The 144179-nt window shown below is 37.1% G+C and overlaps 6 protein-coding genes across 16 annotated transcripts in view; all 6 read left to right on the plus strand.

Moving 5' to 3' along the window:
• The first annotated feature begins 6529 nt into the window (after nucleotides 1-6529).
• LOC120334051 (uncharacterized) lies at nucleotides 6530-18626 on the plus strand. Its single transcript, XM_039401506.2, has 8 exons — nucleotides 6530-8649; nucleotides 9091-9217; nucleotides 9773-9899; nucleotides 10782-10852; nucleotides 12392-12504; nucleotides 13283-13354; nucleotides 14254-14391; nucleotides 15203-18626. The coding sequence occupies exons 2-8, from the start codon at nucleotides 9100-9102 to the stop codon at nucleotides 15335-15337; spliced, it is 774 nt and encodes a 257-aa protein (XP_039257440.1). The 5' UTR covers nucleotides 6530-8649; nucleotides 9091-9099; the 3' UTR covers nucleotides 15338-18626.
• A 4786-nt stretch (nucleotides 18627-23412) lies between these two features.
• Nucleotides 23413-87898, plus strand: LOC120334036 (unconventional myosin-Ic-like). Of its 7 annotated transcripts, XM_039401481.2 has the most exons (25): nucleotides 23413-23455; nucleotides 47745-47924; nucleotides 49509-49681; nucleotides 69722-69874; nucleotides 71439-71554; nucleotides 72171-72369; nucleotides 72947-73081; nucleotides 73506-73631; nucleotides 74546-74644; nucleotides 75016-75132; nucleotides 75351-75542; nucleotides 76183-76356; nucleotides 77374-77546; nucleotides 77988-78082; nucleotides 78395-78503; nucleotides 78957-79081; nucleotides 79899-80016; nucleotides 80463-80634; nucleotides 81363-81535; nucleotides 81967-82126; nucleotides 82881-83058; nucleotides 83657-83854; nucleotides 85318-85483; nucleotides 85877-85976; nucleotides 86325-87898. In XM_039401481.2, the coding sequence occupies exons 1-25, from the start codon at nucleotides 23428-23430 to the stop codon at nucleotides 86346-86348; spliced, it is 3483 nt and encodes a 1160-aa protein (XP_039257415.2). In that variant the 5' UTR covers nucleotides 23413-23427; the 3' UTR covers nucleotides 86349-87898. The 7 variants fall into 7 exon arrangements, with proteins under 7 accessions (XP_039257415.2, XP_039257419.2, XP_039257418.2 ...); XM_039401485.2 differs by lacking the exons at nucleotides 23413-23455; nucleotides 47745-47924; nucleotides 49509-49681 and adding an exon at nucleotides 55263-55419; XM_039401484.2 differs by lacking the exons at nucleotides 23413-23455; nucleotides 47745-47924; nucleotides 49509-49681 and adding an exon at nucleotides 57675-57707.
• Nucleotides 87899-96496: 8598 nt separating this feature from the next.
• On the plus strand, nucleotides 96497-102175 carry LOC120334052 (derlin-2-like). Its single transcript, XM_039401507.2, has 7 exons — nucleotides 96497-96739; nucleotides 97544-97683; nucleotides 98813-98906; nucleotides 99219-99341; nucleotides 99834-99906; nucleotides 100336-100426; nucleotides 101099-102175. Exons 1-7 carry the CDS (start codon nucleotides 96647-96649, stop codon nucleotides 101235-101237), a joined length of 753 nt encoding a protein of 250 aa, XP_039257441.1. The 5' UTR covers nucleotides 96497-96646; the 3' UTR covers nucleotides 101238-102175.
• A 3487-nt stretch (nucleotides 102176-105662) lies between these two features.
• On the plus strand, nucleotides 105663-119763 carry LOC120334042 (tyrosine-protein kinase CSK-like). The gene is made up of 13 exons (XM_039401496.2): nucleotides 105663-105776; nucleotides 106454-106501; nucleotides 106889-106990; nucleotides 107974-108086; nucleotides 108938-108983; nucleotides 109367-109398; nucleotides 112630-112849; nucleotides 113228-113330; nucleotides 113666-113834; nucleotides 114929-115102; nucleotides 115325-115520; nucleotides 116298-116384; nucleotides 116691-119763. Exons 1-13 carry the CDS (start codon nucleotides 105765-105767, stop codon nucleotides 116874-116876), a joined length of 1488 nt encoding a protein of 495 aa, XP_039257430.1. The 5' UTR covers nucleotides 105663-105764; the 3' UTR covers nucleotides 116877-119763.
• Nucleotides 119764-120460: 697 nt separating this feature from the next.
• LOC120334053 (programmed cell death protein 6-like) lies at nucleotides 120461-122646 on the plus strand. Its single transcript, XM_039401508.2, has 2 exons — nucleotides 120461-121013; nucleotides 122025-122646. Exons 1-2 carry the CDS (start codon nucleotides 120580-120582, stop codon nucleotides 122227-122229), a joined length of 639 nt encoding a protein of 212 aa, XP_039257442.1. The 5' UTR covers nucleotides 120461-120579; the 3' UTR covers nucleotides 122230-122646.
• Nucleotides 122647-126221: 3575 nt separating this feature from the next.
• LOC120334039 (AP-2 complex subunit alpha-2-like) overlaps nucleotides 126222-144179 on the plus strand; it is a 20455-nt gene continuing 2497 nt past the window's right edge. Inside the window, exons 1-24 of one of the 5 annotated variants that reach the window (XM_078120581.1) lie at nucleotides 126222-126371; nucleotides 127093-127161; nucleotides 129783-129925; nucleotides 130155-130226; nucleotides 130811-130932; nucleotides 131465-131594; nucleotides 131943-132074; nucleotides 132511-132589; nucleotides 133105-133255; nucleotides 134043-134211; nucleotides 134567-134704; nucleotides 135086-135268; nucleotides 135496-135720; nucleotides 136188-136382; nucleotides 136784-136882; nucleotides 137495-137637; nucleotides 137972-138031; nucleotides 138958-139011; nucleotides 140039-140539; nucleotides 142319-142401; nucleotides 142720-142811; nucleotides 143092-143210; nucleotides 143581-143703; nucleotides 143889-143965. In XM_078120581.1, coding sequence (XP_077976707.1) covers nucleotides 126305-126371; nucleotides 127093-127161; nucleotides 129783-129925; nucleotides 130155-130226; nucleotides 130811-130932; nucleotides 131465-131594; nucleotides 131943-132074; nucleotides 132511-132589; nucleotides 133105-133255; nucleotides 134043-134211; nucleotides 134567-134704; nucleotides 135086-135268; nucleotides 135496-135720; nucleotides 136188-136382; nucleotides 136784-136882; nucleotides 137495-137637; nucleotides 137972-138031; nucleotides 138958-139011; nucleotides 140039-140539; nucleotides 142319-142401; nucleotides 142720-142811; nucleotides 143092-143210; nucleotides 143581-143703; nucleotides 143889-143965 — 3226 coding nt within the window. In that variant the 5' untranslated portion in view covers nucleotides 126222-126304. The remainder of the gene's footprint in view (nucleotides 126372-127092; nucleotides 127162-129782; nucleotides 129926-130154; nucleotides 130227-130810; nucleotides 130933-131464; nucleotides 131595-131942; nucleotides 132075-132510; nucleotides 132590-133104; nucleotides 133256-134042; nucleotides 134212-134566; nucleotides 134705-135085; nucleotides 135269-135495; nucleotides 135721-136187; nucleotides 136383-136783; nucleotides 136883-137494; nucleotides 137638-137971; nucleotides 138032-138957; nucleotides 139012-140038; nucleotides 140540-142318; nucleotides 142402-142719; nucleotides 142812-143091; nucleotides 143211-143580; nucleotides 143704-143888; nucleotides 143966-144179) is intronic. The other 4 variants (XM_078120582.1, XM_039401490.2, XM_039401488.2 and 1 more) reach the window with 4 other exon arrangements.

Consider the following 144179-nt stretch of genomic DNA (forward strand, 5'->3'; position numbering starts at 1 on the left):
CTAAAATGGCCATACCTGATATGTCCCTACTAAAATGGTTATGTCCGCTTTGTCCCCATCAAAATGACTATGTCCGCTATGTACCTACCACAATGGCTATGTCCGTACTAGAATACCGATGTTCTCTATGTCCCTACTAAAATGGTCATACCTGCTATGTCCCTACTAAAATGGCTATATTCCTACTAAAATGGTTATGTCTGCTTTGTCCCCACTGAAATGGTTATGTCCGCTATGTCCCAATTTAAGTAGCGACACCCGCTATTTCCCTACTGAAATGGCTATGACCGCTATGTCCCTACTAAATTGATTATGTCCGCTATGTCGCTATTCAATAAACAATGTCCGCTACGTCCCAACTAAATGGGATATGCCCGATATGTACCCACCACAATGACTATGTCCGTACTAGAATACCGATGTTCGCTATGTCCATACTAAAATGGCTATGTCTCTAAAAATACCAATGTACGCTATGTCCCTACTAAAATAACGATATTCACCATATCCCTACTAAAATGGCTAAGTCCCTTCTGAAATCTCAATCCCAATATGGTTCTAGTGAAATTGCTATGTCCCTACTAAAATAGGGACACAAAAACGGGGTATATTAAGCCAAATATTGCAATCAGACATGTAAGGCGAAGGGTATAGTTTAGTACCACGAGTATTTTTTTTGGTGGTATGCTAATCATTTTTACATTTTTCATTCTAAATCTTTATATGGCTACGCCATCCAAAAATGAAGTCACTACGACGTCACAATCGTAAAATACAGTCGACTGAGATATGAAGACACGAAAGAAAGGTATATTCAGCCATACATTGCTATCAGACAAGTATTGCAATAGGCATAGTTCAATACCGCAAGTACTTTTAGTGGTATGGGCTATTCATTTTTGCATGTTTTCTTCTATAATTCCATGTAACTACGTAATCAAAAAATTACACTACTACGTCGTCACAATCGCATAACACAGCCAATTGAAGTATAAAGACACAAAAACAATACCTATATATTAACCCATATATTGCGATCAGATAGGTAGGGCGATGGGTATGGTTCAGTACCACAAGTACTTTTAGTGGTCGTGTGCTAACCATTATTCCATATTTAATTTTAGGTCTCCACGTGACTACGCCATCCAAAATTGACGTCACAATGACGTCACAATCGCACATCACAGCCAATCAAGTATAAAGACAAAAAACGAGCCATACTAAGGCATATAGTGCGATCAGACAGGTAAGGCGATGGATATAGTTTAGTATCACAAGTACTTTAAGTGGTGATAAGCTATCCATTTTACCTATTTTATTTAATATCCTTATATGACAACGTCATCCAAATAATACGTCACTACGAGGTTTCAATCGCGCAATTCATATATCCATATATCCGTCCATATAATAATGTCATTGATTTCTATATTGCGCCATAAAAATATTCAACCATAAGACAATGATGTTTCAACTACAATGTTGACTGCAACATAATAAACCAAAATATATTTTTCAAACAACCAAAATGAGTTTGAACTGATTGACTTTGTCACCTAAAAGCGCTGTACTAGGACTTCTTTCATAGTTTATTTTTACTATTCGTTAAATATTAACATACAAAATTAAGAAAAATAAATAGGTAAATGAAATCGAACACATATTTTTACTGGTAAAGCCAATCCGCGGGGAACCAAACAACTGGTTACTACAAACCTTTTATCCCTGATATAGATTACAATTAAGTTCTCTGATCTGATTTGCCAGTGAATAGCTGAAAATACCTTTTTGTAAACGCTTGTTTAATATCAGAATCAAGTCCGTTGATTGTCTGACTGGCTACAAGTCTCCTAAATAATAATAAATACTCAAACATGAAATACGCAACAGTCATACGCGACATAACATTCATCTGCAAGCAATTCTTAAACATTGGAAATTTATCTTCAAGCCCTTTGTCTGCTAACAATGCGCTTACATTCAAATAAGACTTTCCCTATAATAGACAAGACGATACGCTGAACAGAATTTGACAAATAAATTTTCAGTATACGCGATTTACAGCAATACAAAAGTTCAAATTCCACAATGTCGATGAAGCATAGACATTGGTTTGAACACAAAGCGTATATTTACGTCACCAATTCACGTCCAAATACACGGGCGCCGCCTTATAAACCTTCGATTTTATTTCATTCTACCAGGTATGGCCCACATATAAGCATATCATATCAAGATACGCAACTTCCAGAGATATGCATGATAAAGCATGTATGGGCCATAGATAAAATACTTCAATAGGATCTTTACGCACGAAGATCATCTCGAGCCTGTCAGACATGAATTATAAAATTTATAAAAAAGATAAGTTGAGTGAGTGAAACTTATTTAAAATCAAAGAATTCAACAAAGTTTATTTAAATAGGATGAAAAATAGTTGAGTGAGTGATCAAGTTGATGAGTGAGTCAGGAGTTTAATTCAAGATATTTTGTGTTCGAGCTGAATTTTGTCAAATGAGAAACCTTGAAAAATTTCTTTCAAATGCATATTGAGTCGGTATATAAACTTGAGATATTTGCCGTCAAAACATACGAACCATACTTTTAACAACTTGCCAAATATTCATTTACGTCTAATAATTTCGGAACCTCACGTAACTTACTAAATAATAATGAATACTCAGGCATTATACATACGATGATCATACTTGACAGAACATAACTCACGGCTGAAAGTATGGCATCAAATTGAAATAAAAAAACAAAAACCAAAATTTCATACCTTCGTATACATACATCTCATTATAACTTTCTTATTGATTGTTCTTTTTTACTTTCTAAGATGCTAATGTTTATCATCGATATAACTATTGGATTTCGATCTGCGACACCAACTGCTGATTGTAAACAAACCACGCATCATTGCGTCTTGTTCTCTGACTGTTATAGCCGAGAAGTCAGCATGACCTGGCTAATAAAATCTAATGAATCTAATAAATCTGTCTGGAAATAATTAAAAAAGAGGTACAAAAAAACAAAAGAGTATTTAAAACAAAAAAACAAAAGGCTTATCGATCGAAACTGCGGTTTTGATTTATGACTCTATAGTGACACCGCGTGTCCCATCACTAATTAATTAATAACCCGCTAATTATACGACATAATTCATCCAAAATCAATAGGCTTCTGGTCCGAGATATGATGAATGCACATGCAAAATTTGGAGCAGATTCACGCTTTCGTGAGATATCGCGTCCATCTAACAGACAAACAGACAGACAAACACCTATCAACATACTTACCGATCTAAAGATCGATGAGTAATAACGAGGTATGTTAAATTGAATATGAATATAGCAACAAAATATTCACACTAATACATTCATTCATATAATAAAAAACGTTCAAGTATCCAAAGAATTTTTGGAAATACAGTGGCTATGTTATTGTAAAGAGAGACTCAAAGCACAATCAAGCGGGGTAACCACGGCAACCTCAGATTAGAGTAGAACAACGGTGCACAACCTGCGGCCGTCGTGAAAAAATAATGCGGCCGTCCACATACAAAATCCTATAAACAAACCAAAAAAAAGTTCAAAATATAGGATTTAGCGGCTACGCTTTTCAAACTTTTATAGAATAAATTTATTAAAGTTGTCGACATTTCATTATACTTTGGGGGCAAGAAAATGGGGGCGATCGCCTCTTCCCCAAAGACTTTTTTTATTATTTATTTTTTTTCAAATTGTGCAACCATTATGCAACTTGCTGCAATATATCTGCTCAAGAACAGGTTCACCGAAAAGAAAAATCCGTTTGAAATGCGAATATTATACTTCCAAGTAGTCCTACATACTTCATAATTGGCAGACTGCACCTCGCATGGGTCAAATATGCGGTTAGGACGTCATGGAAGCCCAAAACAAATTTCATCAACCCCCTGGAGGCCGTATTGAATACAAATAACTGCAATGTGGCTGCAAATAGCAAAAATGTTGTGCACGCCTGGAGTAGAACAAAAAAATGTCTCGAACTCGTCATTTTCGTTACTGTGTATCACGATTTTGTCGCCAAAGAAATAGTCTTTAATCTAATCTTTCAATCCAAGTTATTCGTTTTTTGAAATTATCGAACGCATTGTCCACTAAATCGCAGTCTACGCACATATTCGTTATCACAATAAATGAATAAATTGAACTATCGAGTACACATACTACGCTCCGGTGTCCGCCATCTTGGTTCACATACTTCTGGGGTATCATTGTTTCCGCTTATGCCAGTTTTAACTTTTCTTTGACACGCTTTCGGGCGACTAGTCATTTTCACGCAAATAATGTTTTTCTCACAGCTGGAGTACATCCGCCATCAAGTTTATGGAATAAATATACAGCGAAATCAATATACCGTGAATGCTCGTTTTAACGCCCGATCTTGATTAAGGGCCCGTTTGCCCGTTTTGCCGATAACGCGTACGATTGCCTTTTGCTAAAATCGCCGAATGTTTTCATCGTCGTGACGTGTTATTTAAGCCGTTGACGTTTATTGTCTCTAAATCACAAATTTGTACCACGATAACGATGACAATTATTTATTTTGTTACTCGCACGGAATTGTGCATCCGGTGAGACTCATTATACGTTCACCGGCGGCAAGATTCTAAAGGCTAATTAATGAATAAATCCACGACCTAAATTGTTCGATTGAAAAGCGGCATTATAAAATACTGAAAATAAAACAGTGAACAAGTGTTGTTGAGGCCCGCGACAGTTTGAAAACGCTTTTCTAGGCATTGAAAATCGCAAAATTTCGTCTGCCTACGGCACACATTATGTTCGCTCCGCGTTTAGAACATATCGTCACTAGAATCAAAACACGGTGAATTGTGAGCAGGATTTACCTTGTTATCCATTACTTTAAAATTGCCGTCGAAAATGTTCGTGTAAACATTAAATAAGGTTGAGAACGCGACTTTTCCCAGTTTGTGATGATGTATAAGATAGCTAATCTATAAAGTACTTTCGAACAAAATTTTTTGTATTGAAATAAAATTTATCGGTGAGATTTTAAAACAGAATTACGGATTTTTCGGAACGTTTCATCCTTAAAAATAATCGGGGTGGCAGCATTGCGATTGAAAGGAGTCAGTGTTACAAGTACATCTTAAATTTGTGGAATTTGCAAAAAAGCAAAAATACGGATCAAAACAATATATAATCGGTCAGTTTACCACACATATTTATGCCCGCGGAATGCCGTGGTGTTTTAGAGTGGCTCTTATTTTGTCGACACAACCACAGTTTAAATTGATGACAATAAAATTAATAATAAAGCAAGACATTTTAAATATGCCCGTACCGTCATGAATTGATTACTTTGCAGACAGAAAATTCATTTTTCGTTGAAAAAGTCGGCTCTTTCAGCAAGTGGTGTTACCGCGGCGACTGTTTGACATGGATTTCGAGGCGGTAAAGGCGGGTGGAAATAAACAATATATTAATTATTGTAACGATCTAAAATAACAAGCGCCCGTGCTTGAATAAGGGCCGGTTTGAATAAGGGCCCGGTTAATGATTTGGTTAAAAAAAATATGGGTCCGGGCTATAAAACAAGCAAATACGGTAATCTAAATTCCCAAATCCTGGTTTGTTCTGTTTTTAGTTAGTCTTTTACGCGTGTCAAGAGGAATTTTTTGCGTATGTCTGATTTCAATATTTTCTTTTAGATTTTACGGTCAGATGTTGACTGGCAATCGCTGTCGGAAGAATAATTATTTTCGGCACCCTTTTTTTTTTGAGTTTTTATAAAATAAAACAATATTGCAATAAACATAATTCATCAATAACAACAACAGTAATTCGACATAATATACATCAATGACATATTGCAATATTACTCTGACTATATTGGGAGAACTCTCCATTTTTTTTTCAAATCTAGTCGGCATTATGATACTAGATGTTTTATGTAGGCCAGGGCGCCAACATGCGAATTTCACAACGCCACATTGTAAATCCGCTAGGTGGAAATAGCGAACAAGATTTTTCATTGATTTGTGTTATTCCTCAAGAGGACGTTGTTCGTTTTTAGGTTTTTATATAATTTCTAACTTTGCTCTCTTTTCTACCGCTGACCGTCTCTGTCGAGCATAATAGTTTATAACTACAAATATTTTGTTGTACTGCAAAAGTGAAACTGTTTGTATTGTCAGATTGTGGAGTTCAAAATAAACTACCGGTACCGGTACCGGTACCGGTATCTATCTGTAATTAGGAGTAAATAGAGAGAGTAGACTCGGAAATAGGGTACCGATACCGTAAATGTTGTCTGTTGTAGGTATTCATTCTGGAAATAAACTTATACCGGTACAGTTATACGGTACGGTACCGGTACGTATCTACCGGTATAACCGGTCTTCAGTCTGCAGACCTGGATATTTAGGAAATAAAATTTCAAGACCAGAACACACTGGCAGTTTCAATTTTTGCTTTAAACAAAACCAATTAATAATCTGTTTTCCCCCATTTTGTTTCCAGTAGGCTACTGCAGTATGTAATAAGATTGCAGAATTAACTCTGCATGCTTTTAACCAGTTAGCAATGGATGATTATATGAAGTTGATGAGCATAGCAGAAGTGTGCTCTTTGACCGAAAAAGATGACGCAATTATGGTTTTATCATTGGGAACATTAGTAGATTACGATCCAGTCACAGATACTGTGAGATTATATGATTCCCATAAACGACAATATATCTTACTCGATGTGTCCGGAGTTCCCACCAAATCATTCTGTGGAGAAAAACAACTTTATCAAGTCATTGGACGGTTTCGTTACTGCTTGGTTAAAGGTCTAATGAATGTCAAATTGCAAGTACAGTCATTGGTTCTCAGAGCTGGTGCGGAATCGGCCATGTTAGACGTTGTCAAAGAATTGCAATGTGGGTTTGTTGAGAAGTATTTAAAGCAATATTGATGTGAATATTCAGGTTTACTGGTTTAAGCGGTGATGCGTGATGGCCAGAATATTTGTTACCTGCTTATTGCTATTGTAATGCCATCAAAGAATGCAAAGTTGATTTGAGTGACTGATACAACCCTTTTTGAGCGATGATCTGTGACTTGTCAGAATATTAAATATTTGTTTTCAACCTCGTATAGAGCGAATCAAGAAAATTGTAGCTTAATTTAGTGTTGAATATTGAAATGTCGATGCATGCCTTTGAACAACTCAGTATAGCAGTGTTAATCCTCGATACAGTATCCTTACAGTCAATCCGCTACACAAAGTCAAAGAGTAGTTGAATCAACTATAACCTTTTTGGCCATAAGTTCCATATGTGATATACCCTGCTATGGTTTTGTTTATTTATTTATTATAGTATGATTTACCGGTTGGGTAATCATAAGATATGCAGCAGCTAATTGCCACCCTCTATATAATCTGCTGTAATCCTGTTCCATGGTTTACTTGATCTGGGGATTATCAAAACTGAGTAATTATATGTTCTACAAAATCATGAATTCAAAAAGGTGTACAGTGGAGTAGAGATAAAAATCGCTTTGGTTAGGTTTTGTCTCTTTTTAGTTATCAGATTTTCTGGGTTTGAACACAATGGCCCTAATGCCTAACTGGTAATAATCAGGTTCAAAAATATTTTATCTTCAGTGGAAGCTTATACAGGGCCGAATGAAATAAAACAACTGTGATTTACACTTTCCACTAAAGAAAATATTGATTCATACATACATAAAACCCCGTACTTATCAATCTCAGCCAGAGTGAAAGAAATGGGTAAGCAATGCCACACTGGTAATATTCCTGAATAACAGTAGGTTTTTCTTTTAGATTTCTTGAACATTGGGGATTCGCTATCGAACAAAACAGGTTTCAAATATTTATTTGTTCTTTACATTTGTAAACTGATCTTTCTCTCTTCATAACTTATAATTTATTAATGAAGCAGATGGTCATAGATCTTCTGAATAATTAGTCAAACAATCAATTAACTGCAGAATGGTTACTGTGGTATTCACAGAGTGTAATTACACAGCTAGTCAGGAACAGATGTACGGAATTTTTTTTGCAAAAATCTCTGAGCAAGCTCGAATGTTGAGAGTTATTGAAACAGTACTCCCGAAATATGCGTACCAAGATGGCGGACACCGGAACGTAGTATGTGTACCAGGTTAGGGTTAGGCCATGATTTCAGGTACAAATACTACGGGAGTCACTTGGCTTGTCTCCGAACTCGTAATAAAACTAAAATGAGGAATTGGAATAAATTTATGGCCTAACCAGGTACACATACTACGTTCCGGTGTCCGCCATCTTGGCTCACATACTACGGGAGCGCCATTGAAACTATCAAATTTGTGTACGGAATTATGTTTAGTGGATACTGATTGACCTTGAGTTTGTGAGAGTTTTGCTAACTGGTTATACTTTCTGTGTTGTTTATTAGGAATGTCTGAGCAGTCCATATACATTTCTTTCGTTTTCTCTCATTTGCCCAGGCAATTTGTTTTGAACTTTTTTTTATATTTTCTCAGGAAGCCTTAGTTTAAACTATGCATAATATTCATATACCTTTGTGCCAAGCGATGTTGGAGTGATTCCAAGGTGTCATCCACATAGTCAAGTGTCTGGGAAGGTAAATAATGTATTTATTTTTGATAATATTGTAATTCGAAAATTTTGTTGACATTCATTTTTCTGATAACTTGGGAAATATTGTAACACATTGGCTGTGGACATATTTTCAAATATATTTGAGTCAGAATCTTGGGCTGGAACAAAAAGTGCTAGCAAACACGAAATATCTTTCATTATTCTGTTAATCAAGATGCATTACCGGTTCAAAATATATTTGATATTCCGTGTTTGAAAATATTTTTTAAGAATGTATAATAATAACCAATATGTATTCTGTGAAATAAATATCTTTTCTGAATGTATTTAGAGTAGCAGACAGTTTCGAACACTTCTTATATCACCAGTCTGACTCAAGCCTTTCTTCAACTCTGCAATCTTTTTAAAACTGTTTTTATGCCCTGAATTCCCTCCATTATTTACCTCTTCACTTTATTTCCAGCGTCTCACAATGGGCAACAAAGCCTCTTACAACCAAGTTCCGATAGGTGATATGAGTTCGCCATCGTTACATGCAACCGATATCAAGAAACCAAAGGATGCTTCACAAATACCAGAGAATGTCGGGGGTAAGAATTTGCGATATTTATATTACTAAATCAATATTTGAGAAAATGAAGCATTTAAATTATACCTAACCGTTCGTACAATAATTTCTTTTATTTATCATTGCGTTCCTGTGTAACAATGTTTTAATTTTTTTTCCTTTTAATTAACTGTGGTAGTCAGAGTGACAATATTTGGGCGCTAGACTAGACCGTGTGAGCATCGCACTTCACAAATCTCGGGTTCAAATTCCTTCCAAATAATATGCTGCCTTTTCTATATCAGGAGATATAGTATGCTAGTATGTCTTAGCCCGAAAGGAAGGCGTGACTAAGCTTCATCATGTAAAAAACTTTTTTATCTCTCATATGCTTTCTTGCTAATTCTTCGCATGTGGTGCGATTGCCTTTGCGCTTGGCCAGACCATGTTGGAATCGCAGTTTACACATCTTTGGTTCAAATCCCTGTTTCCTCAATGACCTTGTGTATGTTTTTGCTCAGAACGAAGGCATGAATTGTGTATTTTAGCTCTCTTACGCTTTCTCTGCTAATTCTTATTCTTAACCCTCTCATCGCAGGTTCTGATCTTATGTTTGTATTCCACGAGACAGAAGATGACTCAGAGGAAAGGGTCGTTCATGAACAGATTAATAATCAGAGAAATATTGATAAAGAATTAAAGTACACAATCACTCTGAATGATAAGTAAGTATGGAAGTCAAATTTGTGAATTAAATTTATTCACAACTATTTCATAAGTTCCAGTAGGTAGCAGTGGCCTATTGGTTAGACCTATTGTATTTACTCGCATATAAATTGACCCCCTAAAACGGCAATTTATAAATGGTTTCCTACAAGTCGACCATAAAAATCGTAGGCTTTTATCGTGAGAACTTAGCATTGTTCGATTAATAGCTGTTGGAATTAAATTAACATAATTTCATTTCGCTTGAGTGTGTTCAGAGTTATGCGCGTATAAGCCATCCCTTTTGTTTGGAATTTTATTTTTGTGCTCTAAACTCTGCTTATTATGCGAAGATATACAGTAATTGTGTTGGCATATCCTGGGCTATTACCATGCTGTTCACATAAGCCAGGTTCACTAACTTGGATTGACAATTACATTAAATTATAAGAGTGGCGGTCACAGTTGCGTATTTCTTCCATGGCGGATAAAAAAAATAGTGTGGAATGCAAATAGAAAGTGTTTCAAGTGCACGGCCAAATTGCTGAGATAAATACTTTGTTTTTGTGTTGGTAGAATCACATTCACTGACATGTATGGATAGGGCCCTCTAAGAAAGCTCAATTGTCTGTTGAGCTAAGGTTCCGACTGCCAGTCTAGTATAGGAATACTCAACTAGTTAATACTTCCAAAAGCCCAGACTTCATGGAATTGTGAATTAAAATACTGGCAAAGTAAGAATTAGTCGTACATGCAGTGATCAAATATTTATGGATGTCATACATGTAAGCAAAACCGCTGTTTAGAAATGGAACTGGAAATACATTTTAAATACCTTAAAATAGGCGTTGTTATCTTATAAGTGATATCAATGAAATACTAAATCATAACTTATTCTCCAGACTGATATGTGAAAGGCTGAACCATGCAGAGACGACTGATATTAAATCTTTATGCACAATGCTTCAACCAGGTGAGTTGTATGTAAACGAGACTGCTTTGAATAATTACCATAATTACATTCTCAAATATTATTTCCTAATATGGAACTCTAAATTTGTTCAAAATTGAGTCTGTTCACTGCCACACTAGCCTCACCCCATCATTCCATGAATTTAGGTAGGTGAATGTTTTACTATTGCAACGACTTATTTATGCCGATATATTTCAGACACATGGATTTTAGATTGGCTTATTTTGAAGCAGTGTTTTATGACTATTCATAAATAGGATGTAGAATTAGTCATTGCTAGGCCAGTCATCAGGTGTATTTTTGCGTCGCCAGTTTGCAGTCTGATGTAATCATTATTGTAAAATGCTCGTCTGACGTTGCAACATAAAATTTTTCAAACTGTGATGCAAGACATTCGGACCATTTAATGCTGCTGAAATCATGTGTGAGACTATATTATGGGACTAGGGCTTCTTGGCCCGAGGGCCAAATCCGGCTCGTTGGGTAATTCACTCTGGCGCACCTGATGCTGCCACAACCAACTTAAACCAAATTTTGATATTTTACCTAAAAAAGGAAGTAATTTTTTAAGATTGCCATTAAATTTAGTTTTTCCATGAGGCATTTTGTTTTCTACTTTTGTAACACTGTAAATATTGTTCTTAAAATGTAACTTTTACGTCACACTTACATGGCCCGTCAGTCCAGATGGGCAAATTTTTGGCCCCTGGTTCCAATAACCTTGCCCACCCCTGTGCTAGGGTGTTGTGCAATTGTATTTCATTTGGCTTGTTGTTAGTAAGAAATAATTTATCATTAATGATTTACCGGGAATTTTAATACTGGCATTAGAGTAGATGTTGCTCTGCTCTGAGTTTGATTGAAATGGATGGCGAATTACTTTTTCAATGCTAAAGGTTGCTGACCCGTGGATAGATATTGCCATGGGTATGCTTGAATGTGTTTAATGTAAATGAACTAAAATTTATTGCCATGTAATAAAGATTATCCAAGTGAAAGGAGATTATGTTATTTCTATTCAAATTAAGTCATTTAGGGATTTAAAATTTCTTGGTTCATTTAACAAAATGAAAGAATTTAAATACGACTTAGCCTACAATAGCTCTCCTTTACTTTTGATATGGCAGCTTGAATTGAGTTTTTGTATTTATCTCTGTGGAGGAAGAAATATAAATTATTGTCTGCTGGTTGGTTATCAAGTCAGGTTGGGTCTGAGATTGATCCGCAAATTCAAATGCTTTTTAATTAATACTACTCGAATATTCATCTAACGATATCAGAGAGGGCAGTTATGATCTTCTTATAATTATCAATATGGGTCTCCATAGCTTCTGAGTGAGTGTGTGTAACGCACAACCACGATTCTATATAATTTAGGCCCCTCTTATTCACAGATGAATCTGTGGGTGTGTGTGAAATTAGCAAATTCACACAGGTGATGCTGATCAGGTGATTAATTTAGTGGCCTATAACCTCAATCTTTAGTTAACACTTAGTTTATAATTAATCAACCTTTAATCATCTGTTTCGCTCATTTAGGTGACATCGTTGAGTTTTGTGCGGAATACCACACCCACCACTGGGTGGTGTATGTGGGTAACTCACAATGCATCAGGTTGAAGGCGGGAATGGTTACTGAGGAAGTTATAATGGTGAGTAAACATTCGTTTATTTGAATGAATCGTTTTAACAAGTGGCTCAAGTGTATAGATCCAAGGGTCATTTGAAGGGACATTCCAGGTGACTCTACGGGACAAATCCAGAAATTTTGCATGTCATTGCCAGCAACAAGTTTTATCTCATTGTCCAATGTGGGTTGAACAAAACTGCACAAACCACAATAGTCGCACGTAACTTACTTGGTGGATGTAAAATATATAGTAAAATAAAGCGTGACACTACAGGACGGCACGGCCACCATGCATTAACCTTTCATTGATGAAATTCCACAGTTGCTTGGAATGGCCATGAAGGTGTTCCCATGAATTAAGATGAGATGTCAAAATTTTGGGTGAAGGTGTTATAAGACTAAGATTAAATTTCGACGCTCCATAAGTACGTGTACCAATATAGAGGTCACTAATTTTGTTCGCCTATTTTTTATCAAGTTGTGTGAAGGGTCTGAAACCTATTGGCAGGGGGTATATTCACTTGGCTAACACAGACAGTTCCCGAACTAAAATAAGGAAAATCAGAATAAATATTTGGCCTAACCCTAACGCTGGTACACATACTACGAAATGACCTAATATTGAAGTACTGAAATACTAAGTACTGAATACCCTAGTCTCCTAGCGACTTCAACCTACTCAAAGTACTGTCAGTTTCGAACCTATAAGTCATAGAAGAATGTGATTTTTGCCCTTGAACAGAACCTTTTTTGAAGTGGAAGGAATGACAAATATTTCATCTCTTTTTTTTTATTCTCAGAACATCCACCCAGACCGAATGGCGAGGCTTGTGAATGGTGTTTATAAATTAAAGTCATTGCCGATACATCAGGTGAGCAGGTTTGAATTGTTAGAAATAGAATATGTTTAAAAGATTTTGCTCAAAGCAATGTCCACTGAAAATTAGGCAAGAATCATCTCCGAGCAGAGTTAGTAGTTTCACCACTGGCTCTTTCCTTGCATATTAAATTTGGCTTGTGCCAGAAAATTGCTGAGCAGGGGCAAAGCTTTGAGTGCCGGACTCTTGAAAAACCATGTTATCCGGCCCCCGACCAGACCAACTAGCAGGTACAGTCTAACTTGGCATTCAGAAATTTCAGACCCCCCCCCCCTTCAAAAACTCCTGGCTGCGCCGCTGTTGTTGAGTTTTGCCATTCAGGTTGTTTTCAGCTTCTCCACTGGTAAATTTAACTGTGCGTCCGGGTGCCCAATGGTGTTCACTCAAAGTAAATTATGTGCGTTTCTGTGACGGTCCAAATGCAGTTTGGTAGTGTTCCTGTAGGAGATTATTACTGGTATAAATATCGACTAAATACCCTACCATTGAAAGATATCTCATTTGCCATTGTCATCAATGTGCCGTAGCCCATATGCGTGTGAATACAGCTGTTTTTTTCAATAATGTTTATTAAGAGCTGGTTGAAAACACAACCAAGTGATGACCTCGGTGCCCAAACCCTAAGACCACCACTTCACCTAAGGTGCTATAAATTGTGCGAGCAATGCTGAACAGGAAAGAGTCATCAATCAAAAGTAGACTCTGCAGTCTTGACTCGAACATGTCAAACCATACCGAATTGATCTGAATAAGTTTCCTCAATGATCGCCATCGGCCATGAACGGTGTATCTTCATAATTACAAGAACCAAGTCCACTAAAAATTTTTGTATTAGTGTATTCTTGTCTAGAGCCTGATATTAACATGAGTTTTGAATGTTTCTCCTCCCGCAGGTTTGTCATGCAGCAAGGACACAGCTCGGCAAGGATTCCGTTTGGCCGACGAGTGAATGCTTTGCAGCTTGGTGCAGGTTTGGTTGCCCGGAGTTCATGAGTTCAAAGTTGGAGATAAAGGATTTGGATTCACCAAAGGTAATGGGGTTTGCTTATATAGGGTGTCCATAAAGTCTTAAAATTGCGAAGGGAGTTTATCAATATCATATATTGTTTTGGCCCCCATAGATGTTAAGTAAAAATACTTGAATGTTTACTGCAGGGGTCCTGAACCTACAGCCGGATCTGGCCCGCGGAGTAATATAATCCGGCCCGTGACGCTTCGCTGAATTATAGTAACAAAACAGCCGTTTTGACGATTATATTCTTTAGACTAAATTCTATTATAATCTAACAAGTATATAATTCACAATTACTCGTTTAATTAGCATATAATTAGATTATAATTAGAAAAATGGCAACAAAACGCAAAAAAAGTTGATGCTAAGTGCAAAGGGGTCAATGGCGCTTGAAATATTTAAATGGAATTTTATGAGATGCAATGAGAAAATAAATCTATATTCTATTCGAGAGATTTATCGCAGCTTGATTTTCATTATAAAAAGTATCATCTGTTCGGTTTTCAACTTCCTAAAAATATGTGCGCCCGCCAATGACTTGCAATCCTTAATTTGGCTCGCAAGCGACAAAAGGTTGCCGACCCCTGGTTTACTGAATAGAATACAACAAACCTGGTTAAGATTTATTGAGAACTGACTTCATAACAAAATTGAAATTGCAAAATAACTATGGACATCGTGTAAATAGGCAGAGAGCGAATCTAATAAGACTATTTAATCTATATCAGTTTGTTATAAACCATTCAAAGAATTAATTTATTACCTACCGTACTTCAAGTTTTTTCCCTGCATTTTCCATTAATTTTTTGTATTTTAATTTTTCCCAACAGGCGGAATCCGGAACAGAGAAATGTAAGATTGACATTTATAATGATTTTGGAGAAATTTCAGAAACAAAACATTTTACGAATCTTGTTGAGTTGATTAAGTACAGGAGAATGAGAGAGAAAGGCAATAAACCATGACCGAACTATTGGAGAGACAATTCAAGCATCACAATCAAAATGAGAGAGCAATAGTGCGTGACTGTTTCTCTTTTTTTACTCAATGCACTTGTATAGGACTCAAGTTGTGAATTTCCACTGAATTTTTTTTCGATTTTTATTTCTTTGAAGCCTATAGTATGATACGATTTTTCCCCGCTGGTGGCGTATTGTGCTTAATGATGTTGTCGTCCCAGGTTATCATTTTTTAAATCTTCGTACCCGCCGTCTATAATAAGTAGAAGATTTATGTCTTTCTGAAAACAGAGCAGCCAGTGGCGACTTTGCTTGAGGTAAAACTATGAAATCTTTTAAAGTAATGAATTTAGATATAATTACCAGGAAGATTTGACGCAATACCAAGGCACGATGTGATGAAGGTTATTCAAACAATTCCTGATCTTACCAGTTTTGCATGTTATACTATAGCAAATACTTGAAAAACTATCCTAGACCAACAGAATAGTGATTTTGCTTTTCCAATATTGTCTTTCCCATCAAGTCCATGTATCTGAAAACAACTGGCCAACCAATCCCATACCTGACATGGACTGGTAACCAGACGAGAGGCAGTTATTTTTCACATGATTATGCCGACTTATCGACTTTCATCTCCCCACGGGATAAATATGTAAATCTTATCATATCTCAAGTAAAGCTCATGAGTTGCTTCTTACCAGGCATGTGATCGCTATCTCTAATCCGGACAATCTTTTGCTGTCAACATAGATAGGAATAACATGATTTTAATTTCCCCATATTGTGTGTCTGCTATCTCAAGTATTCTACCTATATATTGCAGAGTTTTATGTTTTTATCTTATTAACTTTTTTATTGTGGCCATTGCAAAGTTTTATGTGTGCCTACTGCGCTGAATTTCAGGTTTCGACTGCCAATATATGTTGTAATCCAACCCAATCCATTCATGTATATCCACACACTCTAACTTTTATGGCCGTGGACTCTTATTTGTGAATCTTAGTTTTTACGTTCCCCCATGGATATTCGTCCGCAACGCACAACCAAAAATATAGGCGGGATTTTTGATTGGAATTAATTATTAAAGATTGATCGGACTCTTTTCAGTTCCCCCTGTGCAGTCCGCAACCCCAGTTTGTAGAATATTTTTATTTGAAAATTAGGGATTTCAAGTCATCAGACACGCCAATAAAAACGTACGATATCTCAACTGATAACAAACAACACTGATAAAACGATGATTTTTATATTTATGTTAATTTAGATATGATTAATATGAAGATATAGTGATTTATGTAATTTTCCACATGACTTTCCCAATTTAGAATATATTTGAGATTCGAAAATGTTTTTTTGGAATGGTGAAATATTCAGTTTTGGCAATCCCTGCCAACTGTTCTCTCTCAGTTTGAAAAGTTTTTCTTTAACTCCCGAGAAAACTGTACTTGGTTACCAAAACTCCTGTGTTTGCAATAACCGTTTTTTTTTATCAAGTTTTGTTAGAACTTGGAACCCCGTTTCTAAACTGCACTCTCAACTCATGTTATTAATTGGACCTTATTTCATTGAAACATTCTTGAAACATTTCAGTTTTTGCACGATCCAATGCTTTTTGCACACACACAATCGCACAAAACCACTCAATTATCAAACTAACTTTTTTGAAAATATATCCATGGCACTTATATCATGCTAAAATTCGTCTATCCAACTTTTCTCTAACAATGTTGTAGTTTCCCTAACATAATGTCAAGTCCTGTCTTAACATATTCATTGCTATTTATATGTCAGGGCCATTTGTAGGTACTCCCTAAGTATGTGTGCCAGGTCAGGGTAAGCCATAATTTCATTCCGATTTTCCTTGTTTTAGTTCTATTACGAGTTCGGGGACTATCTGTGTTAGCATTGTCCATAGGTTTCAATCCCTTTATACAACTTTATGTAGAAGAGGTAAACAAAATTAGTATACTGGAACTCATACTTCATGAGCGCCCATTTGAAGCTCTTACATTATCCGCAGGATAAAACTCAACCGTAACCACAACAACCTGTCATCAAATTTTTTGTGCGACTTCGGCGCTTTTTCTGACCAAGTTTTATTCTTTTTATTGGTACATTATTTCTGTTACTGTATTCAAATATTTCCGCTGTATCAAATTGTATCCAAGTTTGGGATTCTTGATTTATTCTCAATTTATTTACACAGAGACCTAATACTAGAATAGTAGACGTTTAGTATTAATCTGTACCTCAGACCTCACTATGTTGATGGTACTCCCGTAGTATGTGTACCAGGTTAGGGTCAGGCCATAATTTTATTCCGATTTTCCCTATTTTAATTCTATTACGAGTTCAGGGATTGTCTGTGTTAGCCAATAGAAAACACCCCCCACCCACAGGTTTCCAGGTTTCAGTCCCTTCACACAACTTGATGTAAAGTAGGTGACGAAATTAGTTACCTCCATATTGGTGCACATACTTCTGGAGCGCCGTGTAGACATTGTATAGACCTTACATCAATCTCACCCAGACCAGAAAAACCCGTCTTTCTATAAACAAACCATCTTTTATTCACCAGTTCTACTTTTAGTTGGTTTGACACCTTGCTTTGCGCAAACTTGCAATATAAGATTTTGGTATAACTTTTGTCAGTATTCCACTATTATTAGTTCAGGTGGTTCCCCATATAGGTCTGAGCACTTTTAAGTGGCTTTTTTATCAGTGCTCTACCTAAGTTGTGGGATCGCGACCTTGTTTTGCAACTTTAAAGGCAAGACCTTTCAATATTCTGCATTCAAATTCATTGAAAGAATGAAATATATATTGCTTTGGTATTTACAATCTAATCTATTGTGTATTTGCTTATGATAAAATAATCTACTGTTGCTTGTATATTTATGATCACATAATGTATTTATCTTACCCAGCATTATTACTTCATAATGTATTTGGCTTATTATTTATTATATTAACCCCTTATTGTCTTGTCCTGTCATTTTCTTTTTAACCATTTACAGTGTCGTGGCATTCTAGTCTAGAAAAATTATGTTTTTAAATTTTAAATTTTTCAAATGTTACAGGCATTTTAGTCTTTTTAGTGTGATTTGTTGATTTAAAAGCTACCCCCACTCCAGATAGAGAAACTTTTGACTCCGATTTTTGAGAAAATCGAATTTTCATGACAAAAAGTTTGTTTGTACAGTTGTGTGTTCACTTAGGCCTATTTGTGTTTTTATTCTCTGACAATCTTTTTTATTTGTGCAATATCTAATACACGACATTGTAAACAGAATGGAATTGTCAACTGGTGGAATGGGGGGAGGAAATCCGATAAGATGGCTAATTAATGCAGTCAACCATCTGACTGGGAAATGTACAATATTTTATGTATAGATGATCAATTTAGCGAACTGAACCAGCTCTTCAATATGAAGTATATATATATTGCGAACAAGTGTAAAAAATGGGTACTCCCGAAGTATGTGAACCAAGATGGCGGACACCGGAACGTAGTATGTGTTATAATGTGTACCAGGTTAGGGTTATGCCATAATTTTATACCAAATTATTCTTATTTTAGTTACGAGTTTGGAGACTAGCCAGGTGACTCCCGTAGTATTTGTGCCTGAAATTATGAACTAACTCCAACCTGATACACATACTACTTTCCGGTGTAGACCATCTTGATTCACATACTTCGAGAGTACAAAATAATACAGTCAACCATCTGACTGGGAAATGTTTGTTAATTTGTGTATGGATGACCAATTTAGCGAACAAGCATAAAATATGATATTTTTTGCTGTTTTGCTGATGCTCTATGAATACTATTTTTGCTGAATAGTTCTACCAACTTATGGTTACCAACTCTATGGTTAACCGATGGGCTTGAGTGGTTAACCGTTGTCAGTTTTATAGAAATACACTACAGCGTATATTCGTAGAAGTCTATAAATCATCATTTCTCGTTCACAGCCCGGTTCCAGTTCATTAGTTAAACTATTTTAGACACTAGACGAGAAGTCTTAGCTCGCGAAACATAATGAGGGAATAAGTATTCATAGTAGGGATGTCCAAAACGAATAGAATATTCGACCGTTGTCAGTGATTGAGATACGCGTATATAAGTATAAGTCAATAGATCACCATATCTCGTTATGCGAGAGACTCACAGATGCCCCTTTAGTCATTCATGATTCAAACCGTTTATTAGAAAACTGAACCGCCGACATTAAGCGGTTAACTGTGGGTCTACAAATGATTAACCGTTGTTAGATGGTTTTGTAATGTAAAACTTTCGGTAATGTACAGTCACAGAGTAAAGATCAAACATTCTATAGTCAACCGTTAGCCTTGAATTGTTAACCGTTGTCACAATCGAGCTGGGAAGGATATAAATCACCATAACTCTTTATGCAACGGCCTCACAGATGACTCCAGTTCTCGTTATTCATTCATTATTCAAACCAATAATTAGGAAACCAAGGCGCCGGACGACCGGTAAAGGAATCGCATTTCAGTCAAAGGATGAGAATTCTATTCACTTGTCGAATTTCAGATCGTGGAGTTAATGAATTAGTAAATTCATTGTCTTTCATTTCGTTCTAGGTAGGGAACTGAAGGAGCAAGTTTATTTCCATTCTCAAAGAGGATAACCTAATACACACTCATGAATATATAAACAAATAAATGTTTTCCGTGAATGTAACCCTTTTAAACAGTGAAAAGGGTTTTGGAAATTTGTTTCGGGCATGGAACATCAAGGATAGGGATGGCGGAATCGAGTGTGTATTCGATTACAGAATCGATTCTCCGCGGAATCCACTAGAATCGATTCCGATGCACTGAAATCGATTCTTAAGGTTAAAACTTGGGTTGCAAACAATGTGTAACGTTTTGTGGCAAGTCTTTCACATATATGTACAAACTGCTTTACTGCTATGCTGAGTTGGGTATGTTTTTTTGCTAGAAGACTCTTACGTTTATTTATTTCATGAGCCTCTGTGGATTCTCAGCAATTCGTTTTTTTGTGCGATTTTGTCTACTGTGACAGATTGAATACCCATACTACTTAGTTTTGGCTTTCTTGTCCGTCCATATATCTGAACATAACTGTCGTGTTGGATTTCATATGGCATTGCTTAGGTGGGTATGTTTTCTCAGCAAGATAAGTCGAGGAATCGAGATTCGGAATCGAAAATTTAGGAATCGGATAAGAATCGAATACTTGTAAGTAGTCATACTTAGCATCCTTACTCAAGAAACGTTGCTGAATCTTATAAAAGAAAGTCGCTAGCTTGAGTACCGCCAAAGATGATTTATTTAATTTTTATTTTGTTCAAATAACTGTCGCACGACAAAAATAAATATCTGAAATTGACTGGTTAACTAATTCTATTCCCAATATTTACTGGACGAAAAGTGGCTGGCTATGTGATTTGGACGTCTTATCGGCCACGTATTCCTCACTCATGGGATAAGTATGGAAACCTTATCCGGAGTAGAAATAAACAAAACTCACATTGACAATCTTAATGCGTAAATTGATGCCTAAATTTTACTCGGAGAAGGGTTTCCGTTATTCCTAAGTGACCTTGCTTTTAAGCGCTTGAAAAATAATTTTCAAGCAAGGCGTAATTTTTGCGAGTTCTTCGGATACTTGGATGACATTTCTGTTTATTTTCTGTCACGAACTCTGGAAGCTGCCTTCTTATGTATATTTATTAGGCTGCTCTATCGTAAGGGATGTCCTGGCGCCTCTGTAAGGTTTCTTCGTCCGCGAGAGACAGATAAACGGTCAGTCATACGCGAGAGGAAGTAGCGGCGACTCGGGGAGATAATTTATTGCCAAGTTCGATGTTGGCGCATTCCAGCACAATTGGGATTAAGATAAGATTCTTGATGGTTTTCAAATTGGGCGATTAAAGCCACAACAGCCACAAATAAGCTCTATCGCAGAGGATGTTTTGGCGCCTATGAACGGTCGCTCGTCTTCGAGAAATGGAAAATTACCCAGTATACGTGGGAGCAAAGCGACTCAATTCAATTGCATATCCTCCAAATATTCCAGAGAGAAATATTGGATTCGATTCTGAAATCACCAGATACTCGAAAATGCGATATGTATAACTTGCTATGCGAGACGTAAATAAATATTCATTTCTGCAACAACACGTATTCATAATTCATGCAGCGGGAAATTCTCTCTTCTTATTTATTTATTTTGACGAGAATATTAAAACAGTTTGTGGATACATGAGTGTTTGGTTACAGTTTCACGAGTTTAGTTCCAAGACGGAAGCAGAGAGGAGACCGCAGAACTGTTGATTAATTAGTTAGAAGTGAGAATGAATACTGAGGATCGAAAATTTAATTTTAAAATTTTTAAAATGAAATGCGTCCTTATTAATGTTTGAAACGTGTTCCTCGAAAAATTTTCAGTCATCATACTCGGTTAGCTCTCAATCGTTCACTGTCAGTGTATATGAAAGAGTATGGCAAAGATTATGTGCTCCAGAAGTGTGTGTACCAATATGGAGGTGACTAATTTTGTTCGCCTAATTTACATCAAGTTGTGTAAAAGTACTGAAACCTATGGACAGGGGGTATATTTACTTGCCCAACACAGACAGTCCCCGAACTCGTAATAGAACTAAAATAGGGAAAATCGGAATAAATTTATGGCCTAACCCTAATCTGGTACACACACTACGGGAGTACCAATGTTTAAACAAGAATTTCAGTTATATAGGATTCACTACCCCGTAGCTGTTTTACTGATCGTACTGCTTCAAGTCTCGCGCCAATTAGCATTTGCTATTAAATAAGGCAATACGATAATATTTTATAGTCCGAGTAGCAATTGGCAGCTCGGTGGTCAACCGTAATTTGGTTGCAGTTTAGTTAGATAAAAACGGCCTTTAAGAGTTTCATTTTTAGAATTTGGATTTTAACTAGAAAGGTAATATGACGCCCTCTAAATTTCACAAATAATTTGAGGGATAAACAAATTATAGAATGCCCGCCCCTCTTCCCATACCTGAGCACGCCTATTGTTACGGCATCCACCGCCATCAAGTCCGTGCACTTGAAAAGCTATCTATTCATATGCCTGACGTGGATAGATAATCGGACGTGACGCCGCCATTTCGTCATTCTCTTTTCCCCGTAATAAATATGAAAATTCTATCAGTATCCTATGTCCGTATCCGTATGTGGTTCCAGTATTTCATGCAATACTTGTAAACTTGACGACATTTTTGAGAGGCTCGATTCTGGTTCATGTAACGAAAGCAAAAGTACATGGTTATCGGTGTCTTGTAAACAAACATAGTCAGGATCGCATAGATATGAAACCATAGAGAGTAAGTCTCGCTTCAAAAGAGGTGGTTTAAGACAGCAACGCAGAATAGGATCCCTTGGGGTAGATTTCGCAATCAAGAAAGTGCATGACAAAATTTGGCCGTTCACCACATAACATTTAATTTACTCTTTAATTAATATAATCTCCGGTAAGTATTGTGGATTAGATAAATCATACGGTACCGTCAATATCAGTGGTTTCAAAACTCCAATTTTTTAAATACGATATTAGGACCTCGGGTGTCGCTACTCGATAACCAGCTTTGGTTCCCGCGACTTCCCTTCCCCAGTAAAACTGTGTAATTATCATAATCTAGTAATTTGTGATCGTGTGATATATTTACTGGTTTGAAAAAATAAACTTGACATTGTCGATCGCAATGTCCTCTGGTGCACAATTGCTGTTTTTTGAACCACGAACACTGTGATAAGTCTAGTCGAGTTGTTTCTTTCGCTGGCCTCGCGTTTTCTCTGGTTGTCTTTCTACATTTTTATTTATTAAAGGCCAGCCCGCTACTTCTTTCTAGCAATATTATCAGTGATAATGGGCCACCAGTATATAGTCGTAGTTTTTTCGGTATCTTTTTATCAGTTCTATATATAAAATTTTATTTTCGAAGCAATATAAAACCACCCATTTAACATTCACAGATAACTTACTTCAATAGTTAAATATTTCTGAATGTGTCTGCTGCACACTACGCCATTACATAGAATATCTGGATAAAAGCATGGGATCGGCTGCTGGAAAGCATGGCGGTGAGTTTTGGTGATTATATTTTTTAAGTTCGTTTTAATGTTTCATTTTTGATTTCCTCTAAGAATTTTCGATTTTACCTTATGGGTGCGGTTCTCAAACTTTTTTTAGCGCATTAGAAGTATGTGTACCAATATGGAGGTAACTCATTTTGTTCGCCTACTTTACATCAACATGTGTAAAGGGATTGAAACCTATGGACCGGAAACTTACTGAAAATAGGAATAAAATCATGCCCTAACCTTAACCTGGTACACATACTACGGGAGTACCGTTTTTGTTATGATAATTTTAATTATACCAAACTTGGTTTTGTGAGTGTTCTGATGCTTCTACCCGTTATGAGGACGTATTCTATACCAAAATATAGAATTCTGGGATTTGTTAGCAAATTGATATCTACAGGGAATATATTCAGTTCTTTGCAATGATTAATTAAAAATGATCTTGGCACGTCAGCGCGAGAAAAATATTCCATTAAATGTTGGACGGTTTCGTTTTCCCAGCCAGTGTCGTGAAGTCGTTCGTACGGCTCCAAATTATCAGGGAAAAACACACGTCGCACTCACGCGAAAGAATGCTGCCTTCAAATAAAACTCAATTTTGTCATCGTTAATATGTATTTTATGCTTTAAAGTTCGTAAACATGTAGGCTTAAGTAATAAAATGCAAAGCAACAAAACGTCATAACATTTACACTTAGTTATCCAATGAAAGGTGTGCAGCTGCTGTTCTGGACACATTCAAAGTGCGGTGCTATGCTTGAAATGCACGCGCATATTTGTCTCTCTACGCTCAAACGTGAATGGTATTTCCAATTCTGTTGCGATTTGCGTGACACCACTGGCAAAACTCCAGCTTCGCAGAGATAATATTTTGCAAATGACAAAAGTAAACGGTGCGCTCCTTCCTACTTTCGGTTATTTAAAATTGAAAATCTAAGGAGGTGTGTTCACACACTTTCGGATATTCCAAACGAGTATTTGTCCAAAGATTCAATTATTTCACAAGGCTAGTGACTCAGTTAATTCATACGACTAAAAGTTTGTTTTTATATTGAAACCTGATTTCAGGTCGTCATATTGTCCAGTATCGTTTGTTGTAAGCGTTCGAGAATTCTCGGCATGGGGAAAATAGGTTGCGTATACCAGAGATTCCCAAACTCGTCGCAACGAATTATAGGGGTTACAACGAGTACGCTAATTTCACACAAAGTACTATATCAATTGTACTATTTTAGACTTTTGATTTGAAACGCTAGTGAAAAAAGCGAAATCTCACGAGGAGCGGCGTGCTTGCATGACAATGAATTTCATCGTTAGACCCGATTAGCAGCGGGCTACGCGGAACAGGGGGTCGTGAAAAATGTTGATGTATTGAAAGGGGTCGCGCGAAGCCTCGGGTCCAATTATGCTGGTCCATACTTTCGGCAAAATACTGTTTATAATGAAAAACAGGTTTGTTTTTCGCTGGCCTCACGGAGTTTTCGGTGTTATTTCCACAATTCTGTTAATTTTCGACATGCACTGAGCAATCGTGCGGCTTTGTTTGGGAACCGATGAAGAACCTGTTTATCGAGCATCCTTGTACTCCGTATATGCTAGTGTGACGAAGCTTCTGTATCGTTCATTCGTTCCCTGTTTTATTCGATGATTATTCTTCAGTCATTGTCTTGAATTGCTCTCGTGTATAGTCTGTAAAAAGATTGCGACACATTACAAACTGAATGTTCAAATTATGAAATATTATTTGAAGTCGAGTAGGGTAAACTCCCTGTAACTCATTTATCAGCATTAGTTTGAATTTTATATGATTACCTTCCACCCCCTAAAATAAGAAGGGTCTTATATCAATTTTATTATGGAAAATAACACTGGGGCCTCTTTTTGGGGGATTTCTTTCGTTTTCATTTATAAAAATAAAATTACAAAGTAGAGAGTTACAAGATTTTTATATACCGGTATATAAAATGAAAACCGATATACCTCTTGCTATGGGGAGGGCTTTTATTGAAATCATTTTAAATCCAGACTTGGGCTTATTTTTAGAGCAACACGGCATGTCAATTGTATAATATTCGATCCATTCTGAAACAAGTAGCACATTGCGTCATTGTAAAAAAGATCATGAGATTATGAGTCGACAATTTAATAATTTCAAAGCAATAGTTACGTAATCATCGCTCAAAATCAAACCAAACATAGCGATAGAATTGACATTTTTAAATGGGAGATAAGAGAGCTAATGAGGCGGCTATACTGCCTATACACAGGGATTCCATACCGTCCTTATTTCTAAGCTTTTTTGTCATTATTTTTGGCTTGCGCCCTATTTTTGGCTTGAGTGTCCTTATTTTGTATTATTTGAACTTTATAAATGAAGGTTTGTTTTGTTTGTTTTATCGCCAAAGCTCTTTTGTGGCATCATAAAAGCAACAGAATCTTATTTGGAACACAAAGAGGCAAGGCACAGATAGGCATGAAGCATTACTAGTGTGGCGATCCTTGAGTTTTGTCGTGGTGGTGGTTATTTTAGCCTAAATTTAAAAATGAGCAAATGTAAGAACGTTTTTCGTGATGAGTACGGGGAAGAATTCAAAGGTAAACGAAGCTGAGGGTGAGTGTACCGCACACTGTCGCGTCTGTAATTGCGACATTAGCCTGGAGTTAATAGGAAAGCCAGCTATTTCTGCTCACAATGCAGGAATTTTTCTAGCCGTCCTTATTTTGGGTTTCAGATCGATGGAATCCCAGATACATGTAGCAGGCCATGCCATCTCGTCTTATTACAAGTTCATGCCGGGTATAGGAATAGTCGATTACTTACTTATTTCGGATGCAGACTTGAATGCATTCCCGGTATTTCCACTTCATGTTAGGATGAGATTATTTCGATTATTAGTAGCGGAGTCCGACTATCACCTAAGTAGACCGCAACCTATCTGTAATCAAGTTTATAAGCCAAATCGGGTAAATCAGCTAGACTAAAGCGTGCACATAGCATTTATTAAAGCCATTGAATGCAGTACCGGCAAACTTGAACTTTTTGACGCTCAAAAACAAGGTTGCCTTAGGCAAGGTTGCCAGAAATGAATGGAGTGACTGAGTCTTCAAAATCAACTTCGTCACCAGTAAGAGCGATTCGATAAAGCTTAGTGTTCTTATCCATCACTTTACGTAATGGATAGAAATGTTATATATAAATATGTATTTCTATTTCATAAGAGAATTTATATTTGACAAGGCCACGCACACTCACTCTGAGGTAAAAGAGACGAGTTTTCACTTGTACTCTGCAATGAAATTTACAATTGAAACTGGCAACCTCACTTAGCTCATGTATAGCAGAAGATTAACATCTGAAAAACCGTCGATATTCTTCAACATCTTGGTGGCTCAGGGGTCAAGATCAAAGTCCCGCTAAATGAAGGACAAGGGTTCAGGCCCCAGCTATGGCGGTCCTTGTTGTGGGAGCTTACACTGCTTAAGTTGGTTATTCTGTAATTGCATTAGCTCTTATGGGAAAATAAATCTAGCGAAATAAGAAGGGCGAGCCCGAAGGCGATTAATTAAAGTAAGGCAACAATAGGTGCGAAGGGACATAGCGATCTTAACTGTGCGAGCTTCCACTGCTATAGATGGCCTGTAGTGAAAATGCATTAGGTCTTATGGGAGAATAAATCTAGTGAAATTAGGAGGCCGGGCTGAGAGGCGACATCTTGCGATTAAGAAAGTAAAGTTAGACGGCGATATAGGAGGCGAATGGACATAGTAATGAAAGGCCGCTCTCATAAGCGACAGGATTACTGAAATGCTGGCAGGTTACGGCTTTCTATTACAATCAAGTCCATGCATCTGAAACAAATAACTGGCAAACTAATTTCTAATCTTAACTAGAAACCGGACATACGTCCATGGTACACTATTTGACTACACCGCCTTGTCAGTTTCGTGTCCATTGGATAAATTAAGCGCCATACAAAGTTACGAATAACAATAATACTTGCGCGGTGTCGGGTATAACATACTTAAACATAGTACTTGGTTTCGGCAGGGCTGGCCGTATGCCATCGCAACCTGAGTGTCGGCAGTGGTAATTTGGGTGATATGTACACCGTATTTCACGAACTATAAAGCGGGCCGATCTGTAAGGCGCAACCGGTACAGTTACTTGTTTTGAATGTGGGCGATAAGGGGTGCCCGCGAAGTATATGCACCAAGATGACGTACAACCTGAACATAGTATGTTTACCAGGTTAGGGTTCCGGTTGTGCGTCATCTTGGTACACACACTTCCGGAGCACCCATGGAGCACTACCTGATCCATACATTAGATTTGACACACAGGCTTATTAGGTGCGCAATCAATTTTTGCGAAAAATTTATTTGAAGCAAGACACACGGTGTGTTTAACATTAGCGCTGGGCGATAGTACGGTTTTCTTTACAATTAAAATCATGCATCTGGAACAAATAACCGGCAAACTATTTCTATACCTGATATGAACTAATAACCGCTAAGGAAACCCTAGTCACCATATGATGAAGTCGTATTCTAGGCTTTCCTCATTGTGATAAATAAGAAAATCGTATCCAAATTATATAATGCATTTCCTAAACCCATCCTATTTCATTTTCCTAAGCTTATCAAATAATGTGCATAGCAAGTGTGCTTATGAGCCTTAACATATGAGAGGGTTAGAAATGATTTGAAAGTTTGAATTTACAGCGCAATCCGTATTCCCTGACTTGATAATTATGGAATTTGCTTTGGTTACTTTGATCTTTTGTACAAAGCTCCCGCCATCAACGTGCGATCTGAGGAAATCATCTCTGCCGCGTTTAAAAATACATATTTAGCCTAGAAATGAATTCAAAATTCGAATTACAACTTAACCCTAACTGGATAATTACTCATTTTTTTAGCTTTAGCGGACCTTCGTACAAAAGATCCGATTTTATTTTTGTGTGCGATGGATTTTTTATAACTTCAGCAGTCAAACATTTCCGAACTGCGAAACAACCTTTGAGCAATATATATAGAATCGCTTATACGACATTTATACGCCATTACATGGAATATCTGAGTAATACATAAGCATGGGATCGGCAGTTGGAAAGCATGGCGGTGGGTTTTCATGATTATAAGCTTTAAGTCTGTTTTACGTTCCATTTTTCGGTACTTCCATATTGTGTGTGTACCTGGTTAGGGTTAGAACTTACTTTTATTCTGATTTTTCTCATTTTAGTTCTATTACGAGTTCGGGGACTGTACATGTCAGGGCTACTCAACTATTTTTACCAAATGTCTGTTTAGGACCTTCAAAATTACTTGGGTCCGGACATTACAGAAAATTTATTTCATTAGATAAACGAAACTTCAAATGCAATATTAAATCAAATACAAGAGCAATGAATGGCTCGCAAATATGTACACAAATATCGCTCATCGGTACCAGTACGACAAACTGTATAGCTGTGTATTTAAATTGTATATATCAGAATCATCTAAAACTATAAAACAATGCTTATGCAGCCAAAATAGCAGACGCGGTCCAAATTAAATGGTCGAAAGGTCTGGATTCGGACCTCGGTCCACCAGTTGAGTAGCCCTGGTCTATATTAACCGAGTAAATATACCTCTGCCCATGGGTTTCAGTCCCTTTACACAACTTGATGTAAAATAAGCGAACAAAATTAGTTACCTCCATATTGGTACACACACTTCAGGAGCGCCCATATTGGTATACACTTCTGGAGCGCCCATATTGGTGAACACACTTTTTGAAGCGCCCATATTGGTACACACACTTCTGAAGCGCCCACTCTCAGCCATGATTTTTTCAAATATTTTTTTTCGAAACTTTATGGCAGAGATTCCCCGACTTTTCATTATAATTTTTACTTAATGGCGCCTGTATCAGACGCAGTTTTATGCAACAGGACAAGGATCGAGCATTTGGGTGTTCAAATGCTTCCCGTTATGATGACGTATTTTAAACCAAAAATAATAATTCTGGGATTTGTTAACAAATTGATAATATTTACGGGGAATATATCCAATTCTTTGCAATGCTTAATTAAAAATCATCTAGGCACGTCATAACGTGACAATATATCATTAAATGGGTCGTCCCGGAGTATGTGAACCAAGATGGCGGACACCGGAAGGCAGTATGTGTACCAGGTTGGCCATAATTTTATTCCAAGTTCGGGGACTAGCCAAGTCACCTTCGTAGTATTTGTACCTGTAATTATGGCCTAACCCTAACCTGGTACACATACTGTGCCTGCCATCTTGGTTCACATACTTCGGGAGTTTCAATAAATGTTCGACGGTTTCCAAGCAAGTGTAGTCTCTTGGTTTAAAGTCCTTCGTACGGCGCTAAATTATTAGGGAAAAATTCACGGCACACTCACACGAAAATAAATGCTGCCTTAAATAAAACCCAATTGTGTGATCGTTAATGTGTATTTTACGCTTTTTAAAGTTTGTAAACATTTAGGCATAAAGGATAAATTGCAATGTCAATAACACTGGAAGTTTGCTTTTATAGTGAGATCTGATGTAGGTAGACAAATTGTTCGCATAACTGATGATCACTCGAACTTTACTGTCCTATTATGCTATTCCATACTTTCGGCAGTATACTGTGAATTTGCGAATCAGGGTTGTCCAGTTGCCGATAAAAACATTTTCGTTTTTAACTTCCAGATTGTAAGAGGTCATAATTTGTGTTTTTAAGACTGAAAAACAATCGCCCTTTTCGATGATTTTCACAATTCTGTCACATTTCTGGACGCACTGAGGAATCGTGCGGCTATGGCTGGGAACTAGTGAGGAACCCGGAGTTTATCGAGCATCGTCCCAGAGCTGCAGGTGCCGAGCCTGTACTCCGGCTGGTGTGACGAAGCTTCTGTATCGCTCCCTGTCTTGTTCGATGATTGATTATTCTGCAGTCATTGTCTCGATCTGTTCTGGTGTATAGTCTGTAAAAATATTGCGACACATTTCACACTGATGTTCAAATAATATTATTTGCACTCGAGAAGGGTTAACCCACTGTAATTCATTTATTAGCACTAGTTGGAATATTATATGACTACCTCACATATGCCAACTATATAGGGTGTCCATAAAGTCCATAAAAAAGTTTAAACTGCAAAAAAAATTTATTTATCCATACCACATATTATTTTGGCTCCCACAGATGTATTATATGAAGTAAAAATACCTAAACAATTACTGAATAAAAAACAACAAACCCGGTTAGGATATATTGAGAACTGAATTCTTAACCAATTTGAAAATGATTGTAAATTTGATTGTAAATTGACGTTGAAAAGTGACACCCTGTATATTATTAAAGCATTCTAAAAAATTGTAGCCTGTTACGTCACTGTAACAATTATCATCAGTTTATGAGTCGACAATTCAATAAGTTTGAGTAATAGTTACGTGACAGTCGCTCAAAATCGAACCGATAATAGGGATATGATTGACATATTTAAATCGGGATTGAAATATTTAAATTAGGGGAGACGAAAACCGGTGAGACGGCTATACATGATAGCGGGCCATGCCATCTCGTCCAGATACCAGTTCATGTCGGGTATGGAAATAGTCGATCATCTACCTATTTCAGATGCATGGATTTGAATGCAGTCCCGGTATTTTCCCTTCAGCTGGGATGAGATAATTCTGTTAATTTTCGGGGCGCACTGAGCAATCGTGCGGCCTTGTTTGGGAACTAGTGAGTCACCCAGACGTTTATCCAGTAGGGTAGGGTTAACTCCCTAGCATTCGTTTGAATACTATTTGATTACCCTACATACCCTGATCCCCGAAAACAAGAGAGGGCCTCATGTAAATTTTCTTACGAAAAATAACACTTGGGCTTATTCTTGGGAAATGTCTTATATTTTAATTTATCAAAAACAAAATGATAAAGTATAAAATTATGAGATTTTCAAACATACAAAATATGAAAAACGATATCCACTTTCTCAATAACTCGTTTTTATTCAAAATAACTGATAAACATAGATTATTCAAAAAATGACTAAACATTTAAAACGTGTTGGAGAGATGTTTTTCTTTCGACTAGGTCAAAAAAATTTTGCCCTATCTACTAGGACACTAGGTCTTATATTAAGAGGAGTGCTGATATTGAAAGTATTTTTGAAAATCCATGCTAGGTTGTATTTCCGGGGAAACACGGTATGTAAATTGTATAATATTAGAACCATTCTAAAACATGTAACCTGTTACGTCATTATTAAAATTATCAGATTATGACTCGCCATTTAGCAAATTCAAAGCAATAGTTACGTAACCAACGCTCAAAATCAAACCAAACATAGCGATAGAATTGGCATTTTTGAATGGGAGATGAGAGAGCCGATGAGGCGGCTATACTGCCTATAAATGTAGCAAGCCATGCCATCTCGTCTAATTACAAGTCCATGCCGGGTATAGGAATAGTCGATTACTTACTCATTTCAGATGCATAGACTTGAATGCATTCCCGGTATTTCCACATTATGTTAGGATGAGATTATTTCAATTATTAGTAGCGGAGTCCGGCTATCACCTAAGTAGACCGCAACCTATCTGTAATCAAATTCATAAGCCAAATCGGCTAAATCAGCTAGACTAAAGCGTACACATAGCATTTATCAAAGCCATTGAATGCAGTACCGGCAAACTTAAACTTTTTGACGCTCAAAAACAGGGATTGCCTTAGGCAAGGTTGCCAGAAGTGAATGGAGTGACTGATTCTTCAAAGGCAACTTCGTCATCAGTGCAAGGGAGTAAATGAAGCTAAGTGCTTCTATCCAGCACTTTACGCAATGGATAGAAATGTTATATATAAATATGTATTTCTATTTCATAAGAGAATTTATATTTGACAAGGCCACGCACACTCACTCTGGGGTAAGAGAGAGGAATTTTCACTTGTACTCTGCAATGGAATTTACATTTGAAACTGGCAACGTTACTTAGCTCATGTGTAGCAGAAGATTAACATCTAAAAAAACCATCGATATTCTTCAACATCTTGGTGGCTCAGGGGTCAAGATCAAAGTCCCGCTAAATGAAGGACACGGGTTCAAGCCCTAGGTATGGCGGTCCTTGTAGTGGGAGCTTTACACTGCTTTAAGTTGGTTATTCTGTAATTGCATTAGCTCTTATGGGAAAATAAATCTAGCGAAATAAGAAGGGCGAGCCCGAAGGCGATTAATTAAAGTAAGGCAACAATAGGTGCGAAGGGACATAGCGATCTTAACTGTGCGAGCTTCCACTGCTATAGATGGCCTGTAGTGAAAATGCATTAGGTCTTATGGGAGAATAAATCTAGTAAAATTAGAAGGCCGGGCTGAGAGGCGACATCTTGCGATTAAGAAAGTAAAGTTAGACGGCGATATAGGAGGCGAATGGACATAACAATGGAAGGCCTCTCTTATAAGCGACAGGATTACTAAACTGCTGGCCGGTTACGGCTTTCTTTTACAATCAAGTCCATGCATCTGAAACAAATAACTGGCGAACTAATTCCTAATCTTAACTGGTAACCGGACATACGGCCATGGTACAACATATGACTACGCCGCCTTATCGATTTTCGTGTCCATAGAATAAATTAAGCGTCATACGAAGTTACGAATAACAATAATACTTGCGCGGTGTCGGGTATAACATAGTATTTGGTTTTGGCAAGGCCGGCCGTATGCCATCGCAACCTGAGTGTCGGCAGTGATAATTTGGGTGATATGTACACAGTATTTTACGGACTATAGAGCGGGCCGATCTGTAAGGCGCAACCGGTACAGTTACTTGTTTTGAATGTGGGCGATAAAGGGTGCCCCCGAAGTATATGTACCAAGATGATGTACAACCTGAACATAGTATGTTTACTTTACCAGGTTAGGGTTCGGGTTGTGTGTCATCTTGCTGAATATACTTCCGGACCGCCTATGAAGCACATGAACTGATAACCAAGGAGAAGCCTTAGTTCGCAATATGGTAAAGTCGTCTGACCGTCGCTGACCGGTTACGGCTTTCTTTTACAATCGAGTTCATGCATCTGAAACAACTAACTTGCTAACTAATTCCATAACCGACATGGACTGGTAACCAGACGAGAGGCCATGGTACGCAGTGATTATTTTGGTGATATATATAGACCGTATTTTACGGTCTGTACGGCCCAACCGGTAAAGGTACTTGTTTTGAATGTAGGCAATGAAGCACTACCTGAACCACGCATTAGGCGCACCTGCGTATAAGGCGTGCGATATATTTTTAAGAAAAAGTATTCATAGCGAGACGGTTTGGCATTAGCGCTGGACGATAGTACGGTTTTTTCTACAATTAAAATCATGCATCTGAAACAAATAACCGGCAAACTGTTCTCATACCGGATATGAAATGATAACCGATGAGAAAATCTTAGGCACCATATGATGAAGTCGTATTCTAGGCTTTCCTCATTGTGATAAATAAGAAAATCGTATTCATATTTTCTAATGCACTTCCTAAACCCATCCTATTTCATTTCATCAAATAATGTGCATAGCAAAATAACAAGTACTAAGATTAAATATATCTTTATCTAATGTGTGTGCTTATGAGCCTTAACATATGAGAGGGTTAGAAATGATTTGAAAATTTAAATTTACAGCGCAATCCGTATTCCCTAACTTGATAATTATGGAATTTGCTTTGGTTATTTGGATCTTTTGTACAAAGCCCCCGCCATCAACGTGCGATCTGAGGAAATCATCTCTGCCGCGTTTAAAAATACATATTTAGCCTAGAAATGAATTCAAAATTCGAATTTCAACTTAACCCTAACTGGATAATTACTCATTTTTTTAGCTTTAGCGGACCTTCGTACAAAAGATCCGATTTTATTTTTGTGTGCGATGGATTTTTTATAACTTCAGTAGTCAAACATTTCCGAACCGCGAAACAACCTTTTTAGCAATATATATAGAATCGCTTATACGACATTTATACGCCATTACATGGAATATCTGGGTAATACATAAGCATGGGATCGGCAGTTGGAAAGCATGACGGTGGGTTTTTATGATTATAAGCTGTTATTGTGATTATAAGTCTGTTTTACGTTCCATTTTTGGTACTCCCATATTGTGTGTGAACCAGGTTAGGGTTAGGCCATACTTTTATATTCTACGAGTTCGGGGACTGTCTATGTCAGGGCTACTCAACTATTTTTACCAAAGGCCGTTTAGGACCTTCAAAATTACTGGAGTCCGGACATTACAGAAAATTTACTTCATTAAATAAACGAAACTTCAAATGCAATATTAAATTAAATACAAAAGCAATGAATTGCTCGCAAATATGTACACAAATATCGCACATCGGTACCAGTACGACAAACTGTATAACTGTGTATTTAAATTGTATCAAACTCATCTAAAATATAGAACAATGCTTATGCTGCCAAATGGTCGAAAGGTCCGGATTCGGACCGCGGTCCGCCAGTTGAGTAGCCCTGGTCTATGTTAGCCAAGTAAATATACCTCTGCCCATGGGTTTCAGTCCCTTTACACAACTTGATGTAAAATAAGCGAACAAAATTAGTTACCTCCATATTGGTACACACACTTCAGAGCGCCCATATTGGTATACACTTTCGGAGCGCCCACATTGGTAAACACACTTTTTGAAGCGCCCATATTGGTACACACACTTCTGAAGCGCCCATATTGGTAAACACACTTTTTGAAGCGCCCATAATGGTACACACACTTCTGAAGCGCCCATTCTCAGCCATGATTTTTTCAAAGATTTTTTTTGAAACTTTATGGCAGAGATTCCCCGACTTTTCATTATAATTTTTACTTAATGGCGCCTGTATCAGACGCAGTTTTATGCAACAGGACTAGGATCGAGCATTTGGGTGTTCAAATGCTTCCCGTTATGATGACGTATTTTATACCAAAAAATATAATTCTGGGATTTGTTAACAAATTGATAATATTTACGGGGAATATATCCAATTTGCAATGCTTAATTAAAAATGATCTAGGCACGTCATAACGTGACAATATATCATTAAATGGGTTGTCTCGAAGTATGTGAACCAAGATGGCGGACACCGGAAGGCAATATGTGTACCAGGTTGGCCATAATTTTATTCCAAGTTCGGGGACTAGCCAAGTCACTTCCGTAGTATTTGTACCTGTAATTATGGCCTAACCCTAACCTGGTACACATACTGTGTCTGCCATCTTGGTTCACATACTTCGGAAGTTTCAATAAATGTTCGACGGTTTCCAAGCAAGTGTAGTCTCTTGGTTTAAAGTCCTTTGTGTGGAGCCAAATTATTAGGGAAAAACTCACGGCACACTCACACGAAAATAAATGCTGCCTTAAATAAAACCCAATTGTGTGATCGTTAATGTGTATTTTACGCTTTTTAAACTTTGTAAACATTTAGGCATAAAGAATAAATTTAAATGTCAATAACACTGGAAGTTTGCTTTTAGAGTGAGATCTGATGTAGGTAGACAAATTGTTCGCATAACTGATGATCACTCGAACTAGTATGCTATTCCATACTTTCGGCAGTATACTGTTCAATTTGCAAAACAGGGTTGTCCAGTTGCCGATAAAAACATTTTTGTTTTTAACTTCCAGATTGTAAGAAGTCATAATTTGTGCTTTTAGAACTGGAAAACAATCGCCCGTTTCGATGTTTTTCACGATTCTGTCACTCTCGGGACGCACTGATCAATCGTGCGGTCATGTTTGGGAACTAGTGAGGAACCTGAAGTTTATCGAGCATCGAACCAGAGCTGCAGGTGCCGAGCCTGTACTCCGGCTGGTGTGACGAAGCTTCTGTATCGCTCCCTGTCTTGTTCGATGATTGATTATTCTTCAGTCATTGTCTCGATCTGTTCTGGTGTATAGTCTGTAAAAATATTGCGACACATTTCACACTGATGTTCAAATAATATTATTTGCACTCGAGAAGGGTTGACTCCCTGTAATTCATTTATTAGCACTAGTTGGAATATTATATGACTACCTCACATATGCCAACTATATAGGGTGTCCATAAAGTCCATAAAAAATTTAAACTGCAAAGAAAATTTGTTTATCCATACCACATATTGTTTTGGCCCTCAATGATGTATTATATGAAGTAAAAATACCTAAACAATTACTGAATAAAAAGCAACAAACCCGGTTAGGATATACTGAGAACTGAATTCCTAACCAATTTGAAATTGTAAAGTGACTCTGAAAAGTGACACCCTGTATAATATTAAAGCATTCTAAAAACATGTAGCCTGTTACGTCATAGTAACAATTATCATCAGTTTTTGAGTCGACAATTCAATAATTTTGAGTAATAGTTACGTAACAGTCGCTCAAAATCGAACCGATAATAGGGATAGGATTGACATATTTAAATCGGGATTGAAATATTTAAATTAGGGGAGACGAAAGCCGGTGAGACGGCTATACATGGTAGCGGGCTATGCCATCTCGTCCAGATACCAGTTCATGTCAGTTATGGGAATAGTCGATCACCTACCTATTTTAGATGCATGAATTTGAATGCAGTACCGGTATTTCCACTTCATGCTGGGATGAAATAATTCTGTTAATTTTCGGGGCGCACTGAGCAATCGTGCGGCCTTGTTTGGGAACTAGTGAGTCACCCAGACGTTTATTCAATAGGGTAGGGTTAACTCCCTAGCATTAGTTTGAATACTATTTGATTACCCTACATACCCTGATCCCCGAAAACAAGAGAGGGCCTCATGTAAATTTTCTTACGAAAAATAACACTTGGGCTTATTCTTGGGAAATGTCTTATATTTTAATTTATCAAAAACAAAATGATAAAGTATAAAATTATGAGATTTTCAAATATGAAAAGCGCTATGCATTTTCTCAATAACTAGTGTTTATTCAAAATAACTGATGAACATAGATTATTCAAAAAATGACCAAACATTTAAAACGTGTTGGAGAGATGTTTTTCTTTCGACTAGGTCAAAAAAATTTGCGCTATCTACTAGGACACTAGGTCTTATATTAAGGGGAGTGCTGATATTGAAAGTATTTTTGAAAATCCATGCTAGGTTGTATTTCCGGGGAAACACGGTATGTAAATTGTATAATATTAGAACCATTCTAAAACATGTAACCTGTTACGTCATTATTAAAATTATCAGATTATGACTCACAATTTAGCAAATTCAAAGCAATAGTTACGTAACCATCGCTCAAAATCAAACCAAACATAGCGATAGAATTGGCATTTTTGAATGGGAGATGAGAGAGCAGATGAGGCGGCTATACTGCCTAAACATGTAGCAAGCCATGTCATCTCGTCTAATTACAAGTTCATGCCGGGTATAGGAATAGTCGATTACTTACTTATTTCAGATGCATAGACTTGTACGCATTCCCGGTATTTCCACTTTGTGCTTGGATGAGATTATTTCAATTCTTGGTAGCGGAGTCAGACTGTCAAAGTAGACCGCAACCTATCTGTAATCAAGTTTATAAGCCAAATCGGCTAAATCAGCTAGACTAAAGCGTGCAAATAGCATTTATCAAAGTCATTGAATGCAGTACCGGCAAACTTAAAGTTTTTGACGCTCAAAAACAGGGATTGCCTTAGGCAAGGTTGCCAGAAGTGAATGGAGTGACTGATTCTTCAAAGTCAACTTCGTCATCAGTGGAAGGGAGTAAATGAAGCTTAGTGCTTCTATCCAGCACTTTACGCAATGGATAGAAATGTTATATATAAATATGTATTTCTATTTCATAAGAGAATTTATATTTGACAAGGCCACGCACACTCACTCTGGGGTAAAAGAGAGGAATTTTCGCTTGTACTCTGCAATGGAATTTACATTTAAAACTGGCAACGTTACTTAGCTTATGTATAGCAGAAGATTAACGTCTAAAAAAACCATCGATATTCTTCAACGTCTTAGTGGCTCAGGGGTCAAAATCAAAGTCCCGCTAAATGAAGGACAAGGGTTCAGGCCCCAGGTATGGCGGTCCTTGTTGTGGGAGCTTACACTGCTTAAGTTGGTTATTCTGTAATTGCATTAGCTCTTATGGGAAAATAAATCTAGCGAAATAAGAAGGGCGAGCCCGAGGGCGACTAATTAAAGCAAGGCAGCGATAGGTGCGAAGGGACATAGCGATCTTAACTGTGCGAGCTTCCACTGCTATAGATGGCCTGTTATGTAAATGCATTAGGTCTTATGGGAGAATAAATCTAGTAAAATTAGAAGGCCGGGCTGAGAGGCGACATCTTGCGATTAAGAAAGTAAAGTTAGACGGCGATATAGGAGGTGAATGGACATAGTAATGAAAGGCCTCTCTTATAAGCGACAGGATTACTAAACTGCTGGCCGGTTACGGCTTTCTTTTACAATCAGGTCCTGACTATAGAGCGGGCCGATCTGTAAGGCGCAACCGGTACAGTTACTTGTTTTGAATGTAGGCAATAAAGGGTGCTCCCGAAGTATATATATACCAAGATGACGTACAACCTGAACATAGTATGTTTACCAGGTTAGGGTTCGGGTTGTGCGTCATCTTGGTGAATATACTTCCGGACCGCCTATGAAGCACATGAACTGATAACCAAGGAGAAGCCTGAGTTAGCAATATGATAAAGTCGTCTGACCGTCGCTGACCGGTTACGGCTTTCTTTTACAATCGAGTTCATGCATCTGAAATAACTAACTGATTAACTAATTCCATAAGGTAACCAGACGAGAGGTTATGGTACGCAGTGATTATTTTATTGATATATATATAGACCGTATTTTACGGTCTGTACGGCGCAACCGGTACAGGTACTTGTTTTGAATGTAGGCAATGGAGCACTACCTAAACCACGCATTAGGCACACCGGAGTATAAAACGCGCGATATATTTTCAAGAAAAAGTATTAATAGCGAGACGGTTTGACATTAGCGCTGGACGATAGTACGGTTTTCTCTACAATTAAAATCATGCATCTGAAACAAATAACCGGCAAACTATTCTCATACCGGATATGAACTGATAACCGATGAGAAAATCTTAGGCACCATATGGTGAAGTCGTATTCTAGGCTTTCCTCATTGTGATAAATAAGAAAATCGTATCCATATTTTCTAATGCATTTCCTAAATCCATCCTATTTCATTTTCCTAAGCTTATCAAATAATGTGCATAGCAAAATAACAAGTACTAAGATTAAATATATCTTTATCTAATGTGTGTGCTTATGAGCCTTAACATATGAGAGGGTTAGAAATGATTTGAAAATTTGAATTTACAGCGCAATCCGTATTCCCTAACTTGATAATTATGGAATTTTCTTTGGTTACTTGGATCTTTTGTACGAAGCCCCCGCCATCAACGTGCGATCTGAGGAAATCATCTCTGCCGCCTTTAAAAATACATATTTAGCCTAGAAATGAATTCAAAATTCGAATTTCAACTTAACCCTAACTGGATAATTACTCATTTTTTTAGCTTTAGCGAACCTTCGTACAAAAGATCTGATTTTATTTTTGTGTGCGATGGATTTTTTATAACTTCAGTAGTCAAACATTTCCGAACCGCGAAACAACCTTTTTAGCAATATATATAGAATCGCTTATACGACATTTATACGCCATTACATGGAATATCTGGGTAATACATAAGCAGTTGGAAAGCATGACGGTGGGTTTTTATGATTATAAGCTGTTATTGTGATTATAAGTCTGTTTTACGTTCCATTTTTGGTACTCCCATATTGTGTGTGAACCAGGTTAGGGTTAGGCCATACTTTTATATTCTACGAGTTCGGGGACTGTCTATGTCAGGGCTACTCAACTATTTTTACCAAAGGCCGTTTAGGACCTTCAAAATTACTGGAGTCCGGACATTACAGAAAATTTACTTCATTAAATAAATGAAACTTCAAATGCAATATTAAATTAAATACAAGAGCAATGAATGGCTCGCAAATATGTACACAAATATCGCACATCGGTACCAGTACGACAAACTGTATAACTGTGTATATAAATTGTATCAAACTCATCGAAACTATAGAACAATGCTTATGCTGCCAAAATAGCAGACGCGGTCCAAATTAAATGGTCGAAAGGTCCGGATTCGGAACGCGGTCCGACAGTTGAGTAGCCCTGGTCTATGTTAGCCAAGTAAATATACCTCTGCCCATGGGTTTCAGTCCCTTTACACAACTTGATGTAAAATAAGCGAACAAAATTACTTATACCTCTATATTGGTACACACACTTCAGGAGCGCCCATATTGGTATACACTTCTGGAGCGCCCATATTGGTAAACACACTTTTTGAAGCGCCCATATTGGTACACACACTTCTGAAGCGCCCATTCTCAGCCATGATTTTTTCAAAGATTTTTTTTTGAAACTTTATGGCAGAGAAATTTAGAGCTCGACCGATATATCGGCCAACCGATATATCGGGCCGATATTGCGTGTTTGCCGATATATCATATCGGCCCAACCGGCCGATATATCTGGCCGATATATATCAGTGTTAGTCGCTTTTCCACGTTCTAAAAAATGAGTATTTTTGCCCGGGAAATATCTGCGGGCGAGCGTTTTCTTTTTTTCGCTTCTCTCATTTTGCCTTTCAGTGAACAGAGTTCTCTTCTATATTTCTCTCTCTCTTTTATCTCTTCGTGCGGCGCAAAATCCTCGCCTTCGAATATCTTGCTATCGAATAAACTAGGCTTGCACGTAACCGACAAAAATCAATTCTGTAATTACGGCAAAATTGATTACGTAATGACCCCGTAATTGCGATATTTTTTCACACATTTAAACCTATCATAAAAACCATTTGAATCCACTTCTTTTCCGAACGGGACATCGAAATTGGTTTTCATATTACCGACAGTACTACACGCCGGCGACAGATGTTAAAGACAAATACCAAGGAGTGAATTCAAATTAAATTTATTCTGATTTTTATCTTTTGTGTTGGCTGTGATTTTCCGTTATCATCTTCGCAAATTAACCGTCCCAATTTTATGCGATCAATTTTATCATTACCGACACTGGTATACGGATATTTATGAAACGATAGTTGGCTTTTTTAAAATCGACTTTCGTATTGAATAAAAATTTCGGGTTTCTAAGTTATTAATCAACGACAAGCGCATTCTCTCGTTTGATTATACCTGCGCTTGCCTCGCGACGAAGACTTGTTATTGCTACGTTTTTTACATTATCCGACTTTGCTACCTAGTTAGCATTTTATAATAATTATTGATGCTGAATTATTGACGATATTCCGATTACCAAGCTTCATTTTATATCAAATTATTTCGCGGCCTAAATGTTATAACATTATTTGCGATAAATTTAGATCAAATATTAATTATTTAGCCGGCGATAAATTCTTACCCGTAACTCGTTGTAAATGAATGCTAATAAATTCTATTTTGTTTTTTAATGCGCCGTGATTTGTATTAATAAAAGTGATTGAGTCGGGAAAAGAAAGTAGCCTTCTCTCCTTTTGGGGGCCCATAGCGGAGGTAAAATTCGTTTCATGTCTGTTTCACGGAGAGAAAGAAATACGCCTTCCTAAATTACAATCAACTATCACACATTCTTATTTATCATTATCAGCGCCGAATAAAAAAGATACCAAATCGTGAAGACAAAAAAGCCTGTCGGTGTTAATTGCGTTACGGTGATAACGCTCATAATAATATCGTTTTGACCGTGAAACCAAACGCTCAAACGGGGTGGCAACGCGTCATGCCTTCCCCCACCTGCGTAACAAGAGAAAGAAAAACGGAGCGAATACCGTAACTGTAACTTCTTCTACTTGTTAAACCTTCATTTTTACAATCGACGGAATTGACTGCTTTGAAGGAGTACGTTTCAAACGCGAAAGCGCTCGACCAATAATTACGACTTTACGTAATTTGTAACTCTAAATAATTACGTAATTCCGTAAATCACGTGCAAGCCTACTCCCCACCTACTACTGTATGGATTAAAATGGACTTTCAGAACCTTTTTACTGACTGCTTTTTTTCTTTTGTGCTTGGTTTTTTCAAACATTGCCTTCTGTGTGTGTTCTTATTATTTGCTGTGAAACTTTTATTAATGATGCAAGCACTGTGTAGGACTGCTTTATTTTTCAACATAAACTTTTGATTGACTGAAACTGAATTTTTCTTACTAGTATTCACTGCGGGTTCAGGTTGTAGATATCGGTATGTCGATATCGGTTATCGGTCACTAGTTGGCCGATATATCGTTATCGGTATCGGTGCCAAAAAGTGATATCGGTCGAGCTCTAGGCCAGAGATTCCCCGACTTTTCATTATAATTTTATTTAATGGCGCCTGTATCAGACGAAGTTTTATGCAACAGGACTAGGATCGAGCAATTGGATGTTCAAAGGCTTCCCGTTATGATGACGTATTTTATACCAAAAAATATAATTCTGGGATTTGTTAACAAATTGATAATATTTACGGGGAATATATCCAATTCTTTGCAATGCTTAATTAAAAATGATCTAGGCACATCATAACGTGACAATATATCATTAAATGGGTCGTCCCGAAGTATGTGAACCAAGATGGCGGACACCGGAAGGCAGTATGTGTACCAGGTTGGCCATAATTTTATTCCAAGTTCGGGGACTAGAAAAGTCACTTCCGTAGTATTTGTACCTGTAATTATGGCCTAACCCTAATCTGGTACACATACTGTGTCTGCCATCTTGGTTCACATACTTCGGGAGTTTCAATAAATGTTCGACGGTTTCCAAGCAAGTGTAGTCTCTTGGTTTAAAGTCCTTCGTACGGCGCTAAATTATTAGAGAAAAACTCACGGCACACTCACACGAAAATAAATGCTGCCTTAAATAAAACCCAATTTTGTGATCGTTAATGTGTATTTTACGCTTTTTAAAGTTTGTAAACATTTAGGCATAAAGGATAAATTGCAATGTCAATAACACTGGAAGTTTGCTTTTAGAGTGAGATCTGATGTAGGTAGACAAATTGTTCGCATAACTGATGATCACTCGAACTATTATGCTATTTCATACTTTCGGCAGTATACTGTTCAATTTGCGAAACAGGGTTGTCCAGTTGCCGATAAAAACATTTTAGTTTTCAACTTCCAGATTGTGAGAAGCCATAATTTGTGCTTTAAGACTGGAAAACAATCGCCCGTTTTGATGTTTTTCACAATTCTGACACTTTTCGGGACGCACTGAGCAATCGTCCGGCTATGGTTGGGAACTAGTGAGGAACCTGAAGTTTATCGAGCATCGTCCCAGAGCTGCAGGTGCCGAGCCTGTACTCCGGCTGGTGTGAAGAAGCTTCTGTATCGCTCCCTGTTTTGTTCGATGATTGATTATTCTGCAGTCATTGTCTCGATCTGTTCTGGTGTATAGTCTGTAAAAATATTGCGACACATTTCACGCTGATGTTCAAATAATATTATTTGCACTCGAGAAGGGTTAACTCCCTGTAATTCATTTATTAGCACTAGTTGGAATATTATATGACTACCTCATATATGCCAACTATATAGGGTGTCCATGAAGTCCATAAAAAAATTTAAACTGCAAAGAAAATTTATTTATCCATACCACATATTGTTTTGGCCCTCACAGATGTATTATATGAAGTAAAAATACCTAAACAATTACTGAATAAAAAACAACAAACCCGGTTAGGATATACTGAGAACTGAATTCCTAACCAATTTGAAATTGTAAAGTGACTTTGAAAAGTGACACCCTGTATAATATTAAAGCATTCTAAAAACATGTAGCCTGTTACGTCACTGTAACAATTATCATCAGTTTATGAGTCGACAATTCAATAAGTTTGAGTAATAGTTACGTAACAGTCGCTCAAAATCGAACCGATAATAGGGATAGGATTGACATATTTAAATCGGGATTGAAATATTTAAATTAGGAGAGACGAAAGCCGGTGAGAGGGCTATACATGGTAGCGGGCTATGCCATCTCGTCCAATTACGGGTTCATGTCAGTTATGGGAATAGTCGATCACCTACCTATTTTAGATGCATGAATTTGAATGCAGTACCGGTATTTCCAGTTCATGCTGGGATGAAATAAATCTGGTAATTTTCGGGGCGCACTGAGCAATCGTGCGACCCTGTTTGGGAACTAGTGAGTAACCCAGACGTTTATCCAGTAGGGTAGGGTTAACTCCCTAGCATTAGTTTGAATATTATTTGATTACCCTACATACCCTAATCTCCTAAAACAAGACAGGGCCCTATGTCAATTTTCTTACGAAAAATAACACTTGGGCTTATTCTTGGGAAATGTTTTATATTTTAATTTATCAAAAACAATATTATGAGGTATAAAATCATGAGATTCTCAAATATACAAAATATGAAAAACGATATCCATTTTCTTAATAACTCGTTTTTATTCAAAATAACTGATAAACATAGATTATTCAAAAAATGACTAAACATTTGAAACGTGTTGGAGAGATGTTTTTCTTTCGACTAGGTCGAAAAAATTTTGCGCTATCGACTAGGACACTATGTCTTGTATTAAGGGGAGTGCTTATATTGAAAGTATTTTTGAAAATCCGTGCTAGGTTGTATTTCCGGGGAAACACGGCATGTAAATTGTATAATATTAGAACCATTCTAAAACATGTAACCTGTTACGTCATTATTAAAATTATCAGATTATGACTCGCCATTTAGCAAATTCAAAGCAATAGTTACGTAACCATCGCTCAAAATCAAACCAAACATAGCGATAGAATTGGCATTTTTGAATGGGAGATGAGAGAGCCGATGAGGCGGCTATACTGCCTATACATGTAGCAAGCCATGTCATCTCGTCTAATTACAAGTTCATGCCGGGTATAGGAATAGTCGATTACTTACTTATTTCAGATGCATATACTTGAACGCATTCCCGGTATTTCCACTTTGTGCTTGGATGAGATTATTTCAATTCTTGGTAGCGGAGTCAGACTGTCAAAGTAGACCGCAACCTATCTGTAATCAAGTTTATAAGCCAAATCGGCTAAATCAGCTAGACTAAAGCGTGCAAATAGCATTTATCAAAGCCATTGAATGCAGTGCCGGCAAACTTAAAAGTTTTTGACGCTCAAAAACAGGGATTGCCTTAGGCAAGGTTGCCAGAAGTGAATGGAGTGACTGATTCTTCAAAGTCAACTCCGTCATCAGTGGAAGGGAGTAAATGAAGCTTAGTGCTTCTATCCAGCACTTTACGCAATGAATAGAAATGTTATATATAAATATGTATTTCTATTTCATAAGAGAATTTATATTTGACAAGGCCACGCACACTCACTCTGGGGTAAAAAAAAAGGAATTTTCGCTTGTACTCTGCAATGGAATTTACATTTGAAACTGGCAACCTTACTTAGCTCATGTGTAGCAGAAGATTAACATCTAAAAAAACCATCGATATTCTTCAACCTCTTAGTGGCTCAGGGGTCAAAATCAAAGTCCCGCTAAATGAAGGACAAGGGTTCAGGCCCCAGGTATGGCGGTCCTTGTTGTGGGAGCTTACACTGCTTTGAGTTGGTTATTCTGCAATTGCATTAGCTCTTATGGGAAAATAAATCTAGCGAAATAAGAAGGGCGAGCCCGAGGGCGATTAATTAAAGTAAGGCAGCGATAGGTGCGAAGGGACATAGCGATCTTAACTGTGCGAGCTTCCACTGCTATAGATGGCCTGTAATGTAAATGCATTAGGTCTTATGGGAGAATAAATCTAGTGAAATTAGGAGGCCGGGCTGAGAGGCGACATCTTGCGATTAAGAAAGTAAAGTTAGACGGCGATATAGGAGGTGAAATGACATAACAATGGAATGCCGCTCTTATGAGCGACAGGATTACTAAACTGCTGGCCGGTTACGGCTTTCTTTTACAATCAAGTCCATGCATCTGAAACAAATAACTGGCGAACTAATTTTTAATCTTAACTGGTAACCTGACATACGGTCATGGTACACCATATGACTACGCCGCCTTATCGATTTTCGTGTACATAGGATAAATTGAGCGCCATGCGAAGTTACGAATAACAATAATACTTGCGCGGTGTCGGGTATAACATAGTATTTGGCTTTGGCGAGGCCGGCCGTATGCCATCGCAACCTGAGTGTCGACAGTGTTAATTTGGGTGATATGTACAACGTATTTTACGGACTATAGAGCGGGCCGATCTGTAAGACGCAACCGGTATTTGTTTTGAATGCAGGCAATAAAGGGTGCCCCCGAAGTATATGTACCAAGATGACGTGCAACCTGAACATATCAAAAACAAAATTATAGAATGATGAGATTTTCAAATAGCGCTAGAAGGAAATACTGAAAACAATTATATTTGCGGGGTGTCGGGTATTATATAGTATTAGTTTTTGGCAGGGCCAATGCCATCGAAATCTCATTGCCAACAGTGATTATTTTGGTGATATATATTCCGTGTTTTACAAACTATAAACCGGACCGGTCTGTAAAACGCAACCGGTACAATTACTTGTTCTGAGTAAGGATGCTAAGTATGACTACTTACTAGTATACGATTCTTATCTGATTCCTAAATTTTCGATTCCGAATCTCGATTCCTGGACATATTTTACCAAGAAAACTTACCCACTAAGCAATACCATATAAAATCAAACAAGAGAGCTATGCTCAAATATATGGACGGAAAAAAGCCAAAACTAAGTGGTATGGGTATCCAATCTGTCACAGGAGACAAAATCGCACAAAAAAAGAACCTAAATAAATAAGTACACGTAAAAACCTCCTAGCGAAATATATATATAGTGAAGTTTGCGTCGTCGTAGCAACTCAACTTAGCAGTAAGGCAGTTTATACATATATGTGAAGGAATTGCCACAAAACGTTACGCATCGTTAGCAATCCAAGTTTCAACCTCGAGAATCGATTGCAATGCATCAGAATCGATTCCGCGAAGAATCGATTCTGTATTCGAATCCGGACTCGATTCCGCCATCCCTAGTTCTGAGTGTCGCCAATAAAGCACTTCCATTAGACACAACGGCTTATAAGGCGCTTATCTTATTCAATTTTCCTCATGCATTTTCCTAAAACCCATCATATCCTATTTCATTTTCCCAAGCTCAGCAAATAACTAATGTGCATAACGAAATAACACGCACTAAGATTGGGTATAATTTATTCTAATGACTAAGCCTATAAACCTTTACATGCAGGGTCAATCTCGCCTTCTCCAGTTTCCCAGGACAACAACAAAACCAACATTGATGATGCCACGGAAAAAGTCGACGGACCAATTGATGATGTCAGAGATAAGTTTGATGATACTTTTTCAAATGATAGTGAGGTCATAAAGAGTGACACTGGGACTGTCATCTTCGTTTCTCCGGCTCCAGGTAATATTTGGTAATTTTGGGCCAGAAGCGAACTCATGGGTACTTCAGTAGTGTGTGTACCAGGTTAGGAATAGGACCTAATTTCTTTCTGATTTTAGTTCTATTACGAGTTCGGCGACTGTCTGTGTTAGCCAAGTGAATATACCCCGTGTCCATAGGTTTCAAATCATTCACACAGCTTGATGTGAAACAGGCGAACGAAATTACAACCCATGCATTGCTTCACTAAAGTTTTGATTTTGTCGTAGGGTTGTTAGGGAGTTACGGGTTGTTATTTTTGTGAAAATATTGCCTTTGTTCGGAAATTATAAATCAGTCAATTTTTAGTACTTCAAGGTAGGATACCGTACTAGAAGGGACTGAGTGCAATCTGTGTTCCCAACTTAACCATAACTGGATAATTATGATTTTTTTTGAGTATTTTCGGGGTGTTTTTTTTTGTCGGGGATTTATACAAGTTTCGAGTTTATCTCTGTGTTAGTGCAATGGACTGTTTATAACTTCAGTAGTCAAACATTTCTGAACCGTCTGAACGACCTCTATGTCGCAGGCTTGTTTGCTGGTGTAAGTTAATTAATAGCCAGACTCAATATATTCGCAGAGTGTTTGTATAGTGGTTTTAATTTGATATGACGTGTTGGTTATTAAGTCGTGAGTATTTGTCGGTAGCACGTGTAGGTGAATAAGATGAGATCGATCTTGGGAGAGCGGAAGAGTTATGGGACGATTAGATCGTCTGCTATAATGTAAGAATGTTGCAGTAAGAGTATGGAGGACCAATTTCTGTGATTCATGGGCCCTATGCTGCCTCGTATTAATGAGTGTTATCTGTCATTTTTTGCCGTGATTAGGATTTTAGCAACGTTCGGGTTTTTCAGAATTTATATTTTGTATATTCTGATCTTTTATTTATCCCCTTTCAGGTTACATAACTCAAATAGTCAGTACTTTAAATATTTATTACCCATTAACGGTTCTGCTGAATAATCCATCACCGCGATGTAAGTATTGGCAGTATTGGCTTGCAATTAACGTACGAGAGCGGTCCCCAAACTTTCCAAATTCATTACGCATTCAAAAATGTTGCCATGCTATTCAAATGCTAGAATTTAGTGTTTTTCAAACTTCCATGATCCATGGCACCCGTCCAAAGCAGTGGTTCTCAACTTTTTGGGCCGCGCCCCCTTTTCAGAATTTTTCTCAAGTCTCACGTCACACCTAAAAATAACTAGCTAACGATAAGCTACAAATAACAGATAGTTAGGCAAAAGTATGTTTTATTTAAAATTAAACACGTCGAAAATACGTGGATGGAACGTAAGTAATGAAATAACTGTAAATATCCAAAATAAGGCGGGCAAGATCAAATCTGACGAATATTTTTATTTTAAATTTGCTTCACGCCCCCTCAAAAAATTGTCCGCGCACCACCGTCAATTCACTTTAAATTAATGTAGTCAAGGCGAATGGTCGCCCCTAATTTTGCTAAAAGATCGATCCCCTGTATTTCCGTGCAAGTGTGCGACACCTTGACTTCAAGCAAATTTAAAAAAAAAATACTCATTCTGTTTTCTCAAACCACAGAGCCGAACAAGATGACGAACGGGAGCAAGAAACCGAAGAAACGGGCGCCTCTTCCGCCTGCGAATGCTCCTGTAACCAACCCGAACAATCGAACCAGCACCAAGGATAAAGTGACAAAGCTACCGTCAAATTATCAAATATTCCGAACTCATCCGAGTCCAAAACCGCTTAAGGTTAGTGGGATCATTCTGAAGTTATAGAATGTAGAATAGTATACAGTGGCGTATATTGGGTATGGTGGCCACGGATCGTGTCTTGGGCCAGTTAGGACAAGGGCAAAGAAGGCAGAATGTTTCAATCGTAAAATGTTTCAAAAAAATCATTTTAACCTGGAAGTAACTGAAACTCGTATTTTTACTTATATAATAACGCACGGTATTTGAGTTTTGTGGTCAAATTTATTGTCACATATATACAGCATTCGAAATAAGAAGTAATAGAATATTTATAATAAATACAATATATATAATATTCAATCATATATATCTAAGTTATGTTTAACACAACTACGTTAATTTTCGGTTTGCACTTAGCAAATCGCGGCGGAGCTCTATTTGAGGACCGCTGGGGTATCTTATTTAAAGAAATTAGAATTCGCCGTATTTGTATCATAACTCTATTCTTGGAAGAACACCTTATTAATTTTTTAGCAATGTTTTAATAGCTTTTTATCTATGTTGTGTTTTTATTGTAGCTATACATCTACTTACCACGTCAGAAAGGCGCGATGATATATATCGCTCGAGTCTTTTTTCTTTCTTTTTTTAAAATGCGCGACTACTGGGCATACCACGTTGTCTTGCCTTGACATATTTATTGTTGTTGTTTTTCAAATAGCATATACAGTTCGACTTTTTGTTATTATTAAAAACTGATTATGGAATCAGGAGAGCAAACAAAACCTTACATAACGTACGTACGTATAAAACGTACAGAATGTATATCAATTACGTTTTCAGTATGGTGAAAAAATAAACTACTGATTAGATTACTGATATTCGCTACGTCGACATTATTTCGCGATATCCTCATTCACTTTCATTAGTCGCCGCAAGATGGTTTGTGTAGCCGTACCGCTTATGACTATTGTCGATGAGTGCAGAGCTGAAATGAACGCTATGGCGCGAAATTCGGATAGTTCACGAAACACTGAGGAAATGGATTTATCTTGCTCCAAATTAAACAGTTTCATAGTTACTAATTCTTATACTATATACCAGTGGTTCCCAAAGACAGCCTATATTGGGCTCGGATTAGTTAGTTAGTACGGTATATGCTTTCAGATGTACTGGATGTATGAAAATGGCCTCTGCATGACCAATGTCAGAATGTAGAATTGAAAAAATATATATATTTCGGTTTAAACACGTCAGAATGAGAAGTTGAGATATCATTTCAGAGTAAATAACTAAAGTATAAAACAACAGTATGCAATTCAATATGGACTTGCTGTACTCATTTTGTACTGGCTCGGCGGTGTGGCGCATCGTGCTAAGCGTTAGGAATACGCTCGCCACGCATCTCTGATTACTCTTCGTGGGTTCACAGTTTCGAATCCCATGTGAGGATGATCATGTGCGAGATGATTGCTGGACTCCTCGCCGCCACAAGGTGGTTCACGTAACCGCTGGTCGGTTAAGGCTTCCTCCACCATCACTGCATCAAGTCCATGCTTCCGAAAACAAATAACAGGCTAACTAATCCCATACCCGACATGGACTGGTTCGCCATATGATTAAGCCGTCTTTTAGGCTTATCTCTCCCCCGGAATAAATATTCAAATCCTATCCTTTCCGGTGAAGATGAATTGGATATCCAGGTCCCCTCGACACATCTAGGCTATTTTTAATAGTCATTGTTTGATTATTTTATTTTTTCTGTATTTTGTATTACTATTGAACTTAATCATGAACTATTGAACTTAATCATGAGTGTGGCTGCTTGATAACTAGGCAAGTACAGATCTATCTTAGACAGATAGGACTGTAGGATGTGATATATTTTTTTGAACTCAGCCATGTTGCAAAAAATTTCAGTCCACAGGACAAACATACTGGATGAAAAATTCAGGATGTATTTAATAATTTACATTTTGAATACAGATTGTTAATGTAGTCAAAATAAATGTAGTAAAATGTCAAAATTCAAAATCCTTTACACTCATCAGAAGACGAAGAAACGTAAAGTATGGCAAGATGGCACTCTAACGCTATCTAGTGACAATAAAACTGGGACATTAAAGAATGACGAACAGAATATCATTGGTTCTGTTTGGATAAAAAAGCCTGTGAACGTCGGGGATGATTTAGAGTCGCCAAAATATTTAATTCAAATTGATGAAATATGCACGACAACAGCAGAGAACAACAATGTGTCACTTAAACTAGATTCCCCAGATTCAACTGTTAATTTGGAGGATAATGTGGTGAAACAGAAACGGCCACAATTTAGACGTAACGGGTTAAAGAAAAAGTCGATAAAAGTTGGTACAAATGTTTCAACTGACATCCCAGACTCGGGAGAGGCGTTCATGTCCGAAGTTCCTAAGAAAAAGAAAAAATTCAGCGTTCCGAGGAGAGTTGGTGCTTCTGCGCATGAGTGTGACTCGACGAGTTTTGGAGAGCCACCACTAGATGGTGATGATGAGTATGGGGACTTACAATGTGTTGTCGTACAGCAAGATGAGAATGGAATTTGGCATACTGTCGCACACAATCAATCGACTGGAAATTCAGACCTGAACTCAACAAATCAAACACTAAATGGTAAACATAGCGAACAACTGACTGAAAGATCTTCGAAAAAGCAGCAAACAATAAACAAACCCACAAAATCTGATGCAATTCTTGGTGCGGAATGCAATTCCGGTAAAAACCAGAAAGAAGTAAAGCTAATTGAAGAAAAACATTCGTCTCTGCACCATGGGGATAAAACGGATTCGAAACCTCCCACTGATGGTCATTCACAGCCAATTAGGACTGCAAAAGATATTCTTGAGATCTTGAAAAAGGCAAAAAATAAATCTGCACCAAATTCCCTTCTTAAAACTGAAATTTTTAACGATAAAACTGAAATTTTGAATTCCGAAAACTTTACAAAAACAACCAAAGTGTTTGAAACCGAAAATTCTAATGAAAATGCGAGCGATTTATCGAAAGTTAAAAATACTCAAGAAGGTTTTGAATCAGAAACGACAAACTCGACACAAAAAATTGAAAGCAACTCTAGCGATAAAATTGGATTTTCTGAGAGAAAAATAATTCCAACAGATTTTGATGTTGCTGCTATTCCTGTGAGAGATGATAATGTTTTATCAAATGGGGAGGAACTGCGAGAACCGACTGATAATGTTCCACAGCAAACTAAATTTGGTCTCCTCATCGAAGATGAGCCACGGAATTCAATCTTCAGCATAGAAGAAGACAGCATAGGGGATATCATACCAGATTTCTCTCTGACATGAGAATTTCACTGCGTAGTGATTTAAGTGATTTGGGTTGTAAGTAGCAAATAAAATGTCACAGTGGTCAGTGTTCTACTTCATCCTCACTCTTTGGGTTAGTTCTTATGGCATGAATGGAAATCAAAATTACAGACATTTGTCTTATTCCACTTTGGACTGGGGTCTGTGTATTATTGATGGCTTAAATGTTAGTGACCATTTGTAAATTTGTCTTTTGGGTTGGTTTTTTATTTTATTGTGGTGAGAATCATACTTTGCTTTTGAACCAACCAAGCAATAAAAAATTCAACGTTTTTCTCATACATTGATGCACCACTGTAACTCTATTTGATCCCAATAACTCTTGGCATCTCAGTCGTTTCACTTTTTTTTATGGTTTCAATGTCAGTAGCCATTTCTTCATGACATGATGGGTTCCAAATTAGTCGTTTTTCGTGTCAATAAAGTACCAGGTATTTTTAGCCAATTTTGATAACAATTGAGAATATTTTATTCAAATTTGCTAATATTTTAAGTTTGTCATTTTGCAATCATCAACATTTTAAGTTCCAGTGATCATATGTTTTGTAGTTTTTATTCAACATTCTCATTTTTCCATTTCATTTGAAAATTTGCATTAATTTGTTTTAATAGAAATTGTGTTGCTAATAGGAGTTCGTAATGATAGGTGGACTTGGGGTGCTAGAATACGGAAAGAGAACAAACCTTATTAGCCCTGTTTTGTAGGTGTAAATCAATTGAGTATCAGATTAACCAAAATGTTAGCAAAATTCAGTTGATTTTGATCTCTTCAAAATTGTGCTGTTCATCATATTCCGTCGCATGGAGCCCGTTGAAACCTTATTCTACTATTTCAATCCCTTGTTTAGAATTGAAAAATATCGCCTTGTTGAAAGAATGATAATTTCAATTGCAGAACAGCAAATAAATGCTTTAGTTTAACAATATCAGACCGGAAAAGCTGTTATGAACTTACGTAAGTTTATGTGTTTTTATGGCCCGGCTTGACATGATCTGCAATTGACAATCAGCCATTCAGACTGTCCGCTTATTCGAGCAATTATTAGTTCATTTTGACCCTTGCTATTGGCCAATATTTTTCCGTTCAAGCTTGAATTAAGATCGCAGTATTATTATTATATCGAGCATATCCGCATTATTTCAACAAATCACCCCCTCGAGAAATATAAAGTTCATTTAATCCCTGCAAATTCTTTACCGGCTTCGGCCATGGTTACGATTTTGGGCGGTTCCGATAATTTCGTCCGCCTTGTACTTCTAGTTTCGCTTGTTGCGTTCGCGTTATCGTGTGTTGAATTATTGTTTTGTAATAACTTATAGCTAAATTGATAGAGAGAAAAAACGGATTCTATTTATTTCAATCCGCTTAACCAAAATTACCATTTCCATAAATCTGAATTGGCAATTGATTTCAATCTGAAAAGTTTCGTTCGCGTCAGATCCTTAAAATTGTTATCCCAATCTAATTTCGTTCGCGTTCATATTTGTTTGTTTCGATTCTTCTGGGTTGATAATGATCGGGACGTCGTTGGTTAATATTTTACTGATCTATTAGTATTCAGAATTTATAACAATTACGGCGCCAAATTCTGTTGATAATACCCGACTTGGAATGGTAACCGGACGAGAGGCCGTGGTTCGCCATATGGATAAGCCGTCTTATCGGCTTTCCTCTCCCCCGGGATAAATATGTGAATCCTATCTTAATGCACATGTTAATAATAGCGGTAAATAGACGTATTTGACGTAATAAAATACAAAGATATACTCCTAGTGACCTAGTCAGTGCTTAGTATTGTAAGTTTGGGTGAAGATAGTTTTACTTGACTCCATCATCAGAAATAACAGTGACACAGAAATGATAAAAACAAGAATACAAACATGAATAAAGAGGTGGTGTAGTTTTCTGTAGGCACAACATTTTTTGTTCGTTGGGGAGGTATGGGTTTTTTGTTGGCCGGATATAATATTGCACAAATATGTAGGCACATATTATTAATTTAATAATAATATTGAAGTTTAGTATTTTCACTTGATATATGTATCGCATTCAGCAACAGAAAGCAATGAGCATTCCATAAATTTATATCTGTATATTTAAAAAATGTATTTAAGAATAGCAGATTAGTGTATTACATATCCTGACATCCACATCCAAACTTAGAAAGAACGCAGCATTGGTCTCCTATACTTCTTAGCTACTGTGCTCTACTTTGCTTTAGCTAATTTAATTGAAAATATATGTATAAAGTTTCGTCAGCATATTACTGTATTAGTAGCCGATTCAACTGAACATCTGTTTTAACCAACTTCAGAGATTATTTTTGTAAATAAATTGTTTTATACTGTCTGTCTGTCTCCCTTGTGTCTGTTCGTTTAATGTTTACTACGCTGCAACCAAAAACATAAGAAGACTTCGAGGAAAAGGTAAAAATTATTTTTGTAAAAATTATTTTTGTAATTTATTTTATCGGTATTGGGGTGGTTAAACGGTTAACCAAGTAGGTGGTTATTATAGGTTATAAATTTTTCTGAATGGTACTGTTATATAGTTTCCGTGTTTGTAATTAGTTTATATAGAAAAATTTTATTCTCTAAAATGTTTAGAAATCATGTCACAATATGTCAGGTTTTGCTATCTTAGAGATGTTGTAATAGAAATATGCTATATACTTTGAAACATTTGGAACTTCTAATGAGATAGTTCAGAATTGGTTACGCTAGAAATATAAGAAAAAGCTGAGGGAAATTTGTGTCATTTCATAACTCGCAAATAATGTGCAAGTGTGACTCCTCCTTTTCGTACTTATTTTTAATTTGTAATGAGCGCATAGGCAGTTTACAGTGATGTTGTAATGTATTCTGAGTCACTAATATTACTTGAATTGTGGAATTCTTGTCTTCATTGCCTTTTAACCTCAATTTCCAAGCTATTGAAAATGATTGATTTACAATTGAATGTTCAATTACTTCCTGTGCTTTTCGGCACACTTTGCGGTTTGTTTATAGGTTTTAGTAATGCGTAGCCTACTAGGGTAATTGGAAATGTAATTTTTTTTAAATAGATCTATTTTCCTTGTATTTATTTTGTGGATAGGAAAGACATTGTCAATCTTGTCTGGTTATGGAAATAGTTCCCGATGCTTTGACTGTTGAAGGTAGCAACAGTGATAATTTCAGCAATTCTTTTATTATAATCATCTATTTGAACTTGTAAAGACTAGTCATTTATGGAATCACAATTTTTAAGCAACCAATCTCGTGTGTTTCATTGTCTACTAAATTCATAACACTCGCACATCACTTTGCCGACCCGCCCTATTTTTTATTATAGTTATTGATAGAACGATAGTTCATATACTTACACTCCAAATAAGACATTAAGCAAACAATTGCAAAATCAGTAAAAAAAAACAGTAATTTCCCTCATTTCATCGTCCTACTAATAGAACTGACAGTTTAATAGGGCCCCTTGTCATAGTTTACCTACATATTTTATCACACCCTAGGTGTGGATATGGTTTGTTTATTTACCATTATTGCGTGGATATTATTAAAGCGCATGAGAGGCAAGCTTGCGTCAATTCATTTTGCCTCGTAATTACTGATATATTTGTTGTAGGCTATAGAGTTTATGCGTGCGACATCTAATGCATGTGTGGTTATATGGGTTTGGCTGATTTACGACTCTTGTTTGACATCCGTTTGCATGAATAGCAAATATGGTTGTGTTCACAGTTGCATGGTTTATGAGAATTGTTCACAAATTCAGGGCGTAATAAATTAAAGACACCAAAATAAATATGAACATCATGATTTTTTGAATGATGATTGAGGATTCTAGAGTAGCTCAGTTACCTTTGTATGGAAAAGTCTTATTCCTTAGACTAGCATGTATTAGGATTAAATAATAGCAAGCACTCGACCAATAATGGTGTCCAAATGTAAGACCCTGTGCGCAATACATTATCTGTGGTTTTATATGCAGGGAATTTGTGTAGTTCCAGGAAACATTGGCCCCTTATGTGAGTATCTCCTTGGTGAATTGAACAGAAGGCTTATTTACATTGGTGCGGGATGGGGGAAAATTGTTGAGATTTTTTGAAGGCCCAAAAGTCGCTTAGATTTTGACAGAGATGTTTTTTTTTAATTCTTTAATTTGTTTTGCTTGTTTCAATTTGTTCCCCTTATTAAGGGAAAATCTAGGGTGTGCTCTGTTTCACTATATTATTTGTCTCCTACTAATTGGTGCACGAATATAGAAGATTGTCTTGAGTATTGATTTCTAGGCTCGAGGCCCTTGTTTTATTGCAATGAAAAATCCTGGTATGCCCTCTGTTTGTACAAAATTCAACAATTTATGACTTAACGTGCTTCATGTATTGGTCAGTAGGAGTGGCATTCCTAATGCAAACATTATCCAGGATAGATCATTCATGCTTGATCATGTTCAACCCACAGATAATCATGTAACTTACGTTTGGTCTTTCCATGGCAAAGAAGTATTTTTATTTTGTTTGGAACGATATAATGTTAGAATTCTGAATGAATGCGGTTAATGATTACTACTGGTGGTATATAGGCATTGGGATGGGTATTTTTGAATCACTCATCTTTGCTGGCTTAGGTTAGGGGGGTGATTTTTGGAAATTTTGTATATGCTGCCTTCTTGATTGGGAATATTTGAGAAAAACAAGATGTCTCGACTATTCAGGGTAACTATGCTTATTTTTTTCAATATGAGATCATGTTTCTATTTATTATCTTATCTGTTTTCTATATCTGATTTGGGATTTCAATATATAGCCCTAAAAAATTCGAAATATATAATGTTAGATATATCTTTACAAATAGAGGGTTCATAGTTTTGCAAACCAAACGTTTGGAATGTGCGGGGAATTCATTGTTTAGATTTTCCGTATTAAGAGTTTTTCTTTGAGAATTTAAATAATGAAGCCACTGTTGGACCATGGTTCAGGCCAAATTTGATGGATTAAAATTTTGTAGAGATCGTAATGTTGATGCGAAATAATTGCATTTGCAATATCAAAAATTTGAACTAATTGCAACATAGAATTCTAGAATTATTCGTTCACGAACATCACCATCTAAGATAAAACTTGAAGCTTTTGTATTCTGACTAATCCTTGTTGAGACCAATTGAGCTTGTGAAGAACATCAAACAGTTGATTGCTTAAGTAAACAACTCAGTCACTGAACCAACAACTCAATGATACTTATCATAACATGATGATGGGTTGAGGACTGAGGCTTGAGTTTTGCTTTTTGAGTTGTGTTGACGCATGGGTAAATGAATTGAATATTGGGAACAATTTTACATTGAATATAATTTTGGTTTTGGGAATGAATTAGAATAGTTTCGTAATGCGTCGTAATGATGACTGAGGATGGCAGCGAATAGGATAGGATTCACTTATTCATCGCGGGGATAAGAAAGCCAATAAGACGACTTAATAATATGACAAACCACAGTCTCTCGTCCAGTTACCTGTCCATACCGGGTACAAGATTAGTTAGTCAGTAATTTCTTTTTGGATGCATAGACTTGATGGAGAGGAATCCACTGACAATCGGTTGCGTGAACCACTCGAATATCAATAATATCAAAAACTCTGACTTTCGACATTACTATTCTCTGTTAAATTTACCTCAATGTTTAAATTCCCATTGTAATCTGTAAACAATACTGGGTGTTGTACCGGCCAAATACAAGAAGAATGAACTTAACCATTTCTCTTTAGTAAAACCTTTTGTGTTCGCATCTTTTATTCTTAGGTAAATAAATGATGTTGAAAAACTGAATAGCCAATCGTAACTATGATCTGGGTTAAAATAGAATGTAACTTCAATAAAATTGTCATTGCAAGCATAAGTTCTGGGTTAGGATAAATATAAAACTTTAGGCAAATGGTTCGTTAGAGCAAACACATGAGGAATTATTTCATGGTATGCACTGATTTGTGATAGACATAAAACTACATGAATAGTAAAATTAACACACAAAATGGAAATTATTGTAAATCGCGAACGGTTCTCGTAAAGTTTCTTAGAAGAATTTTTTAGTTTCTGCACAATGGCACATCGGTGAAAGTGCTTGGCTTAACTAACTTGGTCTTGCGAATTACTACCTCACCCATGATATGATGAAGATATTGCGCTATTTAAAGCTGAAGGAATTTCCCGTATTCCAAAAACAGTTTTTCCTTACTTATCAGTGGATGCCTTGACAGCTTTTCGCTCTAAACGAGGCTCTACACAAGCAATCACTAATATGTGAAGATCTAATATTATTTCGGAGGACTGGAATCTTCCCACTTCGACATAGCATGCACAATATAGTGCACCCTGCAATGCCAACAGAGCTTTAACCGCACGGCAGCTGCGCTTTTGTAGTCAACTGGAAAACTTCACACATTCTCTGCAATATTAGCTAATAGACTCATTCTAAATTTCAAACCTTTTCTTAAGTTACTAGTTTTTTACCATGAAATCTATTCCCTGAAGTAGTGTTAATGTTTTATTCAGAGTGTTTGTTGGTTTTATTACAGCCCACCGACATACCCGTTATTCTAATGCAAACTAAGGTGCGGCAATATTTGCATTTATAGGCCTTGAGTTATGCTATGTTTGCTTTGCTATCTGACTGGGATGTGTGTCAGTAGTGTGATGGCTACTGATATTTCTATTGCATGCATAGGCTTATATAGCTCAAAGAAATCTTGTGGTTGTTTGCGATACTTCTCCTTTTTTAGTTGCGATCTAGGTACCTCGGTTTGAGTGAACTTTTATTCATGAATTTGTGTGTTGATTGCTATTTTGTAAATGCTGAATAATTTCTTTCACTCACATGTTGATGGCATTTACTTCAGAGGATAGCAAGGAAAATATAGCAAATATATTGACCTTGGTACCCTTGATGTATTACGACTGTTTATTGGGCGCTCACTCACCAAAATTGCTTGATGGAAAATATGTAGTGATGTAATGTTTCAAAATTTGGGGCAAAACAACAGATCTTCAGCTTCAATTTTCCTCTAAGTAAAATATTAAGTACTGAAAATTTGTAAAATAAATTGGCGTTTTCCAATAACAAAATTCTAACAAGGACAATCACGATTCAGTGGAAGAATGAATACTCAATGATACCGTTTGATCAAGCAATAGCCCAGCGATTGAAGTGATACACATTTTGGGTTCAAATCCCATGCCCCCTTCCCACCCATGGTGTAATAGATAGGGTGATGCAGAACCTGAAAGTTCATTTTATCTCCATCGTTAATGTAAGAGCCTTGTTCTGAGCAAAACATGTGAACATGGCTGATTAGAAAAAATTTCATGCCCAATAAGAAATGAGAATAAAAAGAGAGAGTTTTTGGCAAAGCAGATGACAGTTGTAAACGAGCTGCCGGCGAACCCATCATTAATTAATTAGAGATAATTATGTTTGTAGTTCGTTACGCTCGTTAACTAAATATGTAGGATATAATTAACACAAGCTTATAATGTTGTTTGTCACATTAGAAATTCATGAGGAAGCTGCATTACTATTCACCACACACACAAACTCACTACTCTTAATTCATAAAATTTACCAATAATCCTATTTTTGCAATTTCAAGGGTTACCTTTGCTGTTTTAAATTAATACTGTATGTAAATTATGTGCTCTAAAATATATAATGTTATATTCATCAATTTTGAGGTAAAAATTACATGTAGATATGGGGTAGCTTTCTATTTATATTTTGGACATTTATCAGTAGAGGTATTTTTTAATTTTTATGGCCTCGCTTTCAAGGTGTTTTGCACTTTCATTTTGAAGAAGGCTCTGGACAAGCGGCTGCCGGTGCGATATAAAAAAAAATTGAATTCATTCAGATTAGCGTATATCCTAGTGGGTTAGGTAATGGGTTCCTTCAAGAATAGTAGTTTTGTGGGGTCGCCCCTCACAAGGGGGGCATAGACAATATTTTTAGGAGGCATGCAGCCAATTAAAATTGAAAATACTTGTTAAATTTGGTTTTGCCTGTCCTATTTTGGATATTTACATTTCAAAACTTTTCATTTATTTCATTATTTACGTTTCATCCGCGTATTTTTGACTAAAACATACTTTCGCTTTACTATCTGTTATTTGTCGCTAATTGTTAGCTAGTTATTCTTGAGGTGGGGCACGAGACCTGACATTTTTTGACAAATTCTAAAAAAGGGGCGTGGCTCAAACAAAAGGGTTATATAAATTTTCTCCATTGAAATAAATTAGGAAATTTATTGGTTTTGTTTCTTGGTTCACCTTGTATGTATGTATTGCATAGCCGACATCTGAACTATGATCATCACCTACATGGCAAAGCATCTGCTTAATTCGCAATTTGTGGCTCCACCCAGTGACAGACGGATCATTTATTATTCATAATGTTGGATGACAAGAGGATTGCCTGTTATGATTAGGAGACTCATTTAGGAAGTGGTTTCGTTGGAGAAGCATTGTTTCGTAAGAGAGTTTATGTTTATGGATTGCGTAGGTGTTGTTAGAATGTTGTCTGTAAATATTAGAATACGTTCGAAATTGGTAATATTTGATATTCAATATTTTGGATTTTAGGAATGATTGAGGATAGTTCATTTCAACATGGTTAATGAAATAATGTTAAATAAAAAATAAATCAACTGGCTTTTCTGGGTTAAACTTTGGTTTATCAATGAATTGTGCAAATTCATCTGTTATTAAAGCAGACCAATTTTAAAAGATATTCGACCGATATATGGCTAGAAGACCTGCAAATTATTCATAATATTAAATTATTCAATCCGTAAAGCGCTTAAAAAATCTTACTTCTTATATTTCTCGATCCATTCCCTAAAGCAACATATTGTATTGCTAATACAACACCACGTGTTCTGTGGTCGTTAATCTTACAGCTTCAGCGGCCTCGTGTCAGTGCGATCGTTCAAAATCCTCCGTCAGTTGCCAAACTGTCTTGCATGATTGATTGTGTTCTGTGCCGACGAGACAAAGAATCATCTGAGTAATGATTTAGGTTTTATTTCTAAATGAAAGGTAGCGGTTGCAGATGTGTAGTTAGATGGTGTTTGAAATGTTGGGTTTAACTGCCATGTATGTTAGTATTTCAAGTTCCAAATTTTGGGTTCAAACCCCATCCTTGCCACTTCGTTAGGATGTGTGATACCTTTGTAAGAATGGAAGAACTGGGAAGATTCAGATCTTCCAAAGAGTTAGTGAAATTACATATTAGTGGCAGCTTGTGTAAAACCTGGTTTAGAGTGAAACACACACAACGTAAATTGCATGCTTCATCACATTACAGGCATTTTATATCAGCTATTATAAGAATAATTGTTCAAAATTTCATATTTTCTCCCAGTAAATAAAAAGCTTAAAAGGAAATAGTGTATTATAGAATGAATAATAACTTATTATAATTTCATTATTGCTTACTTCTCGATACAGGATTTAGGGCCACACCATTTAGTATTCCATCTCCATATTAAATTGAATTAATTAAAAACATTTTTGAATATCGAAGGGCTGTAATTTGTTAAAGGTAAGTGATTCTTCCAAGTTTTCCTTATAAGGACATAATTATTGTCAATGTCAGCCTGCTGTTATTTGCGGCAATTGCGTGTCATTGCCTCGGGGTGTCTTACATTGCGTAGACTTTTATGTTTTTATTTATATTAAGGATTTGCATATATATGGTATATGCCTTTGCAAGGCCATTCTAGGTTGGCCTTGATTTGTCAGCCTTACTCTGAGTGAATTTATATTCAGTTCAATGCCCAGATATGTTGCAATGGCTACTTGTCTGAAGCCTTGTTCATAGGAAACATGTAAAACAAGTGACAAACAGCCCTCAAAATATCACAAGAATAAACTCATTGCTATGTTTTCAAACTTAACACAACAATTATTAATCATAGTAGCGACCTTGATTAGAGATGGCCATGCATGTACGGTAGCACTATTCTGAATACATTCCGAAACATGTTTTTTAATAGCGAATATGTTTAACAGAGAAGTCAAGACGCAAATATATGTTAATTATTAGTGAAGACTGAATTTGGTAACGCAGAAGACTTGGGGTTCAGAGTGAATAAAACTGTCTTATTTTGAATCAATACGATTTGCCCAAAGCCTTGTTCATAGAAAACAGCTTTTAAACCAAGGCGAACCCAATTCCATTTCGATAAAGTTCACCACAATTACTATATCCAGACAGATTAGTTCCAGTACATTACCTATCAAAGAGAACTCATATGATTACACTATTGTTGAGCATTCAGCTGTAGAAATGATCGAAGTTGAATGAAACACAAAAGACAAATTATTGAATTACTACCGTTCTTATTAAATGGTATTATTATGGCATGAAACAATTACTAATACCTCATTCTAAAGTTTTAAAAATTTTCAAGTTGTGTAACATGTAATGCACGGCCATAATTCTATATAGCTCCATTATCTCCTAATGTTTGAGTCATTGTTCGTAATTTTGACTGAAAGAAAGTCTTCTTCTAACAGAATGAGTTTTAGAAAATCACTCATGAAAAAACTAATGTAGTTATTTGAATTGAAATTTTCCATCAGAAACCAACTTTTCTGTTTCGGTCACCAGTTTTCATTCGAACTCGTTGATTGATTGTGATGTAATATTAAATAGTATATGACATCATAGATATAGAATTGATCAATAGGCGTCAGAATTATTTCCAAGAATAAATCAAGCCGGGTCATTCGTGTCGGCGTTCCATCACGAAAACCGTCTGCGATACTCTGTGATTTATATTTCTATCGGCAGTTTTGGCTTCAGTGTTAGAGTTTGCCAGTTCAACTAATTAGGTTTAGGAGAGTTGTGTGTCTAAGTGAGTGAAAGTTCAGGTTTATTTCTTCTATTAGTTCGGAATTAAGGTGGAATTTTCATACCTACAGAACCATAAGTATCAATTTTCTTCCAAAAGCTCTTTTTTATAAGAAAATTGTTCAAAGCGAGGTCATACGCACTCGTAATTAGTGAGAAATAGAAACAGGTATTTCAGCCACACGGCTTTGAAAAAAAAAGCGTCTATATTACAAATACATTCTAAAAGTATTTTCGAAGCTGATATATCTATTTTGTGTCTCCTTTTAATTTGGAAATGAAAATTTTTAAATTTATTTTAAAAAGAGGAATTTTCCATCTCAAATCTCACCAATACCTGTATTTGATTTTTCAATTTTGGACATCCCTGTTAGTGTTAGAAATAATTTCGATTTTAAAAATTCTTTCTTAATCTAAGTGACTGGATCTCTGAATTACACACTTTATAAATCCACTTGACTTTGATTGCTTGCTCTCGACATTACGATTACAGTGAGTCGCAAATACATAAGTGTCATATTTGTAATTCTATCTCTGTTGGGTTAATCAAATACGACAGGAAGCTATGTTGGCTGAGTATTTTTCCTGTTATTCATAATAGAGAATCGTGTTAACGTTAGTCTGTGTTGACTGTTATTATTGAGTTAGGTTGAAAAGGGTTTATAATGAATTAAGTCTCCCAAATGATATATAATATCGCAGAATAGGATTTACATATTTATCTCGAGGGAGATAAAGATGATGGGGGGAATTAATCATATGGCGTACCACAGCCTCTCATCCGGTTACAACTCCATGTCAGATATGGGATTAGTTAGCTAGTTATTTGTGTTCAGATGCATGGACTTTTGATGGTGGACCAGCAGTTATGTGAACCACTCACCACAACAGAGTCAGTAAAATCCTTCAAATGTGTTCGCATCAGAATAGTTGGTCAATGAGACTTGGAAAGTTTATTCAATGCAAGGCCTCAACTGAAAGTGAGACGACTAGTGATTGCGGAGTTGTAAGCTCTATGTGTGGGTTTTTGTAGGGAGCCAGGGCCTGCGAATTTGTCAATATCAGATAGATAGATGATAGACAGATGCAAAATAGATAATTTAGATCATTCAAAATTCAAATCAATTGCAAGTCAGGATCACTAAACTGCTCAGTTACAGATTTACAGAAGTGTTTTTGGTAATTAGGTCTGTAGCAGTATACAGACAATGCTTACAATGCAATAGCAAGTTGACATTTAGTGAAATGCATTCATTACAATATTTAACAGAATAACATGTTGTTTGTTTCCGGGTTTGTCTAAGAATTGGCGCCAGATCAATATAGAGGAAGTCTGTAGTGTTAGAATAGGAAGTTAGGTTTGTTCATGTATTTGTCTCCGGATCTTTCAGTTGGTAGAATGAGAAACATGCAAAGTGAGAGGCAAATGGTAGTTTAGCCAAAATTGAAGTATATAAAAAAATGGATTTAAATAAACGAAATATGTTTAAAACGGCATCAAAGCGAATTATTACGTTGTTTGCCACTTGCATTCTAGACATGGTCATTTTCTCAAGAAGTCTCTCAATAAACAGTCAGAAGGTATCTGCTATATTTTAGAATCTTCCATTTCTGCTGCTTCATTCCAGAACCGGTAACCCAATAGGAAAATATCATTGACTATATAAGTCAAAACGTGACATGAGTCTTCCAATCACATCGTTCTATTTATATTTCAAATAATTAATAAATGCTGATCAATACATTTTATGTCAGTTGATATTTAGCGGCTTTCACCGGTCATGCAGGGCTCGAAATTATTTTTAGAATATTGGGATTTATTATGGTAGCTGTTGGAATGGCCAAGTTAGTGGTCGGGGTATTTGGCTATGTTGGTGTCACCTTACCAGTTAAGGGTCAGGTCAATGTCACACTCTGACCAACACCTCAGCCAGGGTATTATATTTGGCATGTCATACTCAGCTATGAAAAATTCCTATTTACATGGTATTTGAAATTTTCCTACTTGTCGATGACTGCTTGTATAAAGCCGTGTAAATATGCCAACACCGGTCATAAACAGGAAGAATATTTATTAAAATATTGTCTGAAACATTACTGAGCTAACTTATGTGGAAAAAAAATGAAGCATGTATGGATAACCAACAATTTTATTATTGTTTTTCTTCCAATTTTTTCCGATTAGCAGTATTTCAAGTCTAACCACATTGAGGTGCTGAGCTGCCTGTTTGTGTGCGATTCAGTTTCTGATTCTGATATTGTGCTACTGTATAAGGAATGAATATTAGTTTAATTCTAGAGAAAAATTTGTAACTTTATAAATATTTAGAAAATAGGTATTTGTCATCATGGACGAGATAGCATTTATGGTGAGTTTTTAAATATAATATTTGTGTATTACCAAGTATTGCTGTGAGATGACCAGCCAATTGCGTAGTTCGCGACACTTTGGACCTTACTTTGTGACTATATTTTGGTAAAAAATTGTATGCTTGAAAAAAATAGGTTGCAAATCATTGACTCAACTTTTGCTGTTAGATCTTTTTACATTGCAGTAAATTTCTTCTTCAGTGAGATGTTTTTTTATCCAGAAACAATAAATACATAAATCATATTCAAAACAAAATTGTGTATTCATTCAATGTAGTAAGGTCATCAAACATTTGTTTCTTTATTATCATTCTTTACTTGCAATCTAAATAATCTAAAATGCCTTCTAAATACTATCAAACCAACGCAATTCCACATCTCGACGATACTTGTCAGATTATATTGTTGCGTCACAGTTCGTGCTATACATTTGTCAATCGGCCAAAATAATTTTAAAATGCAAATGCTAATGAACTTGTGTGGCTTGCCCAATGTGGCATCACAATTTATAAAAACTTCGAACATGCACGATGGCACGAATGAATTTCCAAGTCACATTTTATGAGTTTCGTAGATAATTAATTGAATATTATTGGAATTTAATTCCTCATTATGGCATATGGAGCGTTCTCAGGATTGATCTTGGGGTATTCATATATGAATAGCTAGACGTGCTATGATTATATCTTCCACTCAATTTGAAATTATTTGGTTTTGTACATTTATGAGTAATTGAATATTACTTAGAATCACTCTTTTTATTATGCCATATGAAGTTTTCCTAGGGCTTATCTAGCGATTTTGATATTTGAATAGTTAAGTATTCTATAATTCTATTTTGCAAATAATGTCCCATCATTTCATCCTAATTCATCAAGCTGTTTCTTTCATAACTCCGAACAAGATTCTGGACGAGCATGTCGATAGAGCTCAAAGTTGACATATTTGTCAATATTGCATATTTGTCCATTACAGTTGAAAATTGTAGGTTTTTTTCGATGAATTAATTTTTATCTTATGCTCATGTGGACAATGTTTGTTGCACGACGAAAATGAATATCTGAATGTAATGATAAGTAAGGAACTAGTAATTGTGGGATATCTTGGTTTGCGGTACCTGACTCTTAGATTTTAATCCTGCGATGCTGGCGCATACTCAGGTTCAGTGCTGAAACCACTAGACATCACACCCACGTTTCCTGTGTAGCAATAGCAGTTGTATACACAACATGATATGTCAATTCACCAGTTATCAATAAAAAGGCAGGTTTCGGTAGAACCAGTTGAATTCTTGAAACCAATTCAGTTGCTATTACTATGTTGATAAGTAAAGGGGTGTATAGCTTTGTGTCAGTTCCTCTCCTCATGGCATAAATATGAATTTCTTGCATAATGCAGATGGGCATAATAGGTAACATTGTAACAGCTTGAAACTTTGATAACACGGTTATGTTTTGTTTGAAACATTCTATCAGCTAGGCTCCCCCTTGACATTAATATGATGAAATACTTGAAATTTGAATGGCTTTGCAGGTTTTGTGGCAGGAGTTACTAACTCCCTCCCAATTTAGCTGCGATTCTAATTACGCATAGTAATATATTTAATGTGCGTCAATTAACCTCCAATCATCCCTTGAGAATTGACAGACATGGAATGCCAAAGTTTGGTATTTTAATTAATTGTGTTTTTCGATAATATACTTGTTAGAAATAGGATTCCAAAATTGGTAATAAAAGTATCAATGTAATATAATGTAACTGTCTGAGTAGTTAAACTAGAAAGAACCCGACCCCTCCAAATAATACTCGTTTCTTACATGTTGGTAAATATCAGAGACTGCTCATTCAGGGCCTTGTTTTGAGCAATGTGCATGATTGAAGCGATAGGCGTGATCATGTAAAGCTGTTTTATCTACAATTCTATTATAAAATATACAATTCATGGACGGCGTAACATGCTAAGCTTTCGTTGCACCTTTGATCAAAGCAAAAAGTGCCAAAAGTTTCTTATAGATTCGAATTCGGTTATTTATTTTTGTCATGCAAAACCCATCTATGATATGAAATGAATAAAAGGCATACAACAAATTAATAAACAGATATCGGCTTCTTGCAGTAGACGAGCGGGCGCGAAAGACTCAAAGAGTGATCCACTCAACGACACCTTGTAGCTGCAATAAAGTAGCAAATATTGCAACCGAACAACTCGTTATTAAACATTTACTAAATTCGACACAATTATATAAAAAGGGACAACAAATATATAATAAAAAAAAGTCTTGGTACACACTCACACAACAGATTTCTGTATGTCCAAATAGGTATTACAGAATACAGATATATCTGAATTATTCATTATTGTTCCTGTCGCACCAAAGTTCTGCAATTCTGAATATTTGATTCCTCTCCAAATTTGAAGCTTTATTTTGACGCCAGTTTCGTGTAACCTGACTGGATATGTATCACACTATGATCATTTACTGTGGCCCAACCCTGATCCAGCGTAATAATTTTATTCCCGTGGGATTCGGTTATCTTAAACGGCTGTTGTTTTGTTTTGTGAGTTCGTTGTTGGCTGCAAGGGTGGCAGGCAAGTGGTTAGTTTCATTGCTAAAGAGTACTAGTTTTAGTTGAAAAAGTGTTTGTGTGTAACTAGTCTATCGAAAAATAATTTGAATTTATATACATTACAGTCTGTGGTTGTGGCTTGTAATTATCCTATTAGCGCTCTTTTCAAGTTTAAGCTGTGTTTTCTCATGGACTTGCTCTGTGCTTGACTTTGGAAAGTAAATTGTATGTGTTAGTGGGTGATTGTACATGGCCCTGTTCCGAGTGAAACTGTAAAATGTATAAAAAGAAGTGAAATTCCTTTGCATTGCAATGTCAAAGTTCTTTCAATCACCGACGAATTTCCTTGGTTTTACACCGGTTAGTTTAAATACTCTGCTACAATAAAATATGTTGCTATAATAGGAGGCAATGACAGCAAGTAAAGCATCTTTGTGAATGTGGAACATAATGAATCCTTCCCCTATATATCCTCGGCATACAAGCCGAGTTGAAACTCAAAAAAAAGTTGCCAAATTAAGGGGCCGTTGGCATAACTATGAGACACTTCTTACCGTTATTAATAAAAGTAAAACATAACCATTGCCATTAATTCTCTTCTGCAACCATTTGCTGTAATTGGTGCATACAGAGTGTTACGATATGTAAGATTGGTTTCATTTTATTTTTTGCGTTCTTGGTTCTTCCCTGATTCTGTGAACAGTAGCCAATCAAATATATTGATGTTGGAAACATATATTTTTATCTGTTTGTGAAGCCAAATATATTTGATAAGTATTCGCTAGTCTTGTTGCGTTACTATTGGAGGCATTTGGTTTTGACTTTGACTCAATGTGACTTTAACTCCTTTGTTTTTCCGAACAAGTAAACTAAAGGCTTCTTCCACTTCAGCGCGGTGATCGTCTTTCAATACAAACCATGGAAAGTGCGTTGACGGCTCGAGATCGGGTCGGGGTTCAAGATTTTGTTCTGCTGGAAAACTACACGAGTGAGAATGCATTCATCGAGAATTTGAGAAAAAGATTTTCTGAGAAGTTGATCTATGTGAGTGTTTATTAATCCTTTGGGTTAGGCCATAATTTTATTTCGATTTTTCTTATTTTAGTTCTATTACAAGTTCGGGGACTGTCTGTGCTAGCCAAGTGAATATACCCCTGTCCATCGGTTTCAGTCCCTTAATAATACAACTTGATGGAAAGTAGGCGAACAAAATTAGTTATATCCATATTGGTACATACACTTCTGGAGCGCCCTTTTTAATATATATAGCTTCAAACAGGGACCTGGGCTCTGATTTTTCATAGCGTGCCCAATTATACGATATTGATATACATCAATGGTTTTCAACCTTTATTTGGCGGAGCGGAACTCTAGTGATACATGTCAGATGCATGGGAAACCCTTGTGCAATAGTTCAATTGTCTTAAATCTTACGACATCTGCATTCTGAATCCCTACTACGCTTTAAAACAGGGGTCACCAAACTACGGCCCGCGGGCCGGATCCGGCCCGCGACGTCATTTTATCCGGCCCGCGGCGTCATTTTATCCGGTCCGCAATAACACGCAAAAATGGCTAAATTTTTTTCCAAGGAAGATTTTCACGAGCATCGTCGTCCTTGTTTATTTCGTAACATTGGCCAATCGGCAAGATGCAGAAAAATGACGTAATAACACTTTTGTCACCCTGACAGATTTTCAGTCGTGGTTGTAAACAAAACTTCGTTTTTGCGACTTTGAATGCTACCAGTACGTAACGTTTTCTGCGATACACTTGTACACTCGTGGCGCTTGCTTTTGACGAAACTGTTTGTTTTTCGTGCTAAAATAAACGTCGAATGTGCATTTTGTGCTAACAGTACTGTAATCCCTCGCGTACTGCTCCAATTTCAAAAGCCACACTAACTTTTGTACTGCTTTAATGCGGATATTCATGTAGGCATGCTACAAAAAAATTGAAGTTCATCCGATTTAAATAAAAACTAACGGAGATATCGAAATTTTAGTACCGCCCGACAGCCAATTTTTTCCATAATGATTGTATTACTTTTTTGATAAGAACTGTACTAAATATGGAAAAATAACACATATCAATCACTAATCTTTCGATGTGCGCCACATCTATGGTATATTGAGATAATTTCAGGATTTTATTCTGGCAACGGTCATTGACACCGCCGAAAGATCGTCGCAAATAAACGCTGGAGTTGTGCATGATAGTTTGACAGTGGTTCATTGTGGGTAATAATTAACGATGTTCTGATTGTACGAACTTCATAAAAATTGGTACGTATCAAGTTAGACAAGAAATACACACGTCCATATAAATGTTATTGGTGTCCATAGACAATATCAATAATTTTTCCTAGGATGTTCTCGATCTATATTCTGCGATATTCCCAACATTTGTGAATTTATTGTATTGCATTGACAAAAATATTCATCCGGCCCGTTTCAACACAATTTGAGTCATACCCGTCCCGCGGTCAAAAAAGTTTGGTGACCCCTGCTTTAAAGCATCGTTAGATTGTTGAAATAATGAAATTTCAGCTATTGCTAACTAGCTACTTTCAGATTGTTATAATTTTTCAATCTTATTATTTTTTCAGACCTACATTGGCTCAGTACTGGTGTCAGTTAACCCTTATCGCCCATTAAACATCTACACTCCCTATCACCAGGAGAAATATCAAGGGGTTAACTTCTATGAAATGCCTCCCCATGTGTAAGTTGTTATTTAATCTTATTAGCTATGTGGATGGTTAATAAACATTCAAAATCAAATTCCAGTTGAATTAGTAGTTTTCAAGGGCTTTTGCTCACGGCAAGGTCACACCCACTCACTCAGATACAAAAGAGATGGATCTCATAGTGACTGCTGAAGCGCCATAAGCTTCTCAAATTCCATAGAATTACACTTTGATGTATGAGAAGATAGCTGTTAGGTCTAACATGGCAACCGTCTCTTTGAAAATATCTGGCTACTCCCCTGTACTCAACATACTGGTAACTGAATGAGTTGCAGCCTTCAGCACCTTCGTGATGTCAAAATATTATTTGATGTTTTAAATATATTTAAGGATATCCATCTAAAACGATTAACATTATTTTAGTCATTTGTTTTGCTTTTATTCTTTTGAGATAGGATAGGATTTACATATTTATCCCAGGAGAGAGGAAAGTCGATAAGACAGCTTAATCCTATGCAAACCACGGCCTCTTGTTTTGTTACCAGTCCATGTCGGGCATGGGATTAGTTAGCCCGGTATTTGTTTTCGGAAGCATGGACATGGTTAAATGTAAAAGTTCTGTTCTAACTTTACTCAAACTCTCATCCACAGATACGCCATCTCGGACAATGCTTATCGCTCGATGCGAAACGAGTACCGGGACCAATGTATCCTAATTTCTGGAGAATCAGGATCTGGCAAGACAGAAGCATCAAAGTACATCCTGCAGTATCTGAGCATCTGCAGTTCTAACAATGAGAAGGTTGAATATATCAAGAGTAGACTGTTGCAGTCTAACCCTGTTTTGGAGGTAAAATGTAGATTTTATGCTTAGATCAGTAAATGCTTGTTTAGTGCCTTGTTCAGAATTGATAATGAATAAAAAATGAAATATAATCTCCAAGTTTTGATACTTGTCAGTAGAAATAGGGTTGTGTGTCTTCCAATGCTTCATAAACAGGGTGTTAAAAAAGTAACGCAAAATTAACAGAAGTTGAAATGAAATGCTACTTGAAAAATTTAACGACTGACACCTTTTAACAGTATTGAATTACGGTAAAATGCCATTTAAATGTTACACAGCTGACGCTTATTAACAGTTACTTTTTCAACGTTGCCATGATGAAAAATTTTATCTTAATTTTGCGTAACTTTTTCAACACTCACCAAATCCAAGTTTCACCAAATTCTCGTAATGAATGAAACCATTTCTAAATATTTACTTTTGATTCAGTCGTGTGAATGGAAACACTTGTTTGTCTCTTTTGCGCTCCATAACTCTGACATATTCTTATAATTTAATGAAAACATTTGTTTACAATGTGGAGGTATAATTATGTCTTGACTGAGCATATTCAGAATCAAATTATGATAAATTAATTTTTCAGGCCTTTGGGAACGCGAAGACTCACAGGAACGACAATTCCTCAAGGTTTGGGAAATACATGGACATTCAGTTCGACTACAGGGGCGCCCCGATTGGTGGACACATTTTGAATTATCTGCTCGAAAAATCCAGAGTGGTGAGTGCAGATATGACTATTTTTTTTATCAATGGATTGTATAATGAAGGCAAAAAATGGTGGGAGACCCTTTCCAAACCCCCATAGTACAATAGTTGGCAAAATTGCCATTTTGTAGATTTGCCAGCCAATTGCCATCCGGTAGTTTATACTCAATGCAACTTGTAGGCGAATTCAACCAAATTTTATAGAATTTTTTTTGGGGGGTTTTGAATAGCTCTTTTTCATTTTCATTGTCTATTGTTTTTTGGGCATTGTGAGAAGGTGGGTAGCAAAATTAGGAGATTGCTTGATGCAGTTATAAGGGTACATGTCCTTTATAATACAATGAACATAATAAAAAGCCAAAAACCGGCATTGACTCAACTCACCAACCTAAGACTCAGTGAAATCTATCAGTTTTTTACTTTTTAATTCCGCCCAGGTCCACCAAGCGCAAGGTGAGAGAAACTTCCATATTTTCTACCAACTGTTGGAAGGAGCCGACGATGAACTAATGTCCAGAATGAGACTGAAACGAAATCCTGACAACTATCACTATCTGGCCCAGGTAATAGGGGTGTTAGTTTGTTTTTGTTCATTCATCGTTTCTTACAATATTTTAAACGTCTTTCACACTGACCAAGATCGAAGTAGCTTATGTGGCAATTTTCAGAAAGAGACTATTTTGATTTTATGTCATTATGAACCAGGGGCTTTTTGGTATGAGTTTCAAATCTGTACATGTTTTAGTAGGTATGTTTATTTTTAGGTTTGGTCTTGAAATTACAAAAGTGTTATTTTTTCAAAACCTAAAAATGTGATAAAATCTAATTTGGTTGTACTTCAGCAGTACATCGATGCCTATTTATTACTTATCGGTTTTAATCGGTAAGTATGTTGATAGGTATTTGTCTGTTTGTCTGTTAGATGAACGCGATATCTCATGAAAGCAAGGTTGAATCTGCTCCAGATTTTGCATGTGCATTCATCATATGTCGAACCAGAAGCCTATTGATTTTGGATGAATTATGTCGTATAATTAGTGAGTTATTAATTAATTAGTGATGGGACACAAGATGTCACTATGGAGTAAGAACGCTGTTTTGGGGATCCCCTAACTTTCGTTCGATAAGTCTTCGGTCTCTGACCGATATTCTCGTTTCTGTCTTGCCAAGGTGACGGGCAAATATAATACATAGAATGAGGATATATTATTATTTTTCATAAAGGCTCTCTTTCTTACGACTCGGCTCTTACGACTATTCATTCGGAACAAGGCTCTATATAAGTAGCCACTATTAGTCAATATTTTTGGTAAGAGCTGGTTTAGGAATCACACTAACTAATACAAAATCTAGCTTAGCTCAAAAATCATCAAATCTTTGTCGTTTGTCGGTACAGTTCAAAATTGTATTAGTATTATCTATTTAATTGGAAAAAAATGAAATCAGAATATTAACTTTTATGTTTACTTCAATTCAGGGCAAATGTGCGAAGGTTTCCTCCATCAATGACAAAAATGATTTCCTCACAATCAAGAAAGCTCTGAAAGTCCTGAGTTTCTCTGATGAACAAGTCACTGTGAGTAAAATATCTTTTTTTTCCTATGTTTTTTCACCGCCCTGCGTGACTTTGACAGGTTTAATCTCGCGGGAGACATTGCTGAACTATCGCTCCTGCTATTGGTTTGTGTAGTTAATCGATTATGGCTTTCCCAACCATCCAAGTATCATTTTCTGGCACAGCCTAGACTGGTAAACGAGCAAACAGAATAGGCCTGTCATATGAGCCACCTTATGGTTTTCCTCTCTTGACCCAAATATGAAAATCATATCTTATAACAAGGGTGTCATTGCGGGACGATAGATCTCCCAAATATAGATATCTGAAATAAATCATGATATAAATTTGAATTTAACTCATTCAAAAAACTTTTTTTTTATTTTGTGCAGGCTTTGTTCTACATTGTAGCGAGTGTCTTGCATCTTGGAAACATCAACTTCACAGACTCAGGTGGACGAGCTAATATCGCCAAGGAATCAATGGCCGATGTACAAACTGTTGCTGCTGTGAGTATTCGCTATTGTTTGTGGTTGTGCTTTTAATAGAAGCAGCAGGTTCAACTGTTTGATTGATTGTTTGTATCATGCTCGGTGATGTGGCGCATCGTGCTAAGCATTAGGAATGTGCTCGCATCTTGGTGAATTGGGGTCTGACACTAAACTAATAACTCAAAACTATCTTTCAGCACAAACAGCCCCATTTATTGAAAACACTCATTTTTCAGCTTTTGGACTGCGAAGCCGCTCAACTGGAAAAAGCGCTGACTCATCGAACCATTGAAGCAAATCGTGAGAAGATGTGTTCGCCTCTCAATGTAGATCAAGCCGTCTATGCTCGTGATGCCCTGGCTAAAGCCGTCTATGGGAGAATGTTTGACTGGCTCGTTCACACCATCAATGAATCTCTCTCTGTGCAGGTAAGTGCTTGTCAGTTTTGTGATATCGTATTTTCGGGCTATTGGATCAACCGGCAAATAAAACGATGTCTATTTTAGCACTAAAAATGGGGTTTTATATAACACTTCAATAAAACAGAGCAGAATTGTAACACAAATCATGCTTGAGAAGACTTATATAGAAAAAGCCATTCCCAGAAAATACAAAATAAACATAGCCACCCAAGAAACGGGCCCCACCAAATCTAGCCTAAAAATTTGTTCTAGAAAAGTGACGCAATAGCCAGAAAATATAGTAATTGCTCAGGAAACGCTCGCAATGGCGGCGCAAAGTTTAGTGATTTTATACAGAATTGAAGGAAACATGCGATAAATCAATGCTATGACCGGATCACTGAATATCCAATTGCTGTTCAAACATAATTATGTTGTTTCAGTAGTATGGAAGTAGCAAACGATACTGGACTTGACCAGTACGAGTCCAGCAGCTCAAGTAGTGAATTTCACAAAGTTCTTGGGAATAAATTTTTTTCTCTTAACAATATGCCAAAAATGCCGGGTGATGTGGGACGAAATATTTCAAAGAAAACAGGCAGTGAGTCATGCATAACCAAAGTTCTTGTGAAAACTTTTGTATAACTTTCACCACTTTTACCTTTAGAACCAAGTGAGACGCAGTTTGATTGGCCTTCTTGACATCTATGGCTTTGAGATCTTTCAGAAGAATAGTTTCGAACAATTCTGCATCAATTACTGCAACGAGAAACTTCAGCAACTTTTCATTGAGTTGACTCTCAAACAGGAACAAGAGGAATACAGAGCTGAGGGGATTGCTGTGAGTTGATTTCTCTTTGTTGTTAAATATAAAAATAATATGATATGGGAATGAGAAAGTCAAATGATTCCCTCCCTTTGCTTATTCCTGTACTTTTCATTCCTTTTCACTGCTTTATTTGTTCGATCTTCAATGTGTCCTAAGATAGTTTAGTGTGTCGCACTCGCTTTAGTGCAGTTTAGGTAGTTTTTATTGTATGCATAAATAAGTATAGTAATAATAAAGAACTAAAAATATTGGTAATACTCTGGCAGGTATGAAATTCATGCCGTGATAATATTCAAATAATTTTGATTCCCTCTAATCACTATAGGGGTGGTATAATGAGTTCACACTTCTTAGCAGTTGCTCAGACAGTGAGACTGCAGGAAGGTTTGGTGTGAAATATCATTTCTATTCCATCCTAACACTTTTGATTTCAGACTAGGGGGGAAGCCATTCAGTAATCAGTTGTATATACTAGTTAATCTGAAAGGATTTTCAGGAAGATACTTGGTCAAATTTGATTTATTATATCTTTTCTGTGTGTTCTGTTGAGCCTTAAGTATGAAAAGGAAATTTTAAGGCCTTTACAAAGAAGTTTCAAAAAGGCTTTTGTTTTTATTTTATTACTTTTGATTCCTATAAAACCGAATACTTCACCTAGATTTTACTATCTTATTTTAATTAGAAAGTTTTTATTCTGTTGATCTTTTCAACGAACTCTGTGCAGTGGTGTATCTATGTAAATTGGCGCCCATGGCAATGTTCAAAAATGTGCCACCCTTGTTCGTTGACCGACAATTTTTAACAGCTATTATTGAATTGAGATGACGTTTTTAGTTTTTCAAGTTCAAATCTCATTTGGTTCCAATTTTAAATTAGTTTATTGAAACTTTTTATGATTAAAACTGCCCCCCCCCCCCTCTTGTGCCCCAATCCATAGCATGAGCCATGGCTGTCATACCCAGATACGGCACTGCTCTATCGGTTTCGGTTCGTGGCCTTTTATTTCAACATTATCCTCTCGTTTTCCAGTGGGAACCGGTTGAATATTTCAACAATAAAATCATCTGTGATTTAGTGGAGGAAAGACACAAAGGAATCATTGACATCATGGATGAGGAATGCCTGAGACCTGGCGATCCAACCGACCAAACTTTCCTGAAGAAATTGGAGGAAACTGTGGGAGAACATCCGCATTTTATAACGTAGGTTTGGGGGGAAATAACTGAATTCAGGCTGTATTGTAAAAAGTTTGTTATTCCTGATCAAAAATAGATTAGGCACACTCATAGGTCAGGGGGACCAACTACTTCTCAAAAATCAAAGATTGTTTTCAACGATTAGATTAATTTTTGTTTTAGGTATTAGTTTCGCCCCTAAATTGTGATTACGAGTTCATGAACAGGACTATTCAAGAAGTTTTAGGGAATGGAATCCCAGCTTAGCATCATTACCATAGAGGGCCAGTCTCCCCTTGATGAATTTTTTTTCGTCATCTTCTCTGTAAATATAAATGACAAAACAATAACAGTAAACTATTCAAGTGAACACTCTCTGCTCTAGAATGCAAAACCATAAAAATAAAATATAAAAATATAATTTCATATGCAATATTATAATGCTCATGCATAATTTCTCTTCCTCAGGCACGCCCTCGGAGATTCAAAGCTGAGAAAAACCATTCAATATGATGAATTCAGGATGATTCATTACGCAGGAGATGTTACTTATGGAGTTGAAGGTGATTGAATGTGTTTTAGTAGAGCAGTGTTTCCCGATCAACTTTCGGTCCAAACTTTCTCACCACTTCACCCAGTGTGTAATAAATCAGCTAGGCAAACTGTTGGTATCTCTCTTCGATATAATTTTATTTTTTTGCTATTAATTACTGTTTATTTTTTTTTTATGAGAGATTTCAGTGTTAGCTCCGGTCGGCCAGTGACTATTTATACTTGGTGCTGTACCAGGAAGATATTGGCACTTTCCGACCTTGTAGGTATAAGCATGTTCTTGTGGAGATCTAAAATATTCGTCTGAATCTGATTCTTTCCAGGATTCCTTGACAAGAACAACGACCTGCTTTTCCGTGATTTGAAGGAAACAATGTCTGAGGCCTCAAACACCGTTATCAAGAATACTTTCCTGAAATCTGAACTTACAAAGTAAGTTGTCGTCTGAATTCGGTCATGCGTATAATTGACAGAATGAGTACAGCCATTGTTCATCCATGCATTGCAGTGACCGCATAAACTTGACATGTGTTCGCTCAAGTATTGCATTGACAGAACAAGCCAAAGCCAGTGTTTAGTCATGCTTGGTGTTGACAGCATAACTTTTATTTGTATTCATTCATGCATTGCATTGGCAGAATATACAAAAGGTATTGTCAAGTAATACATTTCATTGGTAGCATAACCTATAGCTAGTGTTTAGTCATGCATCACATTGACAGCATAAACTTACACCTGCTTGCTCATACGTTGCATTGGCAGCATAACAAATAGCTATTGCTCAATCATGCATTTCATTGACTCTAAAACTGTGAAAATCCAGATCGCTGTGTTTCAAAATAGTGTTTGCTCTCTGAAGTTTGACTTTCACACTTTTTCTTCTAGGTTGAAACGCCCCGAAACGGTTGGAACCCAGTTCCGATCAAGTCTGAACAAATTGATGGAGATTTTGATGTCGAAGGAGCCTTCCTACGTCAGATGCATCAAACCTAACGATACAAAGCAACCAGGTTTGTGCGAGATGGGAAGTGATGGCCTAGGGCAGGGTGGTCCAAGGTTGTCGACTTCGCGGGCTACAAAATTATTTTTGCATTGTTCGCAGGCCACAATAGTGCCAAGAATAGGTAAACAGTGCAATACAAAACAAACACTTTTATTGTGCAAACACATAGTTATCAGACATAGCCATCCCAGGCTAATAGAATTCGCATTCGATTTTTAGTTTTCTATGATGCCTATATCAGTATATTGTTAGCATATATTCCCGCCAAAAAGATAGAAAGCCAGATATTAATTTAGACTGCCAAGCACATCATTCAACTTTGCTAGTTGCCTCAGCTAGCCATAACACTAGTCAATTCAGTGACATTATTGATGTAACAATAGGTCAAAAGATTTTTCTGATTAATTTTATTACGAAACAATACAAAATGCGATTTCTTGATTACCGTACTCTCCGAATGTGATAATGGAGCGGCGGGAACGTTTGGACCACCCTGGCCTAGGGATTAGGCAGTTGCTTGGCCTCTATATTTTTTAAAAGGATTTGTTCAAAGCAAGTGGGTACTCTCGTAGTATGTGAGTCAGGCCATAATTTTATTCCGATTTTTCTTATTTTTGGTTCTATTACGAGGTCAGGGACTGTCTGTGTTAGCCAAGTAAATATACCCCCTGCCCATAGGTTTCAGTTCCTTTACACAATTTGATGCGAAACAACTTTCTCGCTTTGGCGATTACTAATCAGTGTGCGGCATGCACATATTAAAAAACAACAGTTCACACTTCATCTTTTCGAGGACAATATTTTAACCTATATATTTATTACAGATCGTTTTGAAGAAACTCTGGTTCGCCACCAGGTCAAATATCTTGGACTGATGGAAAATCTGAGAGTCAGACGAGCCGGGTTCGCTTACAGACGAACTCATGATGTTTTCGTCAAGAGGTAAGCACTTGCTCTTCAAGAATACTGGATATTTGAAAAGAAATTTGCTCAAAACAAGAGGGTGATCGTGTACAAGGGCTTAGCCCGGGTAGGTGGGGGGGGTGGTTTTGGGGGTCAAAACCAATGCTTTTTAGACTCCAAGACTCATGAAAACACACTATTTTCGGCGTTCCGCCGGACCCACTAGCTGTTGCGATCAAACTTGGCCAATAGAAATTTCAGAACCCCCCCGGTGAAAATTTCCGACTAAGCCCTTGTTGTGTCACACTCACACCTTTCATTTTTCATGCATAGGATATTTGTGTCAATCTAAGTAAGAGGCCGCTAAAGATCAGAATTTTCCTGTATTTTCAATTTTCAGAGCCCAAATCTTAGTTCAATTGATTCGCACAACTCATGAGGAAATTTAGCCACTCTTAATTCTTATATATCTTAATGCCCTCCAGGTATAAATCTCTCTGCCCTGACACTTGGCCGCACTACCGCGGGTCTGCGAAGGACGGCGTCCAAACTCTTTGCCAGTATTTGCAATACAAGGAAGATGAATACAGAGTCGGAAAAACTAAGATTTTTATCAGATTCCCAAAGACTTTGTTCGCAACGGAGGACGCCTTCCAGGTTTGACTGCTTGTGACATTTCACTTGGTAGAATTTGAGCTTCATTTGAGAGTTGGGCAAGGCTAAGGCTGTTTAGGCTTCGTCTGGTTTGGCGTTGGCTGTGTGTTGAGGTTTAAAAGACAGATTTATAAATACTATTATATAGTAACCAGGCCAAATTGGTTATGAGGACTTGTTACTTGTGTGATTTGCTGAGTCCAACAATTAGAGTTTAAAGGTCGATTCTCGATTATCAGAAAAGATTCTCAATATATTTAAATACGAAATAGGTAGGGACCAATCAGCTGGCAACCAAGTGGCCCTGCTCAAATGCGGCAATAAAATGCATCCTATTCTTTTTTTGAATCATATTCTTTACAGCTTTGTAACACTCACAACTAAATCAGTTAAAAATTACCAAAAAAAATAACCAAATGAATTTACTCTAAATGCTGACCCAACCCACCTTTTACCACCAATTTGATTATAGCAATCTCACGAATCACTGTACAACAGATATCATACAAGGATCCCTCATATACTTCATATGAGTTTCAATAACTTTTCCAATAAATCTATATCATAATATAACTATATGGCTATAAAAGCAACATCTTCCGTATTCCTTTCACACTCCTTATGTTTTCTGGTAATTATGACAAAAATTATTAAAAAAGAACTGATTCAATACATTTTCTTGTCTCTCTGAATGTTGACCCTGCTATTAACGACCAATATTATTATGACAGCTTCGCAAGCATGAGCTAGCAGCCTTGATGCAGGCAACATGGAGAGGATTCCGACAGTGGAAGCTTTTCCATCGCATGCGAAACGCTGTGACAACAATTAGTTCTCAGTGGAAGAGAGTTCAGGCTCAACGACTCAAAGAGAAGAGAAAGAAAGCTGTAGATGTTGTCAGAAAGTATGTATTGCTAACAAACATTTTTACAGAAGTTGTCATTATTTGTTGACCTGAAGTATTTGCAAACGGTTATTGTTCAATGATTTAAGTTGGCTAGACGGCCTAGGACAACTTGTGCCATGGAAGCCATTTGGATAGGGCAGCAAAAAAAGCTAAAAGTTCAAATTGTAAAATATTTTCAATAAAATAATTTCACATTGGAAATAATAAAAACCTAACGTAAATAATAGCGTACTAAATATCTCCATTCAACAACAATCGTTGAAATGTGTCAGTCAATAAAAAAGGAGGTACATTTTTAAACAGTGCCATGGGTACCATTTTACACCACTGCCTTCAAGTGTATAGCTTTGTATATGAATGATTACTTATCTGGAGCCTTGTTCAAGGTATTTACGCCTCATTAATACATCAACCTCTCAATATTTCAGGTTCATCATCGGCTTCATCAACCGTGGCAAACCCCGCTGCCCAGAAAACGCAAATTTCTTGGATTACGTTCGCATTTCGTACTTGCATCGTTGCCGAGATAAATTACCAAAGAATGTTTTGGACAAATCATGGCCGACTCCACCTGCTGCTCTCACTGAGGTAACTAGTTTTATCTTTGTAAAATAAAACATTCTGCAAAAATGCAAAATCATCAGGTACCAGAACTTCACTCCACTGATTAACTGGTTTTATACCCAGTAAGTGAACTCATTTCACATAATAATAACGATATAAAATAATATATTTAATACTTCCTCCTAAAAATTCAATTTGACCCCACTGAGATGACCTCATAAGTGAATAAATTGGTGCAACGGCGGCAATCTCACTGATTGAATGCATTTTTGTTGGTGGATATCATCTCAAACCTTCTTGTTTGCTCTTCTATGTTTATGCACTCATTACGGGTATACCATAGTATATATATATATCTAGTGCATATACCATCAAAACTGTAAACAATTCAAAACTTGTCTGTGCGACCTTTGAACCACTGAGTGTCACAGTTCTCATTCTTCCCACATTAACCATACAGTCAGTGCACACAGATCCACTTAAACGAAGTAAGAAAGGAAGGAGCACTAGTTAGCTATTGGATACTCTATTAACCACACAATAAACTTATAACACAAACATAGATAAAAAAAAAATAGTTAGAAAATCTTACTTTAATCAGACAAAATGGTACTCCCGTAGTGCGTGTACCAGGTTAGGGTTGGGCCATAATTTTATTTTCCTTATTTTAGTTCTATTACGCGTTTGTGGACTGTCCGTGTTAGCCATGTGAATATACCCCCTGCCCATAGGTCTCTTTACAATTCATTAAAACTTCATTAATCTCTTTCCTTCACAGACGGCTGAACTTCTTCAGCGTTTGAACATGCAGAACATGACACGACGCTACGTGAAACGTACAACTCCTGAGAAGAAACGTGCGATGGAAGAGAAAGTTGTTGCGTCAGAATTGTTCAGAGATAAGAAGGAATCGTACGAAGATAGCTTGAAGAGACCATTCACTGATAAGAGATTAAGTGAGTGCGGCTGATAAGTAATATGTTATTAAACTGTTAACGAGTAGATAAGAATCATCAGGCAAACCACGGGCGACCTCTCGTCCAGACACCATTCCAGGTATGGGATTAGTTAGCCAGTTATTTGTTCCAGATGCATGGACGTGATGGTGGAGGAAATCGTAACTAGCGATTATGTGAAACACCCTATGTTAGCCAGGATCCTGCAATTCTTTTGCACTTGACTATCTTTTAAACCTGCGAGCAGAGCCCGAAGTGCCAGGACTCCTTATCTTTACCAGCATTGTATTATATTGGGGGTTGTGCAAACGGATACATAATCAGCTACATTTTAAAAGATTTCTGATTCAATTTGATATGCCCTGAGTACTGTATGGACTATAGATTTATAATGCATGCATTACAAGCCTAATGTATGAATCAGGTCGTGCTTTATGCTTTATTGCCTACACTCATAACCAAACCGAATCTTGGCAATTCGTTGACAGGGCGTCTTACGGTTCATGAAACACAGTAGTAAACAACTATGCATATGAACAAAATGGCACTGACAGCCCATTGGTACCTATCCATTCTAACATTTGTTTTATACCTTCAGCTGAGCCAATGAAACCTAAGATGATGGCCATGATTGAGGGAGGCGAAAAAGTCGCTTATTCATGCCACGTCACGAAGTATGATCGCCACGGTTACCACGCTCGGGAACGAGTCCTCGCAATAACGTCGAAGTCAAGTTATCTCTTTGATTCTAAAGATGGAAAATTAAAACAGAAGATCGGACACGATATACTAACAGGTATTCTATTTATTGTCATGCCTTCACTCAGAGCAGGGGTATAAACAAGCAGATAGTGAAATCAGGGACGGCCAAAGCTGAATGTTTCACTATTCCGAATACATTCCGAGAAATGTTCTTGAATATGGAATTTTGAATTGGGGTCAAGTGCATTCGAAACTTACATAGATCACTATATCTCGATGTGGATTGTTTTATCTGTGTTGTTTGTTATCATTTGAGATATCGTACGTTTTGATCTACATGTTTGACGACTCAAAATTCTAATTATTTCTAAAATTAACTATATCGATATTAAGTGTATGATACTACAATGATATTAAGTGTATTGTAATATTCGATCCATTATTATGCATCCCCTGGTACTCCGCATTGTTAACTATATCTGCTATATCTTGGGAAATGAGCTTTTTTGTTAACACCATAATCTTTTGAGTCCAGGGAGCGATTCTCCGCTCCTTTCCAAGATATCCCAATATTATAGATATTGCGCATCATATCCTTTTTGTTTGGGCGACGGTGGGTCTCGGTACTGGTCCTGAACCAAATCGAATGATATTTTGTTTTAATGGACCCTCAGTTTGAAAAGCCAGCCCTTGTATTAACAATCTCATCAGTTGAGCCTACAAGATGTTGTGATGAGCCCCTTTATATGTTTTCTTTTCCCACAGGGTAAATGTGAAAACTCTATCCCATTGGTTCTCAAACTGGGGTCCGCAGTCGCTTAGGGGTACGCGAGCGATTTTAGGGGGACCGTGAGACCTTTAACCTCGCACTTTGATTTGAAGTGAAATTTAGATGTCGTGCTTTTACAGTGTTTATCTAAAGCACGACATGCTCTACCGAAGACATTATTATCTAACCAACGGCAACTACCGTAAATCAGAGCGTATTGTTCATGGAAGGCGTTAGGCGTGTGCATCTGATTGTAAATTTTTTCAAGGCAATTTTAAAATGCCCTCCCCCCCCTGCCATAAAAAATAAATTTAGGTATAACGATTCGTGTGTGAACCTCGGTTCTGCTGTGATGAGTTCTGGAGGAAAAGAAGAACCACAGTGACACCGTCATATCATGATGTCGCAAGGATGGCACTGAAAGTGCTCATTCCATTTGCAACAACTTACGAATGTGCAGTAGCTTTTCCTACGTTCCTCACTATTATAACAAAATGTTGAAACAGAATGGACGTGAAACACGATATGAGAGTTGCATTATCCAAAACATAACCCGAGGTAGAAAGAAGAACTAGTGGGGGCCAAGAAGGCGCACCCGTCTCAGTAAACTATTTTAATGTCATTCAATGGATGAATGCTTGATACGCAGCTTTGCTATTTGCTTTCATTTTTTTTAGCGGATTGCAGGTCCCCAGAAAAATTGCAAGGGGACCGTCATGCATAATTTTTCAAAAAGTTTGAGAACCACTGCCATATCCTAACATAACCTACATAATTCATCTTATCAGGCATATCAATCAGCAACTTATCCGATGACCTATTTGTCCTTCACGCTCCTGTGGAGAACAAAGAGAAAGGTGACATGATCGTACGAAGTGAATATTCCATCGAGGCCGTTACGAAGATTGCGATTCTCTCCGGAAAGAAATCCGAAGTCAGGATTGTCACTAAAAAGTAAGAATTGCACTTCGGATATGTTGGTAGTGTGATGTCAAAATGACTTTACCAAAATCTATTGCGTTCTCTAGCCCAGCAACTCCAAAATTTTCTTGCTCGCGCGGCGGAAAATTATCAGGAAAAAAGTCATGGCATACTTGCATGAAAAAATTAAATTCTGCTTTCCAATAAAACTCAATTTTGTGATCTGATCGTCAATGTCTACTTTATTATGCCTTTTGAAGTGGATAAACATGTGGGCCTAAGAAATAAAGGCAAATTTTTAACTCTTCTTTTTCATCTCCGCCTGATTTTTATTCGAAATGCTAAAAGATCACTCATGTTTGTTAAACTCTGGTTAGCAGATAAATAAACTGCAGCTTTCGAATAACGTCATTTCTTTTATTCCAGCCTTGCTCATGAGATGGCAGGAGGGAAGCAGGGACAGATAGAATTCATAGTTGGTCCTGAACCTTCAATCACGAAAGCAAAGAGCGGAAACTTGATTGTGGTGAGTAGCAACTAGGAGAGGCCAAAACTGTTCATTTCACTAACTTGGAACCAAGAGAAAAAAGGCCATTGAACATCACCATTGAAAGTCCAACTCCAATGAAAATGTGCCAAACTTACATATTTATCATGTTGGAGAGGAAAGCCTATTAAACAATAGAACACCATGGCGAACCATGGCCTCTCGTTCGCATCTCTGCATGGGATTCTAACCGCAAACTCACGCATGGTAATCATAAGTGTGGTGACGAATGTATTCCCAACAGGATGCGCCACGCCACAGGTTTTTATATATTTGTTTTTTCTAAATGTCTGACAACAAAATTATAACGTCTTATTTTGTTTTCAGGTTTCTACTGGAAGATCAAGATGAGAAAATTCATGTAAAATATATTATAATGCAGTATATGACATCACCAAAGCTATGACATCATGCACAAACTTATATTTTCAATACAACACTAAACGAATCTTCGCCATTAATCCAATTTTCAGTGATTTTGGATTACTCCATATTCGACGTATCAGGAAATACGATAATTGATAATAGCTGATAACAGAATCCAGAGAGCATTGATACCTTTAAATAAGGCACTGAATCTCACTTAGGTCTTTGGAATTTTAAATCTCGAATTGTTTATTTGCAATTATATTACTTTTTGAATTCAAGTAATTTCCTAATAGCAGCCTATTTCATGTTGAAGATGCTTGCAATAAATCAAAATAACTAGCAAACCCATTTAGTTTTACAAAATTTGAAAATATGATTTCCAAACACAGTATATTTTTACTTTTATAGTTTTTGAAAATTGTCCGAACTGTTAGCTTTTAAAAACTAATTTTTAAAGATATTCCGTCCAACCTTTATATATGTTTTTGTGAACCCACTAATTCACGTCTATATACATTGAAATGGCTCAAATACCCCTCGCCTCATAAAATGGTTTTGTTTATGATTTCCAGTTGCTTTAGTTTTTAAAAATGAATAGCCAAAATTCACATATATTTGGAATAACTGCTCAACTATTCCCACACCTGGCCTCAAAACAGGGCAAGAGGTAATGGTTTATTACATGAGCCAGGTCAATCTGCCCACGCCCTCCCTCTCCGGATAAATAATAATAATCCTTTACCTAGAATTGATCTGAAAACATTAACTAGCCCTTCAGACAACCCTTTTTAGTCTACCCAAGTAGTGTTACCAGATTTTTTAATTCATTTATAATTTTAACAAATATTTTATATTCTGTAAATACTAAATAATGTTACTGATATGCTGTTAATTTTTGCTGTTGCACTGCAGGTGTTTTGCTTTTTTGTTTATCACACTTTGTACATTATATGAGGGGTCGGTTTGACATTATTGCTTTCTATGAAATAGCAAGTATATTTGTGAGCTTTCAATACAGCATAGACTAACTTCTCATGGCTGAAGACCAGTATAAATTGTGCATTGACTAGGGCTGGGCCAAGGACATAAATCTGAAAACATCACTCATTCAGTTTCGCTGATCAGTAAGAAATATTGCGCACGTATCGCCCCAAATTCCAGCCAGCTACTGACTGCATTTTGAAAAATTCTAAAATCTGGCTTCGACGGATTGAAATTATTGTCCTTTGGCAAACAACAAGATGGGGACGATTCGGAGTTTCCGTTTGAACCTGCCCAGCCTTTGCATTGACTTACTGCGAATAAGCAACTGCTTGCTATGTGATATTCTTATCGCCACCCACTAAATCGATTTGTTTGATGAATCCCATTATGTATTCGTGATTTTAAGTTTCATCTTTTTTTTACTTTGCTAATTGCAATCAGAGACACAATCAAGTAGCAAGTCTGGTACAAATTAAGAAATTACATTTTTTACTGCTTACGTTGCTAATTTACAATCAATATAATTAATTACAGTTGCTATTATATTATGGGTGTCTTGTGTGCGATTGATTGGCAAAAGGGGGAGTCATTTAGAATAATGCTTGGACTGATGAAGAGGGCCGTGGTTTGCACACGGCAAATGAGTGAGTATCCATAACTCTGCTGTATTGATTATGGAGTCAAAATAAACTTAATAAGCATGATAAATACTATTAACTTTCAGTTGTTTCAGTTATCCCTCAGCACATCCAGTAACATATCAAAAGGCTAATAGACAATAAACAATCCCCAAAAGGTCGATTCCAACTGTTTCAGAATACGTCAGGTCCCGTAATTTGACAATATTAAATTAAAATTGATGGGTGACGCTATTGAGACAGGTTGAATATTGGTGTCGCTCCCCCAAAGCGTATAATAGAACAATGAGCCACACCGCCGAGCAAGTTGTTGAAGTTTTATTTACAGGATTCATTGGCATTAAGATGGACCAACGACCCAAAACGGCAAAGCTATACAATCAGCACTGATGTACAGGGTCGTAAAGCCATTAAATTGGATAATTCAATACCATCGAGGCCGGAAATCTTATGTATTTATGTATATATTAGCCCAATTGACCTAGTATGTTAAATTTGTGGGAAGTTTAACCCTAACCGCCCTACCTCCCTCAGCCTTGCTATCCTCGACCCACTGCCCTATCTACCTCAGCCTTCCTATCCTCAACCCACTGACCTGTCTCCCCATACTTCCTACTCTCGACCCAGACCTCAATTCACTACACTGGACCGAAACTCCCTTTTGCGCTACAAGCGCCCAGGCTTTTTTTTTTTTTTGAGCAAATTTTCAGGTTTTGTGCGGTTCAACTATGCCAATGATATTATTGAAGCGTACCTCGAGGAAACATGCCAATTAGGTTGTCTTCATTTAACGTAGGCTTAATTCTGGAAAAGAATATTCGACCACCATTATTATTAGCTTAAAAATGTGCTACCTATACCTTGATATTTTCCCGGAATCTGGTCTAACATTCGACTCCATCGTGTGTAACCGATGTGTGAAGTTCAGTGTGGCGATCGGGTCGTGAATAAAGCGCCGTTAGGTATTGGAGCCGAGAGAGCCCTCCCCGTCGCGAATTTGTACGGGCCTCTCCGCCAGCGCTGAAAGTATAGCAGAAAGCTTTGTATACTTTAGCTAGGAAAAGAATCTATAATTGGATTTATCACCTACCTGGATTTATAAGCGGATTAACCACTCATCTGGATTATGAATTACTCTGCCGCAGCAGCCGCAACAGAACAACCGTCAAGTCAAAACACAACAAGACCACGGACTGTATTTCTGAGAACCAACAACAACTTTGACTTCACTGGATTGATGAACTTACTGTACAATAACTCGTCTACAAGTGGTTATTGTGATCAAATAAGGGCACTCTTCGAAAGTAGGAAGGGGAACTGGATTTTAACCTTTTCTGCCACCGACAACAATGATACCAGCTTTCGTGAGGATTTCCTCAGAGACACTGACGGCAAAATCAAATCAAGGGATGTAGAGATAGATGCGACGCTTCCAAGTATAGCACTTATCAGAATATCTATTCGAGATATTCCCCCTGTGACGCCATACTCCAAAGCCGCTTCTAAAATTAACAGCATCGGTTTTGGAAAAATCAGGAATGCGGTTTGAAACTACTACAGGGGAACTCAAGTGTACAACGGTTACACATCCTTTCTTATGGAAAACTTTAACAAAGAAAACATGCCGGACTATATTAAAATCGATGGAATTATGTGTAAAACATATCTTCCACGAGAACTATACGTACCAACGTGCGGACGATGCCTACAAATGGGGCACACCTTTGCTTCAACAGCTAGTACCCAACTCAGAAAAATCAGGGGAGATGATTGCTCAGAACAAAACGTCAGAGAAAGACACCAACAATCAAAAATCTCATATTACCGCTAAAGTAATTAATTAAAGAAGCTGTAAACGCATCCACAGTTCCCGAAAATACAAAAATAGAAGCAAACAACGAAAGAATTTTTCATGCGGAAAAAACAGACAAATTAGATGAAGGTAATCAAAACAAAACGAACGCAGACATTTATGAAATCTTATCCACACAACCCTCTGCTGACTCGTCAAAACAATCCAATGATTGGTCAGAATGTTCTGAAATTGACAACGTCAGTCCTATAAGAACCTCGCCGCCACGGATGAACAACCAGCAGTTACCACGATTAAAAACAACATCAACGATTGGTAACACCCCATTCCACGCACCACCAAAAGGAGGGGCCTATGTCAAAGTTATGGTTCATAACTACGAGTCGCAGGACACAACATCGTCCTCGCTCTTTGCCGCATCGCCCCATGAGATTCTTTCGGCCCCAGCAAATATGGAAACATCTCTGCCAAACCTGGACCTGGCCCTAGACGAATCGAACCCGGATAATACAGACCACAACAAAAGATATAGAGAAGACACAACCTCGTCTGAGTCGTCTCTCGCAAGCAGCAACCCAAAAAAGGGTGGGACAGGTGAAAAGAAAAAAGAAAAGTGAGTAAACCTTAGTTTTAGAACTTTAAAATCATTTTGTGTGACATTACCTTTTTGTTGTATTTAACTAGTTTTTTTACTCTACCCACCATAACCCGTAGGATAGTCAGCTAAAAAACATTCCAATATGGCCGACTTCAATATAATTTCCTTGAACGCCAATGGCCCCGAACACCATCTAGCGGAAATGACGGCCTTCATAGAGCACGAAAACCCGAGTTTCGTGTGCTTCCAGGAGGCTCACAGCCTAAATAAAGACAAGATTACGCATTGGTCAAATCAGCTAGGTTTCAATGCCTTTTTTAACACCTTGGATAAGGACGAAAAGCACCACGCCTCCTTTTGGCAAGGAACTCAGGATAATGATCGAGCTAGAGAACACCTTAACACCGCCCAGCTATACCGTACATATTAGGCATCGCTGCGACAGTATTGAAGTTCAGGTCGATCAGGAAATCATAAAAATATTTAATGTCTACGCCCCGGCACAAAACGGGCCCCGAAAAACCGAATTCTACGAAAACCTAGTATATATTTTAGCAAATTACTGTGATACAGAAAACCTAATAATAGCCGGTGACTTTAATATCATTCTGGAACCGATTAACGCACAAAATATCAAAAACTTTAAATTACGACCACCCGAAAAAATTTTCGCCGCTTTATACAAGCCAAACACATCCTGGATACTTTTAGGGACAAATACCCCAATAAACAGATTTTTACGTACAAATTCGGAACTCAGGGACGGAGAATTGATCGGATCTACTCCTCTTTCGACCTATACAGTACAATCTCAACCATCACCCACACAGTGAATACAGTTTCGGACCACCTGCTCTGCCCTCAAATTAAGCTTAAACAAACAAAGAAAATCCGCTGGGGTAAAGGAACCTGGCGGAATAACATCACACTCTACGGGGATCAGACCTACATCGAAATAATAGAACATTCATACAATTTGGCCCTTCTCAAACTAGAAAATAATGACGCAATACTTGATTGGTGGGATAGTACAAAACAAAAAATCAAAAAAGTCACCGTCGCCTTCTCTAAAAATGTCGTAAAAAATAAAAAGAACAGGATTACTCAGATACGTGAAATGTTGCATAAACTCATTAATGAAGGAAGAATGGAAAAATCGAAAACCTTAAATCCCAACTACTAACGTTGCAGGGTGAGTGGAGAGGGCTGGACATACTAATGGCAAATATGAAGGAAATTGAGCAAAATGAAAAACCCACATCCTCCTTCTATGCCAGAATTAAGAACGCGCGAAAAATACCACAATAGGGAGTTTAAAAACATCAAATAACGACCTAGTTTCCGACCGAGACGCTATTATGTCCTTAGTTGAAGGCTTTTATCGCAATCCGTGGGGTAGCGAACAAGAAATAAACAGTTACCACCAGCGATACTACTTACCCTTAATGGGCTCGTCCCAAACATCAGAACAAATAAACTGCATTTTGTAGCAACCCGTTACGAGCGGAGAAATCTACAGCGCAATGAAATCACTTAGCAACAATAAATCACCTGGTTTCGATGGACTCAGTAAAGAATTTTACATAACCTTTTGGAGCACCATAAAAACTCAACTCACCCAAGTCATCAACAATATCTTCTCATTCGGCCTTTTCCCAAAATCTTGCGCATTAGCTAAAATTAAACTTCTGTTTAAAAAAAACGACAAGACGGACTTGAAAAACTGGCGGCCCATATCAACCCTAAATATGGACTATAAAATCATATCTAAAATCGTAGTAAAAAGATTGGAACCGGTCATATCGAGAATAGTAAGTGCGTCGCAGAAGTGTTCTTTAGCCCAAAGGAGTATACACGACGTCCATTACAACATCCATTACAAGATACTGTTAACATAAAAACATCCCAAGGACATTGGTCCTGATAGATAACTTAAAAGCATTTGATAACGTCAGTCACACTTTTCTTTTTAATATCCTGAAACAAATTGGACTGGGAGACAAAATTCATAGTGTAATAAAAAATATGTACCAGAACATAGAATCTCAAATTGACTCCAACAGCAAGCTAGCAAACAAAATCACCATAAAGCGTGGCATAAGGCAGGGATGCCCTCTAAGCATGCTGTTATACGCGATATGCGTAGAGCCCCTGGCAAGATCCGTACAGGTGAATTCCAACATTCACGGTATAAAACTAGGTGTATGCGAACACAAGCTGGACCAATACGCCGATGATGTCACCTTTGCTATAAGCGACCAACCATCTATAAATGAGGTATTCAAAGAACTATACAACTTTCAACTGGCGTCAGGACAAAAGATAAATCAAGAAAAAACAGAAATTCTATGTATAACAAAAACCTCCCATATTTCAATATTCAACTCTCCATCTAGGCAATATATTAAACAGGATGTTAAACTACTGGGTGTACATTTCGGACAAAAGCCACTAGACAAAATGTGGGATGAAATTGTGACCAAGCTGATTCGAACTCTTAAACTACGTAAAAACTAGGCAATTAACATGATATGGAAAACTCACAGTAATCAATTCACTAATCATGAGCATCATATCCTTTCAAGCAAAAGTCAAACCAATATCCCTGGAAAAAATTAAACCATTCAAAGATCTATATTCAAGTTCATCTGGTACCCGGAAAAAATAGAGTCTATCGGAAGAAAAAAACTATATCTATCTTGGAAACAAGGGGGAATTAATATGGTTGACGTCAAAGCAAAAATTGAGGCCTGTCAGGTTGAAAAAATGAAGAGTTTTCTCAATGGAGGAGAGAAGGACCAGTTTTGGCACTACGAAGCACTCTATGCCTTAGGCTCTAAAATGAAGCTCGTAAATGAAAATCTCTATAGCAATGCAATGCCACACACCGCATTTGTCCCCCCATATTGAAAATATATCTTCAACCTCGAAACTGTAAAACATAAGGACTTGTATTTAAAACTAAAAAAGAACTCCCTTGACCAACCACAAAATGACATTAATTAGGAAGAGGTCAATTTAGCAGAAGCCATATTTGGCACAAACTTCACAAATGCGGAACGAGTATCTTCATATCGAATTGTTAGAGAAGGCTATACATTTGGAGACAAAATGAGGGGAATGAGCTTAAGATTTGGACCAACCGGAACACCAAAAATTTTGAACTGTAAATACTGTAATGGTATATCTGACAGCACTAAACATCTTTTTCTCAATTGCAGTGTCATAACAACCTATTTGGCAGAGATTACGGATGTCCTTAACAACATGCTCTGTAGTCCCATTCAAGTATCGAAAGACGAAATGTACTATAATAGTTATCATGAACCACATCTCATAGTAGTAACAAAAAGTCTCGTCATACTTAATAACATCATGATAAAACAGAAGATTAAACTAGATATTGAAAATAGATACTTGGCCCCAGCAGACAAAAACATAGTAACAGCGTCAATAGGTAAAATTACGAAATTTTTGGTCACAATAGACAATAAATACAAAAATTTACAAACACTTGGACTACAAGAAAACTGGAAGGAGATTGAATTGAATGGGTACGTTACGACATAAAAGAGCCCCAACCTGTGTCTTGGTGAAATAATATCAAACCATTTTATAACCATTGTATATATATGACGGGGCTCCCTCATCTCCCATAAATAGGAGCTTAAACTTTTGTAATACCATCTCCAATTTTCTACGGAAATGATGAATCGGAAGCTTCGCGGTGGATGTCATGCTGTGTGCGTGCTACACGTCTTTACACAGTATGTACGGAAGTCGGGACGGCTGAAGTTGGGCTATGCTATGCATGGCTTTGACGGAAGCCGTGAGCAGACGTTATGCTATCTGCCATGGCGGACACATAAGCTCGGGGTAGAAGTCTTTGCCTTGCAACACATAGCGGATACGGAAGCCCCCAAGTGTGTATGACTGTAGCGCACCCCGCGACATGACTACGAAGCGTTGGTACCGATACGACTCGGATATGACGTGTCTTTCAGACATTGATCCGAGACTGGAAAAATTCTGATCCCTAAAAAAACCCGCCTCAAACCGCAACAAATATATATATATATATAGAATACCTCGTTTGGGAAGCGATGTTCAATCCAAGGACTATTTTAAATATATTGTTTCTACCTTTGTGCTTACCATTAAGACGCTCGAAATTAATTTTTCGAGTCTACCGTTTTCAGCAATTGTGTACACTTATGTGTGTGCGTTTGTTCATACGAATTGCAGTCGTTTGGGTGCACTGGGAATGTTTAGGTCACTGATATGCTAATTTTTTTCAGATGGGCGGAGTGTGACACAATTACACATTATTTTTGCATTATTGTTTCGTGTGACATTGCTAGAAGCTCACTCGCATGCTATGTCAAGTTTTTACTAAATTTGTAATCTTAAATTTAGTCATATTTGTGTTTTTGGCAATGCATTAATATTTCTCGATCAAGTTGCAACAAAATTTTTACGTAACATTTTGTATTCCCCGTAATATTGCACCACATCACAACCGTGTCTACAAAAAATCTGTCAATTTTGCTATTTCTTATAAAGTGTTGCCCTGTTCTTACTCAGATCAGTGTTTGCATAATTGAATCGATTTATTTGAAGTTATAGCCCGATTCTGTATCGGGCATTTTTGTTTTATTGTGTTGTTTGACTGTTTTTGGTGGACGGGCGCGTATTTTCACGTTTTTAACTTTGTCTTTGAGTTTGGCCCGTCCTCCAGGTCCTCTGTGTTTTGTGTTTGTTCGTTTGTTGTTGTTTTGTTTTCTACCAGAGCGACCGAAATAAAATTGATTGATTGTTAAAACAGGATAAAAGACCTGAGTCCAAAGAACCGTCTCACGGAATTTTACGAGATCAGCGAATTGGTTAGCATTACTCGTCAATGTAAATGGATTTTTGCATCTTATCTGCTAATTTTGACATTATGATGCTTATCTAACAATATTTTGAAGTGTTAATTGGAAATTAAATAAAAGTATTCGGTTTATGTGCTAAAAAAATTGACTCTTTGTAACAGAATATGACTTTTGTGATGGAACCGGCTGACAAAAAATTTGAATCCCACCACTGGTCGTATCGCTTCCTCCTGTCCGTACCAAAACAATTTTATTGCTGTTGCTATTTTATTGATGACTGTATTTTTGTTTGACGAAATAATAAATCTCTCTCCACTTTCTCGTGTGTGTTATATTTTTTGAACCGCGGGGGAGGATTATTTTTAATCTGCATCAAGTTTGATACGGGTTTGCACGAGTGAGTGGTTATGACGTCATTTATTTCGCTGGCAAAGGTCCGACGTGTCGCTCAGTTGTGGTTCCTGCTCGGTTGTTGGCTAGTTTATAAGTTTTTGGTACCGTAGGTTTTCCGATGGTTTAGAATTTAGATTCCTAGGACGTTTTAGAACATGTATGTATGTTTATATGCCTCCAAAATATAACAGTATCTGCATAATAATTAAACAGTAAAACAGAGACGGATACATGTTCAAGACCTGAAGACCTTACTGGCCTAAGACACAGATGTGCGACATGCACACCTACTAACAATTATAACAGCATTTTAGGACTACTACTTTATAATAGGACAACAGACATGAAATAGGTTATAGAAATAAAACTCTAGTAAAATACACAAGACAAGGAGATACGACACAACGACGATATGTACAATATACCGGTAGTCAGTTAGTTTATGGCTCGTCCATGTCCCAGTGTGAGAGAATGTATATTAGGTATGGGTCGCTAAAATGATATGGTTTTACAATGAATCTTACAAAACACGTCACAATTTGTTCCCCTTTTTCTCTCCCCCCCGGGATAAATATGTAAATCATATCCTATCCTTATTCCACAATCAAGTCTTCCAAGTCCATGCATCTGAGACACATCCTGACATCTGACACTCTCTCTGAGAGAGTAACCGACCCAAACAGTCAGAAGTTGTAATTTGCCATATGCAGATATGATTAAGGCATCTTATCGACTTTCCCCCGGGATAAATATGTAAATTCTATCATATATATATATATATATAGAGAGAGATATAGATAATAATTGATATAATTTACCTTTACAGAATCTATAGTAAATGCTGAGATTGGATAATACTTCAGTATAATATATAGCCTTAAACCTGGTATCTGTAAATATCGAAAACTTTTCAAATATAACTCGAATATACCTCACAATTCACGTTATTGAAAATACTTTACTGAAGCCGCCAATTCAAGATGGCGTACCAAACTTTTCAGCAGGAGTACATGCAGATTCCACCGGTGACGAGAGCTTATACGACAGCATGCGTTGTCACAACATTAGCAGTGGTGAGCACTCAAGGAATTTGTTGAGATTGCATTGCGAATAAACTCAGTTTTAGCACGAGGCTTATTTTTTTGCATTTGTTTTGGCATCACTGTAAATATTGTCTGTAATTGGGTATAGGTCATATAAGTTTTGGCCCATGGTGCAATAACCTTGCCCACCTGGTCTAAACTGACCTATTTGATCAGTTTTTTTTTCTGATTGATTTTCTTGATACAAATTTTTATTATTTCTCTCTTGGTTTAAGTTATATTTTTCAAATTGTAATTATTCAACATTTCCTGCTGTAGAACAACTAGTTATATCATCCGACATCTTCTGCTGCTTTTCTCACCCATTATGTTTACTAACACGATAGCTTGATAGTCTTTCTTGTTTTCCCTTCGGCAATTACGGTTAAAATATTGTATGGCATATTTTTTTTCAATTGCTTCCTTCCAATTAATAGTACAACGCTTCATGCACGATGAAAATAAAATTATATATTCTCGATGAAAATTCTTTTAATAGTCTTATCTAAATTATTTAAATGACACACCATTCCAACCAATTTAAAACTTTCTATGCAAATGTACTGTACAGTATTTAGAGTGTCTGTTGTACAATCAACTGAACTCACTTCGGTCAATTAGGACCCATCCCACACTGAAACGTAATGTCACATGAAAAAAAATTTAACGTTAGTATTTATGGGGAGTGTGGTCACCCAAGCATTTGTAGTTTTAAAAAAGCTATCGGTCATTGTAAATATTTATCTGTTTGTTACCTATTAATTTTTTTGAAAATACATTCTTTTCTTTTTTCAGCAACTTGAAGTGATCTCACCATTTCAAATCTATTTCAATCCTGATCTGATATTTCAACGTTACCAACTATGGCGTCTCATCACTAATTTTGTTTTCTTCGGAACTTTTGGATTTAATTTTTTATTTAATATGATATTTTTGTATCCTTTGTGAAGAGAGTTTTTTGTTTTGTAAAGTTAAGTTTTTTTGATATTTTTTTTATTTATGCTTGTTCACTTCTTTTGCTCTGAACAATGCTCTGAATCAGGGGTGTGCAACCTTTTTCGAAGGCGGGCCAAATATCAATAACCGGGTCGAACCGCGGGCCGCACCTACATTTCACACAGGCTTTCTATTAGTTGCAGGCACAAAATGGTGTCTTTTTGTTATTGATCTCTTGGTCCTTACAGAAATAATGAGTTAAGTTCTTAGAACTGTAATTTAAAGACATATATTGTTGCACCCAATTTAAACGAATTCAGTGAGAAATTTGCTGCTGGATTCTTCTCCCAACTACTTTTATCCAAATTTGCTTAAGGAAGTGATAGCAATTCGATGCGACGCCCATTTTAGAACAAAAATATATTACCGAAAAGTGCCATATTCGAAGCCATGACTTTTTCAAATGTGGGAAGTAACTTGATTGAGAAGTTTTCAGTAAAATGCGCCAAATTTCATTTCCAAATAATTTGCTGTCAAATCTTATTCTAGATTTGATTTAGACAACATCAACTGATAGGCTGGAACCAAAACTCATTTAGCTTTTTTATCTTTTAATATTAAAATTTTTCAAACTGCTATTCAGTTGCCTCCGCGGGCCTCACAATTTTCCCTTGCGGGCCGCATTTGGCCCGCGGGTCGCACTTTGCACACCCCTGCTCTAAATAAGCAACGACTGATATCCTACTGTATGTACGAAGTTGCTAATTTCAGGATTGCCATAATATTCTTGGTTTTGCATTGTCTATGCAATTTATTACACCATGAGTGGGTACTGCGACTTGTCTCTGAGCAAAGTTATGTCAATTACTGAAATACAAAGAACCCCCCAAACTATAGAATCATGGTGGCGCATTACCCGAAAATATGACTGACCTATGGTTACAAACAGCCTAATTGTGAGGTAGTCCATGTGTAGGTATAAGGATACTGCAATAACAATCTCTTCAGTTCTTCTTTCCAACATGGCCAGTAAATATTTCTTAATGGATGTTGTACAACAAAACAACTTGGCATAAGAATCCACACAGATGAACCTTTTCCTTAACCAACAACATTCTAACTATCCAGATACAGGTATTGCAGGATGTTGGAAGAAGGATCATTTCGTGGAAAAACCGGGGATTTTGTTTTCATGTTTATTCTGGGCGGATCTATTATGACAGTATCCTTTTAAAAATCTAGTTTGGTTTGGCGAACCGATCCCCGGGACCATGAGCGAAGGCTTCACTAACTACTATCCGCCATTGTCCGCCTTTAAAGTAAATTGATCATGATTTGTTCAATTCTTTATCCGTGGTGCATTAATTCTTTTACTTTTAGTTGTTGGTGGCTTTTTATTACTAAAAATGGAGCATAAAATAATAGGAGGAAGCTAAATGATTTTCATGTCTATTTGAGGAGGAAAACGAATGGAAACGAATGAAAACGAATGAGATGGCTCTATCATATCCTTAACTGTTTATGTAACATCCAGATAATTGCATGTTTTGCAAGCCTCGTATTCCTTGGTCAAGCTTTCACAATAATGTTGGTTTATGTCTGGAGTCGGAGGAATCCTTATGTTAGGATGAGTTTCTTTGGGATCCTAACTTTCAGGGTGAGTTGCTTCATACAGATCTGCTCGAAGTAAGGCCCTCTGAACTGAACGTGCAAAGTTCTTGGTGCCCCTTGGTGATCTCGGGGTCATAAAACTACTTTGTACCTGATCTTACTTGCCTAATGTGATCTCGATCGCATATTAAGCTTGCACCGGTTGTAATTCCACTTGCGCTTCATCTTATAATTACAATCTTATATAATCCAGTTATTAAATCTTTCAATGATGGGTTAGGTTAATAAAATACTGAAATATATACTGAGTTAACGCAACGGAAACTTCCCAGAATCTTTTGACCTTGCCTTTTCCATTTATTACATCCTGGGTGATGGGCATGGGATTAGATGCGATGCCAACATAGTCAAGTTAGTTATATCGCTAAAGCGCAGGCCTCATTTGATACAAGAAAGGCTTTTGGGTCTAAATATTTGTAGCCCCTGGTATATTTTCTTTGGCATTGCAGTTCAATTAAATCATTCTTATTTGTAACAGGCTCCGTTTCTTCCTTGGGTTTTGATCGGCTTCTCACTTCTACTCGGGAATCCCATTATAGTTGATGCAATTGGTAAGTACTTCATAAACCAGTGGTTTTCAACAAAATATTCCCCAAAAACGATTAAATTTTTTCTGAAGGAAAATTCTAGCCCCCCTGCATGGAAAATACCAAACTTGGCAGGTAGCTAAACTGACTGACCACTACTACCTTAGTTAGTTGCATATGCATATTGATGGATAAAACGCAAACTTTAGTATTTGAACTTCTATTACCCTGATGTAGAGCAACCTTGGTCAACAACCTGGGTGGGAAATGGATTTGAACCCAAATGCTCACTCATTAATAACTGTTACAATTTAAGATGAGTTCATAAAATAAAGGATACATTGTCTGCATTACTATGTATAGTTAGTCTCAAAACGAGCTTTTTTTTAAAATGCTGCAATCAGTTGTTTTGTTTTCCACATACTTGAACACTGCACATAACTATGTTTCCAGGAATTGCATGCGGTCACATTTACTATTTCCTTGAAGACGTTTTCCCACTTCAAGAACATGGATTCAAGATCCTTCACACACCTAAGATTTTGTAAGTATACACAGAGCTAAAAGTTGGTTCATAAGGAATGAAACCCTTTTCCAGGGGCTTAGCCAGAAATTTTCAATGGGTCTGACATTTCTATTTGACTAAAAGTGTTCCAAGCTACGACAAATTGCTATGTATGATACAGAAAGATGGTTTTATTTTTTTTACATTTCAAGGGGGGTTCGACTCCCAAAACCACCCCCTTGGCTATGCCACTGCCCTCTGCTACAAGGTTGGTGTATCCAGCTGAATCAGAGTTTTCAAACTGGGCCCGCAAACCTTCTAGGGGGCCAAGGAAGCAGTGCACTTCCGGCAATGAGTATAAGACTTCAACAGGACCATTTGCGATTATTAATTTAATTTGAGATAAATTGCCTGTGATTTATTTAATTCTTGAAATGCTGAACTGTAGTCGTGAAATGCATTTGATTTGTTATCTTACAAACAACTAATGGCAATCCATTTAACCCCATGTGGGAAGCCCATAAAAACCCACAGTGAGATCCAGTATAGAATCCCAATCCCAGACAAGAGTCTAACTCGAGAACTTATGGAAGTATTACCTTGAATAAATGGCAATGTAGACTATAGCCAAGTTTATATGTTTGAAATGCAAAGTTGAAGAGACAGCATGTTCAGAGTTACTTCCTATATTCATGTCTACCTTTCTTTCAGGAAATGGCTGTTTGATCCACCTGCAGATGCTGCCGCGTACGAGCCCCTCCCCGAACAAGATCGTCCTGGTGGGTTCGCCTGGGGCAATGTTGGTCTTGGAGGGGAGGAAGAAGAGCCCCAACAACGACAAGACCAGTAGTTGTTTAAAAATATTTTCGATTTAAACAAAAGTAGCAATGGTGCTAAAACATTGCAAAGTCATAACTCAACTGAATATTAAATAAGAGTCCCATATTTTTCCCGGCACAAGTCGACAAGATGACTTATTCGCTCCATCACCCTCTTGTGCCAGTCCCTACACACCCCTATCCCTAAATTATGAATAGTTGTATTTGAGTATCCAGAAAGTGGCGCTGATAGTCAGTCAAAACTCATTTTCTATAGGTTACAGCAAAATATCTACCATCCACTAAATTTGGGAACACAGTCCCCAGAATAAAAATCTGAGTAGCATACACCTGCACAGAATTTTATCGCTGTACTGGCAGAGATGCTTATGTGCATGTGTTTGAACAATCATGCAGAGTTCATCCTCATTTTTTGCAGTTATACCTGGCTTTTTATGAAATCTTTATGAAAAATCGACTGATATGGACATTCTGAGTTCCTAGTATCAAAAATTTTCTGGTATAAGCATCATTAGAACTTCATTCCTAGCTTAAATATGTTTAAACCTTTTTTTATTTATTTATTGTTTTAATTTTGCTCATCATTTGAGAAATAATACTCTAGCTATGGGTTTGTTATATTATCCAAACTGAGCTGCAACCTCACAATGTAGAAGTTTGGTGCATTGCGTCACGATAATCCCCCTCAACCTGAGTGGCTTTTAATTTAGAGTGAATATACGGGACACCTCGTTAAAATAAATTGGAGGTTTTGAAAGTTCTTTTTATTTGTTTTAAATATTTTGCAATTGAATTAGACTTCATCATTATTGCAAAGTTTAATTGAAGGTTGTGAACCTTGGTGTTCCAGAAGGTCATTTTCTATTTATGAATGTTATTGAATATTTATGGATTTGTTCCAATATTTTGAATGAACCGACATAAATACTAAACTATTTTAAACGGACAATCTATTGCTGCTTTCCAGTTGGGAAATGGCGATCGGGCCTATTATGTCCACTTACAGCAAACATTCATTCAGATATTATTTTTATACAGTTCTTATTACTTATCGATTTTAATCGGTAAGTATGTTGATAGATATTTGTCTGTCTGTTAGATGCACGCGATATCTCACGAAAGCGAGATTGAATCTGCTCCAGATTTAGTATGTGCTTTTATCATATGTCGGACCAGAAGCCTATTGATTTTGGATGAATTATGTCGTATAATTAGCGAGTTATCAATTAATTAGTGATGGGACGCAAGGTGTCACTATGGAGTAAGAGGGCTGTTTTGGGGATCCCCTGACTTTCGCTCGATAAGTCTTCGTCTCTGACCGATATTCTCGTTTGTTTCTTGCTGCTCAATAAAGGTGATATAATATAATTTTTGTGTATGTTTAGCATTTATCAGTGGAGAAGGGTAAAGCTCAACCAGTACCGTATTTTAGGGACATTGATGCGTGTTTCAAAATCTTTTTCTTTCAAAAATCTATTGTGCGCTTATAGTACGGTGCGCCATGTGTACGGACAATAATCCAGCCAATTTATCGTCAGTGCAGCTCCTGGTCAGTAAAATCTGGTAATCATATGCCGTCCAAAAAAAAAGCTCCATTGTTTCCACGTTGATGCCATCATTCAAGGTTTATTGTTACTTACCGATCTTGATCGGTAAGTACGTCGATAGGTATTTGTTTGTCTGTCTGTTAGATTGACGCGATATCTCACGAAAACAAGGTTAAATCATCTCCAAATTTTGCATGTGCATTCATCATATCTCGGACCAGAAGCCTATTGATTTTGGATCAATTATGTCGTATATTTAGCGAGTTAATAATTAATTGGTGATGTGACACTCGGTGTCGCTATGGAGTAGGAATTATTTACATATTTATCCCGGGGAGGGGAAAGTTGATAAGACGGTTTAATCGTATGGCGAACCACGGCCTCTCGTCCGGTCACCGGTCCAGGTAGGGTATGGAATTGGTTAGCCAGTTATTTGTTTTCGTAACTTTTGATCGATATGTCTTCGGTCTCCGTCCGGTATTCTCGTTTATTCATTGCTATGAATCAAAGCATTCACTTTGTATGTCACTTACACAATGGCTCGCACATGATAGAAATAGCTGAATGTGAAAGAGAGACGGATTAATTATCAATAATCAGTATTTTATTTTTCACTATTCTCAAAATAGGCACAGACATACAAATTGCAATAAATTAAATTATGAATAGGCCATATTTCAGGGTGAAAGCGACGCGTTAACAGACAATAATAACACAAGCAAGTAGATATGCACATTGTTAGTATTGTTTAAATTATTTTATATTTTTGATAAATATTATTATGTTTGTTTAATTTTGTATGTACAATATTTCATGCACGACGAAATAAATATCTGAATCTGAATTAGATCGGGCATTATGTCTCGCATTCTCTGTCTCATATTTGTTTATCTGCATTACACCAATATCTAAATTTCATTTCTATGAGTGAATTAGTGGTAATTCTTGGTCCAAAGAAAGGAGCACTTGCGAGAAGGCGTGGTTAGGTCCACAAATATTGGGTCGGAATAAATTTGCATAACGATGGATGCTTCGAGGCTAGAATATAATTTCCTTGTTCAGCAAACAGCAAAGTTTCCCAGAAAAATTCACCAAAATAGAAAAACGACAGTTTTTGGTGACATGAATTATGGAACGGGGCTTTTGATGTTTTTTCTTGGCAAGGCTTTTGTTTTTTTAGTTGCTTCGAAGTTGAATTTGCATAGTCTGAAGCGTAGTATAGGTACGTAATGTACGGTACGGTACCGGTACCTGCTTTGTGATGGTACTGTGGTAAGGTTCCGTCATCCAGTCATCGGGAATATCCAGGGATTTCACGTTCAGACGTTAAATGCCGGTGGTGATGGTGATGCTTTATGGGACTTGGTATTGTCATGATAATAATTTATGAGTAGACTATAATTGCTGAGCGGACTAAAACTAGGCACATGACAATTAGGCACTATTTTATGTTATCCCATTATGTAGTTATGATCACTTTTTAATGTGTGGCGTACGGTATCGTGTTAAGCAATAGGATAGGATTTACATATTTATCCCGGGGGAGAGAAAAGACGATAAGACGGCTTATCCGGCGGTGTGGCTCAACGGGCTAAGCGTTAGGAATACGGTCGCCACCGCACCTCCTGACCTCTAATTACTCTGCGTGGGTTCGCAGGTTCAAATCCCATGCAGGGATGGTTATGTGCGAGCGGATTGCTGGACTCCTCGCCGTCGTTGGGTGGTTCACGTAACCGCTGGTCGGTTACGGCTTCCTCCACCACCAAGTCCATGCTTCCGAAAACATAAAACAATATAACTAATCTCATACCCGACTTAGAATGGTACCGGTAACCGGACGAGAGGCCGTGGTTTGCCATATGGATAAGCTGTCTTATTTACTTTCCTCTCCCCCGGGATAAATATGTAAATCCTATCCTATATAGCAAACCACGGCCTCTCATCCGGTTACCATTCTAAGTCGGGTATGGAATTAGTTATATTGTTTGTTTTCGGAAGCATGGACTTGGTGGTGGAGGAAGTCGTAACCGACCAGCGGTTACGCTTAGCCCGTTGAGCCACACCGCAGCGCTTTCCCACCGCACCTCTGTTTCCTCTCCCCGGAATGAAAATGAAAATCCTATACTATCATAGAATTCTTTATTACAGTATTATTTTATGCAATATTTTCTCTCAGTTGTCTTGCAGTCTTGGAACATTAATCACCGTTTGAAGAAAATAATGCCAGAATGCCAACAGCAGCGAGCTGATTAGGTTAAAAATAGTCAAATTAAATGTTGAACATGCAAGATGCAATAACTAGGTTTAAGATAAATAATAGAAGGAGTACAAGAGTAGCACGCACTTGCTCATGACATACTCGCATCAGCTTGGCTTTTCAAAAAAGATCAAAATGGAATTTACCACCAATAAATGACCATGAAATATTTTTGTCATGGAAACGAAAAGATACTATATAAATTGATATTTGCTCGTCCAAGACTTTCCACTTTTACCAAATTGCCTACCCAAGTGCCCATGACTTGCCCACCAGTACGAATTCATCATTCTAAAAACAAAAGCATTAAACTCATGGCTGTATTTATCGGCAAATTAGTATGACAATATTTTCTTTACGTTCTTTCTATTAATGTTGAATATTTCCATCTTATTTTTCAAAGTGCATGAATAAGTGGCCAGCCTATGTGGCAATCAAGCATATGTGACTTAGTTTATATCATATTGTGATGTTTTTACAATATTATTTGGGTTGGACCTGAATCATTATGGCAGTAAAAGTTTTTTAAACTCTTCAAACAGAAATTCCTCAATCTCAATTCTAGTCCAATAAATATTTTTGCATGGTTATTTGCAATAGGGCCCCTTTCTCAAGACACAACATTTGTCATTTGTTACAACTTTAAATTTCTTTGGACATTCTTAGACTTAAACATAAATTTATTAAGACGAATGTGATGGTCTTGGACCTTGAATGAAGAAAACATCGCCAGAATGTCCGGAGTGGTGAGTTTTTTTCTGTTGAATCGCATTTTATCGTAATGATGACTTTTTAGTATTGCATTTTTTGAGATTGCATCAAAAATGAGAGATGCCATATGTATCCTTATGAAGGAAGACTTCAAATCTTGAGTCTCCATCGCGCCCTTTGACCAGACCGGATTCCATGGCAGGCACACGCCCGAGGGCATTAGCGCTCTGCAAAATGCACGCATGGTCACCCAGAATGGAGCAAGATGTTCCTCTCATTTTCTCGCCTAAACGATCCCGATATGAGGGAGTTTGCTAGCAGTACTCTTCAGTAGTTTTTTATAATCGGTGCAGATGTCATTTTAAGCGATCATAACTATACTTTGGCAAGCTCTATGACGTGAATGTGACATGGTAGTGACGTTATTTTTGGATGGCGTAGTCTGTTGGGGGTTAGGATTGTAATGTGAAAAAATTGTAACTACACGAGACAAGGGACATGGGATTTTTTTTATTCTAGAAAACTTGATAAGGCTTGGTGTGATTCGTTTTCCATGATTTTCAAAAGTTGAATAAGTCTGTTTTAATCTGCCAGTCGAATAAGAATTGCTCAAAATAGCGTCTTCTGTTTTTGCATCCTTCAGTATGGGATGAAATTTTATACTCACCAATTTGTATCTTGAAATTTACAATTTTTATTTTGTTATTTTCAGGCCCAAAAGCAGGACTCAGCTCCATCATATGAGAACCATGAGATTTTCGTGAGTAGATTTCTTTGCTTCAGGTTTGAAAACTGGATGATTTGCATATTACAAAAAGCCAATGACTACTTGCAAACAGCTTGACTACTTAAGAAACAGGCTTAACAGTGTGGCACATCGTGCTTAGCGTTGGGAATACGTCTGCAACCGTATCTCTGATTACCTATGTGGGTTCGCAGGTTCGAAACTGTGGGCAATAATTTTGTGGGAGAGAGCTGCTGCACTCCTTGCTGCTGTGGGGTGGTTCACGTAACTGCTGATCGGTTTCTTCCACTATCAAGTCCATGCATCTCAAACCGAATAACTGACTTCCTAATCCCAATTGGAAAACATTTGGGTACTACAAAATGAAGATGGATTTTAACCCGTTTGTTTGATATATTTCAGCATCTCAGTATCGGAATGACCTGTATCGGAGCATATGATTTCAAGTCGACCAACAAAGGGGATTTACCTTTCAAGAAGGGAGAAATTTTGAACATAACACAGGTGAGATTGGGAGTTTATTTTGTTAATGGTATTCTTGATGACAAAATAATTTAGTTAACAAATATTTAGTCAAAGAAACTTGATATGTATAATTAGATTTTGCTTTATTTATTCATAGAGAAAGTTTGCTTAAGTTTTTTGTGCCAACTTGGCTAAGTGTTAGTGGTTGTTAAAGACAATGACTAGTGATTTTGTTGGTTTGCAAGTAAATATAGGGAGCCATCCTGTTGTTCTGGAGTAGTGATCAGCAAACTTTATGTTAGCCCTTATATGCACATTCACGCTAACATGTGGGCCTGATTAATTTCTAGAGCCCAAACGATATATCGGCCAACTGATATATCTGGCCGGTATTGCGCTTTGTTTAAAATCTTTTTGTTGGAGCGGAACTCCAGTGTGACATTTCCCCAAGGAACCCATGTTCGGTTCTAGTTTCATTATCTTTTACTGTCTGAATTGTAAACTATAAATATATAATAGCAAACCTGATACTGGCAAAACAAAATGATCTTTATTGAAGTTAAATAAGCATGGCAAAATAATTGGGTATTTTGTTATTTCTAACAATATGCATAAACTTGTGGAACCCTTAGACTGCAGCAGAACCTTGGTTGAAAACTACTGATTTGGAGCATTCAAGGCTACTGTCAAAGTAGAATCCAATAGCATTTAAATAACACTTGCTGATTTTCTGTGATTTTTTTACTGTCTTGAACAAGTTCGGGGACTAGCCAAGTGACTCTCGTAGTATTTGTACCTGAAATTATGGCCTATCCCTAACCTGGTACACATACCACGTTTTGGTGTCTGCCATCTTGGTTCACATACTTCAGGAGTACCTGCGTGATTTTCTGTCATTTTTCCGACTGTCTTGAACAGGCTTGAACTCACATTGCTTCAATCCCGCTGATTACAAGTCTTACATTTCCCCCTGGCTTGCAATGTTAATAACCACTTAATTGATCACTGTATTTTGTTCTCAGTTAACTCGGGATCCGAACTGGTACAAAGCAAAGAATGCAGCCGGGCAGCAGGGAATGATTCCTTCCAATTATGTCGTTAAACATCAATCTAATGATAAAGCCTTGAAAGAAATGTAAGTGTGATCCTACCATGTTTATTGTATTCTATGGACCATAAGGCACACTTTGAATCTATTCTTCTCAAAAATAGATTGATCGCCATAAAAGCCGGTGCGCCTAATGTATGGATCAGATTGCATACACTCAAAATCAGTACGAGTACCAGTTGCGTCTGATAACTCGATACGACTTATGTATGAATAAAAACCCAGTCTATGCAATTTATTGACAGTGCGCCTTATGGTCCATGAAATGCGATACATCTGGCCTACTACATAGGACTTAATTTGATGGTTTGGCATTGGGACTATGTTGGAATCGCAGGTCAAATGTCAAGGTCCAAATTGAGTGCGCACCACCTCACCCAGAATGTTATAATGAGGAGAGATTACAGTTAATGAGAGTAGCTCCTCACTCATCATCGGCTGCATACTATGCTTTGTTTGTGCCGCAGGTTATCTGTATTCGAAAATCATCATTGAAACAAGGGGTCCAGTTGTTGGGTCCAGTCACTGATGGCCAACACTGAATGATCAATCAATTTCTATACAGTGCTTATTCACACCTTTGCTCAAATACAAGCAGCCCTGATTGCTAGCGTTATGTAAGGAACATCTATTATTGGAAAGGCCGGGAGATTTCGGATTCGTCGTTGCTTTACAAATTTATTGTGATGTGACATGTGACCTTTGCCCAAGATATGTGGCTCGCGATGCCAACACAGTTGATTCTAAAGTTTTTTTACCACTTGGCCGTCACGCTCACTTTTTGTATGAAAAGCTAGTCCGAATTGTTTGCCACCAAATGTTTAGCTTTCTCTTTCCAGTTGAAGTAGTCGATATTCACTTATTCAATTTTCTTCCAGAGCCTCCAACCAGAAATCCAGAGCACCTCCACCACCTTCTCAGAATGTAAGTTTCATTTACTAATATTTCTAATTTTATTATCCTGAATTTTCACCCTTGTTGTCTTGTTATTGTATATAATTTTCTTTAAATTAAAACGGTTTTGTCATTGTAGATAAACAAACGAATAAACACATAAAAAAGAGAATATCTGGGTGAATAGAGGGTGATTAAGGACGGGGGCACACTCATCGTTGAACAATCTAATGAATCTTCAGCGCTTTGTCTTCTTGACCAATATTGTTGGCACAGGAGACACAAGAGTAACCCCAGCGTATTGACTTTGTTACTGTTTCCTTGGTTTTTCAACCTTGGATTCTGTTAGAACCAAAATTTACCATGTAATACTTATTTTTGTTCTTCATTATATTATTCATTTAATATTTCAGGCCCATAAAGAAGTGAAACTACATGCAATGCCGTGAGTCATTTATATTTAGTCTCGACTATTCGAGCATTTTTTTTATACATTAATGTTTGTTATTGACAAACCATAAAAGCGATATTTTTCAAAAATTTTTTTTGATAAATGTGATGAGATGTGCAAGCCTAGAAGTTGAAAAAGACTTGGGTCTCGGGTTCAAATCCCATATCCACCATCTCACCCAGGTTGTGATGAATTGGGAGGCAATGGTTTTCAAACTATAGTAGCTCCTCAAATTGCAGTGACTGCTTGTTCAGGGCCTTGTTAGGAGCGAAAGGTGTGGAATGACGTCATGAAAAAATTTGTCATAATTTTTAGGGATGCGACAAGATTCGATTTGCGCTCGATTCATGGCCGAATGTCGTAATTTGATACTCGGATTCGGCCCGTGCCTTTGATGATTTTACCCGAGTCCGGGACATCATACTAATTTAAACTAATTTAAACCAGCCGTTAAGCAAAAGATTGCACCGCAAGCAATAGTGTTTATGTGCAACGTTTTGAATTACATAGTCTTATCTTACAAAATGTTTAATTTACGGCCAATATACGCGAACAACAGCATCACTTTAGGTATTTATTTCGGAGCTATGTAAAAGTATTGGACTCAGGACTTGAACACGAGTCCAGCGCAAATACTCAGGATTCGGCCGAACCTTTTTGGATTCGTCGCATTCCTAATAATTTTGGATTTCTCAACCTCCTTGTGTCTAGCAAAATGATTTGTGCACTCGGCAAAGTGAAAGTGTACATTGGGGACAATCAAGTCAAACTGTAGCAGACATTGAGTAAACATTGCCTTGTTGACATTGTCACTGGTTCTCAGTAATCAATGACGTCAGTTTCTTCATGATTTATCCTCTGAAGGTTGGAGGTGGTTTTTAACCATTTTTGAAGCCTGATTTGTTTTACTTTTGCATTTGATTTTGAGCTATGTATTCAGCCCTTCTCTTTATATAGGCTTTGTAAGCATTTTTTCAACTTTATTATTCTAAGTGACAAACCTGTAGTTGAAAATGTTCCTTTAGAGCCAACCTTTTCGAAGCCAAGGGCTACTTTCTGAGTACAGATTGAGCTGAGGGCTACCAGTTCAACGCACAGTTCTAAAAAGTCAATTTGCTCAATAACACTTACATTTTCTAACTGAGTGTTTTTCAAATTGATTTTAAATTGACCCCCATAAAATCCTAGGAAACCGCACTGTACCTGCTTTTTTTTTTACAAACGCCCTGCATATGCCTAAGACTAAATGAACTTAACAGTTGTACTATCAAATGTTACATTTACAAACTTATTTAACAAATTATGAATAACTTTTTTTCAACTAGGAGCAAACCAAAATCAAACAATCTGATGTAAGGGTCTCCACCAATGCGTTGTACTCAGGCGTGTAACCTGACACCGTAACTCTGAGCGAGTCTTGCAGATTTTCGTCAGTGAGGCGTGTTCCGCGTTTGTTTTTGGTGAAGTTCATGTCAAAAAATGTTGATTCATAAAGATGGGTTGAACCAAACACTGGTCTCGTAAAATCTTGTTTGATTTAAAGCGCAATCTTTTTCTGCACGTACTGCGCTGGTCAGTGGATAGTTAGCGTGGTAGATTGTGTGAGAAGATGTGAAATATCTCCCCACTTTGCCGTCGCTACAATCGCCTCGCAAATGAGACATTCGCAGGCTGTTTTAACGATGGTAAAAATAAATCCACCTTCCATTCATCGTGAAAATGTTAGGTTTTCTTTGGAATAAATAATCATATTATTGTTGTTCCACAGACCAACGGACAAAAAAAAAACGCGTGCTAGTAGAAAGTGACATCTGTGTGATGTCATAATTGGAATAATATTAAATGGCCCATCACATCGCTGAGGTCAAATACAAATCAAATTGATCATTACAATAATTAATAAAGTGATGTAGCTTACTCATGAGCGCCGTTATTAGGCTTATTTCGGAACAGACCTGCAGGCGACTCATGTGGTCTTCACGGACGACTTGGTGCCCGCGGGCAACGGGTTAGTGACCCCTGCTTTAGAGAATTCATTTGTTTCGAATTTGGGTTTCATTTCGAGCCTTGCAATTTATGTGTAAGTTATTGATAGCAAATTACATAGGCTGTCATCGTTACTTATTGACGTCGTTAATAATTATTCAATCGAATTAATTTTTATGTGTTTTTTATTGAACCTGACCCAATTTAGTATATACATACTCGAAAATTTTATTTTGGAATATCCTGGGATATTCATGACTTTATTGCCATATTGCACCAACTATTATGCACCCATATAAACAAATTCACACTCAAGAAATCCAACCAATGCTTTCACATTTTGTTATTCCAGAGTTGAATATTTAGAATAGCATGACTCTCTCATATCGACCTGGTGCTATTTCATAATCAAAATTGTTACCTTTAGGTGTTCTACCTCATTGGTAGCTCCAAATTATGAATGAATTTAAAATTGGTTTGATGTTACATATTTTAAAATACTGTATTCAGAATAGCGAATTGTTTGTGTCATTCTTGAGTTAGCAGCTCATTTGTTATTTTAATTATAGTCTGCGTGACCATATTGATTCTATTTAAACCTAGTTCCTTAATAAGGAATATCAAGTGACTCAGTTCGGCTATAACTAGTGAGTCATACAGGTTTTTGTTAATATTAGAACGACAGTTGCTTGATATCAAGGAGGCAAAATAGCAAACTCAATCAACATGCGTTATATCTATCCTATCATAGTTGAGATTGAATCTAAACTTAAGATCATTCCCGAGTTGAGCCAACTGTAAACTAATTATTATGAGTCCCTGTTAGTGATAATCTCCCTCCTCCGCACAACAAAACCACCCACCAGGCCGAGTCATAGTTATTTGTTTTTGCTATTCATATGTCATCTATGAGTGTTCCTAGGCTTATTAATGTTGAATAGCAGAATGTCGGACTGGATTTGCCGAAATCGAATAACCTGATATTCTTATGATATTTCTGAGCTGGGGGTCAGTTTAAAAAAAACTCTGATATTAGCATTTTGGATGTTTGTATATATTGTTTGCTGCCACATGTGTTTGTTTTACTATGAATGAGCCTTGTAGCTGCAGGTATTGGCCTTCTATTCATTGCCATGGGGAAGTATAGACATTTGAAACAGTTGCTTAACTGAATCATTTGCATCTTACCAGTTCTGCATGCTTTACTATATCGAGCTTGATATTAACTTTCTATTGTAGATGGTTCCATGGTAAAATATCCCGAATGCAAGCAGAAGAACTGCTGAAACCTCGGCGTGATGGTTTGTTCTTGTTGCGGGAATCCACCAACTACCAGGGCGACTATACATTGTGTGTCTGTTTCGAAAGCCAGGTCGAACATTACAGAATTATTTTCAAAGATAATAAAGTAACCATAGATGAAGAAGAATACTTTGAGAATCTGACGCATCTCGTTGAGGTTAGTAGTATCATGTGCAATGGGATAGAGCCAATTCTGATTCATTCTTTTCTGCCTATTTTTTTCTCGCAGCTCACAATAACTATTTTCTGTTTCTTGTATAACTTCAAAGGATTGCTGAGGCTACCACTAACTCACACTGACTTTAGTACAGTTCAAACAGTTTGTGCACTTAGGTATATATTGTGTCTATAAATATGTAATTCAATACTACTGAACAATATTAGCAAAGTCACACCGAATACGAAATAATATTTTTGTATTTCCTCTCCAGTTAGGAAATACTGATGCTTTCAGCAAATTTGCAACTCTTCTATCTGCTTTCTTTATAACTTTGCTTTGTTAAATCTTGAGTTAGTTTTCCTATTTTGTTTCCAGCATTATGAAGGTGACGCAGACGGTCTTGTATGTGAGCTGAGGGAGCCTTTGAAAAAGCAAGGAGGTTTGGATTTCTCTGTGGACACAGAAGATTTCAGGAAATGTGAGAATTTGCAACTTTGTGAATTTTGTTTCATTGTTTGCCAGGGATTTCCAAACAAACAAAATATTTGAATTGATTTATAATAAATCAAAGTTTAAATTCTGGATTTTAGGAGTTAATTTGATATAAATTCTTGATGTACAATTTTTTCTTAAAGCCACAAAAAAATATACTTTGTTATGCTTAAGCTTGCTTTGTGCGAATCGCACTTTTCTCTCAGCTTTTGATTTGCCAGATTTAATAATTTTATGTTCTATAAGAAGTGATTGTTCAAGTTTGAAATCACATGATTGCTTTTCTAGAGCCTTATAGCAAATCTTCCTAAAACTTTTCAGCTGGATGGGAAATTCCATCTTGTGAGCTTCACCTTGGGAGTGTCCTCGGGAAGGGAGAGTTTGGTGACGTTTACGAGGGAACTTACAAAGGTCAAAAGGTCGCTGTCAAATCTGTGAAAGACAAATCAAAAGCGGCTCAAGCTTTCTTAGCTGAAGCATCTGTAATGACGTGAGTACGGGGAGGCTATGTCTGCATTTTCTGGTGCACCTCTCACAAAAACAACCCTGATCATTTGGAACGTATCCTAAAGAAAACATAACTTTTGTACAAACCGTCTAGATCAGGGTTTCCCGAACTAGGGTCCGTGGACCTCTGGGGATCCGTGATGACTGAACACGGGGTCTGCAACGATATGAAACGAGTCTGAAGCCTATACATTTTGCCGTTGTTATCGTTACTGTTACTGTTACTGCAAGGAAGGGGCATGAAACGAAATTCGGTTAATTGTGTGACACTGTAGTTATAAACACAATTAAATTAGGTCCATATGTTCAATCAGTACCAACATTTCGGATATCGGGTAGCAAATAGATCAGAGTATTTTAACTTCAATATGTATTGAATCAGACTTTCATGATTTTTATTTTGTCAACGGAAACATTACCCTTTCTCGTTGGTTAGGCACAGAAATTGATACGGAAAAGTAGGGCTACTCAACTGGCCGGACCTTTAGCACATCCGGACCTTTTAGGCATTTGATTCGGACCGCGCCTAATTCTTTATTTTGGATCATTAGTCCTACTTGTGGAGTTTTATTTTATAAAATGACTTTTATTGTTTTGAATATATATGAAAAGAACTATAACGCCATAATAAACAATCTTGATTAGCTAATAACCATAAGCTGGTCGAGGAAGTGTGCGTTCAAGAATGCAGAAATATAATTTCTGAAAACTCCGGACCCAAATAATTTTGAAGTTTTGTATGCGGTTCTTCGGTAAAAATAGTTGAATAGCCCCGTGATATAGGATGGGGGTCCGTCAAAAATAAAATTCACAAACAGGGATCCGCGGCCCAATAAGTTTGGGAAACTCTGGTCTAGATTACTGAAACTTGAGTTCAATCGAACACAAACAGAAGTTTAAGTGTTTTCCCCTTTCTCTCAGTAGAAATAACGAGATATATTGGTTTTGTTTTCGGGTTCACCCTGTATGTGTGATATTTGTTAAGTCAAACAAGTTAGAAATATTAGTTACTTATGGACTGAAACAATGGAGCAAAGCATTTTGGTACCTTGTGCTCTGTAACTTTTATTTTTCCAGCAAACTAAACCACAAGAACCTGGTCCGACTGCTTGGTGTCGTAATTCCAAAGAGAATGTCAAACGATCCGATCTACGTTGTTCTAGAATTCATGACGAAGGGAGCGTTGCTGGAATATCTGAGGTCAAGAGGTCGTGCTCTCCTATCTCAAGCGGATTTGATTGGTTTTGCTCGGTGGGTTCGAAATTTATTTTGAGTCGGCGGTTCCCAAGCTTTTTTGTATATATTCCTCCATTTGCCTAGTTCGGACTCCTCCCTCACTTTGTGTTAAATTCTCTTGTTTGTCAATTTTTAATGAATCCAGGTTCTTGAACTCATGTTCATGTCCATAAATATGTTTTCAATAATACCTAAACTATATTGTAGCTTCATGTGAATAAGTTTTGTATTTCCCAGCGATGTAGCATGCGGGATGGCGTATTTAGAAGAAAAGAAACTCGTTCATCGCGATCTGGCAGCTCGAAACATTCTTGTATCAGAAGATGGAAGCGCAAAGGTGTCGGATTTTGGGCTTGCCAGAGATGAGCAGGCGAATTTACAAGGAGGAAAGTTTCCTGTGAAATGGACTGCACCTGAGGCCCTCAAGCAATCAGTGAGTAGAAATTACAGCCAGAGTTAGGATTTTATTTGTAACCTGAAGAAAGGAAGGATATGATTTACATATTTATTCTAGAGAGAGGAAGGTTGATAAGACGGTTCACTCATAAGGCGTACCAACGCTTCTCGTTCCGTTACCAGTCCATGGTAGATATGGGGCTAGTTGGCCAGGTATTCGTTTCAGATGCATGGACTTTATGGTGGAGGAAGCATGAGCTACGGTGGCGAAGAATCCAGCAATCTTTTCGCACATAATTATCTCTGCATGGGATGCGAACATGTACAGGGTAATCAGAGGTACGGTGCCAAGCATATTCCTAATGGCTAGCATGATGCACCACACTGCTGATCCTGAGGTAGCAGGCAGGACGCAGTGGTACTCAAATTTTCATGATTTCTTTGCAAAGACTCGCTGGTGGCTCTGCTTTTTCGTATAAAGACCTTGTTTTGTTTCTTAGAGAAATTTCCATTTAATTTCTCATGTTCCTTATTAAAAAGTCAAGAATTGAAAAACAAATGCGTTACAATTAAAGAATTAAATAAATCAGTCAGTCTACTTCAAATTAATGGAGTCTCAGCAAATGGTACCTAGTTGAAGGACTTTTCTTGTGATCACCAAAGAATCTCCTGTGGGCCGCTAGGGGGCTGGCAGCCTAGTTTAGGAAACCCGGTAGATGCCGAACAAAAAATTGGGACAAATTTTGAGTGGAAAAATGAGATGGATGGTTTCTTGTTTGACTGATCAGATTTATACATTCATGCTTTGTTTCAGAAATTTTCAAATAAATCAGACGTGTGGAGCTACGGTGTCATGCTGTGGGAGATCTGGTCGTTTGGGAGAGTTCCGTATCCCAGAGTGGTGAGTATTATGAACGTATACAAATCCTGCAGTGAAAGACTGATTCGTTGCAATAGAAATAAAAAGAAAGGTTTGAAATAATCCATGAATTTTTTCAGTTCATTCAATTTTCATCTCTTCGCTGGCAAGCACTCCACTCAATTCAAGCAGTTAATTTGAAAATAAATAGATTTCTTAGGATTATCACTTGGATTGAACACATTGATTTATTTCCTATTCAGGACATTGGGCCTTTTTAGGAGTACCATTTGCCCCACTCTATCCGAACCGTATTGCTTTATTTACTTATTCAATTTCTAATTTCAGCCTCTCAAGGATGTTTTGAGCAAAGTCATGGATGGATATCGCATGGACAAGCCGGACCGGTGCCCGGAGGAAATTTATTGTCTCATGAAGAAATGTTGGGACATCAACCCCGACACCAGAATTTCATTTGTGGAAGTCATAGCTGAATTAGACAAAATCAAGAAAGGCCCTTTAACCCAGTCATGACCGATGGTGACCTGAAAATTTGGCCCAATGTGACCTCATAAAGTCATGAGCCGCTCTAGATTTTATGAAATTCCATTTGAGATTATGAACTTTAGTTACCCATGTTTTTGCCTCGCATTATAAGATCATGTACCTGTTACAATGAACTATAGTAACCTAACACCCAGAAACTGTCTTCAAGTGAACCCTGATTTAGGGTCAAATCAGGTCACAGGTTTGGAACAGCGTAACCCATGGCTGTCAGGTCCGCTTATCTCCCAGGGAAAGAGCATATATGTTCTTAATAATGGTTACCTACCCATTTCCTACTCCTTAATTGCTTATTCTCATTAATTTTAATCACCAGTGAGTAGCTAGCCAAACTTTTCTTCTGCCCAGGGTGAGTTTCTCATAGTGACTGATGTCCCTTATGCATAACTTCAAATACAATTCTGGGGATGAGAAAATTATAGATATTGTTATACACAAGAATGAAAAGCATGTGTAATACCTCGAACTCTACGTTCGGATCTGCTGCTACATCTTGCTGTTCCTATGGCCCCTACCTGACTGGGCATTTGGGAATGCCATGAACTTTATTGAACCCATCATTGACCTATAGTAACCCCACATTATTGACCAAATCATATGAATCTATATTATTAACATTTCTTGTCATAATGTCTATTAATCATTTTTTTCTGTAATTTTATTATAATTATTATTTTTTGTGGGGGTGCACATCAATCCGAAAGCATTCACTTCAAGATGTGAAAACTATAGGAATGAGCATTTTTCATTACCAGTTTTTTCAAACTGAAAGTTGTTAGCCTTCTTAGATGTGGTTAGCACTATGGCTTTTTAATACTAGTTTTTCCGAAGCAAGGAGCTCAGCCTCCAACTAAAAGTGGAAAGAATATTTACAAAAATTTTAAATGCGGCCGCTGAACGGCTGAATGCTATATAGTTCTCTTATTTTCATTTGAACATAATTCTTTGTTCTTGAGGTGCAATTGTTAGAAAAATTTTGATGTTTTAAACATGGCTGAAGCCTACGTTTAAGATTTATCTAGTAATAATGTAATTGTTCCATATAATGAAATAACTTTGTGTGATTATGCCATTTTATCATGTTTTATTAACAATTGATTTTGTTTTGTGTGTTTGTTGTGGGCAGCTTTGATTTTGCTAGGAGAATCGAATTTTCCCAAAATCCTAATTAGGACTGATTACTTGAAATATATATTGATCCTAATTAGGACTGATTACTCAAAATTTTTATTACGGCTTCCTCCACCATCAAGCCCATGTATCTGTAACAAATAACTGAATAACTAATCCCATACTCGACATGGACTATTTACTGTATAAGAATTTCCTCTCCCTCTGGTTAATATGTAAATGCTATCCTGTATTAATATGTATCAATATTTTATTTGTTAGAGTAGCGTGTACCCTAACTAACTACCTTTATCATTGCAAGAATAGATATGGTTGAGTGTTTTAGAAAGTCTCAACTCCAGTTGTTCTCATTGACCTCCTTACAAAGAGTCTAAACACTCCATGGCCCCCGTTTTCTTTCAAATTACCTAGTTTTGCTTCGATAGCTTTCCCATTGAACTGTGTTTACTAATAATATGTTTTTGTTGAAAGACTTGTCAAAGCATTGCTTGAAAATTAATCTTTCATAGTGGCAACCTGTAGATTTGTTTCTCAGAACCAAATTTTTTCATGAAAGAGATTTTCTTATAAAATCTTTCACTTCCCAAATCGTCTGTTGGAGTAAACGGAATAGTCGCGATAATTCTCACACATCAGTGACTGACTTACCTGAGACTAGTTCACAGTGGAAAACGCCTCATGAAAAGACTCTGTACTACTTATGTTTGAATAATTCTGGCAACTCACAGTTCTTTCATGAAGAACCACTTCTAGGGAGTCAAAGGCCCTTTATGGGGAACTTACCCTAGAATATTCTGTTCTGTTTTAACTCTTGTGTATCCTGTCTCATGCCGCAATCAATTATCTGATCACACTGCAAGCAATAACACTTCTATGGCGTTGTTGTTTTTGTCATTTATATATTTAGCCAAACATGCGTTTTAAAGCATTATAGCAGGGCTCCTCAACCTGACCAGGGTAAAAACGAGAATCAATATCTGTTACACGAATAAGCTATCGCTTTCATTTTAAAGCAAAATGACTTGTATAGATTTCAATATTGTTGCGATTGTAATGCCTCGTGAGTCTCAACACAGAGATGACCGTCTGTTTTTTTTGTAAAACTTTGCTTTTGTTTTGTTTCGCCTCTAACTTACTAAACTAATCAATCCCTAACAATTCAACAATGATATTAATTCTGCCATGGCCCTCCTCGCCAAACACAAACTTCGGGAGGGTTGAGATTACCGTTGGATTTGCAGAAGGGGTGGATAAAGGTTGAGAACCCCAGAGTTGTTGTCCTTTGACCACATTCCTTTTCATATGCAATGCTGTGGCAATCTGGAATTCCAGCCCGAAACAATTTCTAAGAAAAAATATTTTTGATTGCTAAACTTTTTATTGGAATAATCTGGCGAATATTGCTCCAAACATTGATGTTTAAAAGCATATATTTCTTCGATATTTTTAAATTCAAACTTTCGCACTTTTGTCCCAATACCCTCTATATCAGTTTGATTCGGGTTGAATTTGACACACGTTTAGATGCAATTTTCGATTGGATAATTCACAATCAGACAACAACCTGCAAGTGATGTGACCGAGGACTATTATGCCTCCCATATTAAGTATATATTTGCTGGGCCAAGCTTCCTATTTATATGCCCAAATATTTTATGTGTGATGTTGCTGGCACAATATCTTAATTATTATTCAGCGACCGTAAATAAATGTTCATCATATATGATCTGCCGGACTGAAAGTGAGTACGTGAGGTGGGAGGAGTCTGGGAAATAACATAAGAGGTGGAAATAATCAGGAAAGTGTGAACATGGGGAGAAAGGAGTCTGTAGGTGAATACACTAGGTGGTAGGAATCTGGGAAAATAATATGGGAAGAGTCTGGAAAATCAATAAGGGAGGCGGGAATTCAAGAATTCTTAATTTCTCTTACTCGGGATATATATGTAAATCCTATCTCAATAAATGACGAAGGTGAAGATTCAGTCCATGGGTGTGCAAAAAGTTTTGCCGGAAGGCTATATTATAACCAATTTCAGGCATCTCGCTGGGCATAACGAAATACCGTAAGTTAGTAATTAAGGCAGTGACAAGAGCAAAGAACATTATGTACTTTAACCATGTGAGCGCCTTTTTTAACACAAATTGTCAGATTATGATTTTATGCTTGATGCAAAAATTCTGAGTCACAAGGGCCACATAAAATTGTTTCAAATCGCGAAAATATTTGTCACGGAACCACAAAATCTACTCACGTGACTTTTCGGGTTGGGTGCCTCTTCTCGGTAAAGTAGTTGCCAGATTGATATTGGGGGGTTTAGCGCTATGAAATTATTTAAAGCTAAGTCTGTAAGTTTACAGTTATTCAGTTATTTATGCATTTTGCTGAATACAGACTACCGGTATGAGTTATCAGTCTGTAATTACAGAATTAAGTGGATCAGCCTTATTCATTATCTGCCAAATTAACAAATAGCTCGCTTTTTTACCTCTGTGTTTTTCAGCTCAATCTAGTCTTAAAAGCTACAGAACTGAGAGAAACAATGGCTTACCAGTATAACCAGCCTGGAGGTTATCAGCAGCAGCAAGGGTACCAGCAGCAGAACTATCACCCCCAGCAAGGTTACCAAGCACCTGGTGGTTATGGCCAACCTCCCCCTCACCAACAAATCCCTGGAGTTGATTTATGGGGAATTTTCACTCGTGTAGATCGAGATAGGAGCGGTCAGATCTCGACAAGAGAGCTTCAAGAAGCTTTGTCTAACGGAACTTGGCAGCCATTCAACCCCGAGACAGTTCGGTTGATGATTGGAATGTTCGACACTGACCACAGCGGTTCAATTAATTTTCAAGAGTTTGCAGGATTGTGGAAATACGTCACAGATTGGCAGAATACGTTTAAAAGTTACGATCGAGATAATTCTGGATCGATTGATAAAAGGGAATTACAAACTGCATTGACTTCGTTTGGATACAGGTAAGTCGAGATTGAGTGTTTCATTGCAAATTACTGGTTTGGCCGGGAACAGAGGGTAGGGTGGTGGGGTCTGGTATAGTTTAGTACCACATCCACTTTTAGTTGGCCTGGCTCAACAATTTTTGCATATGTCAATCCTAACCCCCACCTGACTACGTCACCGAAAAATTATGTCATTCCGACGTCACAGTGGCATAATAAGGCTCACCGAAGTATGCGGATGGTCGTACAAAACGCGCAGACGATAACCCGAAATCGAGCAAGCTATTTTTCTTGTTGCAACGATCACGATAGGAGAGAGATTGTCGGCTTTAGCAAGTTCTTATCGGCGGCGCAGATGCCATTTCGGGCGATCGTAATTATACTTTGGCAATCCCTATGACGTGATGGTGACGTCGTAGTGACGTAATTTTTGTTTGGCATAGTCAGGTGAGGGTTAGGAATAACATATGCTAAAAACGTTTTGCTACGCCCACTGGAAGTACTTGTGGTACTAAACTATACTAGACCCGGGTGGTGCAGCCAGTCTGCGAACCCCTATAAAAAATAAACTAATATTTCTAATCAGTTAACTCGTCTAAATATAAACAAAGCACCGCATCGTTTAACTTATGATTTTGACTTCCAGTCTCCATGACAGCTGTTTGAAAATAATAATAAAGAAATACATCTGGTTTTGTATGGCATTTGTTATTGCTTGGTATGGCAAATATCTGTGGTGATTATGTAGGTTAAATACAAGATTATTATTTTCAAACAAATCCTAAGGCGACAGAATCATAACTCGAATTGTCTCACGGTAGGATGACGAACCTGTGAACCACTGATAAGAGCAGATGGTTATTAGATGTAACGCAGTAAATATTTGGGCCCAGGACTAGAGAGTCGGAATCAGACTTTGATTGAATTGAAGTCAAGCCGGGGTTGTTTTTTTATAAATTCCCTTGAGACAAATGAGACAAAAGTTTTGGCATCCAAATTTTAGGCTTCTAATTCTGATTTTCATTCCAGATTGTCGGATAGATTCTACGACCTGTTGGTCAGAAAGTTTGATCGTCAGGGCCGAGGAACGATTGCATTCGATGATTTCATCCAGTGCTGCGTCGTTCTGCAAACTTTAACAAAGTCCTTCAGTGCTAAAGATACCAGCAGAAACGGGATGATTCAAGTATCGTACGAAGAATTTCTCTCCATGGTGTTCAGTGTTAGGTCATAACTCAAAACCTTTAATTGATATGTATCCACCTATTATTGTATTAGTTTACCGAATGTCCAATTTCTGGGAATCCTAGTTCTTCTTAATTCGAGAAAATATTATTTTCATTTCTGTGATGAATAATTATATTGAGGACATTGATTCAATACTGCAGGTTTATTCAACAAGACAATCAGACAGGTGTTTCACGCCGTATTATTCGCCTTTTCCATGTGGTGAAACCTGGCGACCCTTATTTTGAATACCTTGTTTGTTGGGGTTAGAAATAAATTGAACAGAATTCAAACTTTCATAAAATTTCACTCCGATTTGTCATGGTTCTCAAACTTTCATGCCCTTCTGAAGTCTTCAACACTTTTCCAACTCTCACAAAAATAACAAGTTTGGTTTTTAATAACATGTTTTCATTGACCATGTTACCCATGTATAATAATAAAAAAAACAAGAACTGCATCACAGGCAATTTACTTCAAATGAATGTATTGCTAATGATATCTGATTAGCGGTTCTACTCTCTGGGCCCCTAGGGTCGATGGCCTAGTTTGAGAAACCATGCCATGGACTTTATTTATCTGAAAAAGAACATTTATGAAAGTTGGTTTTTAACATTTCCATTCAATTCATTATGCAGTGGAATTGTTAGATTTTTAGAGAAACATTTTGATGTGAATGTTTATTCATCCAAGTCTAAATTATTGCAAATTTATTCGGTACAATGTTATGTATTTATATTCACTTCATAGTGAGTTCATGTAGCCTTGCTTTGAACAAACATCAAAGACCATGTGTCAGAAATGAATAACTGGTTGTAATAATAATGTTCACGTACACAACATGGACTTGGAATGGGACGAGAGGCCCCAGTTATCAATATGTCTTATAGGCTTTTCTCTCCCCTCGATTTGAAATCTTATACTTCTTATTCTAAATATTCATGGAAGAGATTATTGCGCTCTTCTAAAATAGTGCTCTGATTTTTTTATTGAATGATACATACATTTGCTTTGATGTGATGAAATAACCAGTTTTTGTGACATAACTCGTTAATAATTGGTATTTAAATTAAATTTAGAGCTCTGTATTGCGTGGAGCATTAAATACCTGGCACTGACCAAGAGAATTATGATCAAAGAATTTTCCTATCCGACTTTGATAAAATGTTATGTTGAGTCACAATACATATTTGTATCCTGCTTTATGATGTAATATTAGATATTTGAATCTTGGGAAGGAAATTGTAATCTGGGAATTGAATTAATATTTGCATTCTTACATATCTTGTTGTGTATTGTTGATCACTTGTTTTCTATTCATTCAATTATTGTGATGAGCCCAGCTAGCGCAGTTTTCATGAGTAGAAACGCAGTGCTGATGCTTTATTCTTGTTACCAATGTTCCTGATCCAGATTTTTCATATTGCATTTGAGATACTTGTGCAAATTGTGCCTGCAGTAAATGCTCATTGCTAATAAATGTTTCCTCATTTCCTAACCCAAGAAAAATCTCCCTACACTCAATCGTGGCAGAATTGTCTGTTCTTGTTTTCGTGAATTGGACATCTGACTTTCGTTTTATAAATATCCATTTTATATTAGAATATTTGAGCTTTCATAATGAATTGAGCAGAGAATTCTATGCTCAGAGAAACATACATCTCTTACAGGGAACACGTTATTTTTTTTCCCGAAGGCATGTACCGGTATGTTGTAAATAGGGCTGGCAATTTCAAAATGTGTGATGATCACAAGTATCCAAAAGTATATTCGTTTACTGAATGCCTGCAATTTGGAAAGTTTTTATTTATGTAATTACTGTATCTTTGTTAAATTTGCTAGTTTGGCCATAAGTGAAATTCATGTCATGTTATGCTCTTTCTAGCATTTCTGGTCATGTCGAATAAACATTTTATCTGGACTCATTATATCTTTGCATAGAATTCAGTTTTTTAGAGTGCCTAGATTTGGTAGAGCTGGTATCACAATTTATACTGAAAATATTAATAATAAGAAACTATTTTTTTCATAATTCTTCGAATTAATGTATAATATGATTAACTTAGACTAAATGGAAAGTAGTGAGAGTGAAGATTTGAATCTGCCAATTGATTTTTGGAGATTATTACATAAACAAAAGGATTACTCAAGCGGAAATAATGCAGAGGTGGAAATCAGTAATAAATTGAAAGGATTATCTGATCAGCAAGGGTGTGGGAATTACTCATCTGTAAATATTGCAGAGTTGGAAATAAAACAAAATTCTAAGGATTGTGTTGAATATTGTTCAAATGCTACGAGAGTTTTCAAAAGAAAGAGAAGGCCTAAGAAAGGTCCAATAGTCTATTCCGACTCTGATAGTGATGATGATACAAAACATATTGAACAATCTCGTAAACTGTCAAAATATGAAAACGCAAAAATACATGGCTCTTCAATGACCACTAGTGTTGGTTGTGTCGCATCAAGTAACGATAAACATGGAAGCTTTTTAAAAAAGGGCGATTCTGAACCCACTGCTTCAATAAATAAAAATGCAGTGAAGCCAGATACCGTTGCTAAGGGCAACAAGATGTCTGGTGGAGGCAACAGAAGAAAACGAAAACAGGATAAACTTGCAATGAATTTGGATGGTAATCTTACAGAAAAACAGTTTGACGATGAAACAAAGATTTGTAAACAAAGTGACAATGAAGACACCTCAAATATAACTCGATGTGATGTGAAGACATCAGAGAACACAAATTTTCTGGCTGAGAAACGCTCACTGAAGCACAGCAAAACATCCAAAGTCCCAAATGAAAAACTTGTTAAATCGAGATTGTCAAATGAGAAAGATTCCTCTGATGAAGAACTCGATGCCTCAGAAATGGAGAAAAGGTTTAACATGGATCGGAATAAGTCTAAAATATCTCGGTCTCGATTCGGCTCCCTGAGGAGGAAAAACTATAAATTTGCGCCGATAATATTTTCAGATGAAAACGAGGAAATTGTTATTGAAGGTAAAAGGTCAGTGAAGGTCGTGGAAAACCAAAACCTTGATATTTGTGGAAAAAATGTGAATCTGACTTGTATAGAGAAACCTGGGTCTAATATTAAACCAGTTACTAGTAACGTCACTACTATAGAGTCTGGTGAACAGCCAGGACCCAACATCGATGACCTATTTTCTGTGTCAAATAATGTAAGAAAGTTGGGCTCTGATAATGCAAAGCATTCCCCAGGGAAGAAATTACTCAGAAATGGAACAGATGGTCATAATTCGTCAAATCAGATAATCAATGGCACATATACTCGAGATAACTATTCGGCTAATAATAGAAGTAACCAGCTCACTAATACTGATACTATCGTGTCACCATCAAGTCCATGCAGCGATTCTAAAACTGGTCGGGCCCTTTCTCAAATGAGTGATTTATTTTTCAATGATGATGATTGTAAAATTAAACCAGCCCCTGGGAAACAAAAATCAGGCAACACTGATTCTAAATCTCATGCTCGTATTGCACAATCTTTGTCTAATATTTCACAATCTAATACAACTATTGCACAATCATCTGGGGGTCATGAAGTCACCTTATTTGATGATGATTTATGGAGTTCGCCAAGAAAATAAGCAGGGCAGAATCAAGAAATGTAAGCTTTTATGTCACACTTACATGGTCCCTGGCCGACCTCTGTTCTAACAGCCAAACCTGAGAAAGCACGCAATGCAATACTTGAAAATAAAACCAAAACAGCCACAGCTTTGAAATCCAAAAGATTGCCCCCAGTCCATATTGATGGAGGACAAAAAAGTCTATTTCTGGTAAATTTGACCCTGAAGCTTACAGCGGGGATATTTATTGTATCATATATTTTAATACTTTTTTGCTTTTTATGTAAACCCACTGTGATATTATCATTTACGGTTGAATTGTTTCAAATCAATTAACTTTTCTGTTTTCAAACCATTATGACCTCATTTTAAATTGAATTTTCACAAATTTGCAATGTTTCAAATTAAAATTTCCATTATTTTTCAAATAGTATTTTTCAGAAAATTTTTGTTGCTAGGCTATAATAAGTCTCAAATCAGCAAAATGCCGGCCGTTTCCCGTGGTGATGGAATGAGGGGCTTGTCAGTCTTTATAGCTGATATTAGAAACTGTAAGTTTTTGATTTTACTATAAATTGATTTAAAATTGTTTGCTCTGAGGCTTTCTTACCTTAGAGCAGGGGTCACCAACCTTTATGGAGCTGCGGGCTACTTTTTTGGTACCGACTAAGCTAAAATCACTCTACTGAAAAGCCAATTTGATATTAATGGTATTTAGCGAAGGAGACACTGATAATGTTTATTATTCATGAAACTATCAATAGTAGGTGTCCTATCAAAGGTTTTTTTTTTACCAACACATTTAACAAATCATGAATATCATATTTTCAACCAAGACCAAATCTGGTGTATTCCTCCTCAGTATGTGGGAAATCTGGTATTGCATCTCCACCCTTGTGTTGTACTCCGGTTTGCAAAGGTTAGAAATGAACGACACACATGGCTCCAGCTGATCTATTGTGTGTGATGTCATAATTGGAATGACATGTGACATTACCGATGTCACATATAGAAAAGGTTGACCGTTACAATAATTATTAATTATTATATTGTCATTTCCATTTCTCATATAGGGTTTGAACAAGAATAGCAAGAATAAAATTAATAGATGTAGCTTACTGATGAGCGCCGTTATTTGAGTTATTTCAAAACAGACCTGCGGGTGACTCATATGGTGCGTGGGGTCAACGGGTTGGTGACCCCTGCCTTAGAGTGAGTTCATGTAGCGTGTTTTAGATTTCATTGAGTTGACCAAACTATTCTTATTTCCAGGTAAAAGCAAGGAAGCAGAGAGTAAAAGAATAAACAAAGAATTAGCAAATATAAGGTCAAAGTTCAAAGGTGAGAGTTGAAATATTTTAATAGAAAACACAAGAATTAATTCCCATTTATGCTTCATTATCTCGCTGTTTTTGTGTTAGCTATTCTTTCCTGTAGCAGTGAAACATGGCTAGTCTGCCCTCTTTACTATTTCCTGTACAAGATGGCTATGATTTCACAGCAGGTTCTGTTCGTAGTAATGCTTGGTTCTTATTGGTTCCAACTGTGCTTCCTAGCTTGTCCTACTATATAGTTTAAGATGGCATTGCTATGATACCATAGCAAGTTATTAAAGAACTAGGTATGCTCTCATTTTTAATTTGCGGTTTTGGGATTCCATCGAATTTGGTTTTCTAACTAATGATACATTCGAAGTAATATTCTATAATGACTCATCAAATACCGATACCTCATTATTAATATGGAAAACAAATCGAATAAACTTTGAATAATTTGTTAATTTATGAATTGCTAAAAACAAATTGTTTGGCTCTATGTCATTGAGTTACCGACTTGTACTCCTGAACAAATAGGAAGCACTTTGTGCCGGTGATTGTTTTGTTTGTTTATTATAATTGGTTGTTTCCTGAGTTGAGACTTATAGTAGGTCCCAGTACCAGGCATGATGTTTCCTTTCAAACTGGTTTGGTATTTTAGTGGAAGGGCTTTTTGATTCATATCAAGCTGACATGTTTCAATACCCAGGAAATGCTTTATCAAAGCTATAATGTTACACATGAAAATTTGTGGTCAAGCTGACCTGATGAACCCTGCTGAGCGTATTTGGGAAAAGGATCAATGTGAAACAATATCACAGCAGAGGCAATTATCAGCAACTATTTTCGATTTTCAGAACACTTTTTATGAACAAAATTAAGTCTATTTTTAAAAATCCCCAAAATCTAAAAAAATATTATTTAATACCAACCTATTGAAATATTGGAACATCAGCTATGCAGGCGTCTTACTATTGGTTCGAATTCAAAATTGATCAAAATATTGAAGATCAATATCCAGGCTGTTGCTTGATGGATCAATACTGAAGTCAATTAATATCAAACAGGGTCGCAAAATGTTCAACTGAATTCAAAAATATTTTGTTTATAAATGCAATAAAGTTTCACTACATTTGAAACTCTGAACAGAATTTGTATGAATATGTTTTTTATGTGAAATCGGCCCAAAACATGTTATTAAGATTTGGTTGAGCAGCTGAAATCAATCATGCTCAGACAATTTGTATTTCATTCACATTGTGCCTCCTGCTAAATCATGACACTTGTCTAATTGTGGCAGCTAAGGAGACACTTAATGTCAATATAAGCATCCACTCTGTCATATTTTGTCTGCTCGGATGTATCGAAAAACAATTGTTCCTATGTTTGTTTTATTCCTCCCTTGGCCTGTTCAGACCTGCTCTTTATTCACCCTATTCTATGTGTAAAGGCTTCAATAATCTTAAATGAGTCCAATGTTGTACGCAATTCGCACTCCTGCCCAGTCCACATCTGAGTTTCCTAAACTTTTTGGGCCGCGGACCCCTATTTGAGAATCTTAGTTTTGACGAACCCCCATCCATGGTAATGTTTCATTTACAACACAACAACGCAAACGACATTAACAAATTATGACAAGCATACTCGTAGAATCGACTCTACGACAAGTCTCAACCTGTATTTTATCATCATATTGTTAAGAGGTGAAAATGCTGCCTCACGCATGTAGGTCGTTACAAAAGGCAATAAAATTTTAATTGCCTTTTCTGATAGCAGTGGATATTCGTCCGCAACGCTCAACTAAAAATATTCAATTGGTCTTTGATTAAAATCAATCATGATATATCGATCAGAACTTTTTTCATATCGTTGCGGACCCACTGTGCAGTTGTCATGGACCCCCAAGAGGGCCCCAGTTTGGGAAACCCTGGTTTGAATGGTTTATAGCCAGGGATTCCATCCATCTGGAACACAAAAAAAGGACGACTGGAAAAATTTCTGCATTGTGAGCAGAAATAGCTGGCTTTCCAATGGCCTCCAGGTTAATGTCACAATTACAGACGCCACAGTGTGCGAAGCACTTACCCTTCAAGCTTCGTTTAACTTTGAACTCTTTCTCGTACTCGAAAAACGTTTTTACATTTGCTCATATTTAAATTTAAGCTAAAATAACCACCACCACGACGAAACTCAAGGATCGCCACACTAGTAATGCTTCATGCCTATCTGTGCCTTGCTTCTTTGTGTTCCAAATAAGATTGTGTTGTTTTTACGATGCCGCAATAAAGCCTTGGCGATAAGATCAACAACAACAAAGCTTTTAATATGAAGTCCAAATAAGACCAAATAAGGACCCGCAAGCCAAAAATGCGGACGCAAGCTAAAAATAAGCCAAAAATAAGGACAAACCTTAGAAAAAAGGACGGTATGGAATCCCTGTTTATAGCGGATGCATAAATGAGTATTACTCAAGAACTAAACAATATTAGTGAAACTGCAACCATTTGCAAAGCAATATTCCCGCTCAAAAGCATCACAGAAAGGCGGTGGTAAAGCTTCTCTTCTGATTTACTCTCGGCGTTATGTATGGTCGGTTCATTAGAGCTTGGAATGATAGCGATCTTAAAAGATAAATATTCATTGCAGGAGACAAGACATTGGATGGATACAGCAAGAAGAAATATGTCTGCAAACTCTTGTTCATATTCCTGCTGGGTCACGACATTGACTTTGGACATATGGAAGCCGTCAACCTTCTCAGTTCAAACAAGTACACTGAGAAGCAGATTGTGAGTTTTGGCTTCAAAGCAGGCACTTTAGCATAAGAAACTATAAATCTGTGTGATAACTTGCTTTAATTGCTAAACATGACTGCACCACCGCTATGTCATTGTCACATTGCTCTCCATCCAGCCATTGTGAGTGCTCAATGAATGACATCTGGTAGACCATTTTCATGTCTACAGCTCCCATTGCTAAGCCCGTATTTTACCAGGATAATAAGTGTTTTTTTTCCAGGGTTACCTGTTCATCTCTGTTCTGGTCAGTTCGAGCTCAGACTTGATCAAGTTGATCATCCAGAACATCAAGGTAAGAGGGTTTAAGACTTGTTGAACTGCAGGTCCTTTCTCCTTGTGTAGTTGTTTCCCTGCTTGAATAAGATAGCACCATTAGATTGAGACAATCTCTTTCCATGAAAGTCGATTTCGTTATTTCAAACAATATAACTTTATATATGAAGATCGTGATGATAAGTGCTATTCCATGGTAAGGCTGTCACTTAACTTGGCCTGGCGTGCCACAAACCATGATCGCATATGATAAAGTGACCCTACTTACTGAATTTTTATTTTAGACTTTGCTGGGAATTCCCATTTTAAAGGTTGACCCTAAAAATGGAATCCAAATCTTTTGGGGATTGTTTTAGAGAGAACAAAACTGTTGTGCAGATTTTGAATGTGCACAATCATACACAAATACTTTTTTCATAGAATTGATCAGAAAAGTTATGTTTTTTTTGAGGTCTCTGTTGTACTCCCTAGTTCAGCTCCCTACCTAGCTCTTATTTAACCCCTTTGCTATCTTTCAGAATAAAGTCGTTAGTATTTTTCATTTTATTTATCCCTTTGACAACTTTCACGATGATCTTCTTTAGTCCTTCCATTACCTTTCAGAACGATATTTCATCACCAAACCCAATCCATGTTAACCTTGCTCTCCACTGCATCGCCAACATCGGATCCCAAGATATGGCCGAAGCCTTTGCTCCTGAAATCCCGAAACTGCTCGTCTCACCGTAAGTTATTGTTTATACATTGCTCATTCATTTCTTGCGCTTTGAACAAGGCCATGTACCATATAGCCGCTGATTAAAATAAAACAAACTTGAGATATACTTAGAACTGACTTCATAATATTTCAGTTGTCAGGGATAACTTTGTTCAGATAGAGTCATTTTTAATCAGGTGACCTAGCTTTGAGCAAAATCATTCCAACCACGACTAGTGGACCCTTTGGCCCAGGAGAAGCTCTGTAAAACCCTAGGGCAAGGGCGTAGTTCAAGAAACCCTGCCCAACATTTTGTGTGAGCCTTACATCCGTACAAACGGCCTTTATTTCCTGTTTATTCGAGCTTCAGTATTGTGTAATGAATTGTTCTTAATCATTTGACTTCGTAAAATCAATAGCAAAAGGAGCAAATCTACAAGAAAAACAATAATTAAATTCGCCTTATTCGGAGCATATAGAAATATGTTGTATAAAAAGTTGCATTTTTTTGTTACACAGTGAGTCTTCATATTCTTAATATATCCATCTGTTTATTCCAGCGACACCATCAATATTGTAAAGCAATCAGCAGCTTTGTGTCTACTTCGTTTGCTCCGTACTGCACCAAACTGCCTTCCCCCTGGCGAATGGTCATCCAGGGTTATTCATCTACTCAACGACCAGCACATGGTGGGTTAAAAAATTGAGGCTTGAGTTATTATATTTGCCCCACGAGATGAAAACATTTATGAACAAAAAAGTTTTTGCAATAAATGTGTGGATGATAATTGAAAGCGGGTTTCTAATAGTCATAGCAGTCAAAGAATTGAACAAACACTGCCACTGCCAAATCAGTGAAGTGATAGTGAAGGCTTGTGTGGTGCTGAGAGAATTGATTCGTGGCCATCTTGTTTAATTAAACAATTTACAATAGAATAATCAAATTCACGCCGACTACAGTTGGGAGCTCACAGAGCCATAAAATAACGGCATACAACCGCTTCTCATAATCTGTGCTAACGAACTTCTACTTTTCAGGGAGTTGTTACGGCAGCCAGCAGTTTGATCCATGCATTGGCTCAACAGAATCCTGATGACTATAGAGGCTGCGTATCATTGGCCGTGTCTCGCTTCAGCAGGATTGTTACGTCAACTTATACTGACTTGCAGGTATGTGAGCTCTTGTCTTTTACTGTCATGCACTGAACCATGCTTGTGTCCCCATGTTAGAATTCCAGGCGAGGGATTTGGAAGATGGTTGTGGGGATTTACTGCTGCTTGGTTACAGCTTTCTTTACAATCAAGTCCATGCATTTGAGATGAATTACTCGCTAGCTATTCCCAAATATAAGATGGATTGGTAACAGATGAGAGGCCGTAGTTCTTCATATGATTACAAATATCCTTATATTTAGTTATTTTGCCACATAGTTAAATCGCCTTGTTGATTTTTTCTCTGGAATGAACATGTAAATCTTATCCTATATCTATGATCAATGTTTTATCTATAAGCTCAAGTATGTAGATATACTATCATTGAGATTTATATCAACTGAGGTCATAGTTCATAGAACTTCCTTCTATACTTCCTGTCTTTCTATCCCAGGACTACACCTATTACTTCGTTCCTGCTCCATGGCTGAGTGTGAAATTGCTGAGATTGTTGCAGTGCTATCCTGTACCACGTAAGTTTCAATCTTTCTACTAAAAAAATATGTAGTTTCCTTTCTTTGTATCTCATGTATACTGGATATAGCAAAGTCTTTGTACTGTATACTGGATAGATTCGGCCACGAATCCGAGCATGAGTCTGAATCTTGTCGCATCCCTAATATCTCCTCGGTGGCCATGCCACGTCGTTTAAACCAGTGATTTCAAACTTTATTCATCTCAACCCACTTGGCACAGCCTAGTTTTTTCGCGTCCCTCAGGAACTAAAATAGAAAGAATATTGAAAAAAAAATGAGACAATATCTCTAATGAGACCAATGTGCTTGTACATTCTCTAACAAATCTTGGCATTATTTCTGTGAAGGTGAGTCCCAGCACTGGCTCTAAAAACTTTCAAGTTTGATTGATATTTTGTTTTAAAATAAGTTCATTTTGAAAAAAAAAAAAAAATTGCGCTTCCATTCACTCAGTTTGAAGAGATCTGGTTCAAACAATCTCTCATAATCACTGTTTCACGTATTTTTCTCAGAGGAGCCAGCGATTCGAGGGAGATTGGTTGAATGTCTTGAAACCATCCTAAATAAATGCCAAGAACCTCCCAAGTGCAAGAAGGTTCAACATTCGAATGCTAAGAACGCAGTTTTGTTTGAGGCAATCAACCTCATCATACATATGGACAGGTAAGTGACTTCTGCAGTTTGTGAGAGATTGAAAAATTGGACTGAGAGCCAGGGATGTACAATTCAAAATTTTAGGAATCTTTTAGAATAGTTTTTTTTTGAAAATGACATGACCTTATTAATGGCATTCTGGTTCATTTTACAATTGTTGAATTGGCTACTCAACTGGCGGACCGCGGTCCGAATCCGGACCTTTCAAGTATTGGATTTGGACCGCACCTAATTATTTATTTTGGATCATTAGCCCCAATTTTTGAATTTCCTATTATAAAATGACTATTATAAAAGACCGTACCCAAATAATTTTGAAGTTTTGTTTGCGGACCTTTGGTAAAAATAGTTGAGTAGCCCTGCGCTAGGCCAGGGGCTCCCAAACCAGGTCTTGCCACCCCAAATTGGGTCGGAGTGATAAGTAGGTAGCAGGTCATGGGGTTGGTGGGGTCGCTGAGGTATAGTAGAGGATGGATGTACAAAACATCTAAGATTTAACAAACCCTGTCAAATTTAGCAGTTTGTACCATGGCTCGCTGTGAAGCAGGCCCATCTAGGCATCGCTCTAGAAAATGTAGGTGCTTATTATGACATCAATGTTTGGTTTTAGCTTATTTTACTTAATACCACCACATGACCAAACTCAAGAGTTCAGTGAAAGAAGCATTAAAGTTTCATGAAGAATATATATATTGACCTGGACACTTGAATGTTGTCTTTGGTTTGGGGTCGTCCTGAAAAAAGCTTGAGAACCCCTTTGTAGTCCAAACAACTGAGCTTTTGTTGTTATCTACAGTGAACCGAATCTGCTCGTTCGGGCGTGCAATCAATTGGGGTCATTTTTGCAACACCGTGAAACAAATCTCCGCTATCTGGCACTAGAGAGCATGTGTTTGCTGGCTGGTTCTGAATTCTCAGCGGAAGCCGTCAAGAAACACAGAGAGACAGTGATCAATGCTTTGAAGGTTTGTTTTCATTTTAAAATTTGGTATTGAGTTTATGTTTCAGTGCCACAATTAATGAATGCTCACTTACAAAAAACTTGATGAAATCAAATTTCAAATAACCTCTTGTATGTTTTTTGATTTCAAGATTTTGTAAGTTTGCATAAAATATAATAAACTGAAATAAACTGTATTTCTCTATCGTTACATTCATATATAATTAGTTACATGTAAGACATCAAGCATCATCCCAAGAGCCATGCTGGCTGTATGATTGTTTTAACAGCTAAGGATAAATATAAAATCCTATCCTATGCCACTCACTGGTCCCCTTCCGTAATTTATCAAATTCGACAACCAGCTTATTTATTTTTAGACGGAGCGAGATGTCAGTGTCCGACAGAGAGCGGTCGATCTTCTTTACGCGATGTGTGATAAAACCAATGCTGAGGAAATTGTTGCTGAAATGTTGGCTTATCTGGAACTTGCTGATTACGCAATCAGAGAAGAAATGGTCAGTAATGATTATTTAGAACAGGATTCTTTGAGAGTTTATGGACGGGGCCTTTGGCCACAAGAGTTTGGAGATTAGGGACTGAGCATTCCACTACACCCAGTTGAAAAGTATCAGATTATAGCACATGAATTGAATTCTGATGCACACGTGACTCACTCTTTGGTATTGTTAACAATTCATCTACATTTATTTGTATGCCATATTATCCTCCACTCTGAATAAGGCTGTAGACAAGATACTACTGATTTGAAAAATATAAGAAGTTTGTCTAACATTGAATTGAAAATTTAGTTCTTTGACTTTTCTTATATGTTTAGGCACTTGTTGCTATACCAATATTTCAAGTTCATTTGCCGTTAACCTTTTAACCTCCTCCAGGTTCTCAAGGTCGCAATCCTGGCTGAGAAATATGCATCAGACTATACGTGGTACGTGGATACAATATTGCAGCTCATCAAGGTGGCCGGGGATTATGTGTCGGAAGAAGTTTGGCATCGAGTCATTCAGATTGTGATTAATAGAGATGATGCACAGGGGTACGCTGCTAAGACTGTGTTTGAGGTAAGTGGAAGGGTTGGGGTTCGAAACTGAGCCAGATCCCTTTAATTTTCAATATCTTTCTATACGTACTTTTCAATCGCCAGTGAGTACTTTTCCATTAGCCACAGATGTCCATCAGCCACTTTGAGCCCTAGATATTCAACCTGCAATGCCAACATTGTGGAATGTAGCGGTTTAGTCACTGAGCTGTCTTGTCCGACAAGATCTCACATCTTTTGTTTTTACAGAACCTGCAAGCACCGGCATGTCACGAGAACATGGTCAAAGTAGGCGGATACATTCTCGGAGAATTCGGGAATCTCATCGCTGGCGATCCTCGCTCATCTCCTCTCGTCCAGTTCAAACTCCTTCATTCCAAATTCCATCTCTGCTCGCCGTCCACCCGCGCTCTCATATTGTCCTCCTACATCAAGTTTATCAATCTGTTCCCAGAAATAAAGAAAACTATTCAGGTTAGTTTACTGTGATTTACCTATGGATTGCTATGTTGTTGATGTTGTCAGTATTGTTTCTTCTTGTTGTTTGTCGCTAGAAGGTTATTACTTTTATCTATTTAAAAAATATCAGTGGCCTCTGGAATTCGTAAGCTTTTGTGTGTTGACGTCATCAAAATAAAAAATTAGCACCCTCTGCCATGGTACCTATCGGAACTGGAGAAGATTTGGTACTCTATCGTTTTAGCCTTTGTCTCCCTATATTTGAGCATTGCTATAAGGCTGAAGGGATACTGATTTCAATTTTTATTATGGGGATTTTTTTTTTACGAAGCTTCGAACAGGACACTAGTGTATATGCAGCTAACTTATGTAAAAAGCCACTAGTCCGGCATTATCCACCCAGTTTATTACTCACTGTGTGAGGTTGTGGGCACAGCATTTGAAGCTGAGACTTTTAATAATTCAATTTTTTTTTCTATTAGGATGTTCTTCGTAATGACAATCAACTTCGCAACGCTGATGTAGAACTCCAGCAGAGGGCGCTGGAGTATCTGCAATTGAGTTCGATTGCTTCACAAGACGTCCTTGCAACAGTTCTTGAAGAAATGCCGCCGTTCCCTGAAAGAGAATCATCAATCCTGGCAAAATTGAAGAAAAAGAAACCTGCTTCTGCTAATGTGAGTGTTTTGGCGCTCCAGAAGTATGTGCACCAAGATTACACACAACCTGAATATAGTATGTGGGTTATCAGGTTGTGTGACATCTTGGTGCACATACTTGTGGAGCGCCAGTTTTTTTTATAAATTGTTCAAAGCACTCGGAAAGACAAGAAGGCTGTTTTTATTGGGTTTCCATCAGTTATTTTGTTGCAACATGCTCAATGATAAAAAAATAGCATACCGAAGTAAAATAATAAATGCATTTTGGTAAAATAAACAAATCACATGCATTAAATTAAGATAGTTATTATGAATGGTACCTAGCGAAGGCTCTTGCTCTTGAAACACCAGAGACTATTAGGGTTGCCAAGATCTTTTCGTAACAACTCTCTCATTTCCCTGATCTCTTTATATTTCAGGTTCTTGAGAAAGAAGACCGCAAGAAAGATTCGGCGACTCCAACAAATGAAAACCACACGGATAACACACCTTCACCTACTCCCGCAGTGGTTGCCAAGGTATTATGGTGAATATAGGCAAGACTAGAGGCTTTCTTATACGACACTTGTTCACGCATTTCACCTCCCTAGTTTAAGGCCCTTTGCATTTTCTTCTGACACCTAAGGATAAGTAAAAAGCTACTGCTTTTGGAAGAACTGAGGCTTTGTCCATATAATATATTACACAATAGGTTAGATGTGTAATTTGCAATGCCAACTCAGTCGAGCCTCACTTTCCAACTGCAAACCACCAGGCTCTTATCTACTCAGCAGATATCTGGATTTTTAGTGTTGCATTGGAAATGTCTTTGGAAATGTGAGAGTTTAACACAAAATGACGAACTTTGAAGCAAGAAAGTCAATAATATTTTTTACTAATTTTTTACAAAACAGCTTTTTCAAGTGCAAACTATCGATGATCTGCTAACCATGTTTTTCCTAAGATTGAGCTATCTTATGAGCCTTCTTCTTCCCTGATCAATAAAAAAACTTCCATATTGGTAACAACTCTTAAATGTTAAATCACAATACCAGATTCCACGATATATGTGTGTAGCCAGCATGTAAATATTCTGTGTGTGCGCTGTAGCAGATACTGCCAGAATATTGAACCATTTTTTTTTATTTCAGCCTGCTGAATCAGTTGACTTGCTTGGCCTCGTCAGTCCAGCACCAGCCCAGACGCAGTCCAGCAGTTCATTCCTAGTGGATGTGTTCGGTGGAAGCCCAGAGAACAACCTTCAGCCACCTGTGCTGGAATCGAATATACCAAAGTGAGTTTTGCGTTGATGTTCATTGGTTCTTTGTTTCACTCTAAGCAAGGCTCTGTACAAGTATACACTGTTACGCAGAGAACTGCTATTTTGGTTCAGCATTGCCTACTCATTTTATTAGGTACTCACGTAGTGTTTGTACCAGGTTAGGGTTAGGCCATAATATTTAATTTTTTTTTTTAATTTTTTTCCATCGATTATTTTTATGAAAAAAAACTATTAAATGAATTATGGTCAAAGAATTAATCAAATTACAATTAACATCGTCATGTCACTTAGTGGAGGCCTTTGTCAAAGAACACTGGGTGCCACCTTTACCTTTGCCCATATTTAGTTTTGACCAAGCAACTGAAGTGGTCAGCCCTACGTCGGAGGAAGTCCAGCAGATTACCAAGTAAGATATTGCTACGTGGTGATAGATAGCTGCATTGTAGTGGAGGCTTTTGCGCTTTATTTTTAAAGTAATTTACACAGAATTGTTTGAATTTCATCTCATACAAATAATTTCACACAAGTGATATTTCTATTTCGACAGAATTGTTTGATTCCATTCCACACAGATATAATACAACAGAATTGTTTGATATTCATTTCACACAGATATATTTCGACAGAATTGTTTGATTCCATTCCACACAGATATATTACAACAGAATTGTTTATTTCCATTTCACACAGATATAATACAACAGAATTGTTTGATATTCATTCCACACAAATATATTTATACAGAATTGTTTGATTTTCATTCCACACAGATATATTACGACAGAATTGTTTGATTTTCATTCCACACAGATATATTTTGACAGAATTGTTTGATTTTCATTCCACACAAATATAATCATACAGAATTGTTTGATTTTCATTCCACACAGATATATTTTGACAGAATTGTTTGATTCCATTCCACACAAATATATTTAGACAGAATTGTTTGAATTTCATCCCAAATAGGTAATTTTATAAAATAGTTTAATGCGTTTATAATTAAGGGAAATGGCTGCATCTCAATAACTTTGTAAAATACCATCTTAAATAATTTGGGGAGTTTTGTTGGGGCCAGAATCTTATTGATAAAGACACCATATTCAGAGTCACGGTTTTCGCATACTATGGCCAATTATTGAAACTAACTATCCCAGCTCACTAAATCTCTTTATCTTCAAATGTCAATTCTATTATCTTATTTGGTTGCCTATTTTTCCGCCAGTTTCGGGGCAAAAGGGTATATGTTGATAAAAAAAATTATATTTGTAAATATAACGAGAACAACTTCCATCACATGCTCATCTTTTCAACTCTATCACGTATTCTTAGCTTTGGAAACTCAATGGTCGTCGACCCTGATTCAGCCTCACAGCAGCTCAATAAGTAAGAACTGGGTGAAGGTGGCTTGGTGCAGGGTTAGCTTTTAATTTCCTGATTTTTTAAGAAGGTGGAGGTTTTTAAGGTGTCTGCAAGAATATTCACGTATTTATCTCTGAACAAGACTCCACATCCGAGTTCTCAAACTCAATTTACCCAGGGGCTGCTGGGGGCAGAGTCTAGTTTGGTCTGGGCCGCATCAGGTTTTCCACAATAAAAGCGTATCAAAAATTCTCAAATTCTGGAAAACATGAATTAACAAATTAAGATTGAATAAAAGAATAACGGAAAATAATAAGAATTAAGAATTACTTTATTAAGAGTCAAATGTCGGTATTAAAAGTTCTTCAGTATTACTGAAGTATTATTTTTCACTCATGGAAACACTGATTTTAACTTATTTCAAGCGGTTCCGCTATCGAATATAAGGCCTACAGGTACGGTACTAGTACTTGGTGGGTTCATAGCTAGATAGTCCGTTTTTCAATCGATTTCATTCAATTTTGGTTATAATAAAGGAATTCAAAAGATTTGGATGCTATTTAGCTAGCCAGCAGCCTCCGTGAGGTTGTGGGCAATGGGGTTTGAAATTTAGAGTTTGAAATTTATGAAAACTTGACTGTTGCCAAATACACCTATATAAAACAGAAACGGTGGCAGATATGGTGGCTTAGCTGAATGAGTTGATAACATTGGTTTGCAAATTCATTTTTGAAGTTGCAATTCTCATGTAAAAGTGAAAAAGAACTCATGGGAGGATTGCAAGCTACCTTGACATGCTAGAAGCTATATATTGACTTAAAAATATCTGTTGGTAATACTTATGTGCAAGAAGACTGCTGTACTCCTGCCTACATGTACATTCGGTTACGACTTTTTCAAGTCCATGCGTTTGAAACAAATAACTTGCAAACTATTTCTTTATCCGACATAAAAAGGTAACTGGACGAGAGTCCATGGTTCACCAAGTATTTGTAATGTATCATCGCCTTTTCTATCCCATGCCCTTATATCAGTACTTTTATCTTTTCAGTGTTATCAGTGGGAACTTTCCAGCAGAAGGTCAGGCTACTGCTTTCTCGGAAGCTTTGCAGTTTGTCGACCCTTTTTCAGCCTCTGGCCAAGCTGCTGATATTTTCAGCCCTGCTGAAGCTGGCCCTATAGCTGACTTTGGCTTCAATCCAGACCTTGGAGTGTCTTCTCCAATAGCTAGCCTTGCGGAATCCAACTCAGCTTTGGGTAACCTAGGTTCTGCTGCCGAAACTCTTTTCAGTTCCACTTTATCTGATCAGCCTTATTCACTTGGAGACCCCACTGCTGATTTCAGCAAGCCTGCTGATGATATTGGAAGCCCAGGCTGCTTACTTGCTGATTTTTCTGCTGCAACTGAGCAGCCTGAATTATTCATTTCTGGAGCTTCTGCTGTTTCTTCTATTAGTCTGTCTGGTTTGGATGAATTAGCCTCTGATTTCAGCCAGCCTGCTGCTGATTTCATCCAGCCTGCTAAATTCAGCAAGGCTGATCTTGTTGAAAAGTAAGAAGTAGATGTAGTTTTGTCCATTCATGAAGTTTCAAATGAATCTTCATCTTGGTGACATGAAATTCATTTATGTTTGATTAGAAAATATTCCACAGTATTTATAGTCATTGGGGAAGTTATTGTTCTGTCATTTGTTTTTGTCTGTTTTTGTGTTTCGTTTCTGTCTATCTGGCACAGCGTTGGGTGCATTGTGTGAAATGTTAGGAATACATTTGCAATCGAACCTCTGATTACGTTGCTTGAGTTTGAGGCTGTAGTATACCGCCTGATTAATCTATCAGTTATCACAGGATAAATATGAAAATCATAAATCCTTGAGTTGTGACCTTAAAGCTCTTTCTGCTTCTTCATTAAATGTTTGTAAAAACTCGGGGCGATTTAAATATGAGTTGAAAAAGTCACATACAGACTGAGATAATGTCATGAAGTCAGCAATTCATCACAAATTCCTGTATAACAATCTATATTATTAGTCTACATCTTTGTACATGCTCCTTTCCTTTAGTTAAATCATTTTTCACTTTTCTGTGCTGTAGTGAAGGATCTGGCAAGGTTCCTGCTGAAACTGTTGTTGAAAGGTGAACGTTTGTGAAAGATAATTCTGTGTTGTGGTTTGTGAGAGAATCTTTTAATTCTGAGTATTCTAAATTACTTGATTTACAATTAAATTATCAAGTTCAGCTTTATTAGCGCATTAATTTCAAGTATTTCAAATTGTATGATTTGCAGTTAAAATATGAGGTTCTAATTTAACTTTGTTGTGGAAACCTAACTGAAATATGATTTTGTCGTGAGAATCTTTCCCAAAAATGTAATTTTTTTATGTCAGTAATTTATCAATTTCCTTAAGTGCATAATTTGTACTCAACTGGTATTAATGTGACATTGTGAGTTCATAAACAAATTTTTTTTTTCTTGAGGGGAAACTTACATCTGCCATTTTTGTTATATCCGTTTTCCAAAATGGCTCCATAATTTGAGTGATCCGATCATATTCTGTAATGAATGCCTTAAGATAATGATCGTATTTCTATAACTGTAATATCCATGAGCCTGGTATTCTATAATTTGTGTGGTGGCCTGGATTCTTACTACAGCAGGGTGGCAATGCTTCAGTAATTACTACGCTTGCCTATAATTTCAGATGACTGTCTCAATTTGAGATGATTAGATCTTCTAACAGTTGATAACAGCAGAGGAACTTCTGTGACGTCATAGATAGCTTCAACCATAGCGTAGTTCTAATCTATCGCAATATTGAATGAAGTATTTAGATTTAGATTTGAATATTGTTATTAAACCAAATTCCTACTTAAGCCATGAATTATGACAGGGAACACTGATTCTGTGTAATATTTGGTCAAAATTTAAATGGTCAGCATAAACCAAAATAACAAACTCTTCTCAGTGTTCCTATAGTCTGCTCTTGTTCCAACTAAAAAAAAAAACATCGAACGCTCTTGACCTATTGTCGAATGTGCTCAGGGCATTGTAGCAAGTGCTTCAGATGTGGCCCATTGTATTATAGAGATAAAACAACTTTTGTGCAAGGTGTCCTAGATTACGGGAATTATTGGATACAATCATACACAAAGTTTCTTCATTTTCGTGATAATAACTCACCCACTCATTAACTCACTCACTGGTTTTCTTTAGGATTAGGGCCATGGACTGAAAAATAGGTTTATGGGTTTGGTTTTCTGGGTCGCACTGTATCTGCCCCGGTTTCCAGCTGGATATTTTCCCAAGAATCTAAAGTTCTATGTTTTCCAGATTCACTTGCAAACATAACGGAGTTTTGTTTGAGAATGATTTCATTCAGATCGGAGTCAAATCTGAGTATAGAGAACATCTTGGTGAGTTGATTTGTTTGAAATCCACTCTTAAAAGTAACATTAATTGGAGTGTGAGGAAATAACAATTCTAGATTGAAGCCTGGCGTTTTGGGCAAAGCTGTCAGAAACTCCCTAACACTCACTCAGAAATGAAGGAGACTCATCATTGAGTAAGACCATATGCATTTACTCTAAGGAGATTTGTCTCTGAGCACGAGCACTTACACTCACTCTGAAGTGAAAGAGGCTTATCTTCGAGCAGTAGGCTACATAATATTCACGCACTCAGCAATGAAGAAGATTCGTTTTCATAATTCGATCTAACATTTATGTTCGCAGGTCGTCTTGGTTTATTCTTTGGAAACAAAACACCGTCCCAGCTGATGAATTTCCAAGCTGCTATTTCATTGCCGCCTGAATCACAGGGAAAGGTTAGATGTGTGTGTGTATGTGTTTTAGGTGAGGAGTATGTTGAATTACAGGGGAGGCTGGATGATAGGTGTGTTAGGAGTGCTAGTTTGTGTGTCTGTTGGGCGAGAATAATTTGAATCTCATGAAAAAAGTTGGATTATGCTTGTATGTGCTGGGATGGATCTATGTGAGCGTGTGTTTTGGAAAACAAATTTGCATGTTAACAACATGAGTAGTTCGTGTGTGTGTTTGAAGATGGGTAGTTTTTATGTAGAGTAATTACCGAACACTATTTCACAGATGAACATTGTTGTCGGCAAAGAAGCCCCGAACGTAGTTGATGGAGGGGCCCAGGTCCAACAGATGCTGAATATCGAATGCCTGGATGACTTCACTGAATGCCCCATCATTACTATCAAGTGAGTATCATTCTGCAGTTGTGGAATCGGGTGGCTTTTAACATGGATGTTTGTCAGTAGAATTTCACTTTTAAGCAGTATGTTCATTGCTTGTTGCTTTTTATAAGTTATTTTCATGCCTTTCACTCTAAACAGGATTACTTTGATTTGACATTAATTACATAGTTTGTTACATCCTGGGTAAGGTGGTGGGCATGAGATTTAGACCCAAGGACTACACTTAAGCATATAGCAACACTATTGGCTAATTTGCCTGCAATTTGCCTTTTGTTGAGGGAGTGATGGCCACCTAAACCATTAGAATTTTTTAGTTTTGTGACAGGTTTAGAGGTTTCTATTTGGCAATTGAATACGTTTCCTTGTATTCCAGCTACAACTATTCTGGCAACCAACAAACCATCTCTCTGAAGCTTCCGATTTTGCTCAACAAATTCTTCCAACCAGTGGAAATGGATTCGCAAATGTTTTTCTCAAGATGGAAAGCGCTCGGGAAGTGAGTGGCAGATTTCATGCACGATTGCTCTTTATTAGGATAATTATTCTGCAAATACCTGTTCAAATACCTGTGACCCTTCTGAACTAAAACAAAAATATATTGAAATTTTTCTATAGAGAAAATATTGTCGGGACCTCCAGTTTAAAGAGCCCTGAACTATGTAATGACTTTATATCTTTCAGACCTGAGCAAGAATGCCAGAAGATATTCCAGTCAAAGAATTCGATGGACACAGAAGCATCAAAGGCAAAGCTACTCGGTGAGAGAGTGATTAGGATCAATCTCTGGTAGACAGAGGCCAGTGACCCTGGAAAAAACTACTTCTTGTTTAAGAAACAAATTTTTGGATGACTTTGCAATTGGGCGCTTGCAAACTGCTTCTTCAAAATTGTCGTTTGGTTTACGTCTGTTACAGCAACTGTTATTAAAATTAACGCCAGCTAGATATAGTCTATCATCTCTCAGTATTGTTT

Source organism: Styela clava, chromosome 15, assembly GCF_964204865.1.
Source record: "Styela clava chromosome 15, kaStyClav1.hap1.2, whole genome shotgun sequence".
In the NCBI taxonomy this organism is placed as follows: domain Eukaryota; kingdom Metazoa; phylum Chordata; class Ascidiacea; order Stolidobranchia; family Styelidae; genus Styela; species Styela clava.

Bases quoted from the DNA above. Each gene is read 5' to 3' on its own strand.
- LOC120334042 (XM_039401496.2), top strand. The intron at 106,991-107,973 runs GTGAGATTGGGA...TTTTGTTCTCAG, and splicing joins AAATTTTGAACATAACACAG to TTAACTCGGGATCCGAACTG. The intron at 108,087-108,937 runs GTAAGTGTGATC...ATTTTCTTCCAG, and splicing joins GATAAAGCCTTGAAAGAAAT to AGCCTCCAACCAGAAATCCA.
- LOC120334036 (XM_039401481.2), top strand. From the start codon at position 23,428: ATGGGATCGGCTGCTGGAAAGCATGGCG. The intron at 47,925-49,508 runs GTAATATTTGGT...CTCAAACCACAG, and splicing joins CTTCGTTTCTCCGGCTCCAG to AGCCGAACAAGATGACGAAC. The intron at 78,083-78,394 runs GTGATTGAATGT...GATTCTTTCCAG, and splicing joins TGTTACTTATGGAGTTGAAG to GATTCCTTGACAAGAACAAC.
- LOC120334053 (XM_039401508.2), top strand. From the start codon at position 120,580: ATGGCTTACCAGTATAACCAGCCTGGAGGTTATCAGCAGCAGCAAGGG. The intron at 121,014-122,024 runs GTAAGTCGAGAT...TTTTCATTCCAG, and splicing joins TTGACTTCGTTTGGATACAG to ATTGTCGGATAGATTCTACG.
- LOC120334052 (XM_039401507.2), top strand. From the start codon at position 96,647: ATGGCGTACCAAACTTTTCAGCAGGAGTACATGCAGATTCCACCGGTG. The intron at 96,740-97,543 runs GTGAGCACTCAA...TTCTTTTTTCAG, and splicing joins TTGTCACAACATTAGCAGTG to CAACTTGAAGTGATCTCACC. The intron at 99,342-99,833 runs GTGAGTTGCTTC...TATTTGTAACAG, and splicing joins TTGGGATCCTAACTTTCAGG to GCTCCGTTTCTTCCTTGGGT.
- LOC120334051 (XM_039401506.2), top strand. From the start codon at position 9,100: ATGGGCAACAAAGCCTCTTACAACCAAGTTCCGATAGGTGATATGAGT. The intron at 9,218-9,772 runs GTAAGAATTTGC...CTCTCATCGCAG, and splicing joins AATACCAGAGAATGTCGGGG to GTTCTGATCTTATGTTTGTA. The intron at 10,853-12,391 runs GTGAGTTGTATG...TCGCTCATTTAG, and splicing joins ATGCACAATGCTTCAACCAG to GTGACATCGTTGAGTTTTGT.